The sequence below is a fragment of the Podarcis gaigeae genome (assembly GCF_964106915.1).
Source record: "Podarcis gaigeae genome assembly, chromosome: 2".
In the NCBI taxonomy this organism is placed as follows: domain Eukaryota; kingdom Metazoa; phylum Chordata; class Lepidosauria; order Squamata; family Lacertidae; genus Podarcis; species Podarcis gaigeae.
In genome coordinates this window covers 114,261,040-114,362,145 of record NC_139679.1, presented here as the reverse complement: position 1 = coordinate 114,362,145, position 101,106 = coordinate 114,261,040, and the positions used below count along the sequence as shown (strand labels likewise).

The following is a 101,106-nucleotide window of genomic DNA, read 5'->3' as shown; positions in this document are numbered from 1 at the left end:
CTCTGGGGTTGTGTGCCCATCTCACTCAAGAGGCCAGGGGCCAGTGCTGTCCGGAGACACTTCCGGGTCACGTGGCCAGCGTGACATCGCTGCTCTGGCGAGCCAGAGCCGCACACGGAAACGCCGTTTACCTTCCCGCTGGTAAGCGGTCCCTATTTATCTACTTGCACCCGGAGGTGCTTTTGAACTGCTAGGTTGGCAGGCGCTGGGACCGAGCAGCGGGAGCGCACCCCGCCGCAGGGATTCGAACCGCCGACCTTTCGATCGGCAAGTCCTAGGCGCTGAGGCTTTAACCCACAGCGCCACCTGCGTCCCTTTGTCTGGCAAGTTACCTGATTGCATTATCTGGGTTTTGGCCACTCTTTTTGTTATCATAACTACTTAATTCCTGAATCTAGGGCACAGGTCACAGGCTCACACCCTGTTCATATCTTGAATGTGCCCTTAAGATAGGATTTGTGAGGAAAGAGACAATGGAGAGGTTTCCCACTTTGACCTTGCAGAGAAAGATTTGAGGTCAATTTGTTCAGGACCTTTTCTGTGGGGTTTCAGACATATGGTTTATATGTACAGTTATGAACATTTATATATATGACCTTAAAATTCTTATAACACTGCCTTTTTACCAAGTCGGATCGCTGCATCAAGATTAGTATTGTCTACACTGACTGGCAGCCGCAGCTCTCCAGGGGTTCAGAAAGAAGCCTCCCCCAGCCCTCCCTGGAAATGCTGGGAATTGAAGGTTCGTGCAAAGCGATGGAATTTGCTTGGGCTTATGCTATGGCCCACCTGTGGCCCTCCAGCAGATATAGAACTACAACTCCCAGCATCCTTCACTATAGGCAGAGGAGTGTTTCTCTCCAAATGCTTCCTACTCTCTTAGAGTCCACCAAGTTGCCTGCCGCCCTGGGGCACAGTGTCCCATCACCTGCATCTGAAAGGCCTGGCTGCGGATTTTGTGCAGCAGATGTTGCTGAGCTACGATTCCCATCATCCCTGGTTCTTGACCCTTCCAGCTGGGGCTCATGGGACTTGGAGTCCACCAACACTCCCCCCCCATTGCCTGCACATGGAATGGGGTAGGGTGGGGAGGAGGGCTTGTATTCCATCTCCACTCCCCACCCCAGGAAGAAGGATGTTTGGGCCTGGTTCTGCTTCCCCATCAATAGTAAAGGTAAAGGGACCCCTGACCATAAGGTCCAGTCATGGCCGACTCTGGGGTTGCGGCGCTCATCTCGCTTTATTGGCCGAGGGAGCCGGCGTACAGCTTCCGGGTCATGTGGCCAGCATGACTAAGCCACTTCTGGCAAACCAGAGCAGCGCACAGAAACACCGTTTACCTTCCCGCCAGAGCGGTACCTATTTATCTACTTGCATTCTGACGTGCTTTTGAACTGCTAGATTGGCAGGAGCAGGGACCGAGCAATGGGAGGTCACCCCATCGCGGGGATTCGAACCGTCAACCTTCTGGTCGGCAAGTCCTAAGCTCTGTGGTTTAACCCACAGCGCCACCCGCATCCCTCCCGGTCAATACCTGTGCTTTAAAGTAATTGGGAGTAAATAGCACATAGAATCCTAGAGTTGGAAGAGAGGATCACCTGGAATATTCAGCTGCCCCATATGGGGATTGAATTTACAACCTTGACATGGTCAGCACCACGCTCTAACCCATGGGTAGGCAACCTAAGGCCCGGAGGCTGGATCCGGCCCAATCGCCTTCTAAATCCAGCCCGTGGATGGTCCAGGAATCAGCATCTTTTTACATGAGTAGAATGTGTCCTTTTCTTTAAAACACATCTCTGGGTTATTTGTGGGGCATAGGAATTTGTTCATTCCCCACGCCCACCCCAATCTAGTTCGGACCCCCCACAAGGTCTGAGGGACAGGGGACTGGCCCCCTGTTGAAAAAGTTTGCTGACCCCTGCCCTAACCAACTGAGCTATCCAGGCTGGTGGGTGTCAGTAACTCTCCAGGTTCACTAGATGGTGGTCTAGGATCACCAACTGTCTTCATGTCTGTTCCACATTTTAAACTTCATTCTGGATTCCCACCTCTCATAAAATCCCAAAAGGGAAAGAAGTGGGGTGGTTAAAAGCAACCCTTAGCTTAGGCTGGGAGTGTGGCTTCCCCTGCTTTCCTCAACCTGTTCTAGACGGCAACTCCCAATACGGCCGATGGGAGTTGTAGTCCAAAGCATCCAGAGAACAGCAGGTTGGCGAAGCTGGGCCAGTGAGCTTCGTCGCTGAGTGGAGATTTGAACCTGGCTCTCCCTGGCCATCTGGGATGCGGATGGCACTGTGGGTTAAACCACAGAGCCTAGGACTTGCCGATCAGAAGGTCGGCGGTTCGAATCCCCGCGACGGGGTGAGCTCCCATTGCTCGGTCCCTGCTCCTGCCAACCTAGCAGTTCGAAAGCACGTCAAAGTGCAAGTAGATAAATAGGTACCGCTCTGGTGGGAAGGTAAACGGCGTTTCCGTGCGCTGCTCTGGTTCGCCAGAAGCAGCTTAGTCATGCTGGCCACATGACCCGGAAGCTGTACGCCGGCTTCCTCGACCAATAAAGCGAGATGAGCGCCGTAACCCCAGAGTCGGCCATGACAGGAGCTAATGGTCAGGGGTCCCTTTACCTTTATCTCCCTGGCCATAGCCCAGGGCAGGGGACCCTTTGGTCATCCTGATGTTATTGAACTACAATTCCCATCAGCCCCAGCAAACCTAACCCAATGGCTAGGGATGGTGGGAGTTGTAGTTCAGCAACATCACACCTGCTCTAACCACTCCATCATGCTGCCTCTTATACAATCCACCCAGCTACAGTGCTGCCGCATTAATTGATGAATAAAAGAACTTTAAATTGAGAGCAGGAAGGCAGTTCCCAAGCCACCGGCTCCAGTGCATGGATGTATTTTTTAACTGGGGAGGAAAGCAAAATGCTTTCACAGATACTGTACTTTATTGATGAATCACCATTCTGCACTTTTTATAACTGCAATGAAAAGGAAAATAATTAAACGAGGAAGCTTTCCGAAATGGTCCCCCCCCCTTCACCTGAACAATGAGTTTGATCTAACCCCGTGACTAACTTTCCCCAGTCCCTCCTCTCCCAGAGAACCCAGGCGTCCTGGCTCCCTGCCCTGCGGGAGTGGATTAGTTTTAGAAGCCAGTGGCCATTTTTTGCTTGTCACATTCCATAGTAGCAACCCATGCGTAAAAAGCAGGAAAGTCCAGCATGAATAGAATTTACACTGATCGCTAAATAGACAGGAGGGAAGCGCCCGTGGTGGGTGGGGTGGAATCCAGGACTCCTGAGTTCTCTGGAGGCCAAGAGGGAAACTGGACATCTTTCCCAACATTTATTGCGCGCGGGCACCCGGCTCCCTTTGCTTTCCGAATGAATGGCGCTTTCGCAGGGGAGGTTTGGGCGTGAGAGAATTCAGGGCCGACGGCTTACGTGCCTGGAGCGAATGTCAACACGAGTGAAGGGTGCGACGTGGCACAAAGTCCCGGCCCCACGCCCTGCCCGATCCTGCCTCTAGGTCAAGTCACTAGTCCTCGGTGAGGATACCAAGCGGCGTCGAGGCACCGCTGCCCCCTAGCGACCGGGTATGGAAATGTGGAGTGTGCACCCTTTCCCCGCTCCATGGAGAGGTTTCAGCTCTGAAGTTGTTGCTTTCGGAGCCTTCCGAAGGGAGAACCCAGGCGTCCTGCTCCAGTTCCTGCTCCGCGGGGTTCCGGGAGGGGAGGAACGGAGGAGGGAAGGTAGGATCAGGGAAAACAAGCAACCTTCCCAGCTGGGCAGCCAGACGGAGGAGTGGATTAGCCCGGGCAAATCCTTTTAGCGCGCCCCATCACATGGTCCGTTTAAGTGGCTTGTTGGCTGCAAACCTCTCCCGCAAGGCAATTAGCAGCGCAGGGGGGGGGGAGGGGAGGGGAGGAGAGAGCGAGGGAGAAGATGCCCTTTAAAGGGGAAAAGGACGGGGACGAACTTTGTCCGGAGAAAAATAGCAGAGAGAGCGAGGTAAGCCAAGCACAAAAAGAAAGAATGAAAGACAGACAGAAAGAAAGAGGTTTTCCTGTCCTCTCTCTGGGCCGATCTGCTAGCGGGACCCCCGAGTGCTCTGATTTGTAGCAACGCCGTGCGTATAAAGGGGGGAATGGGTTACTTTTAATGGAAGTTGGAACACCGTGCATTTAAAGCGCGCGCGTTGCGCACACACAAGTATTGCGCACTGTAGTTTGAGGGCGCCGGGAGCTGTAGCTCTGCGATGGGTAATCTACAATTCCCAGGATTCTTTTTTTTAGGGGGTTGGGATGTGCTTTAGAAGACGCCTGCGATTTAGAACACACACGAAGTCTGGGGGGGGGGGGGATTTGCGAGCCAGGATTGCCCGGGCTCTTGGGAAAGTGGGGCACTTCGGTTTTATCGTCCTCTTTGCAGAGAGACGAGGTTCTGTGCTTGGTCAGGCAGGCAGGCAGAAGTTGGCCGGGTGCAGCTTGCTCTCCTGGCGTGGAGATGCGGCGAGGAAGGCTTCACCTGGTGGGTTTCTGCCTGTTGGGGGGGACAGATCCTGAAGCTGAGGCTCCAATACTTTGGCCACCTCGTGAGAAGAGAAGAATCCCTGGAAAAGACCCTGATGTTGGGAAAGATGGAGAGCACAAGGAGAAGGGGATGACAGAGGACGAGATGGTTGGGCAGTGTTCTCGAAGCTGCCAGCATGAGTTTGACCAAACTGCGGGAGGCAGTGGAAGACAGGAGTGCCTGGCGTGCTTTGGTCCAGGGGGTCACGAAGAGTCGGACACAACTAAACAACAACAACAACATGGTGAAGGGAGAGGAGCAAGCCGGAGCGCTCAAATTCTCCCTGCACGTGGGGAGGGGAAGCCTGATGAGGGCGGGGAGAGGCTCCGGTAAGGAAGAACCGGTCCGGGATCCCTGAGTGTGGGCGTTCCTCCCTTGGAGGCGGGGCTCCGGGCTCAGGTGTCCGCCAGGTGTGCTGGCTGCCCTTTGCTCGGGGTGGAGCAGCGGCAGGTAAGGGAGAGATGATGTGTCACAGCTAATGGAGGGTGAACGGTGCAGCCAGCCTCCCCGCACAGGTAAGCACAGCAGCCTGGCGTCGAAAGGTGCGTGGTGGAGGGGAGGTGGCCCAGAGACGCCTGCAATGGCCCAGGGAGCAAATCAGTACAGAGTGAAACTGTATAATGCAAAGTCCACGCTGGAGAAACAATATGCCTCACCAGGACTCCTGGGTCCTCTTCTGTGGAGGAGGGACGTTGGTCAGGACGGCTCCCCAGGTAAGAAGGGACCTCAGCAGGAGCAGAGGGGCTGCAGTAGCTTAGGGGAACATGCTTTTGCAAGAAGACGAATCCAGGTTCAATCTACTGCATTTCCCTGGAGAACAACTGCCAGTCAGTGTAAAGGTAAAGGGACCCCTGACCATTAGGTCCAGTCGTGTCTGACTCTGGGGTTGCGGCGCTCATCTCGCTCTATAGGCCGAGGGAGCCGGCGTACAGCTTCCGGGTCATGTGGCCAGCCTGACTAAGCCGCTTCTGGCGAACCAGAGCAGCACACAGAAACGCCATTTACCTTCCCACCGGAGTGGTACCTATTTATCTGCTTGCACTTTGACGTGCTTTCGAACTGCTAGGTTGGCAGGAACTGGGACCAAGCAACGGGAGCTCACTCCGTCGCAGGGATTCGAACCGCCGACCTCCTGTTCAGCAAGCCCTAGGCTCTGTGGTTTAACCCACAGCGCCACCCACGTCCCTGCTAGTCAGTGTAGACAATACTAAATTACTTGGACCCATGGTCTGAATTGAGGGATGGGGTGATAGGGTGGGTTGCAAAGGGCCTGCTGGAGAAGGAGTGGGACTGTAGCTCAGCAACGTGCAAAAAGGTCCAGCCTGGGTTCAGTCCCTGGCATTACTCATTATAAAAGGGAAGTGGCAGGCAATGGGAAGGAGAGGCTTGCTGCTAGCGGTAGAATGGAGTCTGACCTGGAAGGAAGCAACTGTGCTGCCTGCTGCCAGATCTGGGCAGGGCTTGGGGGGGAAAGGCAAAATTCCAGCAAGGTGGTTGCTACTGGTTTCTTGGGGCAGAAATCCTGGATAAGCAAAGTGTCGAGGGTCTGGTACTGTTATGGGCTGGAACCTGATTAGTCAGATAGCATGTGGGTCCCTAGGCCTGCAAAAGGATATCCCATGATTTAAAAAATGGACGGGTTTTTTGTTTTGTTTTTAAAGGTGCCCCACAAATCCTGCTTGCTATCTCTGGTTGGCTTTGTAAGCTGAAGGAAGCTTGAGGTAAGCGATCTGTACTGTCCTTATATCCTTGCTTAGGGTAGCTGCTTCCAGGAGCGAGAAGATTGCTTCTCTTGTGTGTATGGATTTATTACTCCCCCTTCCTGCCTCTGAAAAAAATCAATCTCCATCTGTCCCTGTTTTTCCCCTGGTCCCCTTTTGGACGTCTTGATCCAGAGACCAAGGCTACATACACACCAGATGCTTAATGCACGTAACTTTCCCCAGAGAAGGCTGGGAGCTGTAGTTCTGCACAGGACAAGCTACAGTTCCCCGAATTATTTGGGAGAAGCAAGATGCTTAAAAGGTACGTGCAGTTTAGAGCTGGATTTCCTGGCACCAGATATGCCAAAATTCTGCTTTCTTGATTCATAGCCACCAGCCCACCTGTCGTGCCTGGGGAAAGGGAGCTTTTCTCCAGGAGACACTGGTTGATAAGAACATAAGAAGAGCATTGCTGGATCAGGGCAAAGGAACATCTAGCTCAGGGGTCAGCAAACTTTTTCAGCAGGGGGCCGGTCCACTGTCCCCTCAGTCCCCATAAGGGACAGCTGCGTATTCCTGCATTGCAGGGGGCTGGACTAAATTATCCTCAGGATTCTCCACAATTCTGTGATTCTTTGATTCCTCTCCGGTGTGGTGTAGTGGTTGAGAGCGGTAGTCTCGTAATCTGGGGAATCGGGTTCACTTCCCCGCTCCTCCACCTGCAGCTGCTGGGTGACCTTGGGCCAGTCCCACTTCTCTGAAGTCTCTCAGCCCCACTCACCTCACAGAGTGTTTGTTGTGGGGGAGGAAGGGAAAGGAGAATGTGAGCCGCTTTGAGACTCCTTAAAGGGAGTGAAAGGCGGGATATCAAATCCAAACTCTTCTTCTTCTTCTTCTAGTTTCCAGCAACTGGTATTTAAAAGCATTATTGCCTCTGCTACTGGGGGGGAATGCAGAGAGACTTTTCCTCCAAGAATTTGTCTAATCCCCTCCTAAAGCTGCCCAAGACAAAAGCTGTTAACAAAATAAAGTCATAAAACAATTAAATACACACACACAAGCGCAGAACAATTAACTGAAGCAGCAGCAAGCTAAAATCAGTTTCAATAAGACCAGAAATAAAAATTTCAGTGACTTTAATGATATAAAATGTAACCCAGCATCAGTTAAAAACAGGCTGAAAAATCCACGTTTCTAAGGCTCGTTTAAATATCGAGGCAATTCAAAACAAAAATTTATGGAAAAGCGGGATAGATATAACATATATGTTCAAAAATACAGTAAAGGTTTGCTATCTATGCTAGCATTCGATTGACATTGGAGAGAGACTGAGCTGAGAAATAAGACCAAGACCATATTGATATAGGAATGTATTAGATAAAATGTAAAGAAATATTCAATAATAAGAGTATTTTCCTTTGTAAAAAAGGAATATACAACGGGATAGACAGGAAGTCCAAAGTGTTGGTACATATTTGATTTTGGAATAGTTTTTTGTCCTTGTTCCCCCCCCCTTAGGTATAGAAACTTTGTCTATAAACTTCGTATACATGCTGAAAATTATATTATAATAAGCCTTGTGATGTAATATGATAGTTTACCGAAGTAACATAAAAATGTTAATAAATAAATAAAACTCCATATAGGCATTCCCTCTGAGTGAGAGAAAAGGGGTGAACGTGTCTTTTAAAAAGCTGGTTGCCACTGAACATTTATGTATTAAAATAATTTATATTGAAATCTGCTGCCTGATTAATCAGGAGCAGGTTTTGAAATCTTTTTAACTGAATGAATTTACAGTACACTCCTTAACAAGTTTCACAGCCCTAATGATTTCTGCTGTTGGATGTATCTGCTGTGGTAGCTCAGTTGGTAGAGCATGAGGCTCATAATCTCAGGGTTGTGGGTTCAAGCCCCGCCTTGGGCAAATGATTCCTGCATTGCAGGGGGTTGGACTAGATGACCCTCGGGGTCCCTTCCAACTCCACAATTTTATACATCTATGAGTCTATGGATCTCTTGGCTGTTGGATCACAGCTGTCCATCACGCTCCTCGGGAGTCACACTTTCAACTAAAGGGAAGCACTTTCCCAGTCTTTGAGAGGCTAGACAAGTAAGTTTGGGTTTCATACCTAGGATTTAAGTGGTGTGCATTTGGTTCACATGTGTACACCTTCGTTATGACAAAGCCTAGTTTCGCAGCAAGAATAAAACAGGTTCCGCTGTCAGAATAAATGTATGCCAGTGATGACATATTTGTTGAATTTAAACTATTTATTAACTTGCGTTGATTCCAGCCGTCAAGTTGTAATCTTTAAAGCAGTTTAAAAACCAGGAAGACTAGAACCATGCTCTTTTTCTCCTCTCTCAGAAAAAAACATGAGAATACTTGGTGTGTTACACTCTGTGTGCAAATATCGCGTTTGCGTGCTTTCACGGCTCTGGGTGGAGAGTAGAAAGAATGCGCTCTCTTCCCCCACCCCAGCCCTCCACCTTCCTGGGAAATTACAGACTGTTTTTTAGTTCATGAAGTTTCTGGTTGGTCTGGTTTTTTTGTTTCTAATCCTGGGTGTGTATTTGTAAAATATGTTCTTTGCCTGCAGGTGCTTCTGGCATGTTGCATTTGGATGAATTTGGCAAACAATGATCTTGATAAATGATACGAGCCATTGGGAGCATGAACAGAGGAAGCCAAGCTGATCCATCAGTAGGTATTTCTGTTGCCGTCTTACTCAGAGTTGAAGCCGAGAAACTAGAACCTGGCTTTTGGATTTCCATTGGGGAGAAAGACTAGACCTTAAGAGGCCCAGATCAAGAAATCTTGAGTGCTCCAGAAACAAAAGCCCAGGTACTATCTGGACTGAGACAGGATCGGAACACCGTAGTAAGGAAGCTACAATTAGAATTTTGGAGAGAATGAAATACAGGCTTTGAAGATCCAGAAAAACCAACCCAGAAACATTATTTGGCTTAGCCTGAGCAGGTTCTTGAATACAGATAAGTTACAGAAGTTGCAGCTCTTGCAGTGATTTACAGCTGCCAGGGACTACATGGAGGCTCAGAAGAGCGCAGGATTTCTTTCCGCCGCCACTCTCCTCTGAACCCATGGAGAGCCTCAACAATTTCTGCCGCCTCTGCGGCACGGCGCTTCGCGGCAACCACCGGCGATGGCTCTTCAGCCGCAGTGGGAGCAGTTCGCGCCCTGACCTGCAGGTGGTGCTGTCCTACGTCCTCAGCCGGGAGCCTCCCCAGCGCGGTGACGGGCGGGGGGAGTTCTTGTGCGGGAAATGTGCCCAGGCCTTGGGCCGGGTGTACCGTTTTGACACCGTCATCGCCCGTGTGCAAGCCCTCTCCATCGACCGCCTCCAGCGCCTGCTCTCGGAGAAAGACCAGCTGGCTCGCACCCTCCGCCACATCCACGCCCAGCGCTTCCCGGAGGATGCCGGCGCCACGTTCTCCTACGTGGGCCAAGAGATCTCTGCCAGCATCGCGGATCTGCCCCACGTGCGCTACCAGCGCCTCCTGCAGGACGACATGGCCCTCTCTCAGTATGAGTGCTGGGCCGGGGACGCCGACGGCAGCAGCCCGGGGACACCATGCCGAACGCGGCAGTGCCGCAGCTGCCACGGGCTCCGGGTGGAGGATTCGGATTACGAGTGGGTGTGCCGGACCCCCAGGCGGCTGGGGGTGCTGTCTCCTGGCTTCCCCCTCTGCCGGGACAAGTCACAGAGCATGCCCACGGTTCACCGTGCTGGATCCCGTGCCTCGCTCTGCTCGCAGAGCTTGGGAGACGCTGAATCTTGCTCTATGTTGTCGTTGGACACTCTGCCGGAGCTGGATGTGGCGTGGGAGGCTCTGAGGGCACTGAGGGGCATCGAGAGGAAACAGCTGCGGGTGCCAGCGGGCAGCAAGATCCCGGTGCTGGCCAGGAACAGGCATGTGCCCACTCCTCGGAGGGAGAGCCCCTTGGGAGAGGAGGCTTTTGAAGAGATGGTGGATGAGTTCCTGCCCCTGGAGCCGAAGGTAAGAGGCAGAAAGAGAGGCAGGCAGGTGAGGTCTCTGCTTAAATCATTCCTGCTCAAGGATCCATGCAGCAAAAGTGCTTTAATGGTGTAGCATATTCGTGAGCTAAGCTGTCCGGGAGCCAGGCTGCAATAAATCACACTGAGTACATGAAGTTAACTCTTTATTAGAAGAAACGAGGCCTGCTCAGGGGAGCCAGGCCTAATGAGCGCAGCAATTCTTCTTGGTAGATCTTGGCCCTATGAGGCCAAGATTAAAGATTCCCGCCTCCCCACAGCTGCTTATGTTTCCTTCTCTCCTGGGTCCTTCCCAAGCAATCTGAGACTCTGCCGTCTTGCCTGTCTGTGCTCCTCCCTCTTCATACCTCTTCGGGTCCTGGGAGACTGTAAGGAGAGGACCTTGTCACAGCAGGAGCGGGAAGACCTCCTGGACTCTTCACCAGCCTGACTCATCTCTGCCTCTTGCTTCCTCTCCTGATTCCTCTTCTGCTTCTGGACTGCTCTCTGCCACAGCTTCTTCCTGCTCACTAAACCCTGTTGCCTTTTCAGCTTCCAACCCTCCTCTTCCTAGTCTGCTCCCTCTTCTTGCTCTGACTACTCATCATCATCCCACCACCTCTCCCTGGCTTCTTTCCCTTGGGGGTCCCCCAACTGGTGCCTCCCACCATTCCTCTGCATTCAGCCAGACTATGGCATAAGCCATGGTTTGTTTAGCCCAAGTGTTGCGTGTGTGGATGTCAGATTTAACCATGGTTTGTTTGATAACAGAAACCACAACGTGAAGCTGTAGTTTGTTATTGGCGCATGAACCTCCTAAACACCCACCAAACTAAAGAGGTAGAACCAGCTGGGAGAGGAAACAAAACAAACCCTGAGGAAATAAACTAGGGGTCAGCAAACTTTTCCAGCAGAGGGCCGATCCACTGTTCCTCAAACCTTGTGGGGGGCCAGACTATTTTTTTTTTTAAATGAACAAATTCCTATGCCCCACAAATAACCCAGAGGTGCATTTTAAATAAAAGCACACATTCTACTCATGTAAAAACACGCTGCTTCGCGGGCTGGATTTAGAAGGCGATTGGGCCGGATCCTGCCCCCGGGCCTTAGATTGCCTACCCATGAAATAAACCATACTTTGTCTGCTCATTTCTGAGATAACCCAGGAACTGTTGAAGCAAACCAGGGTGTATACTGGGTCCAAATTCCCACCTAGCCATGGCTGACCTTGGGCCAGGTGCTTCCTCTCAGCCGAACCTACCTTGCAGGGTTCTCGTGTGGGTAAAATGGAGATGGGAAGAAGAAGAGGAGTTTGGACTTGATATCCCGCCTTTCACTCCCTTTAAGGAGTCTCAAAGCGGCTAACATTCACCTTTCCCTTCCTCCCCCACAACAAACACTCTGTGAGGTGAGTGGGGCTGAGAGACTTCAAAGAAGTGTGACTGGCCCAAGGTCACCCAGCAGCTGCATGTGGAGGAGCGGGGAAGCGAACCAAGTTCACCAGATTACGAGTCCACCACTCTTAACCACTACACTACACTTGGAAGAGCAATGCTCCTTGGAGGAGCCTAGAAGTTAAGAGGCAGTTTCTGGTGGGGAAATGCGGCGAGAGTATCCAACACAAAAGTAGCCTGTCTGCTTGATTCTGGCCCCGAAACTTGCGGTTTTATTCCTCCCTTGCCCCATGGGACCCTAAGTAGGAGGCACACCGCTGGGTGAGGCCTGGCAAGCCCTCTCACCCACATAGATCTTGCCACCCAGGAATCCTCCCGGTCTAACCCTGTTTTCTTTCCCTTAGTTCCAAGCTCAGCAGATGCTGCAACAGGATGTCCAAGGGGCCTATGAGAACCTGAAGCAGCGCCTTGAGGCTGCCGAAGAACAACTCAGGAGCTTTCAGGAGAAGCTGGGAGAGGACGTGAAGCCGGTAGAGCCATTTTGTTTTGGGGTAGGGGAGGGAAAACTGGCCAGGGCAGCCTTTGCTTCGCTCCCAAATTGCAAGCTGCGCATAGGGAGCTCTGGAGCCTTCTGTCCAGTCAGACCTTGGCATCCTCTAGCTCAGGATTGTCTGCACTGGCCGGCAGCTGCTTTTGTTAGCTATTGTTGTCCCTCTAGGACCGCCTAGAGGGGCTGGGAGCTGGGGGCACTGTCATAAAGTGGTTCCGCTCCTTCCTCCTGGGCCGTGTTCAGAAAGTGGTGGTGGGGGATGAGTGTTCAGACCCCTGGGCCCTCACTTGTGGGGTGCCTCAGGGTTCAGTCCTCTCCCCCATTGCTTTTTAATATCTACATGAAGCCGCTGGGAGAGATCATCAAGGGGTTTGGACTGGGTGTTCATCAATATGCAGATGATACCCAGCTCTACCTCTCTTTCAAATCAGAACCAGTGAAGGCGGTGAAGGTCCTGTGTGAGTGTCTGGAGGCGGTTGGAGGATGGATGGCGGCAAACAGATTGAGGTTGAATCCTACCAAGACAGAAGTACTGTTTTGGGGAAACAGGAGGTGGGCAGGTGTGGAGGACTCCCTGGTCCTGAATGGGGTAACTGTGCCCCTGAAGGACCAGGTGTGCAGCCTGGGAATCATTCTGGACTCGCAGCTGTCCATGGAGGTGCAGGTTAATTCTGTGTCCAGGGCAGCTGTTTATCAGCTTCATCTGGTACGCAGGCTGAGACCCTCCCTGCCCGCAGACTGTCTCGCCAGAGTGGTGTAAACAGTGTTTCTGTGCGCTCCAGTTTCCATCACGGTGTCCCGTTGTGCCAGAAGCGGCTTAGTCATGCTGGTCACATGACTCGGAAAGCTGTCTGTGGACAAACGCCGGCTCCCTCGGCCTGAAAGTGAGATGAGCGCTTCAACCCCATAGTCGCCTTTGACTGAACTTAACTGCCCAGGAGTCTTTACCATTTTACCTTTACCTGTTATAACAACTATTATGGGGTTCTCTTCTCAGGACAGCCCTGAGCAAGTGGTGGTGTGATATTGCTAAGCTAGGCCATTGTTCCTGTTTCTAGTAGAGACAGTGAAGGGTGCTGCCCCATCTCTAGTGTTGAAGTAAGAATGTACTGCCAGCTTGGCTGGAATATGGGAAAGTAGACGGGGATCACCTTCTTTTTATTTTCCCTCAGGCAGCATAGTAGCTCAGTGATGGAGCATCTGCATTGCATTACGAAGGCCCCAGTCCCTGGTGTTTCCAGGTCAGGCTGGGCCATAGCTGTCAAGTGTCCCTTATTTGAAGGGACAGTCCCTTATTCCAGCGCCATGTCCCGCTGCTGTCCCTTATTGATGGATGTCCCTTAAATGTCCCTTAAATGATGTCCCTTAAATTTCAAAGGAAGCAGCTCCTCTCCCTCCCTCCCTGCCGGCCAGGAAGGAGGGAGGCTCCAACTGTGTTGCTTGGCTGTGTTGCTCACCCAATATGAAGTCTAAGAACGACTGGGGGGTGGAGCTTGCATGCCTTGTGTGTGGCTAGTTAATACAAGCTGAGGGGTTTTTTGAATGCTGTACGCCATTTTGTTGCACGTGCTGCTGCAAACTTTGCAGTGCAAAGCCAGGCCGGGGAGCCATCTTAAGTTGAGGCTGCATAGGCCTTGTGGTGCATGTGATTCAGATTCTATTCAGTTGAACCTCTGGTTACAAAGTTGGTTGGACAGTGTTCTCGAAGCTACCAGCATTAGTTTGACCAGACTGCAGGAGGACAGGAAGACTGGAGTGCCTGGAACAGGTGAGGCTGCAGGTCCCTTATTTTGGCTGCTGGTCCCTTGTTTTCAAATCTGTAAGTTGACAGCTATGGGCTGGGCAAAGCTGCTGCCTGAAAAACTGGACAGCTGCTGCCGGTCAGAATTCACAGTACTGAGCTGAATAAACTCAGTGAAAAGCACTCAGTTCTGACTCAGTGAAAAGCAGGTTGCCACGTCTTGGTTTAGCACTGTCTCTTGATGTTAGGACCTGGTCACTGCTTCCTTTTTGCTCCCTTCCCTGCCCTCTTGGTCCTACCTCAGAATTTGTTCAAAACTGTTGTTTCGTTTCATTCCCAAATATTAGGAGGCTGGGATTTCACCGGAGGTGAAGGCCGCCAGTAGCCAAGAACGGCTGATTCAGCGGCTGGCAAGGTGTCTGCAGAGCAAGGAAAGGGCCTTACAGGTGAGGAGAGAGAGAGAAAAAACCTTGGCATCCCATGCTGTGATAGAGTGGCCCATCCGAATCTCTCAAGCGGGTGAAAAGGATGAATTGGAAGTGCAGGCTTCCCATGGAGGCATCCGGTCATCCACAGTGAGAACAGGAAACTGGCTGGGCCTGATCCTGCAGGGCTCTTCTTACGCAGAATGGGGAACCTGACTGGGACTGCTGTTTTTTGCCACAACCCCTAATACCTTTTCCTGCATGGGTCTCCTCAGACCCTCTATTGGTGATTCTCTGATAGCTTTCTCTGGGTGGCCCTGTGGTCTAAACCACTGAGCTTCTTGGGCTTGTCTATCAGAAGGTCAGCGGTTCGAATCCCTGCAATGGAGTGAGCTCCTGTTGCTCTGTCCCAGCTCCTGCCAACCTAGCAGTTCGAAAGCACACCAGTACAAGTAGATAAATAGGTACCACTGCAGCAGGAAGGTAAATGGTGTTTCCGTGTGCTCTGGCTTCCTTCACAGTGTCCCGTTGTGCCAGAAGCAGTTTAGTCCTGCTGGCCACATGACCCAGAAACAGTCTGTGGACAAATGCTGGCTCCCTTGGCCTGAAAGCGAGATGAGCGCCACAATCCCATAGTCGCCTTTGACTGGACTTAACCGTCCAGGGGTCCTTTAACTTTTTTACTGATACCTTTCTTTGGGTGCCGCCCTCCAGAGACATTCAAAGGAAAGCAGTGCAAGAACAGTGCTTTTGAGGGGATTAGTCCTGTATTTGTGGAACATTCCATTTTTATGGCGCAAGGCAAAGACCTTTTTATTTTCTGAGGCATTTCGGTGCTGATGCTGTTCTGTTTCAGTGGCTCCCCCCCTTCTTTTTAACCAAATTTGTTGTTCTTGGGCTGTGGGAGAGAGGTGGGTTTTTTTGGCATGAACTTTTGAAGTAGCAGTGAGGAACTTAAGTGGCCCTCCATTCTTCTCTGAGTGGCCCTCAGGACTCTCCTCAGACCAATGCTCCTCCCCAGCACTGATTCACATCTCCCTTGAGTGATTTTACCCCTTGCTGAAATGTCTCATTGACCTTTTATCAGGACTCTTGCATGCCTAGATTGAGAATAGAGAGGGACTGAGTCTTGGAACAGCTTCAAACTGGATTTCTGCCTGTTTTGAGGACCAAAGTTGCCCCAGTTCAAATTCTCCCCCTGCCATGATGCTTGCTGAGCATGCTTGCTTGAGCCAGTGGTGTGCTCCCGGCCTAACCTGCCTCACAGGGTTGTTGTGAGGATTAAAATGTTTATAATTTTGTGTGCTGTTTTGAGCTCCATGGAATAAGGATGGGTTAAAATTTCAGAAACTATTTCCCCCCCCAAAGGTAACTAAGGCATAGGCACGTCTCCCCTTCCAATACCTCAAATGGCAATGGGAGGACATGGTGGCTTTTGTAGTAAGGTTAAAGCTTACTGGGAAATGATATATAATGAATTGAAAAAGATGTTTAAAATGACATTTGTAAAAAAACAACAACCCAGAAGCCTTCATTTTGGGAATTACAGTGGTACCTCGGGTTAAGTACTTAATTCGTTCCGGAGGTCTGTTCTTAACCTGAAACTGTTCTTAACCTGAAGCACCACTTTAGCTAATGGGGCCTCCTGCTGCCACCACACAATTTCTGTTCCCATCCTGAAGCAAAGTTCTTACACTGAGGTAATATTTCTGGGTTAGAGGAGTCTGTAACCTGAAGCGTATGTAACCCGAGGTACCACTGTATAGGGCATACCCAGACTGTATCAAAATTTATTCATGTATGCGACTACAGTGGCAAGAATGTTTCTTGCCCAAAAATGGAAAGAAGAAGTCCCAGCAAAAGAAGAATGGATACGAAAACTTGTGGAATATGCAGAAATGGCGAAATTTACCAGAAAAATATGAAATCAAGATAGCAAATTTTGTAAAAGAATGGAAATGTTTTATTGAATATTTACAAACAAACTGTAAACAGATAAGGGCGTCGGCAGGATTATTATAATAACCTGCAGTTTTATAAGAGTATATATTTAAAGCAGATGAATAAATGAATAAATTAAGTTAATTTGGATATGCAGAAAATATTAAAAATAGTTTTAAGGAACCGCAGAAAGAGGGGGGAGGAAGTCAAGCTTTGAAATATTAAAATGATTGCAAACATTAGAGAAATGTATGAACCTGACAAGCATAAATAAAATAAAATAAAAAGCAGCATAGAAGTTAAAATGATTGCAAAGTTATTGAAATGTATGAAATTGAAGATTATAAATAAAATAATTTTAAAAAGGGAATGGGTAGGATGTAGGAAAGGATTTCAGCTCCTCAGCATAAAGCGCGCGCGCTCTCTCTCTCTCTCTCTCTCTCTGTGTGTGTGTGTGTGTGTGTGTGTGTGTGTGTGTGATCCTCTTTCTCTTCCACAGGACTGTCTTATCCTCTTGCAGTCTCTTGGCCCTGCAGGGGTCAAGCCCTCCATGCTGGAAGCCCAGATAATGCAAATGGCCCATCGCCTGAAGGAGAGAGACCAGGCCTTAGAGGTAACGGGAGTGCATGGAGCCAGAAATAGGACCCTGATCACAGAGCATCATGACCCACACATCCAATTTCTGCTTTAACAGCCATGGAGAATCCTGGGAACTTTAGTTTTAAGGGTGCTTGAGATTGGAGGTCTGTGCGGTCAGCACCATTAACCAACTACATCTCCCAGGACTCTTTGGGGGAAAACAGTGTCTGTTAAAGTGGCGTGAGAGTGTTTTAAATGCACGTGCGACCCATGAAAGCTTGCACTGCAATAAATTTATTAGCCACCATCTATTCAAAGCACTTGTAACGCACTTGGCTTCCCTCAAAGAATCATGGGAACTGTAGTTCCCCTCTCACAGAGCTACAATTCCCAGCACCCTAAACAAACTACAGTTCATTCCAGGATTGTTTGGGGGAAAGTCATGTGCATTAAATTTCTATTTAATCTGCTTTAAATGTATGGATCAGTCTGATACGGTTTTTGCTGCTTTGGAACTTGGGAATTAAAACTCCTTTTGATCTACTGCCAGTCCTCCTGTTGTTAATTGAGTTTATATACCACCCTATACCCGGAGGACGCAGGTGGCGTTGTGGTCTAAACCACAGAGCCTAGGGCTTGCCGATCAGAAGGTCAGTGGTTCGAATCCCTGCGATGGGGTGAGCTCCCGGTGTTCGGTCCCAGCTCCTGCCAACCTAGCAGTTTGAAAGCACATCAAAGTGCAAGCAAATAAATAGGTACCACTGCGGTGGGAAGGTAAATGGCATTTCCGTGTGCTGCTCTGGTTTCACCAGAAGTGGCTTAGTCATGCTGGCCACATGACCCGGAAGCTGTCTGCGGACAAATGCCGGCTCCTCAGCCTATAGAGTGAAATGAGTGCGCAACCCCAGAGTTGTCCACGACTGGACCTAATGGTCAGGGGTACCTTTACCTTTATACCTGGAAGTCTCAGGGCGGTTCATAGAAAAGATCACCACATATCTATTCAGAATAAAAATAACAACCCAATAACACCCCCCCCCGAAAAGAGCCACATTTAAAAATGGTATACAGTGGAAGCTTAGGTTGCGAATGTGATCTGTACAGGATGCACGTTTGCAACCCGCGTCTGTGCACGTGTGGGTTGCGACTGGTGCTTTGCGCATGCGCAAAGTGCGATTTAGCGCTTCTGCGGATGCGCAACTGCCAAAACCTGGAAGTAACCCTTTCTGGTACTTCTGGGTTTTGGCAGTCTGCAACCTGAAAAAACACAACCTGAAGCGGACGCAACATGAGGTATGACTGTATATAGGATGTCAAACAGATCAACTGAGGGCCTGGTTAAAAAGGAACGTTTTTGCCTGGCACCTGAAGATGTGTAATGAAGGCGCCAGGCGAACTTCCCTGGGGAGAGCATTCCAGAGACGGGGAATAGATCCTGATCTGTCTTCTCCCCATCCCATATGTAAGGCAGCTCCTGGTATCTCTTCATTTTGTCTCCTTCTCTTTGCCCTGACAGAAGACCTTGTCTGGTCACTTCCTGGCATTGGAGTCTGTGCACCGTGAAGTGAGGCACCTTCAAGAGGCGCTGAAGGACAAAGACGCCGACCTGGCAAGACTTGGCGCTGCCCTCCGCGCAGGAGAGGAGACCTTGCATGTATGAACGGAGAGAGGGGGTACTGTGATCGAGGGAGGAGGGGCCCAAAACTAAGGACAATATGGTGGGAAGTTATTTGTAATTCAACACAGTGGGAAAACTAATTTGAATCCTGGCCTCTCCTGTGGTCAAAGCTGGTGATTTTAAATATATATCTATATGCATATATATACAGTGGTACCTCAGGTTACATACGCTTCAGGTTACATACACTTCAGGTTACAGCCTCCGTTAACTCAGAAATAGTGCTTCAGGTTAAGAACTTTGCTTCAGGATGAGAACAGAAATGGCGCAGCAGCAGCGGGAGGCCCCATTAGCTAAAGTGGTGTTTCAGGTTAAGAACAGTTTCAGGTTAAGTACCGACCTCCGGAACCAATTAAGTACTTAACCTGAGGTACCACTGTATGTTTCTTTCTTTTTTTAATTTTGGGCTATGTTTCTTTCTGAATGGAATTCTGGATAAACCCTGATAGCTCGGGACTTTTGGGTTTCAGCAAACGAACAACCAAGAACTAAGTTTCTAGCCCTCTTGGCTGCAAAGGCACATTGACCTGACATTTCAGATAAACGTAGGGTAGGCCTTTGCTTTGTGTTTTAAGAAGGATGTGGGGAGCAGCGCGGCGTCATGGGAAATGCAGCCCATTTCATTAACTTGTGTTCTCACTTTGTCTCGTTTGCTTTTCACATCTTTCCTTCTAGTATGTTAATTTTTTAAAGAAAAAACACGTGACATTTGCAAACTTTTTTTTTTTTTTAATAGTCCATTGTTTGCTGGGGGTAATTAATCTGGATTCTTCCAGGGTTAGACAGACAATCCCGGATACGAAAAGTTTGCTGGGTTTAGCAGTCAGGATTCTATGGTTGCTAAGAGACGGCACCTCCGATGATACGGTTGTTTCTGCGAAGACAAAGGAGGATCCGTGAAAATAACATTGCTTTCTCCTGTTCTGGGGGTTTGTCTTGTCTACCCTTGGCAATTGCCCCTCTTCTCCCAGGCTTTGCGCGAGGTGCTGCATCAGAAGGATCGGGAGATCCAGCGGCTGGAATCTCTCTCCGCCTCGACCCGCGGATCCTGGCAGCAGCGGGACCAAACTTTGCTCCTGGCCCTGAAGGAGAAGGAAGCCTTAATCAAAGCCCTCCAGGAAGCGCTCGCCAGCAGCACCAAGGATGTGGAGGTAGCAACTGCTAGGTTTCCAGTTCTCATTGCCTCTCCTCCTTGGCAATGCTAGAATGCCACAGGATTTTTGATATTTAACACGTGCGACGCAAATGTGCGATCTCCCTGATACCATTGTGAGCACCAACCATCATGAACGCAATGGAACACAGGTCTGGAGGGGACCCAAGACCTTTCTCTCAATGTTCAACTGAAATTGAGCCTAGGCCTTGCCGATCAGAAGGTCGGCGGTTCGAATCCCCACAACGGGGTGAGCTCCCGTTGTTCGGTCCCTGCTCTTGCCAACCTAGCAGTTCGAAAGCATGTCAAAGTGCAAGTAGATCAATAGGTACCGCTCCGGCAGGAAGGTAAACAGTGTTTCCGTGCGCTGCTCTTGTTCGCCAAAAGTGGCTTAGTCATGCTGGCCACATGACCCGGAAGCTGTCTGCAGACAAACGCCGGCTCCCTTGGCCTGACCTGTCGTTCTACCTGACACCTGCCGGCTACCTGATCATAAGCATCACATGAGCCGATTGGAGTGTGCCAATCAGAGCTGATTGGAGTGGTACAGAGTGCATGGACTGGGCTCTTGTTCGCCAGAAGCAGCTTAATCATGCTGGCCACATGACCCGGAAGCTGTACGCCGGCTCCCTCGGCCAGTAAAGCAAGATGAGCGCCGTAACCCCAGAGTCGGCCATGACAGGACCTAATGGTCAGGGATCCCTTTACCTTTAATTGAGGTCCATAAGCTCTGTTCCTGCAAAAAAAAAACAACCCCAAAAAATTCCCCTCTTTTTCGGCTGTGGCCCCGATCTGGTGGAACGCTCTGTCACAAGAGACCAGGGCCCTGCGGGACTTGACATCTTTCCGCAGGGCCTGCAAGACAGAGCTGTTCCACCAGGCCTTTGGCCAAGGCACAGCCTGACCCCCTCCTTTGGCAATCCTCACAGAACTCTAGCCCAATGGTTGCCATTAATCTGATTGGAATTAATTTTATAATGAAATGGTTTTAGAATGTTTTATCATTTTACTGTTGTTAGCCGCTCTGAACCTGGCTTCGGCTGGGGAGGGCGGGATATAAATAAAATTTATTATTATTATTATTATTATTATTATTATTATTATTATTATTATTATTTCTCCACCCAAGGCGCTCGCCAATTCCCTTGGCAGCCCCGACTTTGCCCCAGGGCTGCTCCAGAGGATCCAGGAGAAGGAAGACTTGCTGGCCCGGTCTTTGGCTGAACAGGAGGAGATCAGAGCCCAGTGGCAGAGGCGCCTGGAAGCTGTGGAAAATGCGGCTTCTGCCACGGAACAGGAGCTGCAGGTAGGAATGAGAAGGAGAACACAGGGGCACTCTGTGGCATCTTAACTATCTCCAGAATATATTTATTTATTTATTTATTTATTTATTTATTTATTTATTTATTTTTCAACTTATTACTCACTTGAGGAGTTTTTGTAAAACAATAAATGCAAAAGTAATTTGCAACAAAATCTGCCCCCCCCTCTCTCTCTGGGCCTGGTTGTAGCAAGCCAAAAGTAGCCAAAGCAGATCCCACAAGCCTGAAATTTGTCCTGCGTCAGCCAGGTGACAATAACGGAAATTCTCAATCTTCTCCATCTCGTTGCAGGAGCAGCTGCGCCGGCATTTGCAGGATGCCCGAGAACGGGCGCAGGAAGCAGAGAAGCTGCGCAGGCGCCTGACGCAGGCAGAGGCAGAGCTCACCCAGGGAGCTGCAGCTCTGGAGGAGCATCGCGCAGAAGTTGCACGGCTGCAGGGGATGGAGGCAGTGAAGGAGCTGGTCCTGGAGGTGAGCAGTTTTTGTTTTGTTTTCAAAAAAGGATTCTTGGGAGAAGAGGAAACAAGGATGCTCCAGACATGGAAAAGCAGGTCAAGAGCCTTGAGTGGACATGCCAGACTTTCCCTTAGAACCTCAAAATCCTGTGACTACAATTTGTGAACAGTGGTACCTCTGATTACGAATGGGATCCGTTCCGGAGGCCCGTTCGCAACATGAAAAGAGCACAACCCACAGCAGCACATTTGTGCATGTGCGGGTTGCGATTCACTGCTTCTGTGCATGCGCATGGCGTCATTTTGCGCTTCTGCGCATGCTCGAGCGGCAAAACCTGGAAGTAACCCTTTCTGGTACTTCTGGGTCGCCGCGGGACGTAACCTGAAAGAACATAACGTGAAGCAACTGTAACATGAGGTATGACTGTATAGGAAATGTACATGCAGCCCTCTGCCTGCTGTGCTGTATTATTACATTACAGTGGTGCCTCGCAAGACGAAATTAATCCGTTCCGTGAGGCTCTTCGTATAGCGGTTTTTTCGTCTTGCGAAGCAAGCCCATTGACAGCTTAGCGGATTAGCGCTATTAGCGGTTTAGCGGCTTAGGGCTTAGGAAAAGGGGGGGAAAGGGAAAAAACCCCGCAGGAACTCGCAAGACATTTTCGTCTTGCAAAGCAAGCCCATAGGGAAATTCGTTTTGCAAAGCACCTCCAAAATGGAAAACCCTTTCGTCTAGCGGGTTTTCCGTCTTGCGAGGCGTTCGTCTTGCGGGGCACCACTGTATTACATTATTATCTCGCTCTGCTGCTTTCTGTTGCATTTCCCCCACTAAATGGAGCTGGCAAGTGGAGCCTTCCTTCTCCGCCCCCCAACTTTAAAAATAGATCCAAATTAAATATTTCATCAGCAAGGTTTGTGAAAGGCTCTTTCCTGCAGGCTTGGTCTCCCTTTGTTTAACAGCCTTTTAATTGTTATCTTTCCAGCTTCAGTGGCAGGGAGAAAATAGCAAAGCTTAAAAACAAAAAAAGAAATATGAGTAAATACAACAATAAGAATCTCTTTCTTATTGCTCAGCTCATCCTAACATTTACTGCCCGTCCTCAAAGCTGGCTTTCTTCTGCTGCTCTGATATCTAGCAAGCTGTTTCACCACATGGAATTTGCCTGGTTTAATTCCTTGCTTAACATCTAGTGGCTGACAAAGGGATTACACTTTTTGACATCAGGACACGAGTGACGCTGTGGTCTAAACCACTGAGCCTCTTGGGCTTGCCAATAGTAGGAAGGTTGGCGGTTCGAATCCCTGCGACGGGGTGAGCTCCCGTTGCTCAGTCCCAGCTCCTGCCAACCTAGCAGTTTGAAAGCACACCAGTGCAAGTAGATAAATAGGTGGGAAGGTAAATGGTGTTTCTGTGCACTCTGGCTTCCGTCATGGTGTCCCGTTGCGCCAGACGCAGTTTAGTCATGCTGGTCACATGACCCGGAAAGCTGTCTGCGGACAAACGCTGGCTCCCTTGGTCTGAAAGCGAGATGAGCGCCCCAACCCCATAGTTGCCTTTGACTGGACTTAACCATCTAGGTGTCCTTTACCTTTACCTTACATTTTTGGATGGAGCAGGCTCAGCTACAGGGAGTGCCAGTGTGGCACCCATGGGTGCCCATAATTACACATACACACACCAACTCCTAGGGGCTGAGGTCCCTTTCCTTCCTCTCAATAAAATGTTTGAGGGGCGCAGCCCACCTGCCCGCCCTCCCCCCCAATTCAAGGGCATTGTCATTCAAATGTGCTGTGTCTTCTTATCTATTATGTGGAGTGGGGCAAACTACCCCCCCCAAAAAATATTTTATTCAATTTGGTACCCCTGCGCACGCGCACACACACACACACACACACACACACACACACACACACAGCCTCCTTGCAAACGAGGCAGTGAGGGAGGGTCACCTTCTTCCTTGAAAACTACACAGAGCCGAAGGAGGACGTTGAAAGGGGTGATGCTCTTTCCAACTTCCTCTTTCCACTCTCTGTGCTTTTCAGAGCTTAGATTAATTCTTCTGGACCTGACATTTACCCAGATCCCTTAGCTCAGAGAAAAGTGTGTGTGTGTTTGTGTGCGCACGCGCGCACACATACTTTCTCTTGCCTGGAGGTGGGGGTTGCTGATATGGAGATGGGAAAGAGACTTGACTGGAGGGGGTGCCACCCATGGGCAGGGGCGTACGAAGTGGGGGGCAGAGGGGGCAGGCCGCCCCGGATGCCACTCTGGGGTGTGTGTGACAAGATGGCCCCTGCCTGCCCCCAGCTGTAGCGGGCGTCCATACGGGCTGCTGCTCTCGCGCACTGTCTGTACAGGCTGCCTCTCGCACGGCAACCGTATGGGCTGCCGCACATGCGCAGTCCGTACGGACATTGCACATATGTCACCGGGCGGTGCGTCTTGCTCCGGATGCCAGAGAGGGTTCTCTGCCACTGCCCGTGGGACACACTCCCCCAAACATGCCCATGGCCTTGGTGATTATGCCTCTGACAGCTGCTTCTGACACCACAATCTCTTCTGGCGGTTCCCTTAATGCAAGAAGCAAAGCTACAGGGAACCAGGCAGAGGGCCTTCTCGGTAGTGGCACCCGCCCTGTGGAACGCCCTCCCACCAGATGTCAAAGAGATAAACAACTACCAGACTTTTAGAAGACATCTGAAGGCAGCCCTGTTTAGGGAAGCTTTTAATGTGTGACATCTTAGTGTATTTTTGGTCTTTGGTGGAAGCCGCCCAGAGTGGCTGGGAAAACCCAGCCAGATGGGCGGGGTACAAATAATAAATTATTATTTTTATTTTTATTTATTTCATCCCCGGCAGGAAGCTTTGCGAGAGGCAGAGGAGAAGGACCGGGTCCTACAGAGGTTGCAGGAGCTCTGGCTGAAGAAGGTGCCAGGCAGAGAAAGTACGTGGCTGGGGGGGGGGGTGCAGAGGGTCAGGGTGGGAAGGTGCTGCTCTTTTAAAGCAGAGCTCAAGGCCAGCTCAAGATGTTTTGCTGCTTGACATGCACAAGCTGATCTCCACCCCCCCCCAAAAAAAATGAATTTAATGTGTAGAAACCAACTGAACCTGCACTGCACTCTTATTTGAACACTGGCAATCATTTTATACCAAGTCTATCTTGGTCTATCTAGCTTGGTATTGTCAAATAATTCAAATTCAAAATCCTTTATTAGGCATAGCACACCACACATTAACAAACAAACATCATATACAGACTGTATAAGATACGGGCTCAGTGAACACATTTTATCCCATTCCTATTCTTAACTCCCAGAAATAAATCGATGTACATAAATGATATAATACAACCCAACATCACCTACCATTAAAACCACTAAATCTCTTTATCATGGCCCATTCTTTCTTCATGGACAGCACTTAAAAATTCAGCCACTATTAAAGTGATTTGCTCATTGCTGTCCGCCAGCAGGTCCTGAACAGTTGGTTGTGTAGAGATCTGTCTATTAAATTTTAGGGCCTCAAATAATTGTCTTCTGGCATAGTTGCCAAAATCATAGGAAAAGAATATATGCTCTAGAGTATCGGGTTCCTGTTTTCTGCATTTGCAGAGACGCTCTGATTCTGGGATAGCTAAGTATCTTCCTCTCACTACCACCGAGGGAAACATGTTAAATCTGGCCAACATAAACAGCTTGGTATTGTCTACACTGCCGAATTCTCTCAAAGCCGTACTTGTGGATTCCATAGATTAAAGCTGGGACTTTCTGTGTGCAAAGTGGCTCCTCTATTGTAGAGCTACAGCCCTTTCCCAAAACCAGAAGAGGTAACAGAGCAGTAGAGACAGGAGGGAGGGAAAAAAGCACCCAGCTGCAGCCCCAGTGGAGCAGGTTCAAAAGAAGCGAGAGGGGGCAGACATTCTGCTGCTCCAGATGTTTTGGTCCATGATTCCCATCAGCCCTGGCAGGCACAGCTGTGCTGCCATTTGCTCCAGCATCTTCAAATTGATTGGGAGCCCGAAGCATCCACAAGCGTGCCTTATTCAGAGAAGCTGTGTTACGCTACTTGCAAGGCAATAATATCAGGGTGCTGGGGTCTAAACCACTGAGCCCCTAGGGCTTGCCATCGGAAGGTCGGTGGTTCGAATCCCTGCAACAGGGTGAGCTCCCGTCGCTCAGTCCCAGCTCCTGCCAAACTAGCAGTTTGAAAGCACACCAGTGCAAGTAGATAAATAGGTACTGCTCCGGCGGGAAGGTAAACGGCATTCCCGTGTGCTGCTCTGGTTCACCAGAAGCGTTTTAGTCATGCTGGCCACATGACCCGGAAAGCTGTCTGTGGATAAACGCTGGCTCCCTCAGCCTGAAAGCGAGATGAGCGCCACAATCCCATAGTCGTCTTTGACTGGACCAGGGGTCCTTTACATTTACCTTTTTTCTGACCAGGATGCACCCCACATCCTGCATGTGTTGCTTGAGAGTTGGGGAAGGCTACCTATGGGACGCGGGTGGCGCTGTGGTCTAAACCACAGAGCCTAGGGCTTGCCTATCAGAAGGTCGGCAGTTCGAATCCCCGTGACGGGGTGAGCTCCCGTTGCTCGGTCCCTGATCCTGCCAACCTAGCAGTTCGAAAGCACGTCAAAGTGCAAGTAGATAAATAGGTAATGCTCCGATAGGAAGGTAAAAGGTGTTTCCGTGTGCTGCTCTTGTTTGCCAGAAGTGGCTTAGTCATGCTGGCCACATGACCCGGAAGCTGTCTGCAGACAAACGCCGGCTCCCTTGGCCTGTAAAGCGAGATGAGCGCGCAACCCCAATCGTCTGCGACTGAACCTAACAGTCAGGGGTCCCTTTACCGTTACCTTAGGGCACAGGGAGGCCACGTAGTGCATACACAGCAGTCTCAGAAGAGAGGCTGCTTTAAGGAGCATAGGGAAGTAACTTGCATACTTACTTAGACCAGATGGTCCATGTACCCCTGTACTGTTTGCACTGGCTGGCAGGGAAGCACCATTTTTTCAGATGGGGGGAGCCTTTCCCAGCCCTACCTGGGGGTGCTGAAGATTGGGCCTGGGCTCTTCAGTGTGCAAAGCAGACTCGCTTACCACTGAGCAATCGCCCTTCCCCAAACACCCCTGCCATGTTTGTCCTCAAACACTGACCTGTTGTTCTACCTGACACCTGCCGGCTATCTGATCGTAAGCGTCACATGAGGCGATCGGAGTGCGCACCCCCATAATACCTGGTACAGAGTGCATGGACTGGGCTGCCTCTCTGCCTGCTTACTAACTTCGCACTGATTTTCAATGTCCCCTTATTATAAGTAACTTAATTGGAATCTAGAGTTCATTGGTGGTTTTTAAGCAGAGGTTGGATGTCCACCTGTTTTAGCTGAGATTCCTGCGATGTAGGGGGCTGGAGTAGATGACTCTTGGGGTCCCTTCCAACGCTACGATCCTATTCACAAGTAAGTCTCACTGAGGCATGCTCCTAGATAAGCAGGTGCAGGATCGCAGCTTTCAGCGTCATCTTTTTTTAAAAGGTGCGACAGAACTCTTAGCTTCAGAGATTGGTAACAGACTGTGGCGATCACACAGGATCCCCAGACATTTAACGGTCTATTGATCCCTCTGCCACCACTGTGCTCGCTTCCCCGCTGCCAGATAATATTCAGATAATATTCCTGTCAGTATCTTAACTTTAGTTTCTTTACTGGCCTATACCTTCCTAATGTATGGAAGTGAGAGCTGGACCATAAAGAAGGCTGATCGCCGAAGAATTGATGCTTTTGAATTATAGTGCTGGAGGAGACTCTTGAGAGTCCCATCAAACGTATCCATTCTGAAGGAAATCAGCCCTGAGTGCTCACTGGAAGGACAGATCAGGAAGCTGAGGCTCCAATACTTTGGCCACCTCATGAGAAGAGAAGACTCCCTGGAAAAGACCCTGATGTTGGGAAAGATGGAGGGCACAAGGAGAAGGGGACGACAGAGGACGAGGTGGTTGGATACTGTTCTCAAAGCTACAAACATGAGTTTGACCAAACTGCGGGAGGCAGTGGAAGACAGGAGTGCCTGGCGTGCTCTGGTCCATGGTGTCACGAAGAGTCGGACACGACTAAACGACTAAACAACAACAACAACACCTTCCTAATACCTTCTGACTGATTATCTCAACTTTTGACTGACTCCTCTTAACAAATTCTCTCCCTCTCTCACACAGCCCAACCCACAGACTTATCTTCTCGGTCTTTCCTAACTCCAGACTGTCTTCTCAACAACTCTAACTCTCTAAAAACCTCTGTGCTTAAATCTTTTACACCGTTAACTCTGCCCACTGGGTTCCCATTGATTAGTCATTTTACAATTAGTTAACCCTTTCCCTATGAACCCAGTATGATGTCGCACACATAGGAGGGCAAACGCCACACAGACTTAAAATATTTCCAGAGGTTGTGGCTGTTGCTTTTGCTGTCACTGAATTAACAGCGATCTGTCGGGATGCGCCTGCTTCTCATAAGATGAGAACTTGGGTACGTCCAGGGCAAAAGAAGAAGAAGAAGAGTTTGGATTTGATATCCCGCTTTATCACTACCCGAAGGAGTCTCAAAGCGGCTAACATTCTCCTTTCCCTTCCTCCCCCACAACAAACACTCTGTGAGGTGAGTGGGGCTGAGAGACTTCAGAGAAGTGTGACTGGCCCAAGGTCACCCAGCAGCTGCATGTGGAGGAGCGGGGAAGCGAACCCGGTTCACCAGATTACGAGTCCACCGCTCTTAATCTACCTACAGAAGAAGGAACTTTTTCACACAGTGCTTAGATAAACTGTGTTGTTCTCTGGCCCCCCAACTTGGATGGCTTTAAAAGAGGCTCTAGTAGCTGGGAAATTCAGGTGGGAAAGAGTGCTCTTGTGCAGAAAAACAGCTCTGACAGTTTTGCTTCCTCCCAGTTCCAGGCCAGACTCTCCTGCCTGCTCTCTGAGCCTTGTCCCTGACTGACCTCAAGTGCTCCAGGAATTGAAGAGATGCTGGACAGAATGAAATTATACTTGATCAGCGGAAGCACTGGACAGAGAGACATAAAACTGCGGGGGCTGGGGGAGTTGCCAGTTTTTATTTTAAGAAAGGGTGTATTGCACGGTGAGCTTCTGTTTCATTCCTGGGGAAGAGGAGCTAATGTAGGGAACATTGATTGCGATTGCGTTTTTTAATCTGGGTGTGAAGTTATTGGAAATAGTCGGGGATGCTGGAGTGCAGGCTTCATGCAACAGGAGCTGTTTCTTAGGAATGCACTGCCTGAAATAATAATACACAAGTGAACTAACACAGTGTGAAGTCTTTTTGTTCTGATGTTGGCAGGGGTGAGTGCTTCTGAATACCAGTTGCAGGAAACTGCAGGAGGGGAGAGCAGAGCTAGACTCTAATCCTGCTCACATCCTTCCCAGAAAAGTAGGCTGGTTTGTAGGCTTGTCCACCTGTGAGCATTATTTACCTAGTTTTCAGAGGGGGAAATCAAGGGGGGAAATATGATTCTCTCCCCCCCCCCCCAGCTCTGGGAGCAGCAGCCTGTTCGCTTCTCCCAGACCTTCTCCCTGCTATGGCAGGAGGTGGAGGAATTCCCCCATCTCCCGCAAAAGCCCACAGGAGCCGCGCACCCTTTAAAGAGCGCACGGCTCCTGCGGGCTTTTCGACCGAGCTTGTGGGGCTGGCGGTGGGCGGAACCGCTGCTTTCCCCCACCGCCAGCCTCAAAGACAAGTCTCTCCTGGCTTCAGCGAAAGCAATGCAAACCCTCCGGAGCACAGGCTTCGGAGGCTTCGCGTTGCTATCGCTGAAGCCAGGGAGCCTGCATTCGCTCCATAGGACGCACACACATTTCCCCTTAATTTTTGGAGGGGGAAAAGTGCGTCCTATAGAGCGAAAAATACGGTAGCTGTTTATCCACCTTCCAGCCCATTCATATTAAACTGGAGTTCTCCACACCAGCACATATTTGAATTTCTGTAGGGGGAAGAGCGTTAATAATTAATATAATAAATGTATTATTAATAATTCCCCAGCCACTCTGGGCAGCTCCCAACAGAATATTAAAACACAATAAAACACCAAACATTAAAAACATCCCTAAACAGGGCTGTCTTCAGATGTCTTCTAAAAGTCAGATAGTTGTTTATTTCCTGGTTACAGGGAACCAGACAGAGGGCCTTCTTGGTAGTGGTGCCCACCCTGTGGAATGCCCTCTCATCAGATGTCAAGGAAATAAACAAGCATCTGACTTTTAGAAGACATCTGAAGGCAGCCCTGTTTAGGGAAGTTTATAATATTTAATGCTGGATTGTTTTTCACACTCGATTGGGAGCCGCCCAGAGTGGTTGGGGAAGCTCAGCCAGGTGGACGGGATATAAATAAAAAATTATTATTATTATTCCTTGACATCTGATGGGAGGGTATTCCACAGGGTGGGCGCCACTATGAGAAGGCCCTCTGCCTGGTTCCCTGTAACCTCACTTCTTACAATGAGGAAAACGCCAGAAGCCCTCAGAGCTGGACCTCAGTGTCCAGGCTGAATGATAGGGGTGGAGATGCTCCTTCAGGTATACTGGTCCGAGGCCATTTAGGGCTTTAAAGGTCAGCAAGAACACTTTGACGTACTAGTTACAGATAGGTAGCCGTCTTGGTCTGCCATAGTCAAAACAAAAAAAATTCCTTCCAGTAGCACCTTAAAGACTAACTACGTCAGTTCTTGGTATGAGCTTTCGTGTGCATGCACACTTCTTCAGATACACCAAGAACTGACTTAGTTGGTCTTTAAGGTGCTACTGGAAGGAATTTTTTTTGTTTTGACTATGGCAGACCAACACGGCTACCTATCTGTAACTGGAACTATGGAAGGCACCACATTGAGCCGCATGAAATGGAAGTCCATCAACCGGTGTATCTGAAGAAGTGTGCATGCACACGAAAGCTCATACCAAGAACTGACTTAGTTGGTCTTTAAGGTGCTACTGGAAGGAATGTTTTTTGTTTTGACTTTGACGTACTGGGAGCCAATGTAGGTCTTTAGTCTTTCCTGCTCATCCTGGTAGGTGTTCCCTTTTGCATTTGTCCCCACTGCTGTGTGAACTTTCCACACACACAAAATCCCTGCTCAAGAAGTGTGCAAACACATACTGTTGGGCAAGTGTAGATTTGCTTGTGTGGTTTCCTGGTTTTGTGCAAATCTGAAGGAATGAAAGAAGATGAAACGTGCTCCATTCAGGAGCGCACTAGAAATAGTTACACACACAGCCGGAAAAGAACAATGCATTTGAGCTCATGTACATGGAAAGGAAAGCAGCAGAAAGCGACAATTGATCCACCCACCTCAGAACAGTATTGCCATGCCAAATGGCCCAGCTTCCCGTAACGTATTGGATTATCACTGTATCAGGTAAGCCAGACTTTACAGGGGGGATTTGAAGGGCAAACGTTATGTGGACTATGCGAATTAAATGGGGAAACACACAGCAAACTCTGGTGTTGCCAAGCCCTCAGTGGGCCACTGGCCTGATGCAACAGGTTCACCTTAGATGGGCAGGGATTTCTTCTGCAGTGCAGTAAGAGAAAGCAGCTAGAACAGATAAGGGAAATGATCTAACACCAGCAAAGGGGGCTGTTTCTGCTGAAATTCCAGACACACATGCATCCAATGCAGAAACTGACACTTGCCCCACATGCATGAGAACCTCAGATTTGTTTCAGAGGATGCATCTACAGTGGAGCAAAGTATCTGCCGCTATATCCCTGGCAATCACACCCCCTCTTCTTGTGGCACATGCAGTTCCACAGAAACAGCTCCAACTAAATCGTTGTGCTAGCTGGAGCTAGTACAAGTCCCATTACCACAAAGGGACTTTCCCCCCCTCCCCAAATTGGCTTGGGGTATGTGGGAGAACCCATAGAATAGCAAGCAGGGGCAGGAGGAGAAAGGAGATTATTCCACCTGGCGAGCAGAAACACTTTGGCTGATGGAACAATTGTAATAGCGCACCATTGAATTCCACCTCATGAAAATACCTTTGCAAGCAAACTCTCCAGGTGGGTGCATGGAATAAATTCAATGTCAAGGATGCCCTCCAACCTCTTGAAAAGGGAACTGGGCTGAAAAGCAGGGTTAAAAAAAACTCAACAACTTGCCAATTAAGCAGTATCGTAGGCCATATGCATGGAAGACAATTTTACTTGGCTACGAGTGATCGCCGAAGAAGAATATAAGCAAATATAATCCTTCGCTTACATGAATAAGAGAGACAATGTGGTTTACTTAAAATCAGCTTTAATAAATTTGTATCCTTTCTATAAAATTATTATTTTTGTACAGAAAGAAAAAAAGTCTATATACAGTACATTTTTAGCATTTTGAATAAAAAACTCCCCAGCCAAACAGAATGGCTGACAGGAAGTGGACCGGGGCCAAAATAGTTTAGGAGTCAATAAATTGGCACAAAATCACCGGGAAATTAAGTGGGAAAAGGATAACCCAATTTGTCAATGAAGGCACTTAGGCAACAAAATGATTACCGTGCAAGGCAGAGCTAAGTGTGATTCAGCCCATTTGTTTCACTCGATTTGAAAGCACCACTCTTTGTTGGACGTGCAGCCAATGCCAAAGGAAAAAAGAAAAAGGCCAAGATATTCTGAAAGAGAACGACGTAATCAGGAATTGGCACAGTTGGGCCTGAAAAACCAGGATGGCAGATGGGCATAGCTGTCAACTTACAGATTTGAGAATAAAGGACCAGCAGCCTTGAAAATAAGGGATTTTGCTATTGTAAAGAGTTACATACATTGGTAGGATTGACAGATGCTGTCAATCCGGCATGAGGCGGTTGCGGCGGTGCCCTTCTGCGTCCCTCCCCATCCCCTCCTCTTCCTCCTTCCTCAGGCCACCTCCTCAGCCGCCGCCACCGCTACCGCCTCCGGCCTCGCGGGCGGTGTGGGCAAGAGTCTCTCTCCCTCTCCCCTTCTCTCTCGGGTGATGAAACTCCTCGCGCCAGGACGACAGCGCCAGTGCGCGCTCTCTCTCGCAGCGGAGGACCCCGAGCCGCTGCTTTCCTCCTGAGCCAGGTGAGCACGAAACCCGGGAAATTTAAGGGACATCATCAATAAGGGACACGGCGCTGGGATAAGGGAGTTTCCCGCCAAATAAAGGACGGTTGACAGCTGTGCAGATGGGAGTTATATAAGCTGTTTGAAAAGTTTGCCATGGAGTACAGTAGTTGTAACCAGTTGGGAAGGAGATCAATCGTAGCTTCCAGCCACCTCACTGTCTACTTCTCCTCACTGCAAAAGCCGGGGGAACAGTCTAACACTGAGCTTACCACACCGTAGGCAGCTAAAGCTGACTGCCTCTCTGTGTGACAGGTTTTTAGAAGAGGCTCTCCCAAGTGCTTCCCGATCACCCGATTTAACTCAGAGAACGGCACACAGACCTGGAAAATGCTGTTTACTGAGAAGTTGCATAGCCCGCGAAAGAACATCAGCTGAGCCCTAAAGCAAAGGACACTTGTTTTACTGTGGCCTATAAAATCCAGCAAGATATCTGGCGGGGGAACATCACAAATATCGGCCAAACGTCCTTTTCGCTGGGTTGGACGTGACGAGGCCCAAGCCAAAAGGAAGTGGGATGGCTTCTCATGAAGATGTCTGCAGGGTTGGAAGGCAAGATGGGCAGCAAAACACCAGCGTGGAGGGAAACGTTGGCACTGGCACAGAATCAACGTGTGGGGAAGCACTGGCATCGCGGCAGTGGGAACGGGACGCCCGTCCAGGCTGGTACATGAGCGCTTGTACGCTGGGCAGAACACATCATGTGATATCGTGTGATGTGTGGGGCAAGTCAACACCCCTTGGGATGAACAGGGCGTCTTGACTGGATACAACCCCAAATGGGTGGACCAGAGGGAAGGGCAACATGTTAAAATGGCTGCCTTCATTTAAAAGGTGGGCTCTAAAATAAGATGGCCAGTAAAGGGAGGCGGAGGAGGAGAATGTCTTCTCAATATGGCACCGTTTAAGAAATCAATATGGCCGACACGGAGCAAGACAACGTGAGGCAAGAGTGGCAAGGCCCAAAAGGCTGAAATGTGTTCAAAATGCACTGGAAAGGAAAGCAAGGCAAGGGATATGTTAAAGTGCTCTTGAGACAGGCCTGGGGCCTAAAAGCCAGGAAGCGATATACTGCAGCAAGAGATGATGTGGACCAGTAACACTAAATTTTCTTCTAATTGGCCTTGCCATTCTTGTTCTTCTTGTTGAGGATATTCATGAGAGACTTGGACATGTAATACGGCTTGCTCTGGGAGCCGTCATTCCGCTCCAGGTCTTCCACTGCGGGGGAAAAGGAAAGTATTGCCTCAGGTCCCATCAGATTAGCAAACGAATGGTTAATCTGTGGAGAGGGGAGCCCCTCCAGGCATTGCTGAACTACAACTCCCATTATACCTGGCCATGGACCGTGCCGGCTGGGGCTTATGGGAGCAGGAGTCCAGCAACACCTGCAGAGCCCCAGGTGTGCAGTTGAGTATAATTAGGGCAATAAAAATTACTCACAGAAACAGAGGAACAGCGTGTCGACACACATATTGTAGACGCTGAAGAAACCTTGGGCTATGAAGTAGGCGCCTACCACAACAGTCTGAAGCAGAGAGAGAGAGAAGGGGGAAAACACGGCATGAGGTGAGAGGGACAAGATTGGAATCAGATGTTTTGGATCACAACTCCCATCAGCTTCATCCAAGATGGCCACGGTGGATGTGGACGATGGGAGTTGTAGTCCAAATTTGCTTGAGGACACTGGGTTGCCAAAGGCTAGTTCACAATATTCTCGCCTACCATATTTTGAAAGCTCCCAGTTTGTTGGGGACAACTCGTACTCTTTCTTTAATGGTTTCTGCTATTATTTTGTGAAGCGACACAAGAAGCTACTAAGTTGACTAACTTGTAGCCCTTCAGAATTGGCAGAGCTACAACTCCCATTACCTTTGGTCATTGGCCATGCTGGATGTCAGCAAGATCCAGAAGGCCACAGGTTAGCCATTTGTCCAACAAAGCATATACAAAGCATTTCCTGAGCTAAGGATCCTCTTTGAGACAACCAAGATTCTTCACTCCCAGCAATTCCTTGCAGTTTTCTGTCAGCAACTTTGGTGTGTGTGTTTTTGGAGGGGATCTGTACTACTTTTTAGCTAAACTAACACAAATCTGTGCATCTTAGCCGCCATATTGGATTGGAATGGTGCAGAATTGCCTTAAAATGGGCCAGGAAAAAGAGAGAGAGATTGAGAGAGAAAAGGTGAAGGCCCAAGAAATGGGCAGAGTTACACGTACCAGGATGGGCAGCCAATAGTAGTTGAGGACGGGAGATTTGAACTCGGGTTTATCGATGGGAATTCGCCCAGTGAAGAAGAAGAACGACAGAATGCCAACTCCGCCAACTACCAAGAGCTTCCCGAAAAACAGCAGCAGGTCCGTGACTTTATCCAGGACTACAACTCTGCAGGGGTAGAAAGGGGAGGTTCGAACCAAGAATGTCCACCTTCATCTCTGCTTCTTCTTGGTCCCTGCTGATCCCACCCTCTCGCCCCATTACCTGGCAGCATTGCGCATCAGTAGCATGAAGGCATTTTTGGCCGACACACAGAAATTCTTTCCATAAATGGCAATCTGAGGAGGGGAAGGGTTTGAAAGAGACAAAGGAAATAAGCTCAGTCTTTTGCAAGGATGTAGGACTATGGCCTTCCCCTCCCTCAACAACACCACACACCCCGCCCCCAAGTTTTTATTGGGATTAAGATAGCCATATAGAACCACACACCCCAGCCTAGAATTTTACAGGGTTCCACAATCCACACTCCACCACTGATTCCCAATCAATTATTATTTTTCTAGAGGAAAGAGCCTGGGGGTTGTAACACCACTGTTCAGGGAGCAGAAACACAACTCTCATAAACACTGCAACATCTCCCTGATGTACTGTGTGTTTCTTTTTAAAAAAAAAAAAATTATTAATTTTTGCGTAAAATTTCCAAACAACATATTTTCTTTTCTTATTCAGTGTTTTCCATCAACCACATCTGAAGATTTTTCAGTCTTCATCACTTAAACTGCATTTCATTAATTTCACTATTACTTTTAATAATCCTTCACTAATAATTCTCTTCATACTTTTCTCTGCAATATTTCACATAGTCCAATGTACTGTATGTTTCAGTGGGTATTAATTGTAAGTCGCTTTGGGAGCTGATCTTGCCTGAGAAGTGGTTTGGAAACAAATAATCAGTGTTAACCATGGAGGCTTTGAAAACCCAACCGCACTTTCCAAACCATGGTTTCTAAGGCGACCTGGTTTGTTTTAACCACAGTGCCGCCACTGTTGTGTGGATGCCTGATTATCGTCTTCCAAAGCAACTACTCTATTCTGAACTTAAAAATGGAAAGCGTAATGCTGGTGGTCAACAAAAGAGGCTGAAAGACTCTATCAAGGCAAAGTTTTTAAAATGTAGTATAAAAACTGTCACTGGCAATGCCCATCAACTTTGGGGGCCCTGTCCCCCTCAAATATTTTATTGGAGCTAGCCGACCTAACTGATAGAATCCGCGACCAGAAGGAGGAGGAGTACCAGGAGGAATGGCTGAAATTTAAAGACTATTTAGTTAAATATGTTAAGATAACTTAATTGGAAAAACTTGCAAATACCAGATAGGTTTAGGATTTAAATATGTGATGTTAGAGAATATTATGTTTAAAGTCAAAATGAAAACAAAGAAGGATGTTAAGTGATTAAGTTAATGAGAAAATTGGTATTGGAAAACTGTTATAATGATATACACTGAAATTCAGCCAGGGGGATTTGAGGAAGGATACTTAACACTTAACAATGTTACTAAGATTGGGTCAAGTATAGTTAAGATGTATGTATGTTTGTTTGTTTGCTTGCTTGCTTAATTATTTTTGGAAAACTAATAAAAAAAATTGAGGGGGGGATTTATTGGGGGGACTGAAGAACCCTCGGCCCCGATGAGTTGGCTCCTATGCAAGCCGTAGTTTTGAGGGGGGCACTGTTTGCCGTGTTTGCGCAGGGGTCCTGCAAACACAGAAGAAGATCTCTGCTAGGTGAGGCCAAAGGCCTATCTTACCCAGAATCCAGTTCTCACAGTGGTCAGCTGGCCACAAGTAGGACCTGAGTGCTGTGGGAGCAGGTGTAGCAGGGTTTTGAGCCCCGGTTTCCCACCCGCAGACGCATCACAGTGGTTCTTAAGCCACTTCCCTCACCACCTGTCCCCCCGCGGGCGTCCCCATCTGTTTCCCTCCCAACCGCCACCGTTAAGACCCCTGATCTTCTAGGTGGCCCACCTGCAAGTCTTACCATGATGTAGGCGTTTCTGTTGAGGAACTTGATGAACTTCTCAAGACACCAAAAGCAACACTTCATGCAGCAAAGCAGGCACTTGGCAAGCTTGTTACCGGAACCTACAAATGCCGCAGGAGAATTAGGTAGCCGGGGCCTCAAAAGGAGACGCTCCCATTGGCTCTTCCCAGTTTAGTGGGGTAGGAGAGCTGAAAATAACCTCAATGTATTCCACATCTGGCAACCAGTATGCCCCTTTGGTTTCAGATAGTACATAGGTAGGTAAAAGGTAAAGGGACCCCTGACCATTAGGTCCATTTCGTGACCGACTCTGGGGTTGCGGAGCTCATCTCGCTTTAATGGCCGAGGAAGCCGGCGTACAGCTTCCGGGTCATGTGGCCAGCATGACTAAGCCGCTTCCGGCAAACCAGAGCAGCGCACGGAAACGCCGTTTACCTTCCCGCCGGAGCGGTACCTGTTTATCTACTTGCACTTTGACGTGCTTTTGAACTGCTAGGTTGGCAGGAGCAGGGACCGAGCAACGGGAGCCCATCCCATAACGGGGAATCGAACTGTCAACCTTCTGATTGACAAGTCCTAGGGTCTATGGTTTAACCCACAGTGCCACCCGCATCCAGTACATAGGTAGGAGAGTCTAAAGAGCCCAGGACTCAAATTTTCACGGCCCTCTAGCATCTTCGGTGTCTCATTTACCAGAAGTCACGTATTTAGCATTAACTCTGGAAGTGCATACAGTAGTACCTCGAGTTAAGAACTTAACTCGTTCGGGAGGTCCGTTCTTAACCTGAAACTGTTCTTAACCTGAGGTACCACTTTAGCTAATGGGGCCTCCCGCTGCCGCCGTGCGATTTCTGTTCTCATCCTGAAGCAAAGTTCTTAACCCAAGGTACTATTTCTGGGCTAGCGGAGTCTGTAACCTGAAGTGTATGTAACCTGAAGCATCTGTAACCCAAGGTACCACTGTACTCTCAACCTAACTAAACCTCCTAAGTCGAATATTACTGTATTTGAAATTTGCTGGGGGTTTTGCATTCTTGTACTTCTGTATTAAAATTACAGTTACACCTTAAGGATGCCTCATAAAGGGGGGAAATGAATGTTTTGTTTTTAATTATTTATTATTATTTTGTGGTCATGGTTTTTTTTGGGGGGGTCATACTGATGTATATTTTGTTCTAGGAGGTTTCGTTTGGTCAAAATTGAGTACAGTGGTACCTCGGGTTACAGATGCTTCAGGTTACAGACTCCGCTAACTCAGAAATAGTACCTCGGGTTAAGAACTTTACCTCAGGATGAGAAAAGAAATTGTGCGGCAGCAGCAGAAGGCCCTATTGGCTAAAGTGGTACCTCAGGTTGAGAACAGTTTCAGGTTAAGAACGACCTCCAGAACAAATTAAGTTCTTAACCCAAGGTACCACTATATACAACTCCAGAGTTAATGCTAGATACATGACTTCTGGCAAATGAGCCGTCCTAGCCACAAGAGGGCCGTGAAAATGTGTCCTGGGTTTTTTACATTCATCTATCCACGTAATATCTGAAACCCAAAGGGGAACATTGGTTGCCAGAAATGGTTCCCCCCACCCGCACCCCTGCTTTCCTACACCACTAGTTAACAAAGCAGCGACTGTAATTTGAATTACCTGAAGAGTCTGAAAATCTTCAAAGATTCCTGCATCGCAGGAGGGTTGGACTAGATGACCGCTGGGTCCCTTCCAACTCTACAATTCAATAATTCTATGAAGCTGCCACACTCTGCCTAATGTTAGGGCAAGCAACATAACAGACCAGCTCTGAAACCCTTTCAGATTGTGAAAGACTTCAGTGCTGGTCTATTTCCAGGGTCACTGGGCATGCTCTTCTTTTCTTGCCTGGTTTATTCATCACTTGCCTTTTAACTTGTGGTCCATATATTCCAGCACGATGCGGATCAGTTGGACGATAGTGAGGATGAGGGAACCAAAAGCAAGAGATCCTATATGGTATCTGCGGAGAGAGAGGAGAGGTCCTGTAAGGTGGAGCTGCCTTTCTGGGTGAAGACAAGGAACCCCAGACTTTGACACCATTCCGAGTTAAGGCTGAGGTTGCTGCTCTTATCCAAGGTTTACGTTTTCATGTACAGTGGTATCTTGGTTCTCAAATGCCTTGGTACTCAAACAACTTGGAACCCAAACACTGCAAACCCAGAAGTAAATACTCTGGCTTGCGAACCTTTTTCGGAAGCCGAACGTGCTCTGTTTTGGGTGTTACACTTCCGTTTTGAGTGCCACACTTCCATTTTGAGTGTTACGATGAGATCTGTCTGTTTTTGCTATTTATTTTGCATTTTTGTTTTTGCGGCTCTTTTTGTTTTGTTTTGGTGGCTGTGTGGAACCCAGTTCAGCTACTGATTGATTGATTGTGTGACTGCAGTACATTGGTTCTTGCTTTCATTTTATGGATCGATGGTCTCGTTAGATAGTAAAATCCATGTGGCTGTTTTAGGGGTTGTTTTTTTAAAGTCTGGAACGGATTAATCCACTTTGCATTACTTTCTATGGGAAAGCGTGCCTTGGTTTTGGAACGCTTTGGTTTTGGAACGGGTTAAGTTTGAGAACCAAGGTACCACTGTATTGCATCTCCCAAAACAATGCCAACTACTCTAAATAGAGGAGGGATGAGCAAATATTTTCAGCTAGTCCAGGGGGTTGCATTCTCTTCCAGGGGCCACATTCCAGCAGTGGGCAGGGCCAGAGGGAAAAGAGGGCGGAGCAATGAATATAAATGTTCCCTTTGTCTGGTAGGCTAGTTTCAACACTCACTCAATCCTCTCTACGCAGGCAAGCTTTATATAGAGTTCAAGGACACATTCCAAACCAGGAAAAAGCACTCAAGGAGGGTGTGGAGCAGCAGGGCCAGTTAGGCTATGGCCTGGAACAAGTCCCATAGGCCAGGCAGAGAGGCCTGGAGGGCCTAAGGGGTTCTCCACCCCAGTTTGCAGAGTGAGATGTCAAGTGTCTGCACTGAGTGACAGCAGATCCTGAGAATGTCAGACAGCGTATCTCCCAGCCGTTCCTTGAGATATTGGGGAAGCCACACAGAGTGGCTAGGGCATTGCAGTCAGATGGGCCAAGATGGCAAAACTGACTGAAAAACTCAGAAACCAAAAGGATAAAAGCTTTATAAAAGAACGGGGAAAATTTAGAAGTTATTTAGGAGACCACTGTAAGCAGATGGAAGCAATTAGCAGGATTTTGATCTCACTTGTAGTTGAACGATTACCATGGATAATACGGTTTGATATAAAAATTTGGAGTGTGAAAGAATATGCAGTATTAAATGTTTATAATGGGACTTCATGGAGGGGATGGGGGGAAGTCCTGGGATTTAGAGGAATCTCTGTGTATGGATATACTTTTTGATTCTCTGTTTATAACTTTGTATTTGTAAAACTAATAAAAATGATTTTCAAAAAATATTATTATTATTCCTGTGAACTGCCCTGAGACCTGCAGGTATAGGGCCATATACAAATTTAATTAATAATAGTAATAATAAACAAACAAACAAATACAGTTTCTGACAACCACCCCTATGTAAATGAGCGATGGCTGGGTGGTTCCCTCGCCCTCCAGTTGGCAGGCAACCCTACAGCCATGTGTGAGCCTACCAATAGTAGAAGGGCCATAGCTCAATGGTAGAGCTTCTGCTTCGTAGGAAGAAGGTCTCAGGTTCAATCCCCAGCATCTCTCAGTAGGGCCGGGAGAGACTTCTTCCCAGAAACCCTGGAGAGCTGCTGCCACTCGGTGTAATAATAATAATAATTTTATTATTTATACCCCGTCCATCTGGCTGGGCTTCCCCAGCCACTCTGGCCGGCTTCCAAAAAAATATTAAAATATTGTAATACATCAAACATTAAAAGCTTCCCTAAACAGGGCTGCCTTCAGATGTCTTCTAAAAGTCTGATAGTTGTTGTTCTCTTTGACATCTGATGGGAGGGCGTTCCACAGGGCGGGTGCCACTACCAAGAAGGCCCTCTGCCTGGTTCCCTGTAACTTGGCTTCTCGCAGTGAGGGAACCACCAGAAGGCCCTTGGCACTGGACCTCAGTGACCGGGCTGAACGATGGGGGTGGAGACGCTCCTTCAGATATACTGGACTGAGGCCGTTTATGGCTTTAAAGGTCAGCACCAACACTTTGAATTGTGCTTGGAAACGTACTGGGAGCCAATGTAGGTCTTTCAAGACTGGTGTTATATGGTCTCGGTGGCTGCTCCCAGTCACCAGTCTGGCTGCCGCATTCTGGATTAGTTGTAGTTTCCAGGTCACCTTCAAAGGTAGCCCCATGTAAAGCGCATTGAAGTAGTCAAAGCGGGAGATAACCAGAGCATGCACCGCTCAGGCGAGGCAGTCCGCAGGCAGGTAGGGTCTCAGCCTGCGTACCAGATGGAGCTGGTAAACAGCTGCCTTGGACACAGATTTGACCTGCACCTCCATGGACAGCTGTGAGTCCAAAATGACTCCCAGGCTGCGCACCTGGTCCTTCAGGGGCACAGTTACCCCATTCAGGACCAGGGAATCCTCCACACCTGCCCGCCTCCTGTCCCCCAAAAACAGAACTTCTGTCTTGTCAGGATTCAACCTCAATCTGTTAGCCACCATCCAGACAACACTGAGCTAGATGGACTCAACACTTTGACTCAGTCGAAGGCAGCTTCCTATGTTCCAATTCCCAAGGGAGATGCTGGCACAATGCAAGGCCGGCGGCAGGGTGAGGACCAGATCCTCTGCTTCCCTGCTCACCGCCAGACACATGGGAATCCCCACACAAGATGCGCACCGTAACGTCCGGACAAAGGCGTTGCACACAGCGCAGGCCGGGATATCCTGGGGCTTCTTGAAGGCCCAGTAGTAAGAGGCAAAGGCCCCCGCCAGCACACACTGCCCCAGGGCAATGACAAAGTTAATGCACCAGAGGAGGCCCACAAAGTTGTAGATCTGAAGGTTGAAGAGGTTGCGTTGAAAGAGGCCTTCATCGTTGTATTTGAAGAAGATGCAATCCACCAGGCAGGGCCAGTAGGTGGAGGCGTTGAATGTCTGGAGGAAGAAAGCAGGGAAGGGTGCTCTTAATACCAGGGCGTGGAAATGGCTGGTCTCAAAAAGGAGAGCCAAGCAGAGCCCCACAAGTTGCTCCACAGCCAAACAGGATCCGTTTTGAACACTGGCAGAAATATAAAATCTAAGGTCGTACAGGAGATGGACTTGGAGCAGGGAGACCTGGGCTCAGATCTCTGAGAACTTCCAGCCAGTCCTTTTCTGACTCACCTCGCTTTAATAACTTACCTCACACTTCTTTACCTCTCTTTGTCTCTCTCCCCCTAACGTATTTCACTATTCTCTACTGAACTTACCTCACAGTCTATTGTACGAGTAAGATACCACCACAAAATTAATAGGAAGTACAGAACTGCTGCCCCCAGAATTGAAGACACACTTTTAAATACAGTGCTGGGGAGCACAATTGGATTTATTTACTTGGGCTTTTGGAGGAACTTGAGATATCAGTGTGTACAGTGCAATCCACATGTGTATATGTTGCACAATTTCAACCTTAGGCAGCTGAAGGCTAGCCAGATGAAACTGCACATGTTAATGAGGGCTCTGGGATGCTCTCCTGAAATCTCACAGGCTTCCAGAGCTGCCATGTTTAGAGAGCCTTCCCCCCTTCCCCACCTTGCAGCAAGGTACAGCGCAATCCAGCGGACCTGGCACAAAAAGAGCTTTTAAGCTCTCTCAGGGGTTTGATTCTGGGATGCTCACGCAAGATCTTGTAGGGCTGTCCAAGTTCCCGAAAGATCTTATGCGAGGATCTCTAAGTATCCAGCACCAGTGTGGTTTGCCCCCTCCAAGCAAGACAAAGAACTTAGAAGAAGATATTTTTGTACCATGTCATTTAGGTTCTGGGCTCCATTTTCTGTTGCCTATGAAGCCAAAGTGGCCACAACTGTCCTCATTAAAACCCTAAGACACCAAAGCAGCCCAGAATTGGAGGACTAGTCAGGGGCAGGGATGGATATATCTGCTAATCTTGATCCTCTCAGTATCTCAGTTTTCCAATCTTACATTCAGTTCGCCACATTCTGTAGCAGTTCATGGGTTTAAATTTTTTTTCTTTAAAAACACTCATGAAAATTCGTCCGCATTTTAATGCAAATTTCTCCTAATAAGCCCATTTTTGTATTCAGTTTTGAATAATGTAATTTTGTAAGCAATTTTCCCTAACCCAAAGCACTGTTTTGCATATTACTTTCCATAATACTGTATTGGCCCAAATATAAGCTGCACCCGCAAATAAGCCGCACCTTTAACATTCGGGGGGGGGGGCAGGAAGAAAAAAAAGATAATACCCAAATATAAGTCGCTCCCTTAAAATTGGGTTACAGGCTGAAAATCGCTGCAGTTGGTAGAATTGTAACTCCGAGCCAATTTAAGCCTTTGATCTTGCAAGCCTACAAAAACGACCGTACAATCGCCAAAATCACAAATTGCTATTCAATTGCTACAATTCCACAGGCACTCAAGCTCGCAAATCAGCAATAAAACATTTTCTTGTTCCAATTTACCGTATGTCTGTTTCAGCAGCAATATCGTAAAAGACAATTTTTGTAAGGTCACGAATATAAGCCGCACTTTAACTTTTCATGGTCAGAATTTGGAAAAAAAGAAGTGAGGCTTCTATTTGGGACAATACGGTAACTTCATTTTTATGCACACCTTCCCCTCATATACACATTTTTGTAAGCATTGGTTGGTTGACAAACTTCAGAAAAGTGCAAATTTCCAAGGATAGATGCGTTTCGCTCCACATATTGTTTCAGAAAGTGGAAATGACTTTAAATGTGTACCAAATCAAATTGATCCCCCATCCCCTCTAGTCAGAGAGGTAGATCTGGGAACCAAGATCCTTCAGCTACGTTTGTGACTCACCATTGGGCTGCAGCTCTCGTTTCCAGAGATCCCTGTGCAGTCTGGGGAACTATCATTTTTGGGAGCGATGCGATAGAGGGGCGCTCCAGAGGTGGCAAGATATCTGAAGGTGGGGAGTAGTCAAGGGAAGAAGATATAAAAAGAAAAAGGAATAATGGGGGCCTCCCCAAGCCCCAGGGCCACCCTCACTTTTTGCCATCTTCAGTGCGGAAATGTTTAAGACCTTGGTGTTATGTACTGAAGTTCTCACCCTGGGCCAGCAGGGGAATACTTTTGATATTTAGATATACTTTCGATAGCTTTCACTCAGGTCTGCATATGCAAATAAGGAATGGAAAGTGACGTTCAGTGATTGGATAGTTACAGAAAGTTGTTACTGTTGCTTTGGAGTTGAGCTTTATATAAGCAGGTTGGCTGAACCCTTCAGTTCAGTTCTGTTCTGGGCCTGTGAATAAACAAGAGCTGTTTGAAGAATCGCTGTGTCGTCTGATATGTTCACCCACAACTTAACACTTGTGGTACATGGAACACAGAAATTTCCCTACTGGGAACGAAAACCTGAAGAGAGGGAAGCAGTGAAGAGCTGAACTTGAATATTCATGGAGTTTTCTAAAGCTTGCTGAGAATTTTGTGATTCAAAATTGGAAGCTGATGTCCTTACCTGAGGATAGGAGGGTTTCAGGATGTTGTTGCTTTGGTTTTACTAGGTGTTAGGATATAAAATCTCTGAAGCTATCATCAGGAACTGCTACGTTCCGTCATTATACATTAGGTATCAAACACCAAGTAGTACAGTGGTACCTTGGGTTACATACGCTTCAGGTTACATACGCTTCAGGTTACAGACTCCGCTAACCCAGAAATAGTGCTTTAGGTTAAGAACTTTGCTTCAGGATGAGAACAGAAATTGTGCTCCGGCGGCGCGGCAGCAGCAGGAGGCCCCATTAGCTAAAGTGGTGCTTCAGGTTAAGAACAGTTTCAGGTTAAGAACGGACCTCTGGAACGAATTAATTACTTAACCTGAGGTACCACTGTATTACATATCTGCTATGACTTCCTGTCAAACACCAGCCAAGTATTGAAATACAAAGTTGTTCTCTTCATTTATGTACTTGTCCTATGGTTGTGTTCACGCTATAGCTTTTAAGCACACTCAAAGCAAACTTTCCCTCAAAGGATTCTGGGACTTGTAGTTTACCCTTCACAGACTGACAGTTCCAGCAACCCTTAACAAACTACAGTGCCCAGAATTCTTTGAGGGGAATAAATATGCTTCGAATGTGCTTCAAAAGGCACTTATTTCTAGCTTCCTTTCCTCCCAATAATGGCATAAGAAGAAGAAGAGTTTGGATTTGCTATCCCGCTTTATCACTACCCGAAGGAGTCTCAAAGTGGCTAACATTCTCCTTTCCCTTCTTCCCCCACAACAAACACTCTGTGAGGTGAGAGGCTGAGAGACTTCAGAGAAGTGGGACTGGCCCAAGGTCACCCAGCAGCTGCATGTGGAGGAGCAGAGACGCGAACCCAGTTCACCAGATTACGAGTCCACCGCTCTTAACCACTACACCACACTGGCTCTCACACTGGCCATAAGCTTGGTAGCAATTCAACAGGAACCACATAGGTAAAGCCATTAAAAACAAAATGGCGCAGTGCACTGCTTATATTTAGGGTTCAAGCCTCACCATTCCATTTTGTGCTATCTTTGCCCCAATAGCCAGTCAACTTTCCATGGCTGTAGAGCATACTCAGTCGCTGTCCCCACAACCAACACCCCACTTTTTAGGGCACAGCCCCCAAAGATGTGTGTTTGGGGGAAGCCATGCAAGATTGTGGCCCCCCCAAAAAGCGCTTTTTCCAGGGGGAAATTGCATTGCAAAATCGGGCAAGATCACAGCTACCAAAATGGAAGTTGTTCTCTCACAATTAAAAACAATACAAGATGTCCGGCTTTCCCCCGGGACACTTGCAAGTCACAAGTCTTCTCTTAATAAAGGATACAGAGCAGTAACACCCCAGTAGGCCACACATATCACCAGCAAGACGAAGGTCAGCAACGGATAGAAAAGAGAACTCATCATGTAACCAATGGCTCTGCAGGAGAGAACAAGAGAGACCCCTGTAAACCCAAATTTTCAGCTTCAATCAAACTCGTTTGTAGTTCAGTTCTCCAGAGACACTTCAAACCAGTTAGAACCCATAATACAGCCTTTGCATCTTCTCTGCTTGTACAATTTTGAAGTGTTTCCCCTCTACTGTTCCCCATCTTCTTTTTAGGAGCCCAAGCAAACACGGGTCTTCCCTTTAATTAGATTAAAGAAATTAAAGAACTTATTTATGTATGCTACAACAGCAGCAGGGACACGGGTGGTGCTGTGGGTTAAACCACAGAGCCTAGGTCTTGCTGATCAGAAGGTCGGCAGTTTCAATCCCCATGACGGGGTGAGCTCTCGTTGCTCGGTCCCTGCTCCTGCCAACCTAGCAGTTCGAAAGCACGTCAAAGTGCAAGTAGATAAATAGGTACCTCTCTGGTGGGAAGGTAAACGGCGTTTCCGTGCGCTGCTCTGGTTCGCCAGAAGCAGCTTAGTCATGCTGGCCACATGACCCAGAAGCTGTACGCCGGCTCCCTTGGCCAATAAAGCGAGATGAGCACCGCAACCCCAGAGTCGGCCACAACTGGACTTAATGGTCAGGGGTCCCTTTACCTTTTTATTAACAGCGGCAAGAGTCTTGTTAGCACAAGGATGGAAGAATGAGGAAATCCCAACAAAATCCGAACAGTGGCAAGAAAAATTGATGAGCTATGCAGAATTGGCTAAATTGACATATAAACTGTGTGAAAAGGACAACAGTGACTTCAAGGAAGAATGGTAACTTTTTACAAATTACTTTAAAAAGCAACAAAATGATCTGGACTCCTTGGTAGGTTTTGAATAAACATCCACAAATTTATTAGTTGAACACATGATAGATAAAGCAAGGATATGTACAATTTTATAATACACGGAGAATAATATGTGCAAAGAAATCAGAGAGAGGAGCTCAGGGAAGTCCTTAGAGGGGGGGTGAGGGGGGAAATAATGTAATTGATTATGTGGATTGATATTTTGTTATGAAATTGTTTAATAAAAATACTTTATTTAAAAAAAATAGTTGCATGCAGTAGAATTAAATAAAGCCTCTTTAGCAGACAGTTCATGAAATGACCACATTAAATGTGCTCCAATGCACTTTAGCATTATGTAATTATCTCCAGTGCACTTCAAATATTTTTTTAAAACCCCAGAGAGACCCTGGCTGTCGAGGAGCTATTTGTGAATGACGTGCAAAGGGAAAAACAAGCAGAGCTAACATAAGCTTCCTTCAGGAAGACTCCCTTCATCCCTAGCTAGTAGGACCAGTGGTCAGGGATGGTGGGAAATGAAGTCCCCAGACAGCTGGAGATTCAAATTTGGGAAACCCTGCCCTAGGTCAAGTCTTTTTGGGGGGGTGAAGGCAACACTCCTCATTAATTTTTCTGACACAAGATCCAGGGGATTGGAGGGAAGTCAATTTGTTTTGTTTTTGTATTGTTGTTTTTTATTTTTGTTATTTTTGGAAAATTAATAAAATATTATTAAAAGAGAGAGAGAGAACTAAGCTGTTTGAAAACCAAGGTATGAATGTATAGAGAATTGGGCTGGGGCAGCCTGGGAAGGGGAAACTTCTCGAGGTTAAAGGGCAGTTCAGTGGAGGCAGTGAAGCACAGGGAGGAAAGAAGAGGAAAACTACCGTACTTTGTAGCTACAGTGAAATTAAGAGGAAGGACTGGACTCCAGCAAAACTATACCGGAAGAATGTAACAAGTGCAGACAACTGCTGGAGATGTGGGAGTAAAAATGCAAACTTAGTACACATGATGATTAACTGCCCAATTATAAGATCACTTTGGTGCGAGGCGAGAATATTTATAGCAAGAGTAATAAAAAGAAATTGTTATTTAGGGGAATTGAATTTAATTCTAAATTATATTCCGGAAACATGGGAGATTTCAAGGGGTCAAAAAAATTGAATGTACCGTGCTATATTAGAAGCAAAAAAAAACTTGTTTTGATGAACTGGAAGAGCTGCAAAAAGATTCCATTGAGCACATGGACAGATTAGCTACATACGAACAAATTGCATGTCAACACAAAATAAGAATGGATAAATATGAAGAAATCTGGAACGAATATTTAAGCAATAAGGCAGATGGTGGTGGGAAGTAGGGGGAGGAGAGAGGTGGGGAAATATTGTTTAAAAAGGTGTAGTCATAGGTATATCAGTGTATTCAAATCTGAATTGTCAAATTGTGTTATTATTGTTATTATGGTTTTTGTTGTATGTGTCTTTTGCTGTTCTTGTTTGTAGTGAAAAAATGATTAAATAGTTAGTTGCGTGCTTTCCCTTTCTCAGTGGAGGCAAAAGTGGGTGGGACAACAACACCTATTTTCCCCGTGCCCAGAAAACTAGTTCCTCTTGTGCGCCTCTCTCTCCATATCCTCCGTGCAGGCAAAAAAAAGAGGCACTATAAGTGTTATTTACTGAAGTACTCACCCTGGGCCAGCAGGGGGATACTGTAGATAGTTATGCAAATAAGGGATCGAAAGTGACGTTCAGTGATTGGATAGTTTTAGAAAATTGTTACAGTTACGTTGTACTGGAGCTCTATATAAGCAGGCTGACTGAGCCCTTCAGTTCAGTTCTGTTCTGGCCTCTGAATAAGCAAGAGCTGTTTGAAGAATCGCTGTGTCGTCTGATATGTTCACCCACAACTTAACAATCAGAGCTCAAGGACACATTCCAGCCAGGCAAAAACTCTCAAGAATGGTGTGAAGCAGGGCTGGCGAGAAGTGTGGCCGAGGGAAAGGGGTGTGTGGCTTGGGAAGAGGGTCCCAAGGGCCGGACAAAGGTCTGGATTTGGCCCCCAGGACCGAGGCTCCGCACAGACTGGCCTTACAGAGACTCCCTTACCTGCTGGCTTCCTTGATGAGAGCGATGGCGATCAGGATCTGCTTGCGCAGGAACAAGAGGGTGAGGAGCATGATGCCTTCCACCACACAGAGGATGATCACTGGAGGTGAGAGAAGGAGATTCGCATCTGGGCTACTCTCATAAGCAAGCTTTGGGAACTTTGGGTTTTTTAGACCATCTTCCAACACCCGTTTTCCTGCCCGCTCCCCTCTGCCCAGACTCACAGGCAGCCAGCCACGTCTCCTTGACGCTGCGGTAGGCGCCCACATCCGTGGTGAAGCCGATGTTCTTGATGGTGGCTCCTTTCTGGTCAAGCTCACGGTACTCCATATAGCAGTGGTAGATCCCTGGAAAGCAAAAGAGGCAGAGATCGATAGGCGCTCCCCCAAAGAATCCTGGGAGTTGTAGTTTGTTAAGGACTCTGGGGAATTATTGTTCTGTGAGGGGAAAACTACACCTCCCAGGATTCCTCGGGGAAAACCAGGGAGATGTAGGCCTGTGGCCTTCTTCGCTCTGGCTCCTCCACTTTGGCCAATCCCCACCACGTTACTCACCGTAGGCCGCGGCGACCAGTACCCCAACTATGAGGATCCACACCAGAACCCCAGCGATGCAACGTAGCAGCAGCAAGAATATCAGGCTCAGCACCAAGGCAATCAGCAGCCCTCTGGAGGGAAGGAAGACAAGGTAAGAGAGAGGTGATCTCCCCGTGTCTGCTGAAAAATGCACTCACCCAGCCAACCCCAAATCTAACCACCAACTTCCAGCCGCAGCTGGGTAGCAGTCAGTCAGCCACACACCCTCCTCCGAATACTCCATCCCAGCCTGCCTCCCACCCAGTTTCCAGCATTCCATGCCATGCCGTTCCACTTGGCCAGCACCACGGAGCGCAGCCAATCATCGCTGGGCTTTTTAAGGGGAGGCGGGCTTTCTCTGAAGGCCTTTTGTACTCCTGCCAATCTTCAGGTTCCCCCGGTCATTGTAGGACTACAGTTCCCATCATCCCTGTCCCTCAGCTAAGCTGGCTGGGGATGATGGGAGTTGGAGTCCACTAACATCTGGGGACTCCTAGTTGAAGATCGTTGCCATATACACCTTCAGCCTCCAGAGCCACCTTCAGACTGTATGCAGTAATGCACAAATCATGGCTGGCCTCTCCTCCACAAAGCTACTCCCTCTCAACTTGTTCAGCCACTCACATCAAGATCCAGTACCACGACCGCGTGAAATCCTCAAAGATCTTCAGCCCAAGGTTCTTGGCACCCAGAGACTGCAACAGCTGTCTGCAGAGACAAGGGACCAAAAAGGTAGCTATGAGTGTCAGACTGCAGGCTTTGTTACTTTGTAACTGGGACTTGCTACAATCTGAGTGTTTATGGACTGGATATTTTGAAACAACATTTTGGCACTTGTTAGAGACAAAGTAATGCTTCCTAAACCAACTCTGCTAAATACAATTTAGCTGAAGGTCTTGGAAACTTAATTGGATTTTATTGACTTTTACTGATTTGGCTTCTTCCCTCAAGACATTATGAGCTCCCTCTAGAGGATTTCGGACTTATAGATGTGACTTAACTTTACTTTCTCTTTCCTTTCCTCCTATTTGACTGTTTACTCTCTGGGCTGCTGTATTCCCATGGGAACATCTTAGCTTGACCTTGACTGCTAGACAAAATTGGTATGAGTGGTGCAAGAAAAAAAGAGGCCAGAATAAGAACCAGACAAACAACTTTAGCCTTAGCCTCACAGGCACGCAGATCTTCTGTTCCTACTCTGCCGGTGGCAGGAGAAGAAGAAACTGAGCAACCACAGCTGGAAGATATGGCTGCAGGAGCACTTGGTTCAACTCTAGAGAAAATCCTGGAAAAATTGGAAACCTTGGACAAGAAAGTAGATGAACAAACGGCCAAGATTGACCAAAATGCAGCCTGTCTAAACAAAATAACTGAACAAGTGGCTCTGAATGTACAAACAATTGGACAGTCATCTGAAGCCACTGCAGAAAATCGTAAATTGGCTGAGGCAACTAGCCAAAAAGTTGAAAACCTAGAAGAAGAGGTAAAGCCACTGCACAAACAAGTTGGTGAGCAACAGATGTATTTGTCTATGATAGAACTGCGGAACCGGGAAAATAACTTAAGATTGAGGTCGATACCAGAACTTGAACAAGGAAATTTAATTGAGTTCCTGACCAAAGAATTTTCTAAATTTTGGCCTTTAGAAGAGGAAAAGGATTTTAAAATTGTGTCGGCCTTCAGACTTGGAAAGTTTGCGAGGAAAGACAAGCCCAGAGATTGCCTGATAACCCTGAGATCGAAGGAGGAAAGAGATAAAATACTAGGCCTACACTACGAAAAGTCACTGGACATCTTGGATAGAAGAGCTGAAATTTACAAGGATATTCCGAAAGAACTTCTGGACCTTAGATCCACCTATCTTGAATTGGTCAAATTGTTGAGGAGCAACTCAATCATCTTTAGGTGGGAATTTCCTCAGGGCCTATCCTTTACCTTCAGAGGGAAGAAGGTCAAGATCAAAACAGCTGAAGATAGAGACAAATTTTTGATTGCCTACGGAGAGGACCTTCAGAAAGGGATTGAAATACCCTCGGGGCCTGGACCATTAGTCGCACCCCCACCTTTGGAACCTGAAGATCCAGAGAAAAAGATACCACCACCAGAGCAATAACAGATTTATTCAGGATGTCTCTGCAACTTTTGAGCTGGAATATTAATGGATGCAACTCCCCGGAAAAAAGGAGGAAGATATTTTACATATTGAAAAAAGAACAATTGGACATTATTTGTCTGCAAGAAACACACGTGACTAGGCTCCATAAAAAAGTTTTAATAAATAAAAGATTAGGCCAAGAATTTATTTCTTCGGACAGAGTGAAGAAAAGAGGAGTGGTGATCTATGCAAGGGAGAGCCTGTCACCAAAATTTATATTTAAAGACGAGCAAGGAAGAATTTTGGCAATTGAGATACAACATCAAGGAGAGAAGTTTTTAATATTAGGAATCTACGCACCAAATGAGGGGAAATCGGAATTTTACAAGAAGTTGCATGAGATCATGCTGGATTATCTGGACTATGACAACATCATTATGATGGGGGATATGAATGGGGTGGTATCAACTAATATGAACAAGTCACAAAGCCAAAATGTAACAAAAGACGGCAGACTACCTAAGACTTTCTTCGAACTGACTGACAATATGGACTTGATTGACATACGGAGGACAAAGAACCCCTTGGGAAGAGAGGGAACATTATTTTCTGAAGCCCAACTGACATGGACAAGAATTGACCAAATATGGATATCTAGAGGTCTGGCACCTAAGATCAGAAAGGTGGAAATCTGCCCAAAGACCTGCTCCAACCATAATGCAGTAAAGATGGATATGAGACTACTACCAACTGGCTCCTTCAGATGGAAGATGAATGACAATTTGTTTCGAGATCAGGAGATTATTAAGAAGGCCCAAAAAGCTTTGAAAGATTACTTCGAGATAAATTTGAACACAACGGTGGAAAAAAGAATTATCTGGGACGCAAGCAAGGCTGTGATGAGGGGGTTCTTGATACAACAGAATGCTGTTAAGAAAAGGACACAAAATGAGAAAAAAGATATGATTTTGAAGAAAATTAAAGAATGTGAGAAGAAATTAAGATTAAAACCGAAGTCACAGCCGATTCTGAGAGAAATTAAACTTTATCAAGCACAATATTCCAAATTGATAAAACAGGAAATAGAGTGGAAAGTTAAACTAATGAAACAAAGAACATTTGAATCGGCAAATAAATGTGGGAAACTGCTAGCATGGCAGTTGAAGAAGAGACAAAAAATGAACACAGTTACAAATTTAGAGATTGAAGGAAGAAATATACAGAACCCTATGGAGATTAGAAAGTGCTTCCAGAGATATTTCAAACAATTGTATACTCAAGGGCCGCAAGATGAGGCCGAGATAGAACAATTTTTGATAAAGAATGGACTACCAAAATTGTCACAAGAAAACAGATCAATCCTGAACTCTAAAATAACACGACAAGAGATTGAACAAGCCATTCAGAACATGCAATTGGGCAAATCTCCAGGGCCAGATGGGCTTACCTCCAAGTATTATAAGACATTGAAAGACTATCTGACACAACCACTGATGGAGGTAGGCAACGAAATTTTGGAGGGGAAGAAGGCACCGGAATCGTGGAAAGAGGCCTTCATCACATTGATACCCAAACTGGAAACGGAAAAGACACAACTTAAGAACTACCGCCCCATCTCCCTCCTAAATGTGGATTACAAAATATTTGCAGACATTCTAGCAAGTAGATTTTAAAAAGTTTTAAATGAAGTAATTCATAAGGACCAGGCAGGCTTTCTCCCAAGCAGACATTTGTTTGCCAATACAAGGAACATTATTGACATTTTGGAACTCTTGCAAACAAACATTAATACAAGAGCTGTGTTAATTTTTATAGATGCGGAGAAGGCCTTTGACAATATTTCCTGGAAATTTATGAAGAAAAACTTGGAAGGGATGGGAGTGGGTCGGGGATTCGAAAATGGGATAGATGCAATCTACTCAGAACAAAAGGCCAAATTGATAGTCAACAATGTGGTTACAGAAGAGTTTAAAATTGAGAAAGGGACACGACAAGGCTGCCCTATTTCCCCATTGTTATTTATTTCAGTCCTGGAGGTGCTCTTGAATATGATTAGAGGAGACCAGTTGGTTAAAGGAATTCAGGTCGGAGCGAAACATAACAAACTTCAAGCTTTTGCAGATGACTTGGTTTTGACTTTACAGGAGCCAGAATCCAGTACGAAAAGAGTATTACTATTGATTCAAGAGTTTGGTCGGGTGGCGGGATTTAAATTGAATAAGCAAAAAACTAAGGTATTGGAAAAAAAATTGACAGGTACAGAGTCAGAAAGGTTTCAGAAAGAGACAGACTTAAACGTGGTTAAAAAAGTAAAGTACCTAGGGGTAAACATAACAGCAAAAAATTTGAGTCTATTTAAGGACAACTATGAGAAATGCTGGTTAGAAATTAAGAGAGACCTAGAAAGTTGGACAAGATTGAAACTTTCCTTGTTAGGCCGAATCGCCGCTATAAAGATGAATGTATTGCCAAAAATGCTGTTTCTGTTTCAAACTTTGCAGATTGTGGACAAAACAGAGTGCTTTCGGAAGTGGCAGAGAGATATTTCCAAATTTGTCTGGCAGGGCAAAAAGCCCAGAATTAAGCTTAAGATATTAACTGATGCGAAAGAAAGAGGGGGCTTTGCCCTGCCAGACTTAAGGTTGTACTATGAATCAGCAGCTTTCTGCTGGCTAAAAGACTGGCTGCTCCTCGAAAACACTGATGTACTAGATTTGGAAGGTTTTAATAATGCTTTTGGTTGGCATGCATATTTATGGTATGACAAGGCCAAGATTCATAAGGCTTTCAAGAACCATATTGTCAGAAAAGCAGTGTTTAATGTCTGGACAAAATACAAAGACTTATTGGAAAATAAAACTCCAAGGTGGCTTTCACCATTGGAAGCTAAGGCCCGGAAAAGACTCAATATGGAGGCCAAATGGCCGAAGTATTGGGAAATATTAGAAAAAGATGGAGATAACTGGAAATTGCAGAGTCAGGAGAAAATGAAAGATAAAGTGCGAGATTGGTTGCACTACGCTCAGATTAAAGAAGTTTTTAAACTTGACAAAAAGGTAGGATTCCAGGTGGAAAAATCGAAGTTAGAAACAGAACTATTAGAGCCTAAGACTAAGGTACTTTCAAGAATGTATAACTTGCTGCTAAAATGGAATACACAAGATGAAACGGTCAAATCGGCTATGATAAAGTGGGCACAGGACATTGGATATAACATCATGTTTGAGGACTGGGAGAGGTTGTGGGTTACTGGGCTGAATTTTACTGCATGTAATGCTCTGAAAGAAAATGTTATGAAAATGATATATAGATGGTATATGACCCCAGTCAAACTTGCAAAAATATACCACTTGTCTGATAACAAATGCTGGAAATGTAAAGAAAATGAAGGAACATTCTTTCACCTCTGGTGGACCTGCCCTAGAGTGAAGGCTTTCTGGGAAATGATATATAATGAGCTGAAAAAGGTATTTAAGTATACCTTCCCTAAGAAACCAGAGGCCTTTCTTCAGGGTATTGTCGGCCAGAAGGTGCTAAAGAAAGACTGAGCATTTTTTATGTATGCAACAGCAGCAGCAAGCATACTCGTCACTAAGCATTGGAAAACCCAAGATTTACCCACACTGGAAGAATGGCAGATGCAACTGATAGACTATATGGAATTGGCTGAGATGACTGGCAGAATCCGAGACCTGGGAGAAGAGACGGTGGAAGAAGACTGGAAGAAATTCAAGATTTATCTACAAAAATATTGTAAATTATATGAATGTTAAGAAGGATGCTAGAATATAAACAACTGGGCACCATTAAGCTAGATGAAGTGAAATATAAAGATAAGTTAAATTTAAGAAAAGACAGACCTTTGGAGAATTTTTAGGTTATATTTAAATCTTAAGATTTGAATAAAGGATATCTAAAATTAGAGATATAATATTGGAAAATTAGATAATAAGAATAGAAACAAGGGGATAAATTTGCTGGACAAAACTTTTTTAGTTAGGAACGTAGGAGCGGGAGATGTGAGGGAGTCCAAAGAAGTTAAGAAAACTATGTTAAGAGATGTGTCACATTGTATTGTTTATTGGTATTGTAATTAAAAATAAAAACTGCTAATAAATATTATAAAAAAACAAAAACAAAAAGGTAGCTATGAGAATGGGGGGACCTAGGAGGTAAAGGTAAAGGTAAAGGGACCCCTGACCATTAGGTCCAGTCGTGGCCAACTCTGGGGTTGCGGCGCTCATCTCGCTTTATTGGCTAAGGGAGCCGGTGTACAGCATGACTAAGCCACTTCTGGTGAACCAGAGCAGCACACGGAAACGCCGTTTAGCTTCCCGCCGGAGCGGTACCTACTTATCTACTTGCATTTTTGACATGCTTTTGAACTGCTAGGTGGGCAGGAGCAGGGACCAAGCAACGGGAGCTCACCCCTTCACGGGGATTCGAACCGCCAACCATCTGATCGGCAAGTCCTAGGCTCTGTGGTTTAACCCACAGCACCACTAGAAGAGGAGCCAGAAAACAAACTTTGAGGGCAAAGGCGGTCTTGGCACTAAGGGGGTGAAAAAGGGTCTGTCTAGGGCAGGCATGGCCAAACTTGGCCCTCCAGCTGTTTTGGGACTACAAAGTTTGTTTTCCCATCATCCCCAACCACTGGTCCTGTTAGCTAGAGATAATGGGAACTGTAGTCCCAAAACAGCTGGAGGGCCAAGTTTGGCCATCCCTGGTCTAGGGCATTTGTAAATTAGGAAGCAGCCTTATGCCAGTGCTATATGTTTCCAAGCACAATTCAAAGTGTTGGTGCTGACTTTTCAAACCCTAAACAGCCTTGACCCAGTATACCTGAAGGAGCGTCTCTACCTCCAACATTCAGCCTGGACACTGAGGTCCAGCTCCGAGGGCCTTCTGGCGGTTCCCTCGCTGCGAGAAGTGAGGTTACAGGGAACCAGGCAGAAGGCCTTCTCGGTGGTGGCGCCCACCCTGTGGAACACCCTCCCATCAGATGTCAAGGAAATAAACAACAATCTGACTTTAGATTGCAGCCCTGTTTAGGGAAGTTTTTAATGTTAGATGTTTTGTTGTGTTTTCAATATTCTGTTGGGAACCGCTCAGAGTGACTGGGGAAACCCAGTCAGATGGGCAGGGTATAAATAAATATATTATTATTATTATTATTATTATTATTATTATTATTATTATTTATATCAGGCTCCCAGAAGAGGCTGTCAGGAGCTCATCCTACACTCGAGCAGGACCCTGGCAGAGACACATGCCCGACTGGCATGTTCTCTCCCTCCTGGTCAATCGTTCGGGAGCTTCAAAAGATTTCTGCTGCCCGAATATTACAGCGACCAATGCCAACCGACTCCGGCAGACTTAGGAATCCTTGTGTGACAGACCTCAGCAACTCAGCATTTTGGCTAATCTACTTTATTTACATATAAACACACATGGAGCACTGCAACATGGCTCCCTCTCTCTCTAGCATCAGACAGCAAAGAGAAAAGAAAAAAGGACAATAGTCCCATTTCACAGAACACAGTAACACAAACATCCTGCCTCCGACACTTCCCACTCTGTGGAGTCAAAACATGCACTGTCATGTGATAGACAAAAATCCCATGACTGCAATCACGGAGCAGGAATTCTGACAGAGGCCACCATCTTGGATGGCTTCCAAAGAAGATTCATGGAATATTTAGCTAGCCATGGGTACTAGGCATGATGGCTAGGCTCTGCCTCTGTGGTCAAAGGCAGCAATGGTTCTGAAAACCAGTTGCTAGAAAGCATGGGAGGCTCCTTGGGCTCTCTGGTTTCCCATAGGCTTCTGGCTGGCTACTGTGAGAACAGGGTGATGGACTAGACAGCCACTTGCCTGATCTAGCAGACTCTTATCGTGCTGTGTTCATCCGACCCACTGCTGTCAGCTCTGACTGGCAGAGGCTTCCCTGGGTCACAGGCCGAGAGAGGTATTCCACATTCTCCCGCTGCCTCATCCTATTTTTAACTGGAAATGCCAGCGATTGAAGGATGTTCTGTGGCATGTGCCGCAGAGCCCCTTCAAAATCACTGCACCCCGATACCCAATTTATTTATTTTTAAAATAATTTTTATTAGTGATTTCAATATAACAAATTATCGTAACGTATCATCTTCATCATTCCCCCCCATTTTTCCCCTCCCCCTTCCCCAAAAGAACCCCCTCCCCCCAAGACTTTCCTCAGTTCCTCTCTCTGATTTTTCAGCCTATGTTGCTCTCTGCATATTGTAAAATTGTAAAGATCCTTAAATTGTCTATCTATTATATTAACAGCCAATAAATTTGTGTATGTTTATTCAAAATCTGCCAAAAGCTGTTTTTTTAAGTAGTTTGTAAAAAGTTCCCATTCTTTAAAGTCACAGTTGTCCTTGTCTCCCAGTTTGTATGTCAATTTTGCCAGTTCTGCATAATCCATCAATTTCTCTTGGCATTGTTCTTTTGTTGGGGTTTCCTCGTTCTTCCATCCTTGTGCTATTAAGACTCTTGCCACCGTTGTCGCATACATAAATACTTTTTTTATTTCCCTTGGCAGGTCTTTTCCTACAATCCCTAACAAAAATCCTAATATCCAATTTAACCAGGAATTCACTGAAGTTCGCCCAGGGAGTCAAAGGACTTACTCTGTGCCATTCTTGATAGTGTCCAGAGTTTTATTTTTATCCATCCCGCCCACATTGAAGGATTCAACTTGAGAGATGTTAAAAGTAGGGAAGCAACGGCTCAGTACTGTAAAAAGAAACAGATGTAGATTAGGGTCAATTCTTGAAGACGCAGGACATCGGCAGAGCGGGCCTAGCGTTGCTGTCCTCACACCGGCAAGAACCCAGGCCTTGGGGCCAATTACACGCCATATTGGAGGGTGGTGTTCATGAGATTTTGATGCCATGCCTAAAACTCTTCCCCATTCTGAGCACTGGACGAGGGCAACACTGGCCTCTGTCCCTCTTTCCTTCCCTCCTTCCTCTGATGCCCTCTTGCGTCTCTGCCTCCCAAAGGCTTGCACAGCTGTATATTGCAGCAGCCCTGGCTACAAGCTCCACAGGTGAACGGTGCCTCTGGGGCTGGCCAGGGGGTGCTGGTGGCCAGGAGCTGAGGTGGCCTTGGAGTAAGCAAGCAGGCAGGCAAGGGAATGGACAGAGCAGCGGGAGGCCGGGCAAGCAGGCAGGTGCTGTGCTTGCCCTTCTTATTGAAATAAATAAATTAAGGTCTTATATATATATAATAAATGTTCATAAATGTACCAAGCAAACACGTACATAAATATATAAACTACATGTCTGAAGCAGCACAGGAAAGCAGTCCTGGAACCATTTTGGCTCCCAAACTGACCAAATGTTTTCTCTGCAAGGTCATAGGAAAATGGAAAAGTCTCCCCATTGTCTTTTCATTCACAAAACCTGTCTTAAGGGTATATCTGTGTATGAATAGGGTGAGCCTGTGACCTGGCTCAGGAACTAAGTATTTATCATTACAAAAGACTGGCCAGGCTCCCCAGGGTATCCAATCAAGTAAGCATTAACAGGTAACTTGCCAGACAGGAGGTAAACAACAACAGGAGGTAAACAACGCACTCAGATTTCTGCTGTAGATCGCCCTTTCTGTGATGTAGTTATGATGTATCGGGGAGGGGTGGACTTGAGCTACACCCCTTCTGTGATGTAGGTATGATGTTTCTGGGGATGGTCTTAGACTCCAAGGCGGGCAATCTAAAATGTCTACATAAGGGCGGGCACACCTGGGCTCTGGGTCCTCCTCCTTCTCCTGCGTGTGAGGGGAGCACCCTGTTGCAACAGTTCAATAAAGATCAGGCTTACTAGCTGCTTTGCTTCTCAATATTCTCAAATATTCTGTTATTTTCTCTGACCGATGGAGAACCTACAAAGGACTCTATAATGGCTCTTGTATCCCCCATAAGGGAATAAGGACAGATTTTTGTTTGTGCTTGCTGTGTGCAAGTCCTGCCTAGGAGGTGAGTACCTGGTGCCGAAGGAGGGCCTTTCCACCATGCAGGTGTGGCAATGCCCACTGCTGCCTCCCAAGGTAAGGTACTGGCTTCATGTTCACCTTTAGCCAGTCTCCGTTGGGCCACTAAAACTGGGGACATCCTCTTCCCAGGCCCCTGTGGGGCAGTGTGAGGAGACACCTCTCTTTGGGGCAGGGGGGCAGCACAGAGACCAGGGGCAGTTGAAAATATCAGTACAGAACACAAATTATGTGCCGAATCCAAATGTTATAAAATATAATCATGAACAGTGGTCAAGGCATTGTTTAACACATGGGTAGGCAAACTAAAAGGATGCAGGTGGCACTGTGGGTTAAACCACAGAGCCTAGGACTTGCTGATCAGAAGGTTGGCAGTTCGAACCCTCGCGACGGGGTGAGCTCCGATGGCTCGATCCCTGCTCTTGTCAACCTAGCAGTTCGAAAGCACGTCAAAGTGCAAGTAGCAGGAAGGTAAACAGCGTTTCCATGTGCTGCTCTGGTTCGCCAGAAGCGGCTTAGTCATGCTGGCCACATGACCCGGAAGCTGTACGCCGGCTCCCTTAGCCAGTAAAGCGAGATGAGCGCCGCAACCCCAGAGTCAGTCACAACTGGACCTAATGGTCAGGGGTCCCTTTACCTTTACCTAGGCAAACTAAGACCCGGGGGCCGGATCCGGACCAATCGCCTTCTAAATCTGGCCCGCGGATGGTCTGGGAATCAGTGTGTTTTTACATGAGTAGAATGTGTCCTTTTATTTAAAATGCATCTCTGGGTTATTTGTGGGGCATAGGAATTCGTTCTCTTTTTCCCCCAAAATATAGTCCGGCCCCCACAAGGTCTGAGGGACAGTGGACAGGCCCCCTGCTGAAAAAGTTTGCTGATCCCTGGTTTAACAACGAAATACGTATGAAAGCGTGGGGTAAAAAAAGCTTTGAGAAGAAATCAATCCGTTCTATTCACAGAACACATGGGAGCACTGAGCACAACCTCACACTCTATTTCATCTTTAAAAAAAAAAATCCTCATAGCAACCCTGCAAGGTAGGAAAGTTATCTTGAGAGGGAGTGAATGGTCCAAGGTCCCTTAAGTGAACCTGGGCCTTAGTCAGTCCACTTCTCACCATGACACCACACCACACTGGCTCTTTGGTACGAATTCTTGGCTGAATAAATTATAAAATCACAGTAGCAAATTCAAACACACATGAAATTCACACACAGAGACCATGCGTACATATTTCAAACATGAACTGCAATATTTTCCTTGAACCGAGAAGTCCTCGCTCCCAAACGCCTCCCCAGAACATAAACAGCTGTTTTATACAGAGTTAGACCATTTGACCCTATATTTCCCAGAGGTTCTGGTCACCCATGTGGTCTAAGGACGCTTCACTCTTTTGCCCCAGTAAATTAAAATTCCTCATGATGCCCCAGGGTACAGAGAGGGTCCAAGCCCCACTGAAAGTTGTACAGTAGGGATTTTTTTTTGCTAGGCATTGCTTTTCCTTTTGGCAGTGCTGAAGCAACGAAAGACCGAGCAGAATTCTTTCCTGTGCCGCTCATCAAGGTAGATGAAACATCAGTCAAAGGACTGAGGGCTTGTGAGCAGACTGAACCCTGATCATGTGCTCACCTGGCTCAGACGGGACAGTGAATTCTGGACAAAGTTGCAGGTTGAGAATTTCTGACACACTCTGTGAATTAAACAGGAAGTGAAAACTTGCTTTCTGGTGCAGTTTCATTCATTCAAGATATCCCCACCACCACCATCTAAAAATCTTTCAGCCAACGTGGCTCTTCCCAGCAATTTAGTGCAAATTTCTCCTAATTAACCCATTTATTCTATGCAACGTTGACACTTTGGGCAAGCAACTTCCCTTTCTATGATGCGATCTTGCATGCTTGTCTCACCAATACCTTCATTTTTATACACCCTTTATCCCTCATTTTTGTAAATGTTGTTTGGCTGGAGGACTGCTTCGCAAAATTCAGGCAGGTGCAATTTTCAAAGGCTATAGCCGTGTTTCGTTCGTGTATTGTTTTGGAAAGTGAGAATGTGACAGATCCGGCTTTAAATGTGTGCTGAATCAAATATTTCCTCCATCCCTATCCAGAAGGAGAGGAGGAAACCAAGGCAAACACTCCCAACAAGAGACAGTGGTGGCCACTAATTTGGATGGCTTTAAAAGGGGACTATAAGGCTCTCCAGGGACGCGGGTGGCGCTGTGGGTTAAACCACAGAGCCTAGGACTTGCCGATCAGAAGGTCGGTGGTTCGAATCCCCATGATGGGGTGAGCTCCCGTTGCTCGGTCCCTGCTCCTGCCCACTTAGCAGTTTGAAAGCACGTCAAAGTGCAAGTAGATAAATAGGTACCACTCTGGCGGGAAGGTAAATGGCATTTCCGTGCGCTGCTCTGGTTCACCAGAAGCGGCTTAGTCATGCTGGCCACATGACCCGGAAGCGATGATTCTTCAACATCGACTTCGTTGGACTGGTCCTGTTGTGCAGATGCCTGATTACCATCTTTCAAAGCAACAACTCTATTCCAAACTCAAGAATGGAAAGCGAAATATCGGTGGAAAACAAAATCTAAAAAAATGTAGTATAAGCACTGATAACTGGGAAACACCGGCCTGCGAGCGCTCTAATTGGAGAATAGTCTCGACGAAAGCTGTCGTGAACTTCGAAGAATTCAGGGAGAAAGGGAGAAACAAGCTTTGAGGAAGGCATATTTGGCAAACCCTCACCACAATCAACTCCCACTTGGAAACCTATGTCCCCACTGTGGAAGGATGTGTGGATCCAGAATTGGCCTCCACAATCACTTATGGACATACCATTATGTCAGGTGAACTAATGCCAGTGTATTGGAAGAAGCAAAGATCACCAGTGTCGAAGCGATGATTCTCCAACATCAACTTTGTTGGACTGGTCATATTGTGCAGATGCCGGATGATCGTCTTCCAAAGTAACTACTCTATTCCAAACTTAAAAATGGAAAGTGTAATGCTGGTGGTCAGCAAAAGACTCTCTCAAGGCAAATCTTTAAAAATGTAGTATAAACACTGACAACTGGGAAACACTGGCCTGCGAGCATTCCAGTTGGAGAACAGCCTTTACCAAAGGGGTCATGGGCTTTGAAGACACTCGAACTCAGGACGCAAGGGAGAAACGTGCTAAGAGGAAGGCATGCTTGGCAAACCCTCACTGTGATCAACTCCCACCCGGAAACCTATGTCCCCACTGTGGAAGGACGCGTGGGTCCAGAATTGGCCTCCACAATCACTTACAGACTCATTGTTAAAGCAGTGTTTATGGAAGACAATCCTACTCGTCTACGAGCGATCGCCAAAGAAGAAGAAGATCTCTGAATATACTTCTGCTGGGAATTGCAAGGAGGAGAGGGCTGTTATGTTCAGGTTCTGCTTTTGGGCTTTCCATCAAGGCATCTGACTGGGCCCTGCAACAACAGGACTCCGGACTAGATGGGCCACAGGAATGATCCAGCGGGGATCTCTTCTTACGGCCTGTACACTTGCTGAGTGGAGAAATGGGTGGGGGTGAAGAACTAACCTGCCGTAATAAAAGGTGCCAACTTACCAGGCTGGTCGTCGTGAGGTTAATCGCTGGCTGGCACAGGGTCTGGTTCCATACGTCCTCGGGTTTATCCTTTCGGATAATCTGCGGAGGCACCGCCCAGAACTTGGAAGGGCAGGACGGGACACAGATCTGGAGAGAGGGAAAGGAAGGGTTTGTCAAGATTATCGATTGCTTTGATCTGACAGAATTTCCAATTGTCACATCTGGCGTCTGGGAGAAGTCAAGACGCCCAACTTCTCACTTTCTTGGTTTTGCCCTCTCTGGCAGTTAGGGTTGCCAGCTTTTTACAATGGTCCTACTTCTGTGCCATAATCATATTTTATTTTATTTTATTTTTAATGTTGCAATGCATATATGAAATCTTTACATAATGATACATATACATTATATTCATAAATTCACATTTTCACATTTCATTATGTACCCACATTTATCCATTTCTTATTTCTTGTCCTGTGTCTTCCCTCCACCTGTTCGTGACTTCCTTGTTATTATTTTATAACTTTATTATTGATTTTTCCTCAGGTCTTTATTGTCGTTCTGAATCCTTTTGGAAACTTCTTCTTGTTTATTTGTCTTGATTTTTAATTGCTGAACTGTTTTGTCTAGCTCTTTATTTTTTATTGTCAGGTCTTTTACCTGACCTTGAAGATCTATTATTATTATTTTTAAATTTTGTTCAATCTTATTGTTCATTGAATCCAGTTTATCATTTATATTTTTGTCCATGTTAACTAGCAAATCTTTCAGATCTGCATTGGGATCAATTTCTGCTGTTGAGTGTCTCCTACCTTGGGACCTGGCAGTAACAGTTATTTTAGACTGTATTTTCTTCTCAGCCATCTTGACCTTCCGTTTCTTTTTCTTATGTACGCAGGTTAATATGCTTTGGCCCAGGTTTGGTTGGTGATGTCTTTAAATAAGACCAGAGCCTCCAAGTCTGTAATATTTCAAACTGTTGGGATCCGTCAGGTTATGAATCCTAAGTTCTTATTGCTCTTATTTCATTCCTTTCCTCCCCCTCCCTTTTTGTTATGGATATTCAACAAGATTTATTATTCCCACTATAGTCATACCTCATGTTACGTTTGCTTCGTGTTACGTTTTTTCAGGTTACGTCCCGTGGCGACCCGGAAGTACCAGAAAGGGTTACTTCCGGGTTTCGCCGCTCGCGCATGCACAGATGCGCAAAATGATGTCACACACATGCACAGAAGCAATGAATCGCAACCCGCGCTGCAAACAGGCCTCTGGAACGGATCCCATTCGCAACCAGAGGTACCACTGTATTTAACCATATAAGACCGGTCTTGAAAGACCCACACTGGCTCCCAGTATGTTTCCGAGCACAATTCAAAGTGTTGGTGCTGACCTTTAAAGCACTAAACGGCCTCGGTCCAGTATACCTGAAGGAGCGTCTCCACCTCCATCATTCTGCCTTGTCACTGAGGTCCAGCTCCAAGGGCCTTCTGGCGGTTCCCTCCCTGCGAGAAGCCAAGTTACAGGGAACCAGGCAGAGGGCCTTCTCGGTAGTGGCACCTGCCCTGTGGAATGCCCTCCCACCAGATGTCAAAGAGGAAAATAACTACCAAACTTTTAGAAGAAATCTGAAGGCAGCCCTGTTTAGGGAAGCTTTTAATGTTTAATAGGTTATTGTATTTTAGTGTTTTGTTGGAAGCAGCCCAGAGTGGCTGGGGAAACCCAGCCAGATGGGCGGGGTATAAATAATAAAATTTATTATTTTTATTATTATTATTAACAGAAGAGATAGATTAATTATTATTATTATTAACAGAAGAGATAGAAGAGTCGGCTTCAAATATAAAGGATGAGCACATCAACACATTTTTCCTGCCATAATCATCATCAGCATAGTGCACAAGGGAAGGGCTGTGGCTCAGTGGGAAAGAGCATATTCCACATGCACAAGCCTTGGGTTCAGTCCCTTGGTGGCACTCGGCAGTGCCTGGAAAGAAGGCTGATGTAATGCAATTTGAAACTTGGCAGTGGGGAGATAAAGTTGAAGGGAAACAAAACAAAATGGACGTGAGGAAGTGCTTCCTGCTACAGCCAGCTCCATCTCAGGAATCCCTCCTGAGCCCGCCCAGTCTTCTTACCTGCGGTGTAGGGCACTGCAATCCGCTCATCGCAGCTGATATGACATTGAAGCTTGTGGCGCATTTCATAATGTTGAGGTAGAAAACAAAAGGTTTGCCCCTACAAAACACACACATAGAGAGTGAAACAAACCCAGATTAAATAAACAGAGGGTAGGGAGGAGAGGGGAGGCTGTACTTTTTTTTTTGTTTCTTTCTTTTTTATTCAAATTTTATTAACATATAAAACACATACAGATACATTTACACAATACACATACACAACACACTACCTTATTTTCAAAACATAAAACATACCTACTTCACTCTATATAATACCTACCTATACAGTGGTACAGTGGTGCCTCGCAAGACGAAAATAATCCGTTCCGCGAGTCTCTTCATCTAGCAGTTTTTTCGTCTTGCGAAGCAACCTTATTAGTGGCTTAGCGGATTAGCAGTATTAGCGGTTTTGTGGCTTAGCGGCTATTAAAGGCTTAGCGACTTAGCGGCTAAAAGGCTATTAGCGGCTTAGCGGCTTAGCAAAAGGGGGGGAAGCGAAAAAAATCGCAAGACTCGCAAGACGTTTTCGTCTTGCGAAACAAGCCCATAGGGAAATTCGTCTTGCGAAGCGCATCGAAAAACAGAAAACCCTTTCGTCTAGCGGGTTTTTCGTCTTGCGAGGCATTCGTCTTGCGGGCACCACTGTACCTCGGTTTACATACACTTCAGGTTACATACGCTTCAGGTTACAGACTCCACTAACCCAGAAATATTACCTCGGCTTAAGAACTTTGCTTCAGGTTGAGAACAGAAATCATGCAGCGGCGGTGCAGTGGCAGTTGGAGGCCCCATTAGCTAAAGTGGTGCTTCAGGTTAAGAACAGTTTCAGGTTAAGAACAGACCTCCAGAATGAATTAAGTTCTTAACCCGAGGTACCACTGTACTGTACATATCAACAAACCTACACGCCTACCCTACACAGACACCCACCAAGTGACTTGACTTCCAGCCATTCTTGTTACGCTATTTTTCCAACTACAGTCATACCTCGGGTTGAAGACGCTTCGAGTTGAGCACGTTCGAGTTGCGCTCCTCAGCAACCCGGAAGTAACGGAGTGCATTACTTCTGGGTTTCAATGGTTGCGCATGCGCAGATGCTCAAAATGACGTCGCACGCATGCACAGAAGTGGCAAAAAGCGATGCGCAAGTGCGCAGACGCACTGTCGCTAGTTACGTTTACTGTTAGATACGAACGGGGCTCCAGAACGGATCCCATTCGTATCTAGAGGTACCACTGTAGCTTAAACACATTTCATTATTTCTTTAATCTCTTCTTCTATCTTGACTTTGCTCTCCTTTCACTCTGGATTCACTCAATATCTGTCAGAAATTCTACTTTTCCCACATAAATTTTGATGTATTCCTTAAAGATAGCCCACTCCTTATTCACTTTTTGTACCATATCTCCTCTTATCCTCCCTGTTAGTTCAGCAATATGGAAGTATTCCATGAGGGAGGCCGTATCTTAGGCAGGGGCAGAGTCAACAGTTCAGGGGCCAAGGGCTGAGAGAAGCTTTCTTCCCAGGGCAAAGGGCAGGGAGGGGCAACGTCCACTGGGGCTGGGGCATGGACAAAAATGGGGTTAAATGCACCCTGGAGTGGTTTAACAATCATAGAACTGTAGAGCTGGAAGGGAACACGAGAGTCCTGGTATGCCCCACAGAGAAACTTATGGTCTTCAAATAAAAACATCTTGAAGGTCCCAGGCCACAGAGAAGTTAGGCTGGCCTCAACTAGAGCCAGGGCTTTTTCGGCTGTGGCTCCAATCTGGTGGAACGCTCTGTCACTAGAGACTAGGGCCCTGCGGGACTTGACATCTTTCCGCAGGGCCTGCAAGACAGAGCTGTTCCACCAGGCCTTTGGCCAGGGCACAGCCTGACTCCCTCCCTCGGCAATCTTCGTGGAGCTCTGGCACAATGGTTGCCGGTGGCTTGATTTGAATCAATTTTATAATGAATGATTTTAGAGTGTTGTTTGTGCTATACTTTTGTACTGTTTATTGTTGTTAGCCGCCCTGAGCCCGGCTTCGGCTGGGGAGGGCGGGATATAAATAAAATTTATTATTTATTATTATTATTATTATTATCTAGCCCAACCCCCTGCAATGCAGGAATCTTTTGGCCAACATGTGTTTCGAACCCACAACCTTGAGATGAAGAAGAAGAGTTTGGATTTGATATCCCGCTTTATCACTACCCGAAGGAGTCTCAAAGTAGCTAACATTCTCCTTTCCCTTCCTCCTCCACAACAAACACTCTGTGAGGTGAGTGGGGCTGAGAGACTTCAGAGAAGTGGGACTGGCCCAAGGTCACCCAGCAGCTGCATGTGGAGGAGTGGGGAATCGAACCCAGTTCCCCACATTATGAGTCCACCACTCTTAACCACTACACCACACTCTGGTCTTGTGCTCTACCAACTGAGCTATCCCAGTGCCAATCGCTCTTCCCAGGGAGTTCTAAGAACCGCAACTCTGCAAGGTGAACAACTCTCAGCACCTTTGACAGACTACAGTTTACAGGATTCTCTAGGGGGAGCCATGATTGTTTAAACTGGTATCACGATGCTTTTAACAAATAGTGCAGGTGCGGCCAATACTGAAAGTTGGATCATGTACAACCGCCCTGATACCATCAACGAGCTCAAATCATCACAAGTTAGGGATGGAAGGAAATATGTTTTGATTCTTGAATTTTCCCATTCTATCTCAAATTCCTTACTTTAAAAAGTAGAGACATCACCTTGCCGACAAAGGTCCGTACAGTTAAAGCTATGATTTTCCCAGTAGTGATGTATGGAAGTGACAGCTGGAACGTAAAGAAGGCTAATCACCGAAGAATTGATGCTTTTTAATTATGGTGCTGGAGGAGACTCTTGAGAGTCCCATGGACTGCAAGAAGATCAAACCTCTCCATTCTGAAGGAAATCAGCCCTGAGTGCTCACTGGAAGAACAGATCGTGAAGCTGAGGCTCCAATACTTTGGCCACCTCGTGAGAAGAGAAGACTCCCTGGAAAAGACCCTAATGTTGGGAAAGATGGAGGGCACAAGGAGAAGGGGATGACAGAGGACGAGATAGTTGGACAGTTGTTCTCGAAGCTACCAGAATGAGTTTGACCAAACTGCGGGAGGCAGTGGAAGACAGGAGTGCCTGGCGTGCTCTGGTCCATGGGCTCACGAAGAGTCAGACACGACTAAACAACAAAAAATCTCAAATTCATTGGACATGACTAAATGACTAAACAACAACAAATCTCTGGGTTTGTGGGGCATAGGAATTCATTCATTATTATTTTTTCAAAATATAGTCTGGCCCTAAACAACACTAAACTAAACAACAACAACAAATCTCAAATTCCATTCTCCACACTTCTGCAGCGATGTGCAAATTTCTTTCTTTTTTTTAAAAAAAGTGTTAATTTCAGTGTGAATTTCTCCTAACAAACTTATTTTTGAGATGCGGTTTTGACTAGCAAGAGATTTCCCCTAATATAATGCATTTCTGTATGGTATTTAAGTGACATATTATTTACGCATCAGTTGCATGGCAAAGTTTGGATAAGGGAGAATTCTGAAGAACGGCTGTGCTTCTGGGTTCTCATACTGTTTTGGAAAGTGAACATTTCATAGATTCACCTTCAAATTTCTCCTCCCAACGCCCCCATCACGAATGCACAGTAAAAAGGATTTCGGGGGGGGGGAGGTATTAGGAAACTGTGTACGTGCAGCTACTCACACAGAGTCTATTAAGGTTTGGCAGACAGCCAGAAGGCAATCTGAAGGAGTAAGTCTGCCTGGTGATAACAGAGTCATGGAGACAGCTCCCTGATTGGTCAAGCTCTCTTAAGGGAGTGATAATTAATGGCCTACTAACTGGAATGTGTGAGTTCAGAGGTTCAGAGTTCTGTGTGTCAGTGTAGGAGTTGTGAGTTGTGTCAGAGAGAGCTAGCATAAGATCCGTGTTCTGTAAATAGTCCACTGTATATAATAAACACCTAACTACAAGTTCCTGGTTTCTGCTTTGTCTATCCTGTCTGCAGCTAAGTTGCCATTTGCTTCCGTGGATTCTGCGTTTACTCTGCTAGGTCTGGCTAAGGTCCTGCAACTAGTCAGAAAGTTGCGAAACACCAAATAGGTTTTACCAATAGGAGGTGGGCGCAAGTCATGTAAAGAAAGAGACACAGCAAATGCATAAAATGAAGAAGAAAAAGGTGAAGCAGCAGACTCGACTGTTGACAAAAGGGGAAACACGAATGTTAGAAGGAAGCAAAAACTAAAAACAAGATAAGTCGATGAGGAAAAGGAGGGGGAAGAAAATGGCTCTGCCAGGCCAAGGTACTTTTCTGGCCATGGATTCCAGCCTTGTGCGCTTACTAAACACGCTCCCCGTGACAATGCACCCTTCACAATTGGTTCCCCCTTCTTTCCCGTGGGTCTCTGTACCTACCGGTTTTCGCCAATTCCGCAATATGCTCCAGTTGAATTCCTGGGATAAATAGCCTGCCGGGGATCACCGTATAGCCAGGCTAGGATTGAGAAGAAACAAAGGATAAGGGAAGTGAGGAAAAGCGCTCGCATTTTTACAGAGGCGCTGTGAGGTGGTGTTGGTTAGGGGTCGACTCAAAGGCGGGACAATGGCCAGTGCTATTTTCATAGAAAAAGAGGTGCTGGAACTCACCATGAACACCTCCCTTGTTCTCTTATAATGGCACCTGAGAGGTGCCGGAACTAAGTTCCAGTGATTTCCAACTGGAAAAAAAGCCTTGGGACATCCTATTCCATACCCTCAAACATTTTTCCGATGAAAATAGGGACATCCTAAGGAAAAGTGGGACATTCCAGGATCAAATCTAGCCCATAACACTGCAGTTTTTTTGTTTTTATGCTGAAGATTCTTACTATTACAGTGTCTGTAAATGGTAAAACGCGTCTTAGCACAAAGGGCAGCGCTTTGCAACTTATTTACTTCCGCTGGCACTGAACAGAGATTGTGCCCAAAACCAAGCGTGCAAATGAAAATAACCTGAGTGTTTGATTAATTTCTGCAAGACGGTTTATGACTCTTAGGTTATGTATGTGAGACAATCGTAACAATAACTCACAAAGGAAACAGTTGAAAAGAAATAAATTGAAAATCTGATATCAGGGTGAAGGAAGTCAAAACTTTACGTTATATTTATGTGGTGTAAATGTTTAAGTTTTGTTGGTTGTAACTTTTATTGCCATTATCTAATTTTTAATTAGGGACGCGGGTGGCGCTGTGGGTAAAACCTCAGCGCCTAGGACTTGCCGATTGCCAGGTCGGCGGTTTGAATCCCCGCGGCAGGGTGCGCTCCCGTTGTTCAGTCCCAGCACCTGCCAACCTAGCAGTTCGAAAGCACCCCCGGGTGCAAGTAGATAAATAGGGACCGCTTACCAGCGGGAAGGTAAATGGCGTTTCCGTGTTCTGCGCTGGCTCGCCAGATGCAGCTTGTCACGCTGGCCACGTGACCCGGAAGTGTCTGCGGACAGCGCTGGCTCCCGGCCTCTAGAGTGAGATGAGCGCACAACCCTAGAGTCTGTCAAGACTGGCCCGTATGGGCAGGGGTACCTTTACCTTAATTTTTAATTTATTTTTATTGCTATATATTGTTTTTGTTTTGTATTTCTGTTTTATTGTTGTTGTTTTGATGTATCAATAAAATCTATTTTAATTTAAAAAAAAATAGAAGTAAGAAAGAAAACAACCTGAGTGAATTTGGTTCGCATGTCATGTACTGAAGCTGGCAGAGCTTCCAGACAAACTGCTTCTGCCTGGCAAAACAATAGCTCCAACTTGATTCCACCTTCCTTGCCGAAATCTCCAAGCCCTTTTGCTTTTAGCACTACTTACCCAGAATCCCCACCACAATGTAGCCAGCGATGAAAACCGTGAAGATAATACAGCAGATAATGTCAGTACAGCTCCTGGAAGAGAAGGACGGTGGGAAGACACGTATGAATAGCAGAAATGGGGATGGAGGAGTCTGCTTGGACCCCAAAAACACTCACCCTAGGCTCAGCCTTCAGCAACCTCCAGCTGTTCTGGACTACAACTCCTATTAGCCCCAGCCAGCTTGATGGGAGTTGTAGTCTAGGACATCTGGAGAACGCCTGGGTGACGAAGGAAGCTGCCTGAACTAGACAGCTTAAATTCCTCTGAAGGCCCAACCCTGGAAGAAACAATTAAAATGAGAATTACTCTAAACAAGAGAGCCAGTGTGGTGTAGTGGTTAAGAGCGGTAGACTCGTAATCTGGTGAACCGGGTTCGCGTCTCCGCTCCTCCACATGGAGCTGCTGGGTGACCCTGGGCCAGTCACACTTCCTTGAAGTCTCTCAGCCCCACTCACCTCACAGAGTGTTTGTTGTGGGGGAGGAAGGGAAAGGAGAATGTGAGCCGTTTTGAGACTCCTTCGGGTAGTGATAAAGCGGGATATCAAATCCAAACTCCTCTTCTTCTCTTCTAAACAGGCCGGAAAAGTGCTGTGCGGTTTTCCGTAGGGTTTGGGAAGGAGGAGCCAGGGGAACATTTAAGGGACTAGTCTAGTCCCCCTATTCCACTGACTGCACACCACTGGGCTAGAGAGCATTTTTTCTTCACATAACTGAGTCATCACTAGAGATATTGAAGAATATAGGAGACGGGGAGCCAAAATTGCCAATGTTCCCCTATCCGGAATGTGAATCAATCCAGGGAATGCAATCAGCATTTGCTCTTCTTTATTTTATCTTCATTTATTTATTGCATTTATATCTTACCTTTCCCCCTCCAAGGAGCTCAATGCGGCATACAGTCATACCTTGGTTCTCAAACAGAATCTGTTCCAGAAGTCCATTCGACTTCCGAAAACCAAGGCGCTCAAGACATTCAAAAACCAAGGCGCGGCTTCCAACTGGCTGCAGGAGCCGTAGAAGCCGAGTCGGACGTTTGACTTCCCAAAAACATTCGCAAACCAGAACACTCATTACTAGGTTTGCGGCGATTGGGAGGCAAACCTTTCAAGCCGCAAGGCGTTCGACAACCAAGGTACGACTGTACACGGTTCTTGCCTTCCTTACAGTGGTATCTCTGGTTACGAACTTAATTCGTTCTGGAGGTCAGTTCTTAACCTGACAGGGTTCTTAACCTGAGGTACCACTTTAGCTAATGGGGCCTCCCGCTGCCGCCGCGCGATTTCTGTTCTCATCCTGGGGCAAAGTTCTTAACCCGAGGTACTATCTCCGGGTTAGTGGAGTCTGTAACTCAAAGTGTCTGTAACCTGAGGTCTTTGTAATCCGAGGTACCACTGTATTTAACCCTCAGGGTTCGAATCCCCACACAGCGATGAAGCTTACTGGGTAACCTTGGGCCAGTCAGAACCTCTCAGCATAACCTACCTCACAGGTTTAGTTACAGGTAGGTAGCCGTGTCATAGCTGTCAACCTTCCCTTTTTTTGTGGGAAATTCCCTTCTTCCAGCGCTGTTTCCCACTGCTTCCCGCTGCTATCCCGGATTGTTAGATATCCCGTAGACTGTCTCCGGGACAGGTGAGGCTGCTGATCCCTTATTTTCAAATCTGAAAGTTGACAGCTATGAACCGTGTTGGTCTGCCGTAGTCGAAACAAAATTAAAAAATTCCTTCCAGCAGCACCTTAGAGACCAACTAAGTTTGTTATTGGTATGAACATTCGTGTGCACACACACTGAAGTTGAAGTGTGCATGCACACGAAAGCTCATACCAATAACAAACTTAGCTGGTCTCTAAGGTGCTACTGGAAGGAATTTTTAAATTTTGTTTTGACTACCTCACAGGGTTGTTGTGAGGAAAAAATGGGGAAGGGGAGAACCATGAACGAGCCCCTTGGAGGAAAAGGCAGGATATAAACACAATCAAATAAATGGATGGGAAATTTTTCAGTTTTATTCACACTTTCCCCTAATTTATGTGGGGTTTTTTTTTATAAACATTGATTGGAGAACAGCATCATAACATTCGAGTAAGGGAGAACTGAGCAAAATGGCTGCGTTTCAGTTCCCGTATTGTTTCAGAAAGGGTCAGTTGGATAGACCGAGCTGCAAATGGAAAATCAATAATAATACTAATACTACTACTAATAATAATAATAATCCCACATTCCTAGTCAGGGATGATGGTAGCTGTCATCTGGCAACATCTGAAGGGCTACAGGCATAGCTGTCAACTGTTCCTTATTTGGTGGGAAAGTCCCTTATCCCAGCGCTGTGTCCCACTGCTGTCCCTTATTGATGATGTCCCTTAAATTTCCCGGGTTTTAAAGGAAGCAGCTTCTCTCCCTCCCTCCCTGCTGGCCAGGGAGGAGGGAGGCTCCAACTGTGTTGCTTGGCTGCGTTGTTCACCCAATAAGGAGTCTAAGAACGACTGGGGGGTGGAGCTTGCATGCCTTGTGCCAATCAAATCGGCCACGTTGCCTGGGGACTCGCCTTTGCTCAGCGCTTCCCAGCAGAGAGGTGACGTGGTTTTCCTTGCCGCATCCCCTTTGCCGGGTTGCTGCGCTGTGGGAACCACCACTTGAGGCTTCATTTGGCTGCTGGCTGGGCTTTCTGCCTTTGGCTCGGAGGGGCTCAGAAGTTGAACATTACTGTGCTCCTTGGAAAATCCCTTATTTTGGCTGCTGGTCCCTTATTTTCAAGGCTGCTGGTCCCTTATTTTCAAATCTGCAAGTTGACAGCTGTGGCTACAGGTTCCCTGCAGTTGGAACCTAAGCCGGCCTATTCTCCTCTTAGGCCGCCTTGCCTCCCAGCCGCTTTCAAAGACACCACACAGGTACTCCAGATTGCAGCCAATTCATCTGCCCATGCGCAAAGCGTTTCTTACCTATTTTTGATGGGGCCGTGGAAACTCGGGTCATGTTTCAACTTGTCCCCTGGTGAGAGAGAGATGGGGGTGGGTGGGTAAATCGAGGACAGGAGGAAATATCTACTATGTCCCAGCAAGAAATGTGGAGGCTATGGAATCACAGAATTGGAGAGCTGGATGGGACTCCCAGGGTTCATCCACTCCACCCCCTTCAATGCAGGAATATTTTTGCCCAAAGTGGGATTCGAACGCACATCCCTGAGATCCAGAGTCTCATGCTCTACCAACGGAGCCATCCATGGGTTTACGTAGGTTTTACTGTTCGGACCGAGAGCCACCGCAAAGCCTTTGGAGCAACTTTCTTTCCCCTCACCATGTCAGTTATAGAAAAGTATTTAATTTTACAATTAACATTTGTAAAAAAAAAAAAAAAAAGCCTGAAGTATTTGTGTTAGGGATTGTAGGGAAAGACCTGCCAAGGAAACTGAAAAACATCTTTATGTACGCGACAACGGCGGCAAGAGTCTTAATAGCACAAGGATGGAAGAACGAGGAAATCCCGACCAAAGAACTGTGGCAAGAGAAATTGATGGACTATGTGGAATTGGCGAAATTGACACACAAACTACGTGATAAGGACAACTGTGACTTTAAAGAAGAATGGGAACCTTTTACAAAGTACTTAAAGAAACAACAAAATGAACTGGACTCCTTGGCAGGTTTTGAACAAACATACACAAACTTTTTATTGGTAACATATAGATAGATAAATTAAGGATATTTACAATTTTATAATATGCAGAGAATAATATGAGAGAGGAGCTGAGGGGCGTCCGGGGAGGGTAGGGTGGGTTTTTCTTTGGGGGGGAGGGGGAAAATGGGAGGGGAATGAGGATGATGTACTGTATTTTTTGCTCTATAAGACTCACTTTTTCCCTCCTAAAAAGTAAGGGGAAATGTGTGTGCGTCTTCTGGAGTGAATGCAGGCTGCGCAGCTATCCCAGAAGCCAGAACAGCAAGAGGGATCGCTGCTTTTGCTGCTCAGCGATCCCTCTTGCTGTTCTGGCTTCTGAGATTCAGAATATTTTTTTTCTTATTTTCCTCCTCCAACAACTAGGTGCGTCTTATAGAGCAAAAAATAAATTTTGGGTAAATTGTTATGTTGAAATTCTTAATTAAAAAAAATTAAAAAGAAAGAAAGAAAAGTATTTCTCGAAAGGTATGAATCCCAATCAGCTGTGCTTTATTCATTGACTGCCTGACCTTCCCCAAAGGTCCCTCCCAGGGGCTGGAGGCAGCATAATAACACAGCAGGACAGCCCTAGAGCAGCTTGCCATTCTACAAGAAGAGCATAACTTTAGCAGGCAGCCTGGTTGCACGTAAACTGAAAAATTGGCTCCCTCCTTCAAGGAAAAACTAGCTAAGTTGCTGCAACCAGCTGCTTCCAGAAGGTGGATGGTTCTAATTCAAGCCAAGGCGCTGCCATTGCCTGGCTGCCACCCTGCCGTAAGCCTCTTGGGCTAGCAGCCGGCCTGTTATGCGGTGCAATAGGATGCAACAAAGACTGGTTGGTAAGCAACCACAGCCTTCCCTGAATGTCCAGAGTCCCTTGTGGTTGTACAACCCAGGCAACTCGAGAAGCCTCTTTAGATGCTTGCCTTATTTCCCCCAGTGTCAAATTGCCATGCAAATATGGCCCGGTGGAAGGATTGCTTCCTTCTCCTTCACTGGGAACATGATCTTTTTATTCAAACTAAGGCCCGGGGGCCGGATCTGGCCCAATTGCCTTCTAAATCCAGCCCGCAGACAATCCAGGAATCAGCATGTTTTTACATGAGTAGAATGTGTCCTTTTATTTAAAATGCATCTCTGGGTTATTTGTGGGGCATAGGAATTGATTCATTTTTTTTTTTCAAAATACAGTGGATGCTCGGGTTGTGAACGTGATCCATGCAGGATGCACATTTGCAACCTGCAGTGGCGCGTCTGCGCACACGCGGGTTGCGATTCAGTGCTTCTGTGCATGCTAGACTGTCGAAACACGGAAGTAACCTGTTCCGGTACTTCTGGGTTTCTGCGGTCCGCAACCTGAAGAGTCTATAACATGAGGTATGACTGTATAGTCCGGCCCCCCACAAGGTCTGAGGGACAGTGGACCAGCCCCCTGCTGAAAAGTTTGCTGACCCTTGTTTTTATTAATGCCTCTGGCCTTAGGGGAGGAGCATCTCCCATCCTTGCATGTTCATCCAGCTGCTGGACAAAGCTGACACCTCTCTGAGCTGAGACTCATGCTGCTTCTGGTCTGTTTTCCTTTCTGTAATCCTCAAATCCAGGGCTAGTCAACATGGTGTCCTCTAGACCTGGCATGTCCAACTCCCAAGAGACTGCGATCTACTCCCAGTATAAAAAAACTGGCAGTGATCTACCCATTGTCATTGGAGGGAGGAGGAGAGTGTGTGCGGTGGGTGGATTGCCCAGAGTCGTTGAGCTATTTTGGGGAAGGATTGCGCAGACCGTCCGCGGGCCAGATCCAGAAGGCAATTGGGCCTGATCCATCCCGTGGACGTTAGTTTGCCTACCCGTGCTATAAGGCTTCTGTGCACAGAGAATCTCACAATAGCTTCAAGAACACTGTCCAACCATCTCGTCCTCTGTCGTCCCCTTCTCCTTGCGCCCTCCATCTTTCCCAACATCAGGGTCTTTTCCAGGGAGTCTTCTCTTCTCATGAGGTGGCCAAAGTATTGGAGCCTCAGCTTCACAGATACCCACCCCTAATCTGCGGGGAAGTATTGTCACAGCCAAGCCAAACCTCACTGGGAATGATCCAGTTGCCTGTAGGAAAATGGACCCTAGCACAAGAGCACTCTCCCGGTCCGAGGTTTCCAGCAACTGGTGTTCAGAGACATTACTGCCTCGGACTGTGGAGGCAGAGAAAAGCGTTCATGGCTATTATTCATTGATAGCCATATCCTCTGAGAAAGACCCAGTGCCTGGAATTGTCCAGTTTCCTAAGTAGATGGAGCAGAATATGGGGCGTGCCCAAATTCACTTGGAGGAGTTCAATGGCAGTGCTATTAGACTCAATTAGCAAGAGATAAGCGAGGGAGAGCTGTAAAACTCAAACCAGGAAATAGCCACTGTAATCAGAGCCATGGAGGGCATCAGGTGCAAGAAAAGACTATAGCAGCCACCGATGTGGAATACAAAAACATCACTGACAATAAGCTTCTTCCTCGGAATGACATCAACCCTCAGGTATTGGCTGAGCACCTGGGGTCTTTTGCATATAGCACACACACCTGGGCATTTTCATTTTGGTACTGTGCCAAACTTGGAAGCTGATACCCACATGCAAACGTTCAGTGCTTCAGTCGCATCCACAAATCACCTGCAAGGACTGCCACCAGTGGTGTCCCCTTAACCCAGGGGTCAGCAAAGTTTTTCAGCAGGGGGTCAGTCCGCTGTCCCTCAGACCTTGTTGGGGGCCAGACTATATTTTGAAAAAATAATAATGAACGAATTCCTTTGCCCCACAAATAACCCAGAGATTTGTTGTTGTTTACTCGTTTCCAACTCTTCGTGACCCCCTGGACCAGAGCAAGCCAGGCACTCCTGTCTTCCACTGCCTCCCGCAGTTTGGTCAAACTCATGCTGGTAGCTTCGAGAACAATGTCCAACCATCTCGTCCTCTGCTTGTGCCCTCCATCTTTCCCAACATCAGGGTCTTTTCCAGGGAGTCTTCTCTTCTCATGAGGTGGCCAAAGTATTGGAGCCTCAGCTTCAGGATCTGTCCTTCCAGTGAGCACTCAGGGCTGATTTCCTTCAGAATGGAGAGGTTTGATCTTCTTGCAGTCCATGGGACTCTCAAGACTCAGTCAAGGGCTCTCAATAGGTGTGGAGTAATACTCATTTATTTTAATTGGTTTGCTAATACACTTTTCAGGGCGCATAGCCCTCTCCAAGACGGATCGCAACACATAAAAACATCACTGATAAATACAAGAAGCTCCAACATCAAAACCATCGGCTAAGGAAACATGGGAAGCTGCCTTATACAGAGTCAGACCGGCATGCTGGCAACTCTTCGGCATGCTGGCAACTCTTCGGCATGCTGGCAACTCTCCGCAAGCAGCGGGAGCGCTCCCGCTGCTTGCGGAGAGGTCCACGAAGCCTGGGCGCGCTGATCTCAGTGCTGGGCTGCCGCTGCTTGCGGAGCGGTGTGCAAAGCCTGGAGAGTGTGAGGGGTCGGTGCGCACCGACCCCTCTCACTCTCCAGGCTTCAGCAAAAGCCTGCATTCGCACCATAGGACGCACACACATTTCCCCTTCATTTTTGGAGGGGGAAAAGTGCGTCCTATGGTGCGAAAAATACGGTATCAGACTTTTAGAAGACATCTGCAGGCAGCCCTGTTTAGTGAAGTTTTTATCATGTTTTTATTATGCTGGGAATTACCCAGAGGGACTGGGGAGGCCTGGCCAGATGGGCGAGGTATAAGTAATGAATTATTATTATTATTATTATTATTATTATTATTATTATTATTATTATTATTTATTACTAATGCAGACCTACCCAAAGGCTGCCTAGAAATGTCCCTTCACCCAAAATGTAGCTGTGAAGCTCTTAATAGGAGAACCTCATACCAGGCATATAACCAAGAAGGCTGAACTGAGAATCTCATGGAAGGCTTCCCATGGCATTTATTCATTTTAATTTATTGTTGTATGTGGGAAGGCCCCTGTTTTGATCCCTGGCGTCTCCAGCTATGGCTGGAGAAAACCTCAGTGCCTGAAACCCTTGAGAGCTGCTGCCGGCCAGTGCAAGCGAAACTGAGCAACGGTCTGACTCTGTATATATATATTTTTTATATTTATTAAAGATTTTCTTAATACAATAGAAAAAACAAACAAAATAACATATAATTTTTCAATATCCACATTTTCTTCACTTCTTTGGACTTCCTCGCATCTCTCGTTCCTGCGTTCCAAATTTTCGAACTTTACCCAGCAATTTATCACCTTGTTTCAATTCTTATATTATAATTTTCCAATATTGTATCCCTAATTTTAGATAATTTAACCCAGACCTTAAAAGCTTAATTTTAACATAATATTTATCCAAAATTTATCTTTTCTTATATTTTCATTTATCTTCATATTCCTTTTAACTAACTTATTGGTGCCATATTGTTGATAATCTTACATCTTTCTTAACATTCATACAATTTACAATATTTTTGTAAATAGTCCTTAAATTTCTTCCAGTCCTCCTCCACAGCCTCTTCTCCCTCTGGCCGACAATGCCCAAAAGAAAGGCCTCTGGTTTCTTAGGGAAGGTATACTTAAATACCCTTTTCAACTCGTTATATATCATTTCCCAGAAAGCCTTAACTCTAGGGCAGGTCCACCAGAGGTGAAAGAACGTTCCTTCAGTTTCTTTACATTTCCAACATTTATTATCAGACAAATGTTATATTTTTGCAAGCTTGACTGGGGTCATGTACTACCTATATATCATTTTCATAATATTTTCTTTCAAGGCATTACATGCCGTAAATTTCAAACCGGTGGTCCATAACCTTTCCCAGTCAGCAAACATGATATTATACCCTATATCCTGTGCTCATTTTATCATAGCCGATTTGACCGTTTCATCTTGTGTGTTCCATTTTAGCAGCAAATTATACATTCTTGAAAGTACCTTAGTCTTAGGTTCTAACAATTCCGTTTCTAACTTTGATTTTTCCACCTGGAATCCTATCTTTTTATCCAGCTTAAAAACTTCTTTGATCTGAGCATAATGTAACCAATCTCGCACTTTATCTTTTAATTTCTCCAAACTCTGCAACCTCCAATTATCTCCGTCTTTTTCTATTATTTCCCAATATTTCGGCCATTTGGCCTCCATATTGAGTCTTTTCCGGGCCTTAGCTTCCATTGGTGATAACCACCTTGGGGTCTTATTTTCCAATAAGTCTTTATATTTTATCCAGACATTGAACACTGCTTTCCTAACAATATGGTTCTTGAAAGCCTTATGAATTTGTCATACCACAAATATGCATGCCATCCAAAAACGTTGTTAAATCCTTCCAAATCTAAAACATCAGTGTTTTCAAGAAGCAGCCAATCTTTCAACCAGCAGAAAGCTGCTGATTCATAGTACAACTTTAAGTCTGGCAGGGCAAAGCCCCCTCTTTCTTTAGCATCAGTTAGTATCTTAAACTTAATTCTGGGCTTTTTGCCCTGCCAGACAAATTTGGAGATATCTCTTTGCCACTTCCCAAAACACTCCATTTTATCCACAATCTGTAAAGTCTGGAACAAAAACAGCATCTTTGGCAATACATTCATCTTTATAACAGCAATTCGTCCTGACAAGGAAAGTTTCAATCTTGACCAAACTTCTAAATCCCTTTTAATTTCAGACCAACACTTTTCATAGTTATCCTTAAATAGACTCATATTTTTCGCTGTTATGTTTACCCCTAGGTATCTTACTTTTTTAACCACATTTAACTCTGTCTCTTTCTGAAACCTTTCTGATTCTAAAGGTGTCAATTTTTTTTCCAAAACCTTGGTTTTCTGCTTGTTAAGTTTAAATCCCGCCACCCGACCAAACTCCTGAATCAATTGTAATACCCTTTTCGTACTAGACTCTGGCTCCTGTAGGGTCAAAACTAGGTCATCTGCAAATGCTTTAAGTTTATACTGTTTCGCTCCGACCTGAATTCCTTCCACCAACCGGTCTCCTCTAATAATATTCAAGAGCACCTCCAGGACCGAAATAAATAGCAAGGGGGAGATAGGGCAACCTTGTCGTGTTCCTTTTTCAATTTTGAACTCTTCCGTCACCACATTGTTCACTATCAATTTAGCCTTTTGTTCCGAATAAATTGCCTCTATCCCATTCTCAAACCCCCGTCCCACTCCCATCCCTTCCAAATTTTTCTTCATAAACTTCCATGAGATGTTATCAAAGGCCTTCTCCGCGTCTATAAATATTAACACTGCTTTTGTATTGATATTTGTTTGCAAAAGTTCCAAAATGTCAATAATATTCCTTGTATTATCAAACAAATGTCTACCTGGGAGAAAGCCTGCTTGGTCCTTATGAATTACTTCATTTAAAACTTTTAAAAATCTGCTTGCTAAAATGTCTGCAAATATTTTGTAGTCCACATTTAGGAGGGAGATGGGGCGGTAATTCTTAAGTTGTGTCTTTTCAGTTTCTAGTTTGGGTATCAATGTGATGAAAGCTTCTTTCCACGACTCCGGTGCCTTCTTCCCCTCCATAATTTCATTGCAAACCTCCATTAATGGATGTATCAGATAGTCTTTCAATGTCTTATAATATTTGGAGGTAAGCCCATCTGGCCCTGGAGATTTGCCCAGTTGCATGTTCTGAATGGCTTCTTCAATCTCTTGTTGTGTTATTTTATAGTTCAGCGCTGGGCTCCCGCTGCTTGCGGAGACTTGCCTGCATGTTGAAGCCTGCGCGCGCTGAGCTCAGCACGCCCAGGCTTCGCGGACCTCTCCGCAAGCAGCGGGAGCGCTCCCATGGCTTGCAGAGAGCTGCCTGTTTGGGGGCTGGGGTCGGGGGAAGCTCGAGCTTCCCCCGCCCCAGCCCCGCGCCTGGGGGGAAAATAATTTTTTCCCCTTTATTTCCCCCCAAAAAAACTGGGTGCGCCCTATGGTCCGGTGCGCCCTATGGTGCGAAAAATACGGTAGTTATTTATTTCCTTGACATCTGAAGGGAGGGTGTTCCACAGGGTGGGCACCACCACCGAGAAGGCCTTCTGCCTGGTTTCCTGTAACCTCACTTCTCGCAATGAGGGAACCACCAGAAGGCCATCGGCACTGGATCTCAGTGTCCGGGCAGAACGATGGGGGTGGAGACACTCCTTCAGGTATACAGGACCGAGGCCGTTTAGGGCTTTAAAGGTCAGCACCAATGCTTTGAACTGTGCTCGGAAATGTACTGGGAGCCAATGTAGGTCTTTCAGGACCGGTGTTGTATTAAGGCAGTGATGTTCAAACTTTTTTCAAAGAGGGCCAGATTTGATGAAGTGAAGGGCCGTGAGGGCCAACCAAAGGGCTAACCAAAGTTGTTGATTTTTTTTTAGGATTGAGCTTTTTTTAGGATTGAAGTTGTTGAGGGTTTTTTAGGATTTTACCCCAGGAAATAAACTGCCACAGGCGCCGGATTAAACTGACAGGCGGGCCAGATTTAGGCCCCCGAAATGGACTTTGAACATGCCTGTATTAGGGCTTGCTCTGCATCCAGGTCGCTCCCACTGCTAGGTTTTGAAGCAGAGCACACACACACACACACACACACACACAGAGTAGCCGCAATCTGTAGTAATCCTTTGCAAAGAGGCATAGTGCTCCTTCCCTCATGGTAAACACAGAAGCGGGGAGGTTCTCTTCACAGAAAGCACATAAGGGAAACAGTTGCCTCCACCCAGGAAGCATAGAAGGAAATCCCACAAATCTCTCACAAGGAGATTTGAACACTTTGAAGCCAAAATCCGGGACGCCATCTTCCAGGACACCATGTTGTTGTTGTTTTTAAATCACAAGATAAACAAAGAGTCAGTTCCAACTTGACCGGTGTGATTTACTGCCGGCTTCCTTCTGACCCCCACTCTATGCTGACTTTAAGGGCAGCCCCACATGTGGCATGTTGTAGTAGTCAATACAGGCAGGATCAGATTGTAAGCCCCACCCCAAGACTTGACGACAGGATGTAATCCCTTACCCCTTGACCTGCGATTGCCCTGCGCAACTCCAGCACACTGCATTTATCATACAGAGGAGGAATAAATCATAGTAATTACAATGCAGCAAGAGGAATGCTATGGGCAGTCATTAGTTTGCTGTTGACTGCAAATGCATAAAATGAATGGGTACAGCAGGGCAATGAGTGTTCCAGGCTTTCCCTAGAGAGGAAGGCTTTCCCTCTGCAGGCTGCTCAGCATGGGAAACACTCAGATTTCTGGTCCAACTAGTTTGTCGTCAGACACGTGGCCTGCAGCAGGCCGCTCTACAATTCAAGGGCCAATACCTGGTCACTGGTGCATAGATGAAGCCTGGTTCAACTAAGGACTAAACGCTAGGCTTGTACATTGTAAAGTTCCTCACCTGCTTAACTTACAGATAGGTAGCCGTGTTCGTCTGCCATAGTCAAAACAAAAAAATTCCTTCCAGTAGCACCTTAAAGACCAACTAAGTCACTTGCTTAACTTAGACGACTTTAAAAAGGGAGTGTCCAGATTCGTGAGGGACTGAACGCATTCATTCAAGAAAAGCGGGGACATATACAGTGGTACCTCAGGTTACATACGCTTCAGGTTATAGACTCCGCTAACCCAGAAATAGTGCTTCAGGTTAAGAACTTTGCTTCAGGATGAGAACAGAAATTGTGCTCCAGCGGCGCAGCAGCAGCAGAAGGCCCCATTAGCTAAAGTGGTGCTTCAGGTTAAGGACAGTTTCAGGTTAAGAACAGACCTCCGGAACGAATTAAGTACTTAACCTGAGGTACCACTGTAATAAAATGGCGGAAGAAAGCGCAACAGCAGGGATCATTCAGTGCACAGGTAAGGGTTAATTCTGCTAGTGTTCAAGTCATGTAACCAAGAGAGCATAAATATACAAACTAAATAAAGTCTGCTCAGCCATCTGGCGAGACAGGCTGTTATGTTCAGGTCCTGGTTCTGGGCTTTGCTTTAGCCACTGTGAGAACAAGATCCTGGCCTAGGTGGGCCCTCAGACTGAACTAGCAGGCTTTTTTTTTCATGTGAGGAACCTCAATCTTCCTCCCAGATGATGCCCCGTCTTTCCAAGTCACACTCCTCATATCCTCAAGTATTTTTGCCTGGCTGGAATGTGTCCTCGGACTCCAGAAACGCCTCTTGCTCGTCTGGATGGAGCAGGCAGAGGGGTGCGTATGCTTAGAAACTAGCCTATAACACAAATGTAAAATTGTTTACATGCATTTCTGTGCCCACTTTTTCCTCTGGCATTTTGGTACACGTTACTTGGTCGGAGAACCGCACTGCGGAATTTGGAGATACATGAATTGTAAAGGGTGGCTGTATGTCAGTCCGCGTTTTATTTTGGACAATCCGAACTACGTAGGTTCACCTTTAATTACACACCGAGTCAAATTTGTCCCTGCTGAGCTTTACTGACAACCAAGCTACCTCACTCTGTCTAGGGGTAGCGCCAGCCAGAGTCAGTACAGTCATAGCTCGATTCTCAAACGCCTTGTAACTCAAACGTTTTGGCTCCCGAACACCAGTTTGCAAACGTTTTTGGAAGCTGAACGTCTGATACAGCTTCCGATTGAGTGCAGGAAGCTCCTGCGGCCAACTGGAAGCTGTGCCTTGGTTTTCAAACGTTTTCGGAAGTCGAAACCTTGGTTTGCTGTCAGGCCCATTGTCCAAACCTGCTTTGAGAATCCCTTTGAAAAACATCTTTTGGTTCTGAATAGCCTCAGCTTGGTCTAGTCACCATTTGAATTTTCCATAATACAGTGGTAGCTCAGGTTAAGCACTTAATTCGTTCCAGAGGTCCGTACTTAACCTGAAAGTGTTCTTAACCTGAAGCACCACTTTAGCTAATGGCGCCTCCTCCTGCTGCTGTGCGGCTGGAGCATGATTTCTGTTCTCATCCTGAAGCAAAGTTCTTAACCTGAAGCAATATTTCTGGGTTAGCGGAGTCTGTAACCTGAAGCGTATGTAACCTGAAGCGTATGTAACCTGAAGCGTATGTAACCCAAGGTACCACTGTACGGGTAGGGATGCCATAGTCTGAAGAGCAAAAAAAAGAGGACACATTCGCCAACTTCTACTTTTAACTATGGATCGCTATGACTACTCTCCTTTTACATGCCCATGAAAAACAGGATGTGTCCTGGAAAAAGAGGACATGGGGCATCCCTAAATCAGCTCCAGGGCACAGGTGATAAATCAAGATGGGGCTCCCTGCTGCTGGGGCCTTCTGCTTTGAGGCACCTGACCTTCAAACCTACATCTGTCCCTGAACAGTTTTAAATGGCTGCCTTGAGGGATGCTCAAGTGTTTTATGGTTTGGGAGTGCATCCCTAAGGTCTGAAGGTCATTCACAGTAATGAAGCCTCACCCTGAACATTCCTGGAGAGAAAGAGATCAAGAAACATCCTTTGCCTTCAGGCCAGAATTGCTCTGGGCTTGTCCTCAGGACGTTGGTGGCGTGAGGAGCAGCATACATTCAGGTGGTTAGGGTCTGCATAATCCGGTTTATGACAAGAGATACAGCTTTCAGAAAAGCCTCTCTCAAGCCATAAGGCCATCAACTTTAATGGAACCATATAAGCCAACAGTGAGTGTAAAAGTAGACTGGGACACGTTTTTAGATCTCTGCGCAATTGGCAGTCCATTGCCAAGGGGTTCTGCTTCCTCGACATTTAATGAAAGCAACAAGAAAAAGACACAATTTCCTCTCACCTCACAGCTGCATCCGCCAAACAAGTAGACCTATTTAAATGTGCCCAAGTTGGTCATATCCATTAATACAGTGGTGACTGGTAAGTGAAAAGGCAGCAGAGCCAACAGGAGACCCTCCAAGTGTCTCTTATTTTCCAGTTTCTGGTTTGATCCTGGAACATCCCGCTTTTCCTTAAAGGTAAAGGGACCCCTGACCATCAGGTCATGTCGTGACCGACTCTGGGGTTGCGGTGCTCATCTCGCTTTATTGGCCGAGGGAGCCGGCGTACAGCTTCTGGGTCATGTGGTCAGCATGACTAAGCGGCTTCTGGCGAACCAGAGCAGCACACGGAAACGCCGTTTACCTTCCCGCCGGAGCGGTACCTATTTATCTACTTGCACTTTGACGTGCTTTGGAACTGCTGGTTGGCAGGAGCAGGGACCGAGCAACAGGAGCTCACCCCGTCACGGGGATTCGAACCACCGACCTTCTGATTGGCAAGTTCTAGGCTCTGTGGTTTAACCCACAGCGCCACCCGCGTTCCCTGCTTTTCCTTAGGACATCCCTTATTGTCACGAGAGAAATGTTTGAGGGTGTGGGGTTATGCAACCCCGGAGTAAGGAGATAAGTAACTATACAACCTTTGGAAGACAACTGAAGGGTGTACAAGGAAGTTTTTTTTTAATGTTTAATGTTTTTATTATGTTTTTATATATGTTGGAAGCTGCCCAGAATGACTGGAGACAACCCAATCAGATGAACGGGGTACAAATAATAAAATTATTCTTGTTGTTATAAGAATTTTAAGGTCTCAAATATAGAAAATTCATAAATGCACATATATCAAAATATATGAACCATGTGTCTGAAATAGTATGGGAGAACTATCCTGAAGCCATTTTTGACTCACCCAACAACCTCAAATATTCCTCTGCAGTAAGTGAAGCAAATGGGGAAAGTCTTCCCATTGTCTTTTTGCTGGCAATTCCTGTCTTAAGGGCGTGTATTTGTGTATGAATAGGGTGAGCCTGTGACCTGGATTCAGGAACTAAAGTATTAACTATCGCAAAAGAATGGCCAGGCTGCCCAGGTAATGCAATCAGTGACTATTATCAGGTATCCTGGCAAACAGGATTTCAGCTGTAGACTGCCTCCTTCTGTTACGTATGCATAATTTTTTTTTGGGGGGGGGGGGTCTTGGGCTACAGGGTGGGCAATTTCAGAAGCCTATACAGGGGCTTGCGCACCATTGTTCAGGGTTCTCCTCCCTCCTGCATGGGGTGAGTGGGGACCCTGCTGCAACAGTTCCTTGAATAAAGATCCGGCTTACTAGCTGCTTTGCTTCTCAATATATTCTGGTTGGCCTATGTTATTTCTCATACCAATAGGGAACTCACCTAAGGACTCTACAGTGGTACCTCTGGTTAAGAACTTAATTTGTTCTGAAGGTCCGTTCTTAACCTGACAATGTTCTTAACCTGAGGTACCACATTAGCTAATGGGGCCTCCTGTGGCCGCCGCACAATTTCTGCTCTCATCCTGAGGTAAAGTTCTTAACCTGAGGTACTACTTCCGGGTTAGCGGAGTCTGTAACCTGAAGGGTTTGTAACCTGAGGTGCCACTGTATATGTGATCTGGAATACTCCGTAAGGGAAATGGAGCAGTTTTTCTTATAATATTGTTATTATGGAATACATCCTTATTGTCATTGGATAAATGTTGGACCATAAAGAAGGCTGATCGCCAAAGAATTGATGCTTTTGAATTATGGTGCTGGAGGAGACTCTTGAGAGTCCCATGGACTGCAAGAAGATCAAACATATCCATTCTGAAGGAAATCAGCCCTGAGTGCTCACTGGAAGCACAGATCCTGAAGCTGAGACTCCAATACTTTGGCCACCTCATGAGAAGAGAAGACTCCCTGGAAAAGACCCTGATGTTGGGAAAGATGGAGGGCACAAGGAGAAGGGGACGACAGAGGACGAGATGGTTGGACAGTGTTCTCAAAGCTACCAGCATGAGTTTGAGCAAACTGCGGGAGGGAGTGGAAGACAGGAGTGCCTGGCGTGCTCTGGTCCAGGGGGTCACAAAGAGTCAGATACGACTAAACGACTCAACAACAACAACAAATGTTGGAGGGTATGCAACAGTGGCTGGAACCAGAGCCATTGCCAGGTCAGAGCCAGCTCCTTATTTCGCCTTCACCGTCCCCTTGAACAATCGGCTTTTCCCCTTACAGAACTCAGCATGGAGGACAATGGAAGGATAGAAAAGCATTAAATAAACAAGTGTGACAACACCAAGCGTAAACAGTGTGTTGTTGTTGTTGTTGTTTAGTCGTTTAGTCGTGTCCGACTCTTCGTGACCCCATGGACCAGAGAACGCCAGGCACCTCTGTCCTCCACTGCCTCCCGCAGTTTGTTCAAACTCATGCTGGTAACCTCGAAAACACTATCCAACCATCTCGTCCTCTGTCGCCCCCTTCTCCTTGTGCCCTCCATCTTTCCCAACATCAGGGTCTTCTCCAGGGAGTCTTCTCTTCTCATGAGGTGGCCAAAGTATTGGAGCCTCAGCTTCACAATCTGTCCTTCCAGTGAGCACTCAGGGCTGATTTCCTTCAGAATGGAGAGGTTTGATCTTCTTGCAGTCCAGGGGACTCTCAAGAGTCTCCTCCAGCACCATAATTCAAAAGCATCAATTCTTCGGCGATCAGCCTTCTTTATGGTCCAGCTCTCACTTCCATACATCACTACTGGGAAAACCATAGCTTTAACTATACGAACCTTTGTTGGCAAGGTGATGTCTCTACTTCTCAAGATGCTGTCTAGGCTTGTCATTGCCCTTCTCCCAAGAAGCAGGCGTCTTTTAATTTCGTGGCTGCTGTCACCATCTGCAGTGATCATTGAGCCCAAGAAAGTAAAATCTCTCACTACCTCCATTTCTTCCCCTTCTATTTGCCAGGAGGTGATGGGACCAGTGGCCATGATCTTCGTTTTTTTGATGTTGAGCTTCAGACCATATTTTGCGCTCTCCTCTTTCACCCCCATTAAAAGGTTCTTTAATTCCTCCTCACTTTCTGCCATCAAGGTTGTGTCATCTGCATATCTGAGGTTGTTGATATTTCTTCCGGCAATCTTAATTCCGGCTTCAGATTCATCCGGCCCAGCCTTTCGCATGATGAATTCTGCATATAAGTTGAATAAGCAGGGAGACAATATACAGCCTTGTCGTACTCCTTTCCCAATTTTGAACCAATCAGTTGTTCCATATCCAGTTCTAACTGTAGCTTCTTGTCCCGCATAGAGATTTCTCAGGAGACAGATGAGGTGATCAGGCACTCCCATTTCTTTAAGGACTTGCCATAGTTTGCTGTGGTCGACACAGTCAAAGGCTTTTGCATAGTCAATGAAGCAGAAGTAGATGTCTTTCTGGAACTCTCTAGCTTTCTCCATAATCCAGCGCATGTTTGCAATTTGGTCTCTGGTTCCTCTGCCTCTTCTAAATCCATCTTGCACTTCTGGGAGTTCTCGGTCCACATACCGCTTGAGCCTTCCTTGTAGAATTTTAAGCATAACCTTGCTAGCGTGTGAAATGAGTGCAATTGTGCGATAGTTGGAGCATTCTTTGGCACTGCCCTTCTTTGGGATTGGGATGTAGACTGATCTTCTCCAATCTTCTGGCCACTGCTGAGTTTTCCAAACAGTGTAGAACACCTTTAAAAAGGCTTGGGTTTCCTCATACCAAACCACTCTGGCCATGCATCTGACTAGCTATGTTTCCCCATAAAAACCACAAAAGCAATGATCCAATTCCTTCCTGCTTGCTTCTGCATTTATTTAAGTACAGCATTTGCTTAGGGTGTCTTCAAAGTTTCAGGTATTTTGCAGGACTGAGCCAAGCGCATACAGGAGGTTTAAGTTGGTGCATTTAAAGCACTCTATCCCCCCTAGTGAAACAAATCCAAAAAAAGTGCAAAAAGTAGACTTTTTGCAGTTTGGAACATGGCAGGGAAATCTACTGTGAAGTGTGGAACAGGCGAATGAGTAACCAAGAGATGCCTGAATGCTCCTTGCCATATAACCGCCAAGTGAACAAACTGGAACGAATGCTCAACAAAGGCTGTGCATCATCGAGGCACCGCATAAGCTTTGTTCAACAAATCAGGATGTATGCTAAATAATTGAATTGTTAGCAGGAGGAGACCTGAAGCTCGCCGTTCGTTGATGGCGATGTGGCAGGTGCAAATCGCCATGTTACCCCGGTGTGTTTTGTGTCTGGGTTGCAAGAAAGGTAAAGTCACTCTTATTTTTAATGGCCAATATTTTATTCTGAGGCATTCTGTTCCCAGAGGTGCACAGATTCACAGCTATAAAACTTAACTCTAAATAACATGGGGCACAATAAAGAAGAAGGTACCTCTGAGCCCGTGCAGAGTCTCTACCTCATCTCACTGAGAGATCACAGCTGGTCATCATATTTCAGGTTTTCAGAATAGTGTGGGGGGAGAGAGGGAGAAATTTCTCCCAATATAAGTACTCAGGTGTCACCTGGTGAAATTGTTTGTCAGTATTTTTGAGGAGATAAAATAGGGGTGGTTTTTTTCACACAGTGCACAAATTCCTATGGAACTCACTGCCACAAGCTGTGGCAATGACTACTGCCTTTTGGCAACTTAACCCCTATCAATAAAGCTCCAGAGAGAAGCTGGAAAAACTACCATCTACAGAAACACTGGAACTCCCTGCCTTTTGACATATGGCGGGCATCTTCACTGAACACTTTTCGATACCTGATTAAAACAACTTAGCCCATATATTATTATTTTATTATCATTTTTATTCACTGTTTTTTTAAAAATTAAATTTGTATACTGTCCTTCATCCGAAGATCTCAGTGTGGTTCGCAACAGCAAAATTCAACATGAAAATCCAAAATACATAATAAAACAAAAGCAAACCATGTTGACACGTTTTAATCTCTTTTTTTGTTCATTGCTGGTTTTAATTGCTCTTCAAATGTTTTTAAATTGCTTGTTTTCAACTGCTTTTCATTGATAACGTCAATATTTCTGGTAAACTAACCGGAGGTATTTGTTACGTTCCAGCATGTATATACATGTAGCTAAATAAAACAAAAATCAAAGCTAGCTTATCTCCTGCTTCCATTTAAAGAGAGTTTTGTTCCCTGAAGAAGGAAACTGCCCTTTCCATAATAACCTTGACTGATTTTATAGTTTGCCAGAAAGGCTGCTGCACTTCCTTGTCTCAGTCTGGACTGAGGTGAGCAAATATCCGCCTTATTCACCTTTTAGATCTTGTTCAGCTACACACCCTCTTGGATAAACACTCCAGCCTTTTGCCTTAGGACCACTGCCTGCCCCAACAACCCCCCCCCCACAAGATCCAGGATACCCCCCCCCGAGAGTCATTTAGTCCAACCCCATCTTTTACGCAGCGCAGAACTCGAACCCACAACCCTGAGATTAAGAGTCTCATGCTCTGCCGAATGAAAGTTTTAAAGACCTCTAAAGTTACTTTACGGCAGTGGTCAGCAACCTTTTTCAGCCGTGGACTGGTCCACCGTCCCTCAGACCATGTGGTGGGCCGGACTATATTTTGAAAATAATAATAATAATAATGAACGAATTCCTATGCCCCACAAATAACCCAGAGATGCATTTTAAATAAAAGCACACATTCTACTCATGTAAAAACAATAGGCAGGCCCCACAAATAACCCAGAGATGCATTTTAAATAAAAGGACACATTCTACTCATGTAAAAAGCTGGTTTCCGGACCATCTGTGGGCCAGATTGAGAAGGCAAATGGGCCGCATCCGGCCCCGGGGCCTTAGTTTGCCTACCCCTGATTTACAGGATGAGTAAAACACTTTGCAGGAAAAGTGCAAGATAACTTTTGCTTGGATGTAACCCTCACCCTAACCTCCACCACAAACCTACCAGGATGGATTGCTCAGCAAACAGGTCTTTTGGAAGTTCCCCAAAATTCCTCCAGACTCACAGCCTTTCTCAACCTGTGGGTCCCCAGATGTTGTTGAACTACAACTCCCATCACCCCTAGCTAGCAAGGCCAGAGCTCAGGGATGATGGGAGTTGTAGTCCAACAACATCTGGGGACCCACAATTTGAGAACCGCTGCTCCAGAGGAAAGAAAGGGAAGGCACATAAGGAAGGAGGGATGCTAGCATTCTGCCCTATGCCTCCCCCCCCCCCCCTTGGCCTATTCCCTGAACTCTGATCCCAAGAAGATGACCAAAAGTTGGGAAGCTATATACAGTAAATGATTCCTTCAAAATGACTCTCCTGTTTGCTTGCTTACATTCAGAGTGAGCTGTCCACTCTCTCACTTCCTGGTTTCCTCCTTCCAAGTCACAACAGAAAGACCTGCATTTCTCCACCAAAATATTAGTGTTTGCCAAGGGGGTGCTTGCCAAAATGCGCCCAAAGTCATTATTCATAGGAATGGCTATGCTGCCCTCACACTATAAATTCCAAAGATGGTTTCTAGGAAGGGAAAGCTATGATAGAGGCATTTGTGGAATCCAGGATCAGGAAGGAGCCTGAAGTGGATAACTTCAACTGGCAATACTGTGTAAGTGTTTTACAGCCAGTAACCACGCAACTGGTGTTAAACGTTTAACTATTATGCCTTGAAACAACTTATAACCTAGACTGTTGATTTCCTGGAGTAGCTGTTTATTTGCTAACTTTATACACGCAGCATGACACTCTACTCTCTTTTCATTAACAGAAGGCGACTCAGCAAGAGATATAATGTTAAAATAATTAACATTAATGTAATTGAGTACAGCACTTGATCAGAAGGTTGGCGGTTCGAATCCCCGCGATGGGGTGAGCTCCCGTTGCTTGGTCCCTGCTCCTGCCAACCTAGCAGTTCAAAAGCACATCATAGTGCAAGTAGATAAATAGGTACTGCTCCGGCGGGAAGGTAAACGGCGTTTCTGTGCGCTGTTCTGGTTCACCAGAAGCGGCTTAGTCATGCTGGCCACATGACCTGGAAGCTGTACTCCGGCTCCCTCAGCCACTAAAGCAAGATGAGCGCCACAACCCCAGAGTCGGCCACGACTGGACCTAATGGCCAGGGGTCCCTTTACCTTTAATTGAGTACAGCAGGCTGGACTCAGTCCGTTGTCATGCTGTTAACTAGACAGAGTGGATTACTGAGTCTTGGGTATGAACCTCCCCCAAAAGAAATGGTATCAAGATGAAGAAGGCATGATGTTGGGAACTTGATATTGAAAGAAAATAAATCAGATATCACAGACAGGCGGAGCCAGTAAGGTTTGTTGGTCAGAGTGCTGAACTAGGACCCGGGAGACTGGGTCATTAAGCTGAGTGGCAACTGTGGGTCACTCACCATCTCTCACCCTTAACCACTTTGCAGGGTCATTGTAAAAACAGAATAGGGAGGTGGGAATCACCTTCAGCCCCGTAGATGAAAGGCAGGATATAAAAATAACGATAAATTACAGGTTGCCAAGTGGTTTTTATTTGTTTTTTAATGGATTTCTCCCAAGAATGGCAAGCCTGGGGAAAACACAACCGGCCTTTCAATGACAATAATGTCATGCGGTCAACAGTGGAAAACTTGCAAGCAGGAAGAGACCCAAAGGTTTTCAGAAGTGGGATGATTTCCAGCAAAGCAGCCTGTTGCAGCAGGACAAACAAAAGGACTTGTGGCACCTTAAAGGCCAGCCAGTTTTGTCGTGGCATCAGCTTTCATGTCCACCTGGCGCAGGAAGCACAATCCTCAATGTTGTAAACGGCCACGGCTCTAACTGAAATTGTTACTATGGGCCCATCAGCACTACACATTCAAAGCAGTATCAAACCACTTTAAAGTGTCACGCCTCTCCGCAAAAGAATCCAGGAAGCTATAGCTAAGTGTGCCCTACTGCTCTCCCAGAGTTTCCTGGGAAGAGGGATTTGGCTGTTAAACCACTTGGGGGAAACGGCAGTTTTGTGAGGGGTCTCCGAACAACTCTCAGCAGCTTGAGTAAGCAGCAGTTCCCAGGATTCTTCAGGGGAAGCCCCAAAGAAGACCGTTTTCAAAGTGGGGTGATACAGCTTTAAATGTTCAACGCAGATGGAACCTTTCATTTCCCTCTGACCTCACAGCTTACAACTGTTTCCAAACATGTGCCTATATACCTACCAATGACGGTTTAAACTCAACACATCTGATGAACCAAACTCTGTCCCACAAAACCTATGCCCTAATGGCTTTTGTTCATATCTAAGGTGCCACAAGACTCACAGTGGAAAAGCAGACCTGCCATGTTTGCAAGAGATGGTTGAATTCATAATTCTAAAGTTTACCATATGTACGTAAGGGGAGTCCCTGCTGAATCTGGCCAAAGGCCCATCTATTCCAGCATCCTGTCATTTCTTTCCTTTTAATTATCACGTTAGGCTTTCTTTTCTTTTTTTACTACCCCTCTACAAAAGTTGAAGTGCAGTATATAATAAGCAAAAAGGGCTTCCTGGTGGTGCTAGCCGTACTTCTCCCTTGCAAACAGCAGAGGGTGCATTTCCCTTCTTAAAGGTGAAGGGACCCCTGACCATTTGGTCCAGTCATGACCGACTCTGGGGTTGCAGCGCTCATCTCGGTCTATTGGCCGAGGGAGCCGGCGTACAGCTTCCGGGTCATGTGGCCAGCATGACCAAGCCGCTTCAGGTGAACCAGAGCAGTGCACGGAAACGCTGTTTACCTTCCCGCACTTTGACGTGCTTGCACTTTGACGTGCTTTCGAACTGCTAGGTTGGCAGGAGCAGGGACCAAGCAACGGGAGCTCACCCCATCGCAGGGATTCGAACCGCCAACCTTCCGATTGGCAAGTCCTAGGCTCTGTGGTTTAACCCACAGCGCCACCCGCGTCCCTATATTTCCCTTCTTACGTAGAACCAAACAGGGAGAGTTAATTGTGACGGTCCCTTAAGTATCTCCATGGTTGTGAAAGTTTGTGCAGCAATAAGAGGGGGAGCTACAAATCGGGAAGAGCCGCCCTGCAGTTAAAATCTCTTGCTATGAAGTCAAGGCCTTTGGCAAGTCTCCCCCTCTCTGGGTCTCAGCTTCCCACCTGAAACGCTACCCTCCCTTGCAAGGTTGTTGTAAGCTTCACAAGAGAACCACCTAGACGGCATTCTGTTGAGTGTTCCAAAGTGCTATAAAAATGCTACTTATTTTTTTAGCTGCTTTGTTCTTCAGAGGCAGACTCCTGGTCAACCTAAGTCCAGAGCTGTCTGTTCTGGCTGGGGGGGCGGGGTGTCGCCCTTTGGGGTTTCAAATCCCAGCTATTCGGTTCTTTCAGCTGAAGGACTGAACCAAAGACCCTCTTGCAGGAAAAGCATTCCCTCTATCAATGCTCCTTCACAACACCACTAAGGGCTACATTCGTGTTTCCTAAGCTTTGGTCTCCAGCTGTTTTGGGACTACAGTTCCCACCATCCCTGACCGATGGTCCTGCTAGCTGGGGATGATGGGAGTTGTAGTCCTAAAACAGCTGGAGACCCAAGTTGGGCAAAACTTTTACTCCATCATGTAGCCCAGGGTATCTCAGAATGCTTTAATCCATTTTCTTTTTCCACCCACTCCAGTTTAGAAGCAGAACCAAGTTTAACTGTCCCCTCAGCCTGAGGACGTTGATCTGAACTGAGCACATTACCCCTCGCCTGTGCTAACACGCCCCACGATCATTCCCTTCCCCTTTTGTCAAACGCTTGATTTTAAGCTCCTCGGGGCAGGGAACTTCTCACGCGCCACTGACGGCGCTATACAAATAAAATATATCAACCGTGCATGCAAAAAACGAGATCCGATACTCCCTCTCCAAACATGCAAAACACACATTCCTGAACCCTGAAAGCGGCTTGAGCTGAATCCGACCCAAAGAGCCCATAACAAGGAAGTGGGTTTTCCATTTACTCCTCCGGACCAATTAAACGCATAAAACAAAACATCCACGTGAGCCCAGCTTGTCTCAGTTAACTCCCCACCAAAAACAAAAGGGCACGTGTCATTTGCTGATTTGTTTCCAAGCTTCTGAAACCCACCCAAAAGTGTTTCCTACTTTCTCCCCCTTGCCCATCCCAAGTGGCCCAACACATCCGGCGCGAAAGCCTCTCCCAAAATGCTGTGTTCCCCTTTCAAAAGCCACCAAACTCACCATCCTCCGAAACCGTTTCCTGATCTAAGACAAATACAACCCCCCCCCCTCGGCCCACAAGATCTCAGAGATGGTGGATGAGGGGCATTTGCGTAGCCAGAGGGGCAGGGGCATGGCAGCTGCCCCCCACCCCAACTCTTAATCAAGTAAATAAATAAAAAATACTTAGGTTAGAAACTGTATAAAGATTTTTTTTTCTGAGCACTTGGGGTCGAAAGAAAGTAATTTACAACTGTTGTGGAGACCTTTCATTCCGACTGAGCCAGGCAGAGAGAGGATGACGACAGGTGGGTGTCCCGCCCCCCCCCCCTTAAGATAAATCCAGGTGAAAAAAGAACAGAGAATTTGGCTTTGGGTATCCCCCTCCCCCAAGATACACTCCACTTTCAATCCCAACTTCCCATCCTCACCTGCCCCCCCACCTCCATCCTGCACCCCAGACACTCCACGCGCGCTCACACAAAGCCGATTTCTCCAGATTTAAAAGGGAGGGGGTCTCCCCCGTTTTGCCACCCACCGTCACAACACCCCCGAGTCCTGAAGCTTGGGAACCACCGCCCCCCCCCCACACACAATGGACTCACCATAGGGGCTGACGGCTTGGCTCCCCATGGCCCAGGGGGTGACTCGGTCTCCCCAGGAGCCACCTGATCCCAGAACTGTGCAAGGACGGAGGAGAATGCTTCGAAAGGGAGATTCTGATCTGGAACCTGTTGCTTAGCAGTTGCCTGCCAGCCTCCCTCCTCCCGCTTTGACATCACCGCCGCCCTGCCTTGCGCGGGAGAGACACACCTGCTGGCTGCGCTCACCTGCCTCTCAGCCCGGCCACGCCCCCTGCGCGCGCGGCCACGCCCACGCCACGCCCCCTGCCGCCGGACGCGCGGCGCCTTAACCCGGCCAGAGGCTGGACGCGATCTCCTCCACCCTCTTCCCCTCCTCACTCGTTGCTCTTCGGGACCCCCCCCCCTCCCCACCCAGCCACCCTGATTTTCGGCCTCATTCCACGTGCTCCAAAGTTTTCCCGGGAAAAAACAACTCGGAACCTCAACATTAGGGATCCGCTCCCCCCACCCCCCAAAAAAAAAACCGTGGGCAAGGTTTGGCAGTAGTTTTGCAGAGAAAAACTCCGTGTTTTGCAGCAGCCCCCAAACTAATTGATACTCAAACGGGGGGGGGGGGGTAACTGGTATCACTCAAAAATACAAACATTTTTTTTTTAGTAAGAACGCAATAGGATATCAAACACTAAAAACTCCCCTGAAAAAATATTTTTTGCAGCATTTTGCAGCCAATACCTCATGTTTTGCGGTGCCCCACAAACTGAGAACAGTGGTACCTCGGGTTAAGAACTTAACATAGGCGCCGACTCCATGGGGCCTGAGGGGGCCCGAGCCCCCTCAAAAATTCGTTTGGCGGGGCTCCGCCCCCCCAATAATTTAAGAAAATTATTAGTTATATTATGCTTTGTAAAATCACAAAATTATGTTGGTATTTTTTATTTTCCTTGTTTGACGATAGTTACCTTTTAAAATACATTCAGTAATGAGTTAAAACAAAGCCACTCCTGATCTAGAGAGGGGGTGGGGTTGCGGGCTCTCGACCCATCAACAATCTCGCGGGGCTGGCGTCAGCGGGGATTCCCCCTAGCTCATTAATATTCACCGCCCACAGCGGCAGCCAATCGGCTGCCGCAAAGGGCGGGCCCTCACAGGTTCACTTAAGGTCGGGGCAGCCGTTCCCCCAGCAGCAGCGGTTTGGAGGTCTTGGGCCCCCCCAATATTTTTTATAAGTCGGTATGGGCCCCCGCCCCCCCAATATTTTTTATAAGTCGGCGCCCCTGGAACTTAATTAAGGAATGTTAGAAGGATGTTGGAATGAAGTAATGTGGTTTTAGCAGAAATGATATAAAGGATTAAGTAAAAATGGATTGTTAATTGGTGAAAGAACAGAATGTAAAATTATAGTATATTAAGATGAATTATTAGGATAAAAACAAAGATGGAAAGGATTTGCTGAAATATCTAATTGAATTAGAATACAAAAAAGGGAGGTGTGAGGAGGTCAAGGAAATAAGCAAAGGAAAGAAAGTTATGTAAAGTTATGTAAAGGATTGATTTGTTTTTTTGTGTGTTTTTTTTAAATTTCTGCATCCTTTTATTTGTATGTTTTTTTCCTTTTGTTCTTGTATTTTTCTGTTTAAATTGATATGATCTTTATTTTTTCTTTTTGTAACCTTTAAAATCTCAATAAAAATCTATTGGGAAAAAAATAAGAACTTAATTCGTTACAGAGGTCCGTTCTTAACCTGAAACTGTTCTTAACCTGAAGCACCACTTTAGCTAATGGGGCCTCCCGCTGCCGTCATGCGATTTCTGTTCTCATCCTGAAGGAAAGTTCTTAACCCAAGGTACTATTTCTGGGTTAGCGGAGTCTGTAACCTGAAGCATCTGTAACCCGAGGTACCACTTTAACAGAAACTCAAACCGATTTTGGGGTTTGTCACTCAGTGAAGCTGAAAAAAAGCTTCCTTGTCCCCAAGCGAAAGAACACCCACAATAACCTTGATCGCCTGGGGTTAGGGGTATACTGAGCTGAGGTGGGTCAGATCCAGAGCCGAAAAGTCAGGTGGCCACTCTCCCTCCTCCAAGGGATGCCTTTCTTAATTCCCAAAATATGGAACAGGGTCTACTAAGACAGCACATGGGTGCAGCCAGGATTTTGGTTAGGGGGGGCAGGCTTTTGTGGGGAGGGGAATCTAAGATTTGTATTGATTTGTATTGATTTTTACTGATGGCTCCCTTGTCCATGTGCAGAAGCCATTAATATTTCCTGCACCACCAGCGTGCTTAGTGTTCTATTTATTAAAAGTATTTCTATCCCAGCTTTCTCTAAAGTCCAGAGGCAATCAGGATGAAAAAGAGGAATTAAGGAGAACGAAGACAACCCAAAATATCCAGAAGGTTTGGAATTTGACTGTACCAAGTTGCATAAGCAACGTGAGACAGGTCCCTGCTCCCAAGGAACTTACAGTCTCAATCTGATAGGGAAAAGCAAGTGAAATGTTATAGAAGAAACAGAGGAGGAGGAGGAGCTCCCCCCCCCTCCACAATGTGCACCTCCACATTTATCTGTATGGCAAAGTTAGCTTTCAAAAGCCACTGGAGCCCCGTCAGAAAGAAAAGGCGAAGGGAGAAGTTTGCCAGCTGCAGATTCTATGATTCTAACAGCGAGAAAAGCTGGTAACCCTGTTTCCCACTTCTGTGCCACTGTAGAGACACTGGAGGTTACAACATTTCCGTATGTTAGTTGCATCCCCAGCAAAAACCTTGTGAAGTAAGTTAGCCCAACAATTTTGCAACCCTCAACTTGTGTCAGTGTTTGTATTCTGGTCTCTCTCCCCCACAGGTACGAAATCTAATAAATTATTATTACTAATAATACGGGCCCCCTTCATGGATCACTGCCTTGCCGTGGCAAAGGGGCTTGAATAAATAACTCAGAGAAGCTATGAGCTATGCCATGCAGGGCCACCCAAGATGGACAGGTCATAGTGGAGAGTTTTGACCAAACGTGATCCACCTGGAGGAGGAACCGGCAAGCCACTCCAGTATCCCTGCCAAGAAAACTCTATGGACAAAGTTTAAAAAGCAGAGACATCACCTTGCCAACAAAGGTCTGTATAGTTAAAGCTATGGTTTTCCCAGCAGTGATGTATGGAAGTGAGAGCTGGACCATAAAGAAGGCTGATTGCCAAAGAATTGATGCTTTTGAATTATGGTGCTGGAGGAGACTCTTGAGAGTCCCATGGACTGCAAGAAGATCAAACCTCTCCATTCTGAAGGAAATCAGCCCTGAGTGCTCACTGGAAGGACAGATCCTGAAGCTGAGGCTCCAATACTTTGGCCACCTCATGAGAAGAGAAGACTCCCTGGAAAAGACCCTGATGTTGGGAAAGATGGAGGGCACAAGGAGAAGGGGACAACAGAGGATGAGATGGTTGGACAGTGTTCTCGAAGCTACCAGCATGAGTTTGACCAAACTGCGGGAGGCAGTGGAAGACAGGAGTGCCTGGCCAGCTCTGGTCCATGGGGTCATGAAGAGTCGGACACGACTAAACAACAGGCACCATGTAGGGAGGGCTGGGCTAGCCTTTGTTCTGCAACCCAAGATGGCTGTCCATGTAGGGAGGGCTGAGCTAAATGGACCGGTGGCATGACTCTGAAGAAGTCTAGCTTCCACAGTGCTTTTTCATATTGTCATTTTATGTTGTGAACCGTCCAGAGATCTACAGGATAGGGTAGCATGCAAATTTAAGAAATAATACCAATGCATTCTTATGAAGGGAATATGGAGTCAGCAACCTGTGAAAATGGCTCGCAGCCACAGGTTCTATATATCAGGACACTAAATACCTGTGAGACCACGTACACATACACACACGTGGACCTGCAAATTTCCTTTCTTCCTCTGAGAGGCAGGTCTGGATTTTATTCTGTGAAGAGTCTACCTCTTTTATAACCTTTGCTATGTTCCTGTATCACTTGGAATATAGTGCTGTTATGCAATGGGTTGCTGGTTATATTGCTTTCGGCCTGCAATGGCATTGGAATGTATATTGTATCTGTCATTCATTGATACCTTTTAATGATTTACAGTTTGTTTCAGGATGATGACTTTGAAACGCCGTAACGTACATGTAATCAAATTATTTGCTAAGTTGTGTTACGATTTTAAATTATTTTGTGTTTGATTGCTAGTGTAATGATGTGCAGATTTTCATTTCTGCTGTGTTGTGAAATGCTTTGAGCATATTTACATGCAAATGTGGGACTCAAATTCAAATAAATAAATCCAGCCAACATTTAGGGCTGCATATCTGAATCTGGCCTCCCAGGCTGACACCCTACCTCGCCAGAGTGCTGCATGCTCTAGTTATCTCCCGCTTGGACTACTGCAATGTGCTCTATGTGGGGCTACCTTTGAAGGTGACCCAGAAACTGCAATTAATCCAGAGTGCGGCAGCTAGACTGGTGACTGGGAGTGGCTGCTGGGACCATATAACACCAGTCCTGAGAGATCTGCATTGGCTCCCAGTACGTTTCTGAGCACAATTCAAAGTGTTGGTGCTGACCTTAAAAGCCCTCAACGGCCTCGGTGCTATATACCTGAAGGAGTGTCTCCACCACCATCATTCAGCCCAGACATTAAGATCCAGTGCCAAGGGCCTTCTGGTGGTTCCCTC

General features: G+C 46.6%; 2 protein-coding genes across 5 annotated transcripts; one reads left to right on the top strand and one right to left on the bottom strand.

Moving 5' to 3' along the window:
* Nucleotides 1-3,759: 3,759 nt before the first annotated feature.
* Nucleotides 3,760-28,855, top strand: LOC310837395 (uncharacterized protein). 4 transcript variants are annotated; one of them, XM_083723942.1, is made up of 11 exons: nucleotides 3,760-4,018; nucleotides 8,886-10,305; nucleotides 12,100-12,225; nucleotides 14,334-14,432; nucleotides 16,852-16,965; nucleotides 18,448-18,585; nucleotides 19,581-19,760; nucleotides 20,892-21,068; nucleotides 21,376-21,555; nucleotides 24,400-24,484; nucleotides 28,482-28,855. In XM_083723942.1, exons 2-11 carry the CDS (start codon nucleotides 9,388-9,390, stop codon nucleotides 28,511-28,513), a joined length of 2,049 nt encoding a protein of 682 aa, XP_083580068.1. In that variant the 5' UTR covers nucleotides 3,760-4,018; nucleotides 8,886-9,387; the 3' UTR covers nucleotides 28,514-28,855. The 4 variants fall into 4 exon arrangements, with proteins under 4 accessions (XP_083580068.1, XP_083580067.1, XP_083580070.1 ...); XM_083723941.1 differs by lacking the exon at nucleotides 3,760-4,018 and adding an exon at nucleotides 4,941-5,094; XM_083723943.1 differs by lacking the exon at nucleotides 3,760-4,018 and adding an exon at nucleotides 5,092-5,292.
* Nucleotides 28,856-31,827: 2,972 nt separating this feature from the next.
* SLC44A4 (solute carrier family 44 member 4) lies at nucleotides 31,828-96,682 on the bottom strand. The gene is made up of 21 exons (XM_083723810.1): nucleotides 96,449-96,682; nucleotides 74,203-74,251; nucleotides 71,221-71,294; nucleotides 69,796-69,874; nucleotides 65,310-65,409; nucleotides 63,193-63,321; nucleotides 61,225-61,285; nucleotides 58,230-58,335; nucleotides 50,099-50,182; nucleotides 49,454-49,566; nucleotides 49,124-49,246; nucleotides 48,900-48,999; nucleotides 45,909-46,001; nucleotides 43,908-44,010; nucleotides 41,761-42,017; nucleotides 38,831-38,925; nucleotides 36,937-37,040; nucleotides 35,160-35,233; nucleotides 34,898-35,063; nucleotides 34,121-34,205; nucleotides 31,828-33,898 (listed from the first exon to the last, which is right to left on the bottom strand). Exons 1-21 carry the CDS (start codon nucleotides 96,474-96,476, stop codon nucleotides 33,792-33,794), a joined length of 2,130 nt encoding a protein of 709 aa, XP_083579936.1. The 5' UTR covers nucleotides 96,477-96,682; the 3' UTR covers nucleotides 31,828-33,791.
* Between the last annotated feature and the right edge of the window lie 4,424 nt (nucleotides 96,683-101,106).

Bases quoted from the DNA above. Each gene is read 5' to 3' on its own strand.
- SLC44A4 (XM_083723810.1), bottom strand. From the start codon at position 96,476: ATGGGGAGCCAAGCCGTCAGCCCCTATG. The intron at 74,252-96,448 runs GTGAGTCCATTG...CTCTCTCACCAG, and splicing joins CCAAGCCGTCAGCCCCTATG to GGGACAAGTTGAAACATGAC. The intron at 61,286-63,192 runs GTAAGTTGGCAC...TTTAATTCACAG, and splicing joins ACCTCACGACGACCAGCCTG to AGTGTGTCAGAAATTCTCAA.
- LOC310837395 (XM_083723942.1), top strand. From the start codon at position 9,388: ATGGAGAGCCTCAACAATTTCTGCCGCCTCTGCGGCACGGCGCTTCGC. The intron at 19,761-20,891 runs GTAGCAACTGCT...TCTCCACCCAAG, and splicing joins GCAGCACCAAGGATGTGGAG to GCGCTCGCCAATTCCCTTGG. The intron at 21,069-21,375 runs GTAGGAATGAGA...ATCTCGTTGCAG, and splicing joins CCACGGAACAGGAGCTGCAG to GAGCAGCTGCGCCGGCATTT.